General features: G+C 47.4%; 1 protein-coding gene and 1 long non-coding RNA gene across 6 annotated transcripts; both read left to right on the top strand.

Moving 5' to 3' along the window:
* Positions 1 to 10,806: 10,806 nt before the first annotated feature.
* LOC125543696 lies at positions 10,807 to 17,928 on the top strand. 5 transcript variants are annotated; one of them, XR_007298706.1, is made up of 11 exons: positions 10,807 to 11,193; positions 11,270 to 11,324; positions 11,698 to 11,819; positions 12,581 to 12,745; positions 13,851 to 13,907; positions 14,016 to 14,117; positions 14,866 to 14,914; positions 15,454 to 15,682; positions 15,813 to 15,925; positions 16,716 to 16,796; positions 17,129 to 17,741. It is a non-coding gene; the product is annotated as an uncharacterized LOC125543696 (long non-coding RNA). The 5 variants fall into 5 exon arrangements; XR_007298704.1 differs by having other exon boundaries at positions 14,016 to 14,914; positions 17,129 to 17,927; XR_007298703.1 differs by having other exon boundaries at positions 13,851 to 14,440; positions 17,129 to 17,921.
* Positions 17,929 to 26,464: 8,536 nt separating this feature from the next.
* Positions 26,465 to 114,051, top strand: LOC125546794. Its single transcript, XM_048710924.1, has 2 exons — positions 26,465 to 27,232; positions 113,617 to 114,051. The coding sequence occupies exons 1-2, from the start codon at positions 26,465 to 26,467 to the stop codon at positions 114,049 to 114,051; spliced, it is 1,203 nt and encodes a 400-aa protein (XP_048566881.1).
* The last annotated feature ends 30,128 nt before the right edge of the window (positions 114,052 to 144,179 follow it).

Raw genomic sequence — 144,179 nt, forward strand, 5'->3', positions numbered from 1 at the left:
CCCTTAAGATGAATCTCACCCTCGAGATTCGGGTTGGCTAGAAAATAGGTGAGGGTGGTCCTTCAGCAATTCTTCCTCTCGTTCCCAGGTGGCTTCATCCTCCGTGTGGTGGCTCCACTGAACTTTGCAAAACTTGATAACCTTGCTGCGGGTGACTCGGCTGGCATACTCAAGAATCTTGACTGGTTTCTCCTCATAGGTCAGATCACTGTCCAATTGAATCGCTTCCAGCGGCACTGTGTCTCTTAGCGGTATATCAGCCATCTCTGCGTGGCACTTCTTCAACTGGGAAACATGAAACACGTCGTGAACTCCCAACAATCATTCGGGTAATTCCAACTTGTAGGCTACTTCTCCCATACGCTCCAAAACCTTGTATGGTCCTACAAAACGTGGCGCTAACTTTCCCTTAACTCCAAAGCGCTTAACTCCTCGAAGTGGAGATACTCGAAGATAAACTCGGTCTCCGACTTCATAAACTGACTCCTTGCATTTAGAATCTGCGTAGCTCTTCTGCCTGGATTGGGCTACCTTAAGCCTATCGCGAATCAATTTTACTTTTTGTTCAGACTCCTTAATCAGATCCGGTCCAAACAACTGACAGTCTCCAACTTCATCCCACGACAATGGGGTCCTGCACCTCCTTCCTTACAAGGCTTTGAAAGGGGCCATCTTCAAACTGGATTGATAACTGTTGTTGTAAGAGAACTCTGCATATGGCAAATTCTCGTCCCAACTAGATCCATAATCTAGCGCACAAGCTCTCAGCATATCCTCCAAAATCTGATTGACTCTCTCGGTCTGTCCATCTGTCTGCGGGTGGAAAGCTGTACTGAACTCTAGCCTGGTACCCAGAGTTTCATGCAACTGATTGCAGAACTTTGAGGTAAACTGGGTTCCTCTATCTGATACAATGCTCCTTGGAACTCCGTGCGGACATACGATCCTGGTCATGTATATCTTTGCCAACTTGGCACTAGTATAGGTAGTCTTCATTGGAATGAAATGAGCTAACTTTGTCAAACGATCGACTACAACCCAAATCGAGTCATAGCCTGAACGTGTTCTGGGCAATCATGTAATAAAATCCATGCCTAACTTATCCCACTTCCATTTGGGTATCGGCAATGGCTGTAACAATCCTGCTGGCTTCTGATGCTCTTCCTTTACTCTCTGGCATACATCACAAACTGCTACATACTCCGCAATATTCTTCTTCATTCCGGTCCACCAGAAAGTATCCTTCAAATCCAAATACATCTTGGTATTTCCTGGGTGAATCAAATATGGTGAATCATGGGCCTCTTGCAGAATCAACTTCCTGATCTCCAGGTCATTAGGCACATAAACACGGTCTTCAAACCATAAGGTATCGTGCTCATCCTCACGAAATCCTTTAGCTTTTCCTTTGCTCATTTTCTCCTTAATAGAAATGATCTCCTTGTCGGTCCTTTGAGCTTCTCTGATCTTATCCATCAAAGTAGACTGAATCTCCAATGCTGCTACATAGCCTTTCGGGACTATCTCCAAACATAGCTGACGAAGATTTTTGGCTAACTCCCTTGGTAAATCTCCCATCATTAGGGTGTTGACATGGCTCTTACGACTCATCGCATCAGCTACTACGTTAGCCTTTCCGGGGTGATAATGCAATCTCATATCATAATCCTTGATGAGCTCCAACCATCTCCTTTGCCTGAGATTCAACTCCTTCTGTGTGAAAATATACTTCAAACTCTTGTGACCCGTGTACACCTCATAATGGTTTCCAATAAGAAAATGTCTCCAAGTCTTCAATGCATGCACTACGGCTGCTAACTCCAAATCATGAGTGGCATAATTTGACTCATGAGGCTTAAGCTATCGTGAGGCATAGGAAACAACTCTTCCTTCCTGCATAAGCACTGCTCCAGGTCCTCGACGTGAAGCGTCACAATACACCCCATAATCCTTGGTCTGATTTGGCAAAATCAACACTGGTGATGTAACCAAACGTTTCTTCAACTCTTGGAAACTGGCCTCACATTTCTCGGTCCATATGAACTTGGTATCCTTCTTCAACAACTCGGTCATAGGCTTTGCAATCTTCGAGAAATTTTTAATGAATCTCCGGTAGTATCCTGCAAGTCCAAGAAAACTCCGGATCTCTCCAACTGTTGTTGGTGCTTCCCAATTGGTTACAGTGTCAACCTTGGTGGGATCTACTACTATACCTTCTCCGGATATAACGTGTCCGAGAAATCTAACTTCCTTCAACCAAAACTTACATTTGCTAAACTTGGCATATAACTGATGTTCTCTGAGCTTACCAAGTACCAAACGGAAATGCTCCTTATGCTCCTCTTCATTTTTCGAGTAAAGCAGGATATCATCAATGAACACTACGACGAACTTATCCAAAAACTCCATAAACACTTTGTTCATCATGTTCATAAAATATGTAGGTGTGTTAGTCAGACCAAATGACATAACCGTGTACTCGTACAGCAAGCCGTCTTAGGTATATCCTGTTCTCGAATCTTCAACTAATGGTATCCTGATCGCAGATCGATCTTGGAAAATACCTTAGCTCCTTGCAATCGATCAAACAGATCATTGATCATCGGTAGTGGGTACTTGTTCTTGATGGTTACTTCATTCAATCCTCGATAATCAACAACCATCCTTAATGATCCATCCTTCTTCTCCACTAGAAGTACTGGTGATCCCCAAGGCGAAGAACTTGGGCGAATATATTCTTTATCCAGTAACTCCTTAATCTCTTCCAAATCCTTTGCGGACATCCTATATGGTCTCTTAGATATTGGCTCTGTGCCTGGCAAAAGCTCAATCAAAAACTCAATATCTCTATCCGGTGGCATGCCTGGCAACTCTTCTGGAAATACATCAGGGAAATCCTTCACTACTGGTACTTCCTCCTACACAACTCCTGTTAACAAATTCACTTGAGTCCTTTTAGGCACATGCCGGGATACATACTTGATCCTTCTCCCTTTTGGGGTGGTAAGCAAAATTGACTTACTGGCGCAATCGATGTTTCCTCCATACATCGACAGCCAATCCATACCTAGAATTACATCCAAACCTTGTGATTCCAAAATGATTAAATCCGAGGGAAACAGATGCCTACATATACTCAATGGCACTTGAAAACATCCTTTACTAGCCATATACTCCGCTCTTGGTGAGCTTACTAACATGGGTGTTCTAAGAACTTTGGTGGGAAGGTCATACTTATCCACAAATCCCCTTGATATGTATGAATGTGATGCACCAGTATTGAAAAGAACGAGTGTAATAAATGACTTAACTAAAAACTTACCGATTATTGCATCCAGCTGCTCTTCAACCTCCTCCACGTTAACGTGGTTCACCTGTCCCCTATTGAAAGGGTTCGGCTTCTTCCCAGAGCTTCCATTGCCATTTCCATTCTAGGATTCAGGACATTCATTGGCATAATGTCCGGTCTTTTGGCACTTAAAGCAAGTGACTTGGCTCAGGTCTCTTTTGGGTGGGGTTGATGGGTTGGTACGGTTCTGGCCGTTGCTTCCTCCATTCCCATTACCATTCTTGGTGCCATTATGATTGTGCGAGCTACCTCCTCCATGGGCATGCTAAAAATGTCCTCCCGGTCTAGGGGTAAAACGTGGCTTCTGCTGAGCTCCTGAATTGTACTTTCCTTGGCCATACTTCCTCTTGCGATTCTCAATCTGCTGCTGCTTCCCTTCAATCATGAGAGCACGATCTACAAACTCCTGGTAGTTTTTGAAAGTTGCAAGCATCAACTGCATGCTCAACTCATCATTCAGTCCTTCCAGACACTTCTCCTACTTAGCTGCATCCGTAGCAACGTCATTTGGAGCATAACGTGCTAGCTTACTAAAGTCCTCCACATACTGGCCAACTGTCCGTCCTCCTTGGCGCAAGTTACGAAACTCTCGCTTCTTCATGGCCATAGCTCCCGCTGAAACATGGGCAGTACGGAAAGCCTGCTGGAACTGGTCCCATGTGACAGTGTCGATAGGGAAAGTGGCGGTGAAATTCTCCCACCATGATGTTGCGGGTCCTTCAAGGTGATGTGCGGCAAACTTCACCTTTTCCGCATCTGTGCATCCTGTTGTGGTCAACTCCCTTGCTGTCTTGCGGAGCCAATCATCTGCTACTATCGGCTCGATGCTACTGGAAAACACCGGCGGATTCAGTATAAGAAAACGGGCTAAGTGATCAATAGGTGGTGGTGGTGGGTTGTTGTTGTTGTTCCCCTGATTCTGATTCTGGACTAGCAACTTCATCAACGTGTTCTGCTGCTGGATCAACTGGGTGAGCTCCGGTGGGAAGGTAAATCCGGGGTCACGTCTCGGAGGCATCTGAGGGTTTAGAAAAGATGAGATTTAAGAATAGAGAGGGGTCTAGAGAGAAAACACTACCCATATGCACATGAGGCAAAAGCAAACAATCCACTTCATTCAATCAAACAAGGGCATACAATCGATCTAACTATCGCAAAAGTGCTCAGACTACTATATTTACATGGTGGACTACTACTACTGTTGGGGTGGTCTACTAGAAATATTCTTTGGTTGCAGACTTCATGATATCTGCTCCTGCTTCATCAACATAGTCATCATCGCTATCATCTGGATCCGAGTCGGTGTCGTTGATAACGATGTAGTCTTCCGGGCGAATCTCCTTGGGTTCTTCGTCTTCTTCTACTGGTGTAGGGCCTCCCATAAATATTCCGATCTTCTTGATCAGATCATCATTCTTCTCCACTAATACTTTGATTTCCTCTTCATAATCTTCACGTGTGGCCTTGAGTTCTTCCTCCAGTTCCTTGATTCTTGTCCTCGCCTTCTTCAGATCTATCATGTCGGCGCACATGTAGTTCTCCTAACGTCGACTGTGCTGGTTTAACTCCTGGATAAAAGATGCAATTGATCTATCCTTCCTGGCGCTGATCATCTCCCAGTGCTCATCTCAGCGCCCACAAATCTGGTAGATAGTATCCTTGAGATCATTGCGGTAAACTTCTCCAATCCGTCCCATGGCGATGTGAGCTGCCATGCTCTTTCCTAGACTCCAGGTTGGTGCATCAAAGGAAAACTCTATGGGCTCAGTGACTGGCATGAACGTCCTTCCTGGAACTTGAACTGGAATCATCCAGCGCTCTTCTTCAGGTAAAGTGGCGTTGTAGGTTCCGGTGAAGCTTGGTACTACTATGTTCAGATATCTAGTGACTTCCTTCAAGTGACGTCCAAAGGGTGTATCTTCATCCGGTTGTGTGAACTTGTTCCTTGCATCCGCCATCCTAAAAGAGTAGAAAAGGTGAGGAGTCAGAATGAGAAGAGTGAGTAGTGATCTAGGGCTTTAGCTTAGTGGTCGTGTCCTACAGTCAGCGTGTGCTCTAATGCCATCATGTAGCGACCAAACTTCAAACGGTCCAATCTCTGTGCTCCGGTGACATCCCTAGATCAGTAACGCTGACACCACACAGTACTTGAAGGATTTATAACAGAGTAGCAATCACACACTTATTACATCGAGTGTCTCAAAAGAGAACTTATTACAATAAATATGGCTTAAGGCCATCTAATAACGATAACAGCGGAAGGCTTGGAAGATAAGTGAGTCCATCAACTCCAACGGCATCACTGAGTATAGAACCACGACCTAAAAGCACCGTACTCGTCGTCTGAAGAGTCTGCAACATGGAAGTTGCAGCCCGAAACGGGTCAGCACATGGAATATGCTGGCAATGTAACACATAGAGAGCAATGAAGGAATAAGACTATACTAGATGCATATTTGGCTCGTGGAAAGCTCTATGGTTACAGTTTTGCGTAAAGCCAATTTTCCCTACTGCAAAGAAATAAATTTTATTTAACTATTATGGTGGTTGTTAAACATTGAGAGTGTAGACACCCTCTCAATCCCAATTAAACATCATCATTAAAAACCCAACAAATTAATTAGAGTAACATGATGAGATTCACATGATAATCCAAGTACTAGATACTCAAGATGTCCATAACTGGGGACACTGCTAACCATGATTAGTTTATACACTCTGCAGAGGTTTGCGCACTTTTCCCCACAAGACTCGATCTCCTCCGTTAGGATCCTCGCACTACATGGTGTTTGAGAAACGGATGACCGAGACATAGTCTTTCAGAAGCGCTAGCACCTTACGAACGGGTAGACCGTTACACATACTTTCCCCTACATCTGCTAGTCTACCACTGTAAGAGTTCGCACAACTTAGTCAACTATGCTAGAGCCCATAGTAATTTGTGGCTGCACACGGAAGTTTCTAGTATGAATAATCTCATGATCCCTTTGAGCCTGGGTGGCAGTCCAAAAGAAAAACATGCAATCGCTGGAATACCTAGGTGCCTCAATCCATCCAGATGTGTATTTAAGTTGCCACCTTAGATAACCCATTAATTTAACAAACTCACATCTGTCATGGATTTCACTCACCCAATCCACATCTACTAGCATATCATGGCATAATAAGCAAACATAGAAGTAACTCCCAAAGGTTTGATAATAAAACAGGTGATAGGTACTACCTCATCCACTTCCCAAACCCACAATTTAATTAGATCCTAGTCATGCAATGTGTAAGGATTGATCTAATGCAATAAAACTGGGTAGTAGGAGGTATGATCAAAGTGTTACTTGCCTTGCTGATGATCCGCAAAACCTAGCGATTCGAAGTAGCAAGCGGCGCACTCCAGGTATTCTATCGCAAACAAACAAGCATACAATAAGTACTCGACTAATGCACAGGTAAAACTCAAATAAGAGATCTAACCAGAAAGTTCAACTTAAGAACTCCGGTTGGCAAAAAGAATCAAATCGAACGAAACCACGGAAGACAAACGACAAAAGAAACAAGCTTCGTTTACTATTCTGGATCTAGGTCAAATTTTACAGAGGCAAAAACTTGTTTGAGTTGTGTCGGGGATATACCCCATGGTATGACCCGGCTGAAGTTGTAAACCAGCTGGGACTTGGTAAACCGGCGGATGGTAAACCGGCGGAGAGTTAAGACAGATGGCTAAGACAGACGGTAAACCGGCTGGTGTTAAACCGGCAGACAATGTTAAACCGGTAGACGTTAAGAAGCCCAGGAAGGGAAGTCAAAATAGTTTAAGTTAAAGTCCGAGTTGGACTCCACATGTAACCCGCCCCTTCAACATATATAAGGAGGGGCAGGGCTCCTCAAAGGGGGACGAGAAAGAAACAATCTCTAGGGCTAGACAAAACTAGAGGAGAGCCGGTTTACGGCGACTCCCTCGTGATAATAATGAGATCTAGCCTCAAACAGCATGTAGGGTTGTTACCGGATGATATTTCCCGGGACCCGAAGCTGTCTAAACCCTTGTCTTGTGTTGCGTCTCTCGATTCCGTTCAACCCCTCTCAAGCTACCACATAGATGCGTTGGCCTCGCGACTAAGTCCTCACACTAAGGACATCTAACGTGTTAATTCCACGACAGTTGGCGCCCACCGTGGGGACAAACGCACGATGGTTTTGAGTTTTTGGAGGGATTTCTCCTAGGGATTCAGAAGCCTACAATCTGTCGGATCAGCATACGGAAGGATTTGCATCAACTCTAATCTCATCGGTTGAGATCAAGGAAATATTATTGAGTCTCCATGGACGATCTCTACAGTTGTTGACCTAATCTGTGTTGGCTGTTAAATCGCATGGGATTCAACCTGCGCGTATCTATGGAAGGAAAATAAAAGTCGTCGGTTTGATCGATCTACGGGGAAACTGATTTGAAGTATAAGGAACCAAGGGCTTGACCCTAGCCTAGTGATCATGCACTATTAGCAACCCGGAGGGAGTCACGGGTGTCGATTGGTAACGGCAACCGCTGCCACGACCCGGATTTGCCGTCATCACCATAACCCGCCGCCAGATCCGGGTCACAAAAGGGGTCAACAACGGGAAGAGGACAAGGTGACGGACTGGACTCGCCTTCCCGTCTGCCAAAGTTGTCATGGCCGCTGATACTACTTTTCAGATATGACGGCCGAATAAACAAAGTGATACTGATTTTGACTACAGTTTTTGGCTCACCGGTGCTACTTGTACACGTGAAGGACTCGAACCACAAATCACTCATCACAGCCCATGAGTTAGAGGACGCACATGACGCATGCAGACATGGCTGAACTCAGGAACAGTCAACACAAGTGGCCTTGGATGCAGCCACCAGCCGGTTAATACTCTTGTTCATAAACAGAATCACCCACGTACTAGGGTCAGACAAGGTAATGCCACGGACTGGTACTTCTAGTTTGGCAAGTAAACGATGTCAAGCCAATCACGACCCGGACTCTGCTTCGACTTTGTATCAAGTCACCTCGCATAACTCTGCTTCGACTTCGTATCAAGTCACCTCGCATGAACCGGAGCATCGCCAACTACGCCTCGACTACCGGGCTGTCTCCGGTGGTCTCTGTCTTTGCAAGTTGCCACCGCGCTCTGAGCCGTTCCGAGCCGCCATCGCTGGCTCGCCTCCGCGGCTGCTGGTTCGCCTCCGCCATCAGGCTGCTAGCGCGTCGCTCCGCCGTCGGGCGTCGAGCTGCCTCTGCATTGCCCGTAAACCGCCGCGCCTTTGTACAGCTCCGAACCACCGTCGCCGCCCGCTTGCTCCTTCCATGACCCGTGCGTCGCATCGCGAGCACGCCGCCCCCGGGCTGCCACAGACGCCGTCCACCTCCGCCGTGAACCGGCTTCTGCTGCTGCTGACCCGGCCTTCCCAACTACTGCCGCGAGTCGGTTGATGCAATCCACCTCAGTGCAGCTCCGCCGGTCACCGCGTCTCCGAAAATCGCGCCAGGTACATCGTCCGACTGCGGCGTTGAGAGCAACCTCTGCCGCGCAGGATCTACGGTCATAAACCGGTACGCTAAACCGCCGCTGCGCCGCACAACTCCAAGTGGGAGTTGCCGGATTTTTCCCGCACCATGGAGAGACCTCGCTCCGGGCTGTTCGATGAGTTGCCGTCACCGACCGCTGCCGCCATTGAACCGCCAACTCACCTACGCCCCGCGCCGCCGCGGCTTGTCCGCCTCACCTCCTCCACTCGCCGCAGCTCTGCCACGAGCGCCCATATGCCAGGTTTCGTCTCCCCTGCATCTGGGCCCGACCGGTCCGGTCACCGCGCACGAGGTTACGCCTGCGTGCCTCCGCTCAGGTTTCGCTGCCGCCGCTGCAGTCTGCTTCTACTGAACCGGCCTTGGGGCCTCCATAGCCGCGCCCCCTCGGCCTCGTGTTGAACCGCTGGATGTTACCAAGTTGCCACCGCAGCTCTGACCCGTCACACTGTTCCTCCGCTGGTCCAGCTCTAAACCGTTCCGCCGGGTTTACTTCAATGCCCGTCGCGTCACGCCTCCGGATCAAGCGCTTCTGCGCCTCGTCTACCGTGTCTGCCGCGTCTACGCATCCACAATGCCTGCCGCCTCACGCCTGCTGCGGGCTCATCCTCTGTTGAACCGCCGAGTGCCTCGACCGCTCGCCACCGTCGCCATGACACGCCGGCACCGCTAAAACGCATTAGAGAGCCGCTACGCTGGCCGTGGGCCTCGCCGTTCCTCTGCACCGCGACCCGCTGATCCTACCACTCCTCTGCTATCCGTGGTTGCGCCCTGCGCCGCCGGTACCCCTGGCCTTGTTCGCCATGCTAAATCGCCATTGCGCCTTCCCGAGTCGCCGTCTCCAAACCGCCGCGACCCCTGGCCGCCTCAAATCACCGCCCGTCGCCGGGTTGCCTCCGCCATCGCATCCGCGGCATTGCGCGAGCCGGACGTTCTAATGCTTGGTCTCCCGCGCGCTGTTCTAAGCCGGCCTTGGCTTCGCTTCCACCTTGAGGATGGCCCGGCCGCCTTTGCTGTTGAGTCGCCGCCGGTTTGCCACACCATCATCGCCGGTTCACTGCGAGTTTCGCCATCGCTGCCTACAGGGCCGTCAGTGAGCCGTAGATTTAAACTACCATTACATGAGCCGCCGGTGCTGCATCAACCCAGCCTGCTCCGATCCTTCGACCTGTCCAGACGTTTCGTCACCATTGCCACCTCACCAACCTCGCTTCCGCTTGGCCTAGCTACAAGCTACCCGAGTTCATCAAGTTCTTCACGTACTACTACCAGCTCCTAGAAACAAGTCGATATATTTAACCTATAAACCCTGGAGAACCGCTAGGCAGGACCAAGGTGGCCACGTGGCCTTTAAATCGCTCGTGCCACCGCCTGTTAATTAGGTGCCCCTCCGAGGGCATTTTAGTCATTTCACCTTTGGGTATAAATCCCAGCAGCTCCCGTGCACTATAAACCCTGGAGAACCGCTAGGCAGGACCAAGGTGGCCACGTCGCTTTAAATCGCTCGTGCCACCGCCTGTTAATTAGGTGCCCCTCCGAGGGCATTTTAGTCATTTCACCTTTGGGTATAAATCCCAGCAGCTCCCGTGCAACGTAGAAGGTAGAACCCTAGCCGCCTCCCCATCTGCCGTCCCGCTCGCCCCCTTCCCAGCCGCTCACCCCGCCCGTCCAGCTCGCCGTGGCCGATGACCACGCCACCAGAGACCGCGGACCTTGGCGCAGGCCTGTGCTCCCGAGCGGTGGTCCCTCCTCGTCGCCACCCCTCTCCTCTGCCCCGTGTCGGATCCGAGGCGTGCGAGCGCGGAGGCGAGCGTCTCCAGCGGTGGCCGCCACCCTCTCGTCTCCTCAATCCTCTTCATATCGTCCCGCGTTCTCGATCTACGCCGCCACGTGCTGTGGTTCTGGAGTGCTGTGGTTCTGGATTGGGCGCAGGCTGCCGCCATTGGAGAGCAGCGGCGGTGAGGTCTTCAGCTCGGGTGCGAGGAGCAGGGGGGTGAGGTGGACGGTGTTGTGGCGAAGAAGTGATTGATGCGGCCGGCAGCGAGCGCCGGTGAGCAACGCGGATGCTACCATCTCTCCTCATATCCTCCCAGATTCTCGATTGGAGCGGGGGACAGACGCCGCCACAGGCCACCGGGGACGCCTCTGCATTGTCGTCGGCTGGACGAGGAAAACAGCAAGATGCTGGCCTATGCATCGGACGTGGGCCGCTTCAGCTTTAGGGGAGATTTGACTATGGCGCAAGGTCCCCCACTTCCTTGTTGTGGCGCTGCAGCGTCATGGGCCCTTCTGAAGGTACGCTAACTCCTTCTCTCCTCTTCTTTCATACTGATGCAAAAGGTGAGGTGCAAATCTGAAGAATTTTGTACAGGGAGAGGGAGGCACATCGGAGGGTGGTAGCAGGTGCGTCTTGCTAAAGCAACCAGGTATATATCCCAGTTCCTTCTTACCATGACCTTTATATTCCAACCATACACTACAGCAATACAGGCGCTCCATTGTGTGTGTTAACGTTTTCCTGTACTCATGATTTTTCTCAACCAATGATTTGTCTGAAGTGCCATTGGTATTAATTGTTCGTTTGTCATGTAGACCAAACCAAGTGAAATAACCATAAAAGGACAAATCAAATAGAATCATTTTGTTTAGCAAATTTATATTAGTGTTTAATGGTAAAAGTTTCAAAAGTTTTTAACATCAATCTGAAGTTGACCTTTGTTCAGGGACGAAGGCATTATATACCTTTGAATTGCCTCTTTTGTTGTTTATTGCTGGATTTGACAAGAAGTTTTTTTTCAGTGGTTGTCGTGGCCTGAAGCAGCAAGTATTATGGAGATTGATGGACTAGGTGCTTCCAGCCGCAGTCCATCGTGCTCTCGGTTGCTGACCTTGAGGTCCGGCGACAACTGCCCGTCGCTTAGGTATCTTCCCCCCTCTCATGCTCTTCCCCTTTTTTGCCTTATTGGTTGTATCCAGACCAAGGCTTGATCCAGACCCAAGAAATGTGGTCGCGGTGTAGCTTATCAACTCCATCCCATCTGGGTGCTTCCCGACATGGCAGTGATGGTCTCCTTTTTCAGTCATCGTGCGTTGCACCACAAAGAATTATGTGGTTTGATGGCAATGAAAGAAAGAGGTGGTGATTTAATTCCGCTTATTTGCGCCACAAACGATTCAGTGGTTTGATGGCAAGGAGCAGGAGGTGGTGGTTCAGTTCCACTTATTTGTTAGCTTCTCTTTCCTTGGAGAAATGGTCTCGATGTTGATATTTTTTGTATTTTCCATTATCTCAATCTTGAATAGATTGGATTAATGGACAGATACAGGGGTGCTTTACTGATTGTATAGTCCCTTGCGTAATAAATCTTTGTATCTCTTTTTCTTAATCAGGACTGAATTAATTAATTACCTAATTGTTGTTGACCTGAGTTTAGTTGTTCAACTGTGGTCATCAAATATAGCCTCTGGCTGGCTAGATTAGCCGATGTTTTAGCCAATCATGATGTATTGCACATTGTCTTTCATTTTCTTCTCACTCTTATTCTTTTCATGTTGATTTTTCACTGGCATGGAGAAGAAGAGAGATTATAGGGCGACATTAACTTTAGTTGTCTTTAATTTGATTATGACTGCAAATTTGAGATTTATCATTTTCTAATTCTCAGTGATTTGTATTTTGTAGGGGATGCTTCTAAGCTGCAATGCTCCATATCCGATGCAATATATTTCTGCTTTATTGAAGAGGACTAACTTGTGCTGGGAAAGATTCCTGAAGGTGATGTCAGATCATTGGTAAATAACAAGGAATCCTTGGAACCTGTCATCCTGTAGTATTTGTCTGCGATAGGTATGCATTCTGTCCAGCTAAGCAGAGTATTCCAGATTGAGTAATGCTAGAGATACAAACATATTATATACTCCCTCCTTCCATCTATATAGGGCCTAATGCATTTTTTAAGACCGCGTTTGACTATTGACAAGATTAATAGTACATGACATGCACAATGTGAAAATTATATCATTGAAAGCTCCTTTCACACACGAATTTAACGACGTGCTTTGTGTAAGTTGCATGTCATATATTGTTGCTCTAATATTTGGTCAAAGTTAGCCTCGAAAAACACATTAGGCCCTATATAGATGGAAGGAGGGAGTATACATTTTAATGCTTTAGATTCCATAGTGAGAGCAAGTTGCAAGACCAGATGCCATGCGGTCTTACTGCGAGCTCGTCCAGTTCATGGTGACTTGGTGATGACTCAAATCCACCTACCTCTTTCTCTCCGTGTCTCCTTTTGTTGCTGATTGTTGGAACTTTGGATTGCGCTGGCTTGATGGCTGTTTCGGATTAATCAAAGGATTTTGTTTAGCTTAGTTTCATTACGGGCAAGCCTAAGAGAGTCGTTCTTTAGTGTGGGTTAAATTAATCAGGGGATTTGAAGAACGGTTCAATTGATCTGTACTAAGCAAACCTGTGTGCTTGCAATCACGTATGGTTTTAGCCATGTTGCTGCTAGAAAGCTTCCTTCAATTGAACCGATCTTCTCAGTAGCTAATGGAGCGCATTGGCAGGAACCGAGTGGCCAACTGAATCTGATAGTCTGGTTTCTTTGTACTCATATCTTGCAGAGTAGTTTCCTAACTGATTGTTTGGCAACAGGTATTTTGAAGAACTCAAACTCATGGTAACAAATGAACTAGCAAAGAGAGCCATTTTTACCTCTCTTCTGTAAGATAATCCCGTGAAGGACACACACATAAAAGCCATGAAGGACGAAGAAAGAATTATTGATCTATTATTATGTTTCTTCTTTGCAAATATATTGCTATGGTTGTTAGCGATGTATACGCCCGAGTGGGCTAATGTATAGTTGTATTGGTTTAGCTTATTGACCTTGCCGCTTTCATGTTTTCATTTCCTTTTGTTCATGATGATTGTTTTTTTTGTGCAGACCTGGATTGTAGGATTGCATGAGTTGGGGCTTGCGATTGCCCATTGTGGTGCACAGGTAGATTGTAGGATGTACTTGCCGAAATGAGCATGGTCGCCATGCTAATTGTTCAAATATTCTATGGTTATTTCAGTGCTTATCTCAGTTACTTGATTTCTTTTGCAGTACTGGCAGGGGTGGCTGTTTGTTTACTGCAGGGGGTGTTGATCTGCTGCCCCATTATTTGATTACATGTTTGATGCTCTCCAAAAAATGCTACAAAGAATCGTAAGAAACTTCTCGTGATAGATTTACCATTAGGGATATTTCCAAATGTTTACTTCTAATTCATTAGCATATCCTCTGTTTTTTTAATTAATTGTTGCCTCCTGTTTTTTGTTTATCTTAGCCTTCTGGTGCTTTTGGTGTATGGGCAAAACAGGTCAGAGTACAAAGTGGTGAATTGCATTTCACATGCAAAGATAAACAAAGAATAAAAAAAGAAAACATGGTATTCTCTAACACAAGAGCATGATACCTTGGGTCCATTGGTGCAGACCAAGAGATAAGAACTACTTATGCTGCAATAGTTTCAGTGGAAGTATAGTCAGGTGTTTAATTGTTTTTTTTACAGTTTTAGCTAATTGGCTGGGTATCCACTTTATCTTTTGTGCTTGCACATATAATCGATTCTCTGGTCCATACTTGCATGTTCTCTAATTATCTTGGAGTGCTGGCAAGTAATTAGAACATATCTTGGTCCATACTTGCATTAGAATATGCCACATAGAAGGATGTGGCATATCTTGGAATAAGAATGGCCACACGAGCATTCTGTCATGATATTGTAATGAGTGGTCGATACTTGTGACAGTGCTGCAATGGTGCTATGTTGCATGTTTGCACAAGATGCCTGTAAATTCTTGATCTTCGTCGTGCCTCCTGCTTACTATTAGTTCAATTGAGCCCAATCTTTCTGGTCGTATTGCTACGCGCTTATGATTAGTTGCTCTATTTCTTGGTTGTTGTATTGTAGGATAGGGAGGCAGAAGAGAGGACATGCCGCGGAATGAAGGAGAACAAACGTAAGTAGTACTTGCCACTATTCAGATTTCTTTGTTGTTGCATTACAGGATTGTAGGGTGTTTAGATTTTAAATGCTGGCATTGATCGAGGTGTTAACTGGTTTTTAGTTCTGATTAGATGCGAATCAGGTTTTAGTTATGATGAGATGCAGAAATTGTTGAGAGAGGGCATGAATGGTCTATATTTTAACCGTGCTTTTATTCCTTTTTGCGCTTTCCAAAGGGACTGCTCTACCTTTTGTTGACAACAATATATTTATTAAGCTAGGAGGCTGCACCGGTCATGAATTTAAATAGGCTTGGTACCGCTTTATTTTGGTCAACATTTTTGGCCCTGAACATGTTATGTTTTGATTTATGAGGTTAAAGCATACTACTGCTTGCAGAAATAGCAACCTGTTGAAAGTATTGTTGGGTCACTTTTAGGCTTCTAGCTATTTTGATTTTATCATATACAACACTTTCAGACCAGTAAATACAATGACCTCCCTTTTACATTAAATAATCGTGATTGTTCTCATACCATGTGGCATTTGCAGAGTGTCTCAGGCACACAAGCTAAAGGTTCACCAAGTTCAGGGAAAGAAAAGTTTCCCTAGACATGTGGCGGCGGCTGTCAAGACAAGAGCGGCGCTGTGAGCGACAGCCCTCGATCGTCTTCCTTGTGGAATCAGGTACGCGTCGTCCATCGTGGGTGTTGGCGGGTGGCCGGAGGCGGCTACATCAGGCCAGTGTCCGTGATCAAGACTGACACCGGGAAGGCTGCCGGTATGTAGTATTCTCCTCATCTCCTCCAACTTACGTTTTGGTAGCACGTCTCCATCGTTGTAAGGACATATTTCTAGCTTTCACTATCCTACTCTACTATGTCATGCTTGACCATTCCTCTTCCATTCAGGTCTACAGTTGTGCACTCAATTCAAATGATTATTCTCCGTTCTTTGCCTCAGAACTACATATGAGAGGTACAAAGGGTTGGCCAAGATACTCAATTAAGCTATTCGATTTAAGGTATACTTCTATCGCTTCCTTCTATCCTTTTTGTTCAACTTCTCATGTGTATTATTAGCTTTTTCTCAAGCTTTTTTTTTAATCTAGAACCTCAAATATAAGTACATTTTGCTGATTAGTGAGTAAATCAACCGGCAATAGTTGGTATATATTTGTTGTAGGTTTGATGTCACCTATTCATTCTTTTTCTTTTTGAGATGCTCTGTTTTTACAATGCAGCATTTATTTCTTCATAACTATATTACCGCTTACATTGCTGGCAATGGAAACTAAAGAAATCTTTGAGGCTACTTGTGAAGCTCTATTGTTGATGCCAGATTTGTACATTTGAGTAGTGTTATATCCATGTATAAATGCAGACTTCGTTGAAGCTATATTTTGTAAACCAATCAGCCATGTTTTTTCTTTGCTGCTGCGGTTGCCATGTGTCACGTAGTTATATGTGCGTGTTCATAATTATAATTGCACTTTATCTCCCTTTGCAAGTGTGATATATGTGTGTTCATAATTATATGTTAGTCCTAATTTTCAGATCATGCCCACAGCTTGTGGAGTGTTAAAATCTAATATCTCTAATTTCCGCATCAAGCTATGGTTCCCCTGTTTAGCATTTACTTTCTATTAATTGCTTTGATTTAATGTTTAAGATTTTTGCTTTACCGATGTTTGATCTAGATTAGCAATAAAACACACTCAAAATTAGGTGTTCTTCCTTGGTTAGCTGTCTGCATTTCTTATGTTGGATTGGTTCAGGCCAGGGTGTATCGCTCTTTTTCCTTGCCTTTCACAGGTCCTTTGCTGATGTTGGTTGTGTCCTTGCTGCTTGGAGAGGGGGTGAGGGCAGAGGACTTTGATGCCAGAAATAGGCGAGGTAAAGAAAATACTACGGTCTATCTATGCTACAGCTGTTTAGCTAATTGGATCTGGTCTCCTTGAGCGGATGTTTATTTGCTTACTCATTTCTGCTCTTCTTGCTGTATGTGAAGTGATACAATTGTATTCCATTGGTGTCAACTTACTTTTCGTGAACTAATTCTGTAATGAGTACACATTGGTCTCTACAGAGGTCCTCTATATTTGTTCTCCTTCACTAGAGTGCCATACATTCAGAAACAACTATATTTAAACTGTACATTTGAAGCTTTTTACTCAAAGCCAAATGACACTCTGCAATCTACTCAATTAATTCCTCTCGCATGCCAGTATTTTCAGGTCCACTACACCAAAGAAAAGCTGAAAGAGTACATCGAACCAGATGATGACACACTCAAGGTCAAGCTCGCAAACAGCAGTCTGCACACCAGTTGTCGTATCATGCTGGGAACAGACAAGAGAGCCACAATAACCAGAAACTGGTCGGAGTTCCGCCACCGTGCAAACATCCATGAAGGATGTATCTGCGCCTTTTGTTTCAAGGTTACCGCAGAGCACCGCCTGACTCTCATCGTCCATGTCCTCTAGACGGACCATCTACAGCAACCCATGCCTTTTGCATGCATAGCCTGTCGTCTTAAGAAGATCTAATTTGCCTCTATGATAAGATGAACCTTACCTGTGGTTGCCGACGATGCCATACGTTGCTTTTGTACAACTGCCGGTGATACTATAACCTATGTAACCCCAGTTATTATTACCCGGCAGCACATCCATCTATTGATCTTACGTATGATTTTCTATCGTTGCTGCTTTCCTCTGCTTCAATCATCAGTTATTTGACAACAACGCTGAACAATCTGCACAAGTACTAATGGAGCCTGGATGATGATGTTGAAGGGATTTCTGTTATGAACAATGAGAACATTCAACCCTAGCCACTATGAACAATCGCAGCGCCGATGGTCCAACAAGCATAAAGCCTATGAGATGAATCGCCCCCTTTCTACCTTACTTCCCAATAGCATTGTAAACATTCTATCATAAGCTCCTAATATCATATTCTATCATGAATGATCCATGTGTACCAATCTGCCCCTAAATATATTTAGGTTCACTCTTTCCATACTTGCCTTACTCTCGTCCCTTGCGTCATCGGCGCAACGGGTCATCTAGTTCTCTTAAAGGAGTCACGGGTTAAAGCTATGTACGGCTTTGCATGTGCTACTCACTTCCGCGGGTGCGGTCTGAAAAGTCAAAATCGACGAGTCACTTTACCACAATGATGCGGCCAGCTGTTTCACAACCCGCTGATTTGCCATTACCAGGCTTTCCGAGCCGTTCAAATAGCCAGCTCTGCCTCTGTCACGCCTCCAACTTCGTCTACTGCTAAGGAGAGAAGGAAAGAACAGGGGACCGGCTGTCCATATAAAGTTGGACTAAAGTCAAAGGAGCAGCGGTGCAAGGGCTACATCACACGTTTTATATCCATCCAATGAGAGTACCAGGTGCTATCTTGTCTATTTATTTTCAGTGCATATTGTTTTTATCAAAGAACAATTACTTTGATCTGTGTATTTTATATACAGGACTATCATTCACTACAAATATGGTTTATACCATGGGTATGGAGCACAGGCTGACAATATTCCGCCTGGCGATAGTCCGTAACATATTACCCGATGAATGGACGCGCACAAGCTGTCGCCCATACGGCCCGGTCTACATCAACTAGCTGGGATTGCGCCTGTGGTTGACTCGTGCGTCTGCGCCAGTTTACAACGCCACGGACGACTCACGCGTCCGCTCTCATGGCCGGTTCACGCGTCCGCTTTACAACGAGGAGGACAATTTGCTTGTCTGCACCGGCATACAATGCCGTGGTCGACTCGTCTATGTTGCCTCTGATGATGCGGTCATTTTTACCGTCCGTCTCTCGCGGCCTGGTCTACATCAACACACCGGGCCGCACCTGTCTGCATGAGCTATTTATTGCATATGAGGAAGTCACAACTTGGGTAGCCCGGTTTTTCTTTCAGCAAATTGGAGGCAAGTTATCATCAGCCGCCGTCTGCACTGATGGTTCAATGGACATGCACACAAATCACTGCCAGATGGAAGGAACCATTGGCCGAGTTGCTGACATGATTCATACGGGATCATTTATAATCCGCCGCAGTCACCTCAGCCTTCTATGGATTTACATCATGTTATCAATACCAATGATATATACCTTCTACTATGGTCAAAGTACAGAGAATCTCAAGACAACTCCTTGAGTCATCTTAAGACTCGGGGGCTACGATGATATGACGTAGCAAGTTTTGCCAGTTTCAGCAAATTCAAGTGCCCCAGAATGTTGAAGGGAAACCCGATCCCGGAGGCTACGGTTATATGGGTGCAAATTTAAAGGCCGGCTTAAAAAGAAGGATTCCGGTTTGAAATCCGGGTCAAGGGAAATTTATCTCCCAAGCTTTGAAGCTCTTAAATCCGGTTTAAGAATTTCCGGTTCAAAAAGGAATTAACTTCTCACAAGTTCGAGTTTAAAGGCCGTCAGGAAATTTCCGGCTGAAAATGAGGACTTCGGTTTAAAATCCGGTTCAAGGGAAAGATGTCTCCCATAAAGCTTTGAAGCTCTCAATATCCGGTTTAAAATCCCGGTTCAAGAAGAATTTATCTCTTGCAAAAAGTTAAAAGTTGCCGAAGAGGACCTGTTGCCATGATGTACGGTTCAAACATGGGTATCCCGCCTTATTGGCTTATCATATTATTGATTACATGGGGGCTTCAGCTGACAAAGCGGAAGTTCTGTCCATTAATCCGGCTATCACACCACAACAAAGCTCGGGAGCTTCACACCCAAGGGGCCAAAGAGAGTATTGTTGCTATGCACAGCTCAAACATAGGCACCCATTGAGCACAGCTCACAAAGTTACTTGGGGGCTCTTTGTGTAAAGTAACAAAGAGCTTGAAAGGACCCTTGTAATTGGGTATCGACCCACGGCTTGGAAGCCTGGTGTATTCACCTAAAACCCCAGGTTAACCTGCCTTCATCAAGTACGCCACTCCTATCCACGTAATCCAGGCATGACCCGCCGAACGTTTGACAGTTACTCTCATTGAGACCCTAAACTTGTCAAATTTAAAACGACGATTGGTTAGTTGGATGCCCATCTTAAAAGGCTTTGTCAAATGGTTTAACTCAGCGGCCTGGCAACCCATGAAAAGCCTCGAATTTGGGCCTGGCAGCCCTTGAAAAGCCTCGACTACACGGTTTTATTTGCCTTTGTCAAGATTTTTCTCTTTTGATAAATTTTATGTTGAACCGGTGTCTATTGACCCGGCATGACTATCAGTCATCAAATTAACCCGGTGTTCGTTAACCCGGCTCGACTTTCAACTACAAGTTGTCAGTACATAATCACTTATAATCCGGTGTTTATTGACCCGTCCTGGCTTTGGACTATAAGTCGCCAGTATATATTTGGATTGCGCCATTGGAATTATGCGCTTATAAATCATTGGGTATATTATTCAAATAGCCAACATGGCTGGATTTTTATTATTGTTATTAATAACCAGTATTATGATTAAGGTTTTCAAAGTCGCTTTAGCACAAATGGCTATCATATTATCAATAGATATGATTTATTCTACAATTTGTCCCGAGTTGCTGCAGGCTTACGACCCGACACTTGGGGGCTACATTATTTCAGTTGAAATTACATTAAATACACTGATGAAGCTACGCACCTAGGGTAGGGGCACGGGCCTGTCCAAAGAGCCCTACCCAAGGACGTCCCTAGAAAAAGTCACCTTTCAATCGACTTGAAGGTATCCCACTCGACGGATTCAAGACACTCGACCAAGAAGCTATCACTCGACCATGAAGCCAACCACTCAACTGCCAGGAGACCTAAAGTCACTCCGCAGGTAAACGGTCAGCTATTAAGTAGTCTTTATGGTCATTATAGCACTTTATTAGGAGCGTTACCAGTAACGCCCAACCTTAAATGTACCTTAAACCCTGCATTACTGAGGACAGGAGGGGGCCGACGAACTCTATATAAGCCGCCCCCCTCCTCAGTATGAAGGGTTCGCACCCCTGTTATTCACACGCTAGTAATCCAATCGACCGCCTCCGGGCACCGAGACGTAGGGCTGTTACTTCCTCCGCGAAGGGCCTGAACTCGTACATCTTGGTGTGTTTACAACTTCCCAATAGCTGAGATCTAGCCTCTCCATACGTACCCCCCTACATCACTGTCAGAGTTAGAACCACGACAGTTGGCGCCCACCGTGGGGCAGGAATCTTAGCGCCTAATTGGAGAAGTTGCGATTTTTTCGATCCCTTTGATCATGGTTTCGAGCGGAGTTTTGGTGGAGGGCCGCGAGATCCGTCTCGGCGCACTCACGTTCATCGCCGACGACTCCGCCTGGCTCCAGGAGGCACCACTCGACATCGACGCGCTCCCCGTCCGCGGCGCGACGCATTTCCGCGCATGCGTTCGTGGCGTCCTTCTGCGACAGCCGTCGACCCAGTATCGGTCGGCCCCCGTATCGTCCCCTCGCTCGGTCTCCCACCGGCGTAAGTGCTCCGGTCGGTCGAGACTTCAGAGGTGGGTGAGCCATGCCGTGGCTCGCCAGTCGGCCACCCCGCAAGTCGCGGCGATCGAGCCCGACGAATCCCTCTGCGGCCTGTTCGACCTGTCAACTGGCTCCGCGGAGACCGCATCCGAGTGCGACAGCAGCGACCCAGCGGCTGAGGTTCTGGCGGTCGATGGGACGCACAGTCCTCCTGGTTTCCCTCGCGCTGGTGGAGGCGCGGGTGGGGGCGACCCGTCACATCCCCACGATGAGTATCTCCCCGAACCTCTCACGTCATTGCAGCGAGAGGAGCTTCGCCGTCGGAACATGGACGCGCTCCACACTCCTATTGTCGAAGAAACCCCCGAGGCCCGGGCCTTGGAGGACGCGCGCTTGGCTAACCTGGCCGAGCGCACTCGACTGGAGAATCTCCAGCGGATACTCGACGAGCAAGCGCGTTAGCGGGCTCCCGAGTCCAGTCGACGTCAGCAAGCTCCCGAGTCCAGTCGGCGTCAGCTCTTCCCGCCGCCGCAGGTATACCGAACCCCGGTTCAGAATTTGGCCGCTGCGGCCCGTATAGCAGAATCAATTCAGCCCTCCCAGTCGGAGGCGGGCAGAGGCTTGTTGCAGATCAGAGCGCTGCTCCGGGCGGTGGGAAACCAGAATTCTGCTGTCTCTCAGTCGCGGAACAGGATCCACAGTCGATCCGTCGCAACGGATACAGTCGAGTCGGCTCACAGCCCGAGATCGCCCCTGAGGCGTGAGGGACGTGGCGACCGGCATGATCAGTACAGGAGGAATGAGCAGTATGATCACCGATTCGACCGTGATGATCGACGTCGAGTGCCAACCCCTCCCCCGAGGAGTGGGTCATATGCGCCTCGACGGCAAGATGACAGACGCCCTCATAGTGTTGGGCAGCGGATTCCAGTCGACCCCAGAGACCCAGGCTTTGATGCGAGATCCATCCTCGTTCAAGGTTTGGTTGACAGGAACAGATCTCATCGAGAGGGCCACAACAGAGATGCGCCTGCCAGCAGCAGAGCACGTGCTTCAGGGCCAGAGTGTTTCAGTCGAGCCATCAGAGCCGCAGTGATTCTTCCCAACTTCAGACTGGCGACTGGGGTCAGCAAGTTCACCGGCGAATCTAAGCCTGACACTTGGCTCGAAGATTACCGAGTGGCTGTACAGATTGGCGGTGGCAATGATGAGGTGGCCATGAAGCATCTGCCTCTCATGTTAGAGGGCTCAGCCAGAGCGTGGCTGAATCAGTTGGCACCCAACAGCATCTACACTCGGGAGGACCTCTCCCGAGTGTTTATCACAACCTTCGAAGGAACATGCAAGCGACCTGCAGGCCTTACGAAGTTGCGGTCTTGCGTGCAGAAGCCGAATGAAACTCTGAGGGAATACATCCAGAGGTGGATCACACTGCATCACTCAGTCGAGAATGTGCCAGACCATCAAGCAGTTTGTGCCTTCAAGGAAGGCGTTAAATACAGAGAGTTGAATTTGAAGTTCGGTCGAACCGGAGAGATGTCTCTGAATCGGATGATGGAGATTGCCACCAAGTACGCTAATGGTGAAGATGAGGACCGACTCCAGAGTGGCAAGCACAAGGCAGTCGCCCAAGAAACCGGGGGGAACTCCAGTCGGAAATAGAAGCGGAAGGCCGAGCCAGCCGCTCCTGGGGAGGCCCTGGCCGTAGCCCAGGGAAACTTCAAGGGAAAACCCAAGGGCACCTGGAAGCCCAAGAAAGTCAAGGATCAGGATGGAAACGATGTTTTGGATCTACCATGTCACATCCACACCAAGAAAGATGAAGAGGGTAATTTTATTTACCCAAAGCATACCACTCGACAGTGCCGGCTCCTGATCCAGCAGTTTCAGGGCAAACAGCCCAAAGATAAGGAAAAAGAGTCGGACAGAGTTGAAGACAAGGAAGATAGCAACGATGGATACCCCCAAATCAATTCCACCCTGATGATTTTTGTTGATGTCGAAAGCAAAAGTCGACTGAAAGTCATTAACCGTGAGGTGAACATGGTTGCTCCGGCGACACCCAATTATCTGAAATGGTCGCAGACTGCCATCACATTCGACCAGTCCGATCACCCTACGCACATTGCCACCCCTGGGAGGCAAGCTTTGGTGGTCAACCCAGTTGTCGAAGGCACTCGACTGACCAAAGTCCTGATGGATGGTGGCAGTGGCTTGAACATACTATATGCTGAAACATTGAAAGGGATGGGCATTCCGATGTCCAGACTCAGTACCAGTAACATGAGCTTCCACGGAGTCATTCCTAGGAAGAAGGCCGTGTCACTCGGACAGATTGCTCTCGATGTGGTTTTCGGTGATTCAAAGAATTACCGCAAGGAAAAGTTGACATTCGAGGTTGTTGACTTCCAAAGTGCCTATCATGCCATTCTGGGCAGGCCAGCTTACGCACGCTTCATGGCTCGACCATGTTACGTGTACCTCAAACTGAAGATGCCTGGCCCCAAAGGCGTAATCACTATTACAGGCAACCGAAAGAAAGCAGAAGAGTGTTTTCAGAAGGGCTCAAAGATCGCTGATGCTCAGATGGCAGTTGTTGAGCTGCAAGAGTACCAGAAGACTGCTGATCCGAGTGAATTGCTATGAGCCAAGAAGCCTGCTTCAGAATCTGCTTTTCAGTCGTCCGGTGAAACTAAGACGGTTCACATTCACCCGACCGACCCCGACGCTGCTCCGACTCACATCTCGACGACGCTCGACTCCAAATAGGAAGAAGCGCTTATCCAGTTCCTCCGTGAGAACTGGGACGTCTTCGCATGGAAGCCTTCTAACATGCCTGGAGTTCCTAGGGGGCTGGCTGAGCACCGTCTACGAGTCGACCCGAAGTTCAAGCCCGTAAAAGAACATCTTCGACGGTCCGCCGTCTAGAAGAGGAAAGCTATTGGCGAGGAGGTGGCTCGGCTCTTAGCAGCGGAGTTCATCCGAGAGATTTACCATTCCGAGTGGCTCGCCAATGTTGTCATGGTCCCCAAGAAGGACAGGTCACTTCGCATGTGCATTGATTTCAAACATATCAATCGGGCCTGCCCGAAAGATCATTTTCCCCTCCCTCGCATCGACCAAATAGTCGACTCGACTGCGGGATGCGAGAGATTGTCTTTTCTAGATGCCTATTCCGGGTACCATCAGATCCGTCTGTATGGACCCGACGAGATCAAAACAGCTTTCATCACTCCATTCGGATGCTTCTGTTACGTCACCATGCCGTTCGGCCTCAAGAACGCCGGAGCCACGTTCATGAGAATGATTCAGAAGTGTCTACTCACTCAAATCAGTCGGAATGTGGAGGCATACATGGATGATATTGTGTTCAAGTCACAGAAAGGTTCCGACCTGCGGGCTGACCTTGCTGAAACCTTTGCCAACCTTAGGAGGTATGATATCAAGCTCAACCCATCAAAGTGCACGTTCGGAGTTCCAGGTGGAAAGTTACTCGGTTTTCTCGTTTCCGAACGGGGGATCGATGCCAATCTTGAAAAGGTTGGCACCATACTCCGGATGAAGCGTCCTGTACGCGTGCACGATGTCCAAAGGCTTACAGGCTGCTTGGCCGCTCTAAGTCGATTCATTTCTTGTCTCGGTGAAAAGGCGTTGCCTCTTTACCGACTGATGAAGAAGTCTGACAAGTTCAAGTGGACTCCAGAAGTTGACGCAGCATTTGCAGAGCTCAAAGCTCTGCTCACCACCCAGCCGGTGCTCGCTGCCCCAATCAGCAAAGAGCCTCTGCTGCTTTACATTGCAGCCACAGGACAAGTTGTCAGTACAGTACTTACGGTCGAGCGGGAAGAAGAAGGAAAGGCCTTCAGAGTTCAGCGCCCAGTCTATTATCTGTCTGAAGTTTTGACCCCTTCAAAACAAAGATACCCTCACTACCAGAAGCTTGTATATGGGATTTACATGACCACGAAGAAGGTTGCACATTACTTCTCTGACCACTCCATTACAGTCGTCAGCGACGCCCCATTGTTAGAGATTCTGCATAACAGAGATGCAACTGGTCGAGTGGCCAAGTGGGCGATTGAACTCCTTCCCTTAGATATCAAGTTTGAAGCAAAAAAGGCTATCAAGTCCCAAGCAATTGCAGATTTCGTCACCGAGTGGATTGAACAACAACTTCCGACTCAAGTTCACTCGGAGCATTGGACCATGTTCTTCGATGGATCTAAGATGCTGAATGGTTCCGGTGCTGGGGTAGTTCTAGTCTCCCCCCGAGGAGATAAGCTCAGATATGTTCTCCAGATTCACTTCGATTCCTCCAATAATGAAGCAGAGTATGAAGCACTTTTGTATGGGTTGCGCATGGCCATTTCACTCGGCGTTCGTCGCCTCATGGTCTATGGCGACTCAGATTTGGTGGTTAATCAGGTGATGAAGGAGTGGGACGTCAGAAGTCCGGCTATGACTGGTTATTGCAACGCAGTGAGAAAGCTGGAAAAGAAATTCGAGGGGTTAGAGCTTCATCACATCCCCCGACTGAAAAATCAAGCAGCTGATGATCTGGCAAAGATAGGCTCCAAGAGAGAAGCCATTCCTAGCAATGTATTTTTGGAGCACATCCGCTCGCCGTCAGTCCAGGAGGATCCTTTCACAGAAGAAGCCCCACAACCGAAAAGTGCCACAGATCCGACTGAAGTCGAAGTTCCTGCTGTGGTCGACCTAATCATGGAAGTCTTGGCAATCACTCCCGACTGGACGATACCGTACATCACGTATATCCTAAGGAAAGAGCTCCCAGAGGACGAGGAAGAGGCTCGACATATCGTCCGCCGATCCAAGGCCTTCACAGTCATAAAGGGGCAGTTGTACAGAGAAAGCGCGACTGGAATCGGTCAGAAGTGCATAACACCAGAAGAAGGTCGGATAATCCTTGATGATATCCACTCGGGGACCTGTGGTCACCATGCGTCCTCTCGGACCATTGTGGCTAAAGCATACCGAGCGGGATTTTACTGGCCTAGAGCAAATGAGATGGCGAAAGAGATGGTCGACAAGTGTGGAGGGTGCCAGTTCTACTCCAACATGTCACACAAGCCTGCATCAGCCCTGAAGACCATTCCACTCGTCTGGCCCTTTGCTGTTTGGGGACTAGACATGGTTGGTCCACTGAGAACAGGCAGAAGTGGTTTCACTCATGTGCTTGTGGCAGTCGACAAGTTTACCAAATGGATTGAAGCTAAGCCTATCAAGAATCTTGATGCTTGCACTGCTATCAGTTTCGTCAGAGGGCTAACATTCAGATATGGAGTCCCGCATAGCATCATCACTGACAATGGGTCAAACTTCGATTCGGACAAGTTCAGAGCTTTTTGCGCCTCTCAAGGCACTCGAGTCGACTACGCATCGGTCGCCCATCCCCAGTCGAACGGACAAGCTGAAAGAGCAAATGGTCTGATTCTCAAAGGACTAAAGCCTCGACTGATGCGTGATCTCAAGCACGCGGCAGGTGCTTGGGTCGACGAGCTTCCGTCTGTTCTGTGGGGATTGAGGACCACCCCTAACCGGTCGACTGGAAGAACTCCATTCTTTCTGGTTTATGGAGCCGAAGCGGTTCTGCCAAGTGATCTTCTTCACAACGCGCCCCGAGTCGAGCTTTACACCGAAGATGAAGCAGAACAGGCCCGGCAAGACGCAGTCGACCTCCTAGAAGAAGAGAGGGAGATGGCCATGATCAGATCGACCATTTATCAGCAAGACTTGCGTCGATTCCACGCCCGGAATGTAAAGAGTCGAGCCTACCAAGAAGGAGATTTGGTCCTCCGAGTGGATCAACAGAAACCACACAAGCTTGCTCCTACTTGGGAAGGCCCCTTCATCATCACCAGAGTCCTCCACAATGGAGCGTATCACCTCTACAATGTTGATCGCCAGATCGACGAGCCACGAGCTTGGATAGCGGAACTACTCCGCCCCTTTTACACTTGAGCTCTCCCTTGGACGAGATGTAATAAGAAAAATTGCTGCAGTTTATTTTTATCAAAGGCAAGAGTGTTTCAATAATTGCTGTCACTCCTGTTTGCTTACGAAATCCCCCAGTGGGTGACTTAGCTGTGAATCCGTTTTGCCTAAGTTTGAAGAAATCCTACCGAGTGGAGAGCGATCCCACTCGGGGGCTTAGCTGCAGTCCAGCACTCGCCTAAGTTCTCTCACCTAGAGACTTAGCTGCAGTCCGGCACTCGCCTAAGTTTGAAAAAATCCTACCGAGTGGAGAGCGATCCTCCCACTCGGGGGCTTAGCTGCAGTCCAGCACTCGCCTAAGTTCTCTCACCTAGAGACTTAGCTGCAGGCCGGCACTCGCCTAAGTTTGAAAAAATCCTACCGACTGGAGAGCGATCCTCCCACTCGGGGGGCTTAGCTGCAGTCCAGCACTCACCTAAGTTCTCCCACCTAAAGACTTAGCTGCAGTCCGGCGCTCGCCTAAGTTTGAAAAAATCCTACCGAGTGGAGAGCGATCCTCCCACTCGGGGCTTAGCTGCAGTCCAGCACTCGCCTAAGTTCTCTCACCTAGAGACTTAGCTGCAGTCCGACACTCGCCTAAGTTTGAAAAAATCCTACCGAGTGGAGAGCGATCCTCCCACTCGGGGGGCTTAGCTGCAGTCCAGCACTCGCCTAAGTTCTCCCACCTAAAGACTTAGCTGCAGTCCGACACTCGCCTAAGTTTGAAAAAATCCTACCGAGTGGAGAGCGATCCTCCCACTCGGGGGGCTTAGCTGCAGTCCAGCACTCGCCTAAGTTCTCCCACCTAAAGACTTAGCTGCAGTCCGGCACTCGCCTAAGTTTGAAAAAATCCTACCGAGTGGAGAGCGATCCTCCCACTCGGGGGCTTAGCTGCAGTCCAGCACTCGCCTAAGTTCTCTCACCTAGAGACTTAGCTGCAGTCCGGCACTCGCCTAAGTTTGAAAAAATCCTACCGAGTGGAGAGCGATCCTCCCACTCGGGGGCTTAGCTGCAGTCCAGCACTCGCCTAAGTTCTCTCACCTAGAGACTTAGCTGCAGTCCGGCACTCGCCTAAGTTTGAAAAATCCTACCGAGTGGAGAGCGATCCTCCCACTCGGGGGCTTAGCTGCAGTCCAGAACTCGCCTAAGTTCTCTCACCTAGAGATTTAGCTGCAGTCAAGTACTCGCCTAAGTTTGAAAAATCCTACCGAGTGGAGAGCGATCCTCCCACTCGGGGGCTTAGCTGCAGTCCAGCACTCGCCTAAGTTCTCTCACCTAGAGACTTAGCTGCAGTCAAGTACTTGCCTAACTTTGAAAAAATCCTACCGAGTGGAGAGCAAACCTCCCACTCGGAGGCTTAGCTGCAGCCCAGTGCTCGCCTAAGTGTTTAAAAACCCTACCGAGTGGAGAGAAAACCTCCCACTCGGAGGCTCAGCTACAGCCCAGTGCTCGCCTAAGTACAAGACTCAACCCAATCCGCGGGTCGACTGCTAACTCCCCCTTCGGTATTGCGCCGCAAATACAAGGTCATTCCGAGTGAAGATCAAGTTCCACTCAACGCATCAAACCATGAAGATGTCCAATGAGAAATCAATTTCAGATAAAGCCTAAAAGGTCCCAGACCTCAAAGTACTCGAGCCCTCGGCTCGGCAAAGTATAATGGTTACAAATCCACTCGGCATTCCGAGGTAAATTTAAAGTTTTCACTCCTCAGGAGGAGGACTGGAAGGGGCGACGAACTCATCCAAGTCGATCCCGTCGACAAAACGGGTGGCAGCAGCGATGAAGGTCTCCATGAAGTCTTGAAAGCTGTGCTTCCTGGTATTGGCAACTTGGATGGACGCCAGCTTCTCTTCTCGCGCCTCCTTGTAATGGACGCGGACCAGGGACAGAGCGACATCAGCACCACATCTAGCAGAAGATTTCTTCCATTCCGCCACTCAACCTGGGACTTCGTTAAGTCGAGCCATCAGAGACTCGAGGTCGTTTTGAAGCATCGTCCCAGGCCAGAGTGATGCGTCGATCCGCGACATCGCAACTTTCAGCCGAGCCAGATAGTCAACGACGCTGGCAGTACGAGACTCCAGACGGAGCACGTTCATTGCAGCCTCGTCCTTCACGAGAGAGTTAACAGGGTCCAAGCCTGGTTCCACTCGACTGGTCTCCTCTTCAAAGTTCTGGCAGAATTCTGCAAACACGATTCAAGGGTAAGACGGTGGCCGTACGCAGGCTCGACAACTACAAGACAGCCGGGTTGGAATAATTACCTTCAAGCAAGACAAACAGCTTCTTGGCGAGTCCACCAAGATAAGCCTCCAGATCTTTGACCTTCCCCGACAGCTCACCCGCCTTGTCGTGCAGCACCATCTTCTCTTTCTTCAGTCGACTGGCGTCTCGATTAGCTGCCTCGAGAGCAGTCTTCAGTCTGGAGTTCTCCTGTTCAAGAGCTCCGACCGAAGCCAGTTTCTCTTTGCGAGCTTCGTTTTGCTCGAGGCCTCCTTCTGTGCCTCTGCAAGATCTTGGTCCTTCTTCTTCAGAGCTTCCTCCAGTTTATCTGCGGTGCGTCGAGTGGAACCAACATCAAGGATGGACAAGAAAGAAAAGTCACCCGTTAAGAATGGAGAACCTCACCAGCCATACCTTTTGCTTCTTCTTGCGCCTTCTTCAAGTTCTCCTGAGCAAGCTTCAAGCTAAGGTTGAGCTAGATCTGCTGATTCTCCAACTCAGTATAGCGAGCTACAAGTTCGCAAGATTTCTGCAAAAAGAAAAAATCAGTCGACAGACGTCCAAGATAAGTTGCTTCCGAGTAACTAAGAGACAATGATGACGTTTCTAAGACCATAGCCGAATCAAAAAACATTCGACAGTAGTCTCGGGGACTACACCCAGTGGGTGCACTCAGCGTGCCCCCACTGGTTCGACCAAAAAAAAGAGAGAAAAAGTTCCACTCGACCTGGCCCGACCAAACTGAGTGAAGAAATACAGCTACAGCAACACAATGTAAAGACTACAGTCGACTGCCAGCAGTCCACCGTAGTCTCGGGGACTACACCCAGTGGGTGCACTCAGCATGCCCCCACTCGTCCAAGGATATGCAGACACACCCGGTGGGTGTACAGATATAGATACAAAAGATCTTCGGAAAAGAGACTCTTCAAACAACATATCATAACAGAACAAGTGTTGAAGTCGACTGACCTGGACGTTGCTCTGAAGAGCCGAACTCGCGTCATAGGCTGCTTGGCTGGCCTCCCGAGCCATCTTCACTTGCTCCATCATGATCCCCGCCTGGCGTATAGCCTCCTTGGTAGCAGCCGCTTGGTCCTCAGGGACGGGGTATGCGGCAAAAAGCGAAGACGGATCCGCAGTCGACGATGAGGGCCGCGCACTCGCCAGAGGAACGACGAAGGTCACAGAAGCCCGAGCGGTGTCACCACCATCCCGAGCTACGGCCTCGGACGCCGGAGCGGAGTGGAGGGCCTGGTCAGCCGGCGCCTTCTTATGCCTCCTCACCCTCAACGGACCATCGTCATCTGGGAGGTCGACAACATGAGGAAGGGCTACAAAGGAAACATTCAATTGACCAGCACTGCAATAAATGATCAGTCGACTCAAGACAGAACGTTAGTAACCGTACCAGGGTTGGAGGTAACATCATCCTCCATCTCTTGGTCGTCACCCTTGGCGGAGACTTCAGAAGTAGCAGCACTGCAAAACTCAAAAGTCAGTCGGTTGGCTCAATGAATCGACCAAGGATCTGTCCATGGTCGACGAAGGAAAACAAGTCTTATTATTACCTAGAAATGGTAGGGACAGCTATCTTCATCTTGGGTAGAGCCTTGGGCGGCTTGGGCAGCGTCGTGCGTGGGAGCTTGGGGACCTTCCCAGTCGGCGTAGGAGAAGAGGTCCAAGGGCGTTTCGACGACTGCCCAACAGAAGCAGTTGCCTTGCCACGTTCCCGCGCTGGGTCGTGTGTGTGCTTGGACCGCCCCTCTGGGCGAGGGGGTTCGACCTCCTCCTCCTCCTCTTCGCTGGAGTAGACATTGTCGTCTCCCTCTCCTTCACCGTCGGACTCCCATTCGCCTTGGTCGTCCCTGCTCTCACCTCCGCTCGCCTCCCCTTCCTCAGTTGGCCCCTGAGCCCCGTTGGGCGTCGAGTACATCTTGGTGGTTGCCTGGAAAACAACAGAAAAGACGAAAGTCAATCGACCAATTGAAAGAAGACCAATGCAGAAAACAAGATTTCAGTCGGGAGCATAAAGACATACCTGGTCCACCTCATACGAATTGTCGAGTGGAACCACCCTCCTGGCTCCTCGGGGGTTGTCTTTGTTCCCCGTAATGCTCGACAGCCACCCCTCCAGCATCTCGTCGGTGACCTCCTCCGGGTGGACCCAAGTGGTGTCGTCAAGGCTCGCGTACAGCCACATCGGGTGGTCATGGGCCTGGAGCGGTTGAATACGCCTCTGGAGGAAGACCTCCAGCAGGTCCATACCAGTCACACCCTCACGGACGAGCTCAACCACTCGACCCGCCAACACTTTGACCTAGGCCCTTTCCTCCGGTGACACTTTCAGAGAAGCAGGCTTTTCAGCTCGGTCGAGAGAGAATGGAGGAAGTCCAGTCGACTGCCCTGGGGTCGCCTGGTCTTGACAGCAGAACCAGGTTGCCTGCCAACTGCGGACCGACTCCGGGAAAGTGATGGAAGGGAAACAACTCTTCCCCCTTGTCTGGATCGCCAAGCCCCCGCACAATTGGATCACCTGCATCCTCTCATCACTCGACTTGGCCTTCTTGACCGACTGAGAGCGACAGGTAAAGATGTGCTTGAAGAGTCCCCAGTGGGGGCGGCAACCCAAGAAGGCCTCGCACATGGAAATGAAAGCGGCAAGGTATACGATGGAGTTAGGAGTGAAGTGATGGAGCTGCGCTCCGAAGAAATTCAGGAAACTCCGGAAAAAGGGATGGGGCGGCAGAGAAAACCCTCGGTCGATGTGGGTGGCCAGGAGCACGCACTCACCGTCACGGGGTTGGGGTTCGATCTCTCCCCCCGGAAGACGCGCGACTTGGTGGGGGATGACTCCCCCCTCGACCATGTCGTCGAGATCCTCTTGACGGAGCACCGACGGCATCCAGTCGCCCTGAATCCAACCTTTGGGCAGAGCGGTCCTAGAGGAGGATCCGCCCCGAGCTGACCTCTTCCCTTTCCCCGCCGCCGCCGCCTTCTTCGCGCGCTCCAGAGCGGAGGTCTTGCTCTTCGTCATCGTCGCCGGCGAGGTCTCGCACGGGCCTGCTGCGCTGGGGCGGGAACGGAGGTGGCGGAAGGACTTGCGAAGCGAGAGAGGCGGAAGAAAGGAGGAGAAGAGAGCGCACTGCTTGGAAACCCCGAGCCGGCGATTTATAAGGGACCGCTTCCGAGTGGCTGACTGGTAGGCCCAGGCTATCCAGTCAAATCCCGCAACAGACGCGCGCGCAATATGTGGCGAAAAAGGCGATGCGGGGATCGAGGAGCTTCCGCTTTATCGCTTCCGATTACTGCGGCCACTCCCGCCCCGCGCGCTTCCCAAAATTCGAATCCTGCGACATCCGCGGGCCACAGAACAACTTGTCAAAACAGAAGACCCCGATCATGCCGGCGCTCAGTACGTCACAAGCAAAGAAATTCACTCGACGAAAGGCCTGGAATGGATCAAGGCGACTGAAAAAGGTTGGCAACGTCATCCGTGACGATTGACCCAAAATGAAGCACTCACGTAGCCCAAAGGGCCCATCGGAAAGTTCTCCAACTCTGTCCCCACTCAAAACCTCGATCCATTCAGGGGCTAATGATGAAGCTACGCACCTAGGGTAGGGGCACGGGCCTGTCCAAAGAGCCCTACCCAAGGACGTCCCTAGAAAAAGTCACCTTTCAATCGACTTGAAGGTATCCCACTCGACGGATTCAAGACACTCGACCAAGAAGCTATCACTCGACCATGAAGCCAACCACTCGACTGCCAGGAGACCTAAAGTCACTCCGCAGGCAAACGGTCAGCTGTTAAGTAGTCTTTATGGTCATTATAGCACTTTATTAGGAGCGTTACCAGTAACGCCCAACCTTAAATGTACCTTAAACCCTGCATTACTGAGGGCAGGAGGGGGCCGGCGAACTCTATATAAGCCGCCCCCCTCCTCAATATGAAGGGTTCGCACCCCTGTTATTCACACGCCAGTAATCCAATCGACCGCCTCCGGGCACCAAGACGTAGGGCTGTTACTTCCTCCGCGAAGGGCCTGAACTCGTACATCTTGGTGTGTTTACAACTTACCAATAGCTGAGATCTAGCCTCTCCATACGTACCCCCCTACATCACTGTCAGAGTTAGAACCACGACATACACAAGTCTCATGTCGCTGCAAGCATGCACCATGACACTTGGGGGCTAATGCAAAGTCATTTTTTGCTCACCTTATTGAAGACCCGACTCATCACATGGTAATGACCCGGCCCTTGGGGGCTACCAATTGCCTCTGTCAACAATTTAAGGTACAAAGCTTTTTATCCATTACATTGAAGGGTCCACTGCTCAGTTGGTAAAGCACAAGGCTCTTAACCTTGTGGACGTGAATTCAAGCCCCATGATGGGGGTTACATCATATGATGTTATTTTCATTGAAGAATATATCAAAGTCCCAACTCAATATTATCTTACTGAGCCGACCCTTGGGGCCTACACGTTGATGATCAAAGTTTACAAGATTATATTTACAAAGTCCCTGCTCATTATTGCATAATGACCCGGCCCTTGGGGGCTACACTGGTTGAAGTTTTTATGAGAATAAGGCAATTTCAAGTCCCAGGTTGCTGCAAGCATGACAACCCGACACTTGGGGGCTACATATGTAGAATATGCAATTCTGGCTAGTGATTGATGAACAACCTGGATTTCTTCAAGATTATGATATTCATATTGAAGCAAGTCTTAAGCTGTTGCTATGCTACCTTCTTAAGACTTGGGGGCTACAAGTGATAGGCGTATAAGAGGTATATTTTCAAGCTTCATGTTAACTACAATTATGACCTAGTGCCATCAATATTTGTAAACCGGCAATGATAAACCAGCAAGTTCAAGTCTTAAACCGACACAGTTCTACATTCTCAAACCGGCAAGTTCTACATTCTTAAACCGGCTGAAGATCAAATGAGTATTTCAAAGGCCAATATTTTTGTTAAGCATTGGGAGCTGAAGTCAAAGGAGTTATTCTTCACAATATTTCACTATGACAAACCGATGTCGGCAAATTGATTATGAAGCTGGTCTATTGACTCGGATTTTATAGAAAAAGGAAGTGACAAGGACTTAAGGATAATCAAGATTAGTTTAACATGGATAAATCCAAATTAAACTGGGGGCTAATGTCGGGGATATACCCCGCGGTATGACCCGGCTGGAGTTGTAAACCGGCTGGGACTTGGTAAACCGGTGGAGAGTTAAGACAGAGAGTTAAGACAAATGGCTAAGACAGACGGTAAACCGGCTGGTGTTAAACCGGTAGAATGTTAAACCGGCAGACGTTAAGAATCCCAGGAAGGGAAGTCAAAATAGTTTAAGTTAAAGTCTGAGTTGGACTCCACATGTAACCCGCCCCTTCAACATATATAAGGAGGGGCAGGGCTCCTCAAAGGGGGACGAGCAAGAAACAATCTCTAGGGCTAGACACAACTAGAGGAGAGCCGGTTTATGGCGACTCCCTTGTGATGATAATGAGATCTAGCCTCAAACAACATGTAGGGTTGTTACCAGATGATGTTTCCCGGAGCCCGAAGCTGTCTAAACCCTTGTCTTGTGTTGCGTCTCTCGATTCTGCTCAACCCCTCTCAAGCTACGACATAGATGCGTTGGCCTCGCGACTAAGTCCTCACACTAAGGACATCTGACGTGTTAATTCCATGACAAGTTGGTTAAAAGTAAAGAGGGTTTCGAGACGAAACTCCAGGCGCTTGAATCGCCTGATTCTGATAAACGAGCGAAAAGTTATACTAGAACGAAAATCGGAACAGAAATCGCGATCAGAAAAATCGTGGATTTAATCCAAGAAAAAGAAAAACGACGAACAGATTAACGAACGAACGTTCGTTATCTGGATCTAAACTATGAACACGTTCGTTAAAACGAACGAATGAGCGAACGATCGCTAATTAAACGAAATCGAGGAAAAAAACCGATCTATCTAAAAAGTCGAATCTAAAAAACCGAAAAAACCAGTGAAAACCAACGGTTTTCTAAAAAAACCGGCGGCGGGGCGGCGGCTCTGGCGGCGGCGGCGGCGGCTGGGGCGCGGCGCGGCTAGGGTTTGGGCAGGCGGCGCGGCGCGACTTGGGCTAGGGCGACCCATGGTCGCGCTATATAAAGCCCCCAGGCCAGGCGGAGTCCTGGCCGGACACGACCCAAGGTCGGTTCGGATTTTTTTAAAAATTACACTCAGAAAAAAAACAAAAGGAATACTAAACTGACTCCAAAAATCTCGAAATCAATTTTACCCGGCTTCTAAAATCAAGCCGCACAGGATGAACATTTATTTGGGGCCTAAATGCAATTTTGAAAAATGCACATTTTTCCTAAATTCAAATAAAATAGCAAATAAATCCAAAATAAAATCTTATTTGATTTTTTTATTAAATCCTCAATATTTCTTTATTTTGGGAAAGTCATTTTATTCCCTCTCTCATATTTTGATAATAGAAATAACTGAATATAAAATAAATAAAATCAAATGATCCTATTTTCAAAATTTGAGAAAGCTCAAATATGAAAATAACGAAATCCCCAACTCTCTCAGAGGGTCCTTGAGTTGCATAGAATTTCTAGGATCAACCAAAATGCAAAATAAAATATGATATGCAATGATGATCTATTGTATAACATTCCAAATTGAAAATTTGGGATGTTACAGTCTCCCACTTGCACTACAGTCAATAATCTAGTTCACATCGTCATGTGATTAACACCCATAGTTCACATCGCCATGTGACCAATAACGAAAGAGTTTACTAGAGTCAACAATCTAGTTCACATCGCTCTGGGATCGTTTGTAGCCTTCTTCGATAAATAAGAGTGTCGAACCCAATGAGGAGCTAAAGGTAGAACATATATTCCCTCAAGTTCTATCGACCACCGATACAACTCTACACACACTTGACGTTTGCTTTACCTAAAATAAGTATGAAACTATTTTGCAAGAATAAAACTATGAGTACTTTGCGAGAATAAAACTACGAATAAATTGCAAGGTAATAAAAGTGGATAGCTTTTGTCAACAAGAAATTCATTTGTCCCTAGGCAATTGATAACAAGTACTGGTAATCGTTCTTGAAATTCTATATGAAGGAGAGGCATGAGCTAACATACTTTCTCTACTTGGATCATATGCACTTATGATTGGAACTCTAGCAAGCATCCGCAACTACTAAAGGTCATTAAGGTTGTGAAACCCAACCACATCATTAAGTATGAAGTCCTCTTTACTCCCATACGCCATATCCCACTTACTCAGGTTTAAGCTTCTGTCACACTCGCAACCCACCATAAGTGAACCATGGACATATTGCAACACCCTACAGCGAGGATCCACCACGTTTATGCGGGACGGAGGGCACCGTAAGACAGCACCATATATAAAATATACAACCATACCAACCAAGATCACAATTAACCCACAGAACAAAACAGATCTACTCAAAGATCATAGGATAACCATAGATCATTGGGGAATAATATATGGAGTTGAGCACCATGTTTAAGTAGAGATTACAGCAGGGAGAAGAGGTGTTACACCACTGCATAGAGGGGGAGAGAGTTGGTGTTGACGGTAGCAAGATTGTTGATGCAGATTGTCGTCCCGATCCTTGCCTAGGTGGCACTCCGGCGCCACAGAGAGAGAGGGGGGTAGAGCCCCATCCTTCTTCTTCCTTAGCCTCCCCCTAGATGGGAGGAGAGTTACCCCTCTGGTCCATGGCCTGCATGGTGGCGGAGGGGCGGGAGCCCCTCCGAGATTGGATCTGTGTCTATGTTCCCTTCTGTTTCGCGTTTTCCAGATCTGGCCGAAAACCATTTCTTATATTCTCGGAGATCTGTAACTCTGATTGCACTGAAATTTTAACATGATTTTTTCTGGATATAAGCTTCCCTTCGCCCGAAGTAGAGCTCCAACTGACATTCGAGGAGGGCACAACCCACCACCACGTGCCAGGGGCCTAGGGCGCGCCCTGGTGTCTTGTGGTTACTATGGGCCTCCGTCTGCGTTGATCCCTGTCGGTGTCAAAACCGGCGGATCTCGGGTAGGGGGTCCCGAACTGTGCGTCTAAGGCGGATGGTAACAGGAGGCGGGGGACACGATGTTTACCCAGGTTCGGGCCCTCTCGATGGAGGTAATACCCTACGTCCTACTTGATTGATCTTGATGATATGAGTATTACAAGAGTTGATCTACCACGAGATCATAGAGGCTAAACCCTAGAAGCTAGCCTATGGTATGATTGTTGTTTTTCTACGGACTAAACCCTCCGGTTTATATAGACACCGGAGGGGTCTAGGGTTACACAGAGTCGGTTACAAGGAAGGAGATCTACATATCCGTATTGGCAAGCTTGCCTCCCACGCCAAGGAGAGTCCCATCCGGACACGGGACGAAGTCTTCAATATTGTATCTTCATAGTGCAACAGTCCGGACAAAGGATATAGTCCGGCTGTCCGGAGACCCCCTAATCCAGGACTCCCTCAGTAGCCCCTGAACCAGGCTTCAATGACGATGAGTCCGGCGCGCAGATTTGTCTTCGGCATTGCAAGGCGGGTTCTTCCTCCGAATACTCCATAGAAGATTTTGAACACAAGGATAGTGTCCGGCTCTGCAAAACAAGTTCCACATACCACCGCAGAGAGAATAATATCTCCACAAATCTAATCTGCTGACACGTTTAGCAACATGACATCATGCCATGGCCCGGTCATTATTCGAACCATTTTTCTCAACGAGCACCGCACATATCCCGAGGCGGTTTTCTTGACATGTCTTGTCGAAGTAGAGATTGTGTCCCCCTTACGGGATTCTCATCAATATAGACGTGGGTAACCCAATCGTGCCCGTTGGTATGACTCCTCGATTTTAGGCAAGTCCCAAATGGCCACGAGGAGGATGCTTGATATTCACCCTCTTTATAAAGAGGCCAAGGCTTGTCCTTCTTTTCCCTCTCGTACTCAATTGAATCCTTCCCCTGCTTCGAGTTCCAACACCCAAGGCTCAGGCCAGGCACTCCAGACCTTCAACCATGTCCGGATCCAACCTTCAAGGACGGTGGATGCCTTCCTCTGTCACAGAGGTAGACATCAAGAAGCTAAGAGAGGCCATGTATTTGACCAGTGAAATCTCGCACAGGCTGCCTACTCGAGGGCAAGTCATTCCCACTCCCGAACCCGGCGAGAGCATTGTATTCATCTCTCACTTCCTCCGAGGGCTAGGCCTCGCTCTGGATCCCTTTGTTAGGGGTCTCATGTTCTATTATGGGATGGATTTCCATGACCTGGCCCCAGATTCCCTCCTTCACGTCTCGTCGTTCATCGTCGTGTGTGAGGCCTTCCTCCGCATTACCCCACACTTCGGCCTGTGGCTCAAGACTTTCAATGTGAAGCCGAAGATGACCGAGGGGCGTCACGCGGAGTGCGGATGTGCCGCAATAAGCAAAAGCGCTGATGTTCCATGGCCAGAGGGTTCCTTCCCAGAGGTGTCCAGTTTATGGCAACGGAATTGGTTTTATATCACAGCTCCCCGGAGTACCAAGTGGGTAGCCGCCCCAGCCTTTCGCTCGGCCCCCCACCACAACTGACGTCATGGATCAACAAGGGGCTAGATTGGGGGCCAGTAAATGATGTGCCGATATTGCAGAGTCGCATCCGAGATCTCTTAGAGAGAGATGTCAGCCTGGCCACGGTAATGCAAGTCATGCTAGTTCGTCAAGTCCCGCCTTGCAAATGTCGACCCCTCCGCATGTGGGAGTTCAACCCGGAAGGACCGTGAACTATTCAGTACTTCCTCGACATGATGGTCGAAGAGATGTACAAATTGTTCTTCAGACCACAAATAAGGTGTCTGGACACCACCAAGGATGCGGGTCTGAGCTGCAAACGTCCACATACCCAAGTAAGTAATCCCGTGGACGAACGCGTTGTTTTTTATTTATCACAACATCATTCTGAAAGGTTGCTCTTTGACCAGGACTGCGTAACAAAGGCGATGATGATCAGGTGTTCGGCCCCCCTTCCCGAAGGCACAGCAGATCCAGTACTGGTCAGAATGCTTGAGCTGGCGCCTTATCAGGCGCCCTCAAGGGAAGATAAAGGGGGGAATAAAGAGGCTGAAAGCAGGCCTCACTCATTATTCATCCAAACCGGGGGAATTAGCGCCTCCGCGAAGGTGGATAACCAGGGAGAAGAGTCTGAAATTCCCTCTCCCCAAGGAAGGAAGAGGACCACCTCTAAAGACCCGGAAACAAAGGTTTCCAAACGGGGGGAGAAATCTTCGCCAGAGGGTCCTGCCTCGAAGAGTACTCTTGCCACACAGTGCCCGCAAGGGGATCAGTCCTCTACCAAGCTATAAGTAAACAAAAAGTACTTAATAGTAAAAATATCCTACATTACTTCTGAAGACAATAACCGAAGCATATATCTTGTAGTTCGGATCGTAGCCCTTCTCGGCAGAGTTCGTCTTCGGGGGATCTTCTTCCGGAGATGATGGAGGGTGAAACACCTCCCCATGCCACACCACCTCATGAGGCGGGCGACCCTGAAGTGTCGTCGCAGAGGGTTTCTCCTGATCCACCAAGGCCAGAGGGTAATCCTTCGGCCACCCGAAGTCCTCAGTATTCGGCTCCTAAAGAGAGCAACAGAAAGAGTCCGAAACCGTCCGGTGTGTGATCGGACGCACTGAAGGATCTTCTGGAGCAAGCGGCCATCTTAGAAGTGCATCGTACACTAATGGGTACGGTGATTGAGAGGATTTCATCCGCCGAAAGCGGGTTGCATGAAGCTTTTATGAGTCTACTGAAAGGCTTTGAGGTACGTGAAATAGTGTATGTTTTTGATAGTACCGCACACGCGCCCTAAGCAGATAGTAGCCCCTGAGACTCTGGTTTCCGTCGAGAATGGTGGCAAACAGAGGATCATAGTCCCAGGTAATAATCAGGCTGCCTTCATGTGCAGGTGGCTGAAGGTCCGGTGGCTAGTCGGACTGGTGAGTTTGCCGAGCTGAAGCGGCAACTTGACGAGGCATAGGGTATGTGATTTCTCTGGTGATCAACACATAGTAAGAGGAGCATGATGCTAGTATCTTTAATATGTTGTGACTGCAGATGGAGCTACCGCTGTGGAGACCCTTCGGGTGGAACTTGCCTGAGCCAAGAAACAAGCCAGGAATAGTGATGCGATCGCTCTAAAGGCGGTCGAAGAGCTGAGGGCCGAACAGGCTGCGCATTGCCAAAGCAAGGAAAAATAGCCAAGATGGCCATTGAGTTGAAAGATGCCGCCGAACGTTACCAGCTTCTTGAAAAAGAAAGTTGGGCGAAGGCGGCGGACCTGGAGATGGCCATGGTAGCAGCCAAGGAAGCCCGCTCTAAAATCAGAGCGGCGAAGGAGGAGCTGCGTCAAGATGGAGATATCGCGGCTGGGAAGCCCTTTTTGTTGCGGACGAAGTTCGAAGATCCGAAGTATGCCCCTCTTGCTCAACTATGGAGTTCTGCAGACACGTACGTGGATTTGGCAGCCAGTGCTGCTGATGCGGCCGAGTACTTCAAGGATCAAAAAGACCGTGAAGTGGAAAGGCTATTCTGGTCACAGTTCCATGTTCCAGTGCGTCCGCTGATGTTGAATGAGCGAATGGCCGAGTGGGCTGAGCTCCATAGGTTGTCCGGGCTTGCCATGAGGTCTGTTGTGGATCATCTGTGGCCGGAAGGGCCAAGGCCGAATAGTTATTTTAGTTTAGTGCAACAGTTCCTTGGTGCTGTGCAGCACATCGACGCTATGAAGAGGTCGGCATGCATAGAGGGTGCGTGTATGGCACTTGCCCGTGTCAAGACATTCTGGGCAGAGATGGAGGCCACCGCTATTGCAACCCAGAGTTCGGCCGTAGGCCGAGTATCTGCCGAGCACTACTTTGAAGAAGTCCTTGAAGGCACTTGTTCAATAGAGGCTCAGTGCTCGAAGAATATTATGTTCTAGTGACATGTATTCCCATTGTAAAAACAATGTTCTATTGAATTATAAAGGCTGTGTTTATACTTTTGCCTGAAAGTATTATGATGCCTCCTGTGCGGCCGTTTATGTATATATGTATATAACCTGAAAGTTTGCGGTCGTCGGCTTCAGCCCCCACGCATATATTGCGGGGGTGTTCGCAAAAAACGTGTATTCACACTTGATCCAATGTCTTGGTCCATTAAGAAGGTAGTGGCGCAGCGAACGAGGCAATCGGACTATATTGCTTTAACACTTTCACTTAGCCATAGGAGCTTGACGGTGGGACTACTATATAGCCCCTAGTACCTCCACGCTCGTCCAAATACGGTGCGGGTACGTACACGACCGGGAAACGACTCTTCGTTAATGCGGAGGAATCCTGAAGATTCCGCTAAGTCGTCGAGTGGTTGACCAGTCTCGTGCTTTATCATGACAATCAGTTTTCGGCTTTCTCTACTGAGGTGCTCATCCGGATGAACCAGGGCACAATCACAGTAGTTCTCCTGGTGCCGCCTTTGCCGATAGAGCGGAACGTAAGGTAGCAAAACATGGGAGCCAGGCAAACCCAACATTTGACCAAAGACATGATTCGGAGCTGATGCATATAAGGCCAAACTTGCGACGCCGAACACTCCCTAAGGTGTTCGGTCTTTATAATATATTCTGGGCTGAACAATGCCCTTAATAATGAACCCCAAGTGTCCAGGTACGTGCAATATTCTGACGTGGCGAAATGCCAATAACGCCAGCATCCTTCTCGGTTGTATTGAGTATCCGGAGGATGTGAACAACAAGAGACAGTAAAAAAGGTTTACGCAGGGTCTTAATCTGAAAGGAAACCTTTGAGAGGGTCCCTGCTGCACGTCTGTGCCTGTGTCTCCGTTGTACTATGTCCTGGATGGGTGTAGCACGATTGTCATATGTAAAAGAGAAGAACTTAGGTGAAAGTTGTCGTGCCAAAGGAATTGGTTATTCTCGATAAATCATTAAAATTCAAGATAAGTCAAGTTGAGCTGAACTAGCCCTGATTACACACGGGAAGCCCCTGGTGCCGTCTATGAGGGTTTAACCATGAAACCAATCTTAGGTATATCTAGTGATGCACCGGACTCGTCTAACCGTGTCCGCGGTCTTGACGACCTGTCATTTATTCTGGTTGGTGAGGCCATTTAGTGCTCGGCTGTTAAAGCCGCCGCACGTTCTTCCACGCGTAGAGAACGCTCAATATTTCCACTGACTGTGATGGTGCCATGTGGACCAGGCATCTTAAGCTTAAGATAAGCGTAATGTGGTACCGCATTAAAACGAGCGAAAGCTGTTCTTCCGAGTAGTGCTTGATAGCCGCTTCGGAATGGAGCAATGTCGAAGTCTAACTTATCACTTCGGTAGTTGTCGGATGAACCGAATACAACCTCTAGTATTAGAGAGCCCGTGGAGCGGGCCTCTGGGCCTGGTATTACTCCCTTGAAGGTAGTATTACGATGGCTGATTTTTGTCGGGTCTATCCCCATTTTGCGGACTGTGTCCTGATATATCAGATTTAAACCACTGCCGCCGTCCATAAGGACTCGTGTGAGATGGTATCCGTTTATTATTGGGTCTAACACCAAGGCAGCCAATCCTTCATGCCGGATGCTTGTCGGGTGATCCCTGCGATCAAAAGTGATCGGGCAGGCCAACCAGGTATTGAACTTATGGGTGATGGGCTCTACGGCGTGTATGTCTCGGAGTGCATGTTTGCTTATCCTCTTCGTCACGTGGATCATGTTTACTGTTTTAATCTCTAGTGGGAATTTTTTTGTCCTCCAGTGCTTTCCTGGCAAGGTTCGTCCTTGTCTTCGCTTGGTGTCTCCCTCCCCTTGTGTTCGGCGTTTAGCTTACCGGCCTGCTTGAAGACCCAACATTCTCTGTGGGTGTGATTTGTAGGTTTAACATGGGTGCCATGAATCTGACATAGTTTGTCTAGAATCTTGTTTAGGCTAGACGGTCCATCTCTGCTGCCTTTGAAAGGCTTTTTCCGCTGACCTGGTCGAGAGCCCCTGAATCCGGCGTTTACCACCGTATTATCTGGGCTATCTTCTTTATTTCGACGCTTGCTTTTACTGCGTCGTGGTTTTCCATTGCCATCCATGACTTCGGATGTGCTTGGGTCGCTGGTGCTACTGCGGGCTAACCAGCTATCTTCGCCCATGCAAAAGCGGGTCATGAGGCTTGTCAGGGCTGCCATTGTTGTTGGTTTTTCTTGGCCGAGGTGTCTGGCGAGCCATTCGTCTCGGACGCTGTGCTTGAAAGCTGCTAAAGCTTCGGCGTCCGGGCAATCGACGATTTGGTTCTTCTTAGTGAGAAACCTGTTCCAAAGCTTTCGGGCTGACTCTCCAGGTTGCTGAATTATATGACTTAAATTGACTGCATCCGGAGGTCGGACATAGGTCCCTTGAAAATTATCCCGAAAGCCATCCTTGAGCTCCTCCCAACTTCCAATTGAGTTTTCGGGGAGGCTTTTCAGCCAGTGCCGAGCTGGTCCTTTAAGCTTGAGGGGCAGGTACTTGATGGCATGGAAATCGTCTCCGCGAGCCATATGGATATGGAGGATAAAGTCCTCAATCCAGACCCCATGGTCTGTGGTCCCGTCGTATGCCTCTATGTTCACTGGTTTGAATCCTTCTGGAAATTCGTGGTCCAGCACCTCATTGGTGAAATATAGGGGGTGTGCGACACACCTGTATTTGGATGTATCATGGTGTTCGGACGGTTTTAGTATTCGGTTATTATTTTGTGCCGGAGCACGCTTCCTAGATCCATAGATGGATCTGGTCATACTGGATTTTTGGTGCAAGTCCTCACGTAGATCGTGTGTTGACTTATGTGCGGCCTTGTTAGCCACTCTATCGCGGCCACAAGGTAGTTGATCCAGTCGGTTGGCCGTTTTACTTTTCGGTTGTGTGGACTCTACAGCCTCATCGTCGAATTCAGGTAATAGCTTGCGCTTTGGGTAGCTCTTTGTGTGGTAACTTCCACCATACTTTTCTTCGTTGTCGAGCACTTTGTTCCACCTGCTGTTGAGCGTATTTTGTTCGGCCTTAAGCCTTTGCTTCTGCTTCTTCAGACTCCTCGCTGTGGCAATAAGCCTTCTGCGGAGGTTCTCTTGTTCCAAGTGCCTTTCCGGGAGGATGTGTGCATCTTCGTCCGGACTGTTTTCCTCCCCAGAGGGGGTTGATGAAGTTTATCCTCGGCGTCGCCGTATTCAGACATCGGATCCGTACTATGTTCACCGTTTGCAGTTTCATCGTGCTCTGCCGCTGGGTCAATGTGGTGGTCGTTTCCTCTAGAGTCGACTGGAGTGTTGTTTTCTCTTGCGCTATTATCGCTGTTTTTGCCGAGGCGGGATTTTGAGCGGCGCCTATGCCTACGCTTTGCTTGCTTCTCGAGGAAGCTATTCTTCGTTGCATCCTGCCGTTCTTCGTCATTGTTTTCTTTTGGTGTATCCACCATGTATATGTCATGTGGTGAGGTGGCTGTCTAGCGCCATGTGGGCACCGGTTCCCGTTCCTCTCCTGCATCGTCATCCATGCCGTCGATGTTTTGGGAGTCGAAATCGAGCATGTCGGTTAGATCGTCGACAGAGGCTACTAAGTGGATGGTGGGTGGGCAGCGAATTTCTTCGTCGTCCGCATCCTATTCTAGCCGGACATAGTTCGGCCATGGATCTCCTGACAAGGAGAGAGACCTTAATGAATGTAGCACGTCACCGAAAGGTGAGTGCTGAAAGATATCCGCGGAGGTGAACTCCATGATCGGCGCCCAATCAGATTCGATAGGCACGGACACAGGCGGCTCGGAGCCCGTGGCCGGAGACGAATCCAGTGGTTCGACAACATGGCTCTGATGAGGGGTGAAGTCAGTATCCGGCTCCATCGCCACTAAGAGTGCGGCCTCCATGGCGGGGTCTATTCCCCTGTCCTCGGATGGCGCAATTTGCTCCGGATTGAGGGCCGGAGTAGTTGCAGGTGTGATCTCCCGAACATTGTCCGACGGCAGAGTTACGTCATGCTCGCCGTGATTGTGCGGCGCACCTGACATGGGCTTGAATCCGTCGAAGATCAATTTTCCGTGGATGTCGGAAGTGTAGTTTAAGTTTCCGAACCTGACCTGATGGCCAGGGGCGTACCTCTCGATCTGCTCCAGGGAGGAAAACCGCCGAATACGAAGCCGCCGAATACGAAGATCTATCCGGGGAGGAAAACCTCACCCTGGACCGCATCGTTACCGATGATCGAAGGAGCCATCAAGCCTTATGATGACGGCACGGTGGAACTCTCAATGAAAGCACCAATGCCGGTGTCAAAATCGGCGGATCTCGGGTAGGGGGTCCCGAACTGTGCGTCCAAGTCGGATGGTAACAGGAGGCGGGGGACACAATGTTTACCCAGGTTTGGGCTCTCTCGATGGAGGTAATACCCTAATTCCTGCTTGATTGATCTTGATGATATGAGTATTACAAGAGTTGATCTACCACGATATCGTAGAGGCTAAATCCTAGAAGCTAGCCTATGGTATGCTTGTTGTTTTTCTATGGACTAAACCCTCCGGTTTATATAGACACTGGAGGGGGCTAGGGTTATACAGAGTCGGTTACAAGGAAGGAGATCTACATATCCGTATTGCCAAGCTTGCCTTCCACGCCAAGGAGAGTCCCATCTAGACACGAGACGAAGTCTTCAATCTTGTATCTTCATAGTCCAATAGTCCGGCCAAAGGATATAGTCTGACTGTCCGGAGACCCCCAAATCCAGGACTCCCTCAATCCCACCTCCCCAAAATCACATATATTCCAAAATAATTCTCCATAAATTTTTATCGCGTTTGGACTTCGTTTGATATGGATTCTCTGCGAAACAAACAACAGGAACTGGCATTGGGCACTGGATATATAGTTTAGTCCAATAAATCATATAAAATGTTTCCAAAAGTATGTGAAATTTGTATAATATTGGCATGAAACAATCAAAAATTATAGATACGACGGAGACGTATCAGCGTCTCCAAGCTTAATTCCTTCTCGTCCTCGAGTAGGTAAATGACAAAAAATAATAATTTTTGATGTGGAATGCTACCTAGCATAATCCTGATCATATATCTAATCATGCCATGAATATTAAGAAATAAGTGATTCAAAGCAATAGTCTATAATTTGACATAAACACATCAATACTTAGGCATCCCAACAAACAATCATGTCTTTCAAAATATCAACGCTAAAGAAAGCTATCCCTACAAAATCATATAGTCTTGTCATGCTCTGTCTTCTTAACACAAAGTATTTATCATGCACAACCCCGATGACAAGCCAAGCAATTGGTTCATACTTTTTAATGTGTTTCAGCATTTTCATCCCTCACGCAATACATGAGCGCAGGCCATGGATATAGCAGTATAGGTGGAATAGAGTATGATGATAGGGGTAAATATGGAAAACACAAAAAAGTAAGAAAGTCTCACATCGATGCGGCTAACCAACGGGCTATGAAGATGCCCATCAATTGATATCAATGCAAGGAGTAGGGATTGCCATGAAATGAATGCACTAAGAGCTATAAGTGTATGAAAGCTCAATATGAAAACTAAGTGTGTGTGTGTATCTAATCCTATAATGAAAAATTCCCACTAGTATATGAAAGTGACAATATAGGAGACTCTCGATATGAAAAACATGGTGCTACTTTGAAGCAAAGTGTGGAACTAGCATGCCCCTTCTCTCTTGTTCTTTTCCTTTTTTATTTCTTTTTTTCTATCTCTTCTTTTTCTTATTGTCCAGAGTCTCATCCTGACCTGTGGGGGGGTCATAGTCTCCATCATATTTTCCTCACTAGGGCAACGCTCTAATAATGAAAATTGATGATCAACACACTTCTATTTACTTATAACTCAAAAGAAATAAAAATTACAACTCAATACCTATAACAAAATATGACTCTATATGAATGCCTCTGGCAGTGTACCAGGATGTGCAATGATCTAGCATAACAATGATATCAAAAAACGGACAAGCCATGGAAATATTATGCTAGCTATCTTACGATCATGCAAAGCAATATGACAATGAATGCTCAAGTCATCAAAACAGAGGCGGTGGAAGTTGCATGGCAATATATATCGGAATGGCTATGGAAAGGCCATAATAGGTAGGTATAGTGGATGTTTTGTGGAAGATATAATAAGGCTTATGTCTGATATAGCGTATCATATCACGGGGTTTGGATGCACCAGCGAAGTTTGCACCGACTCTCGAGGTGAGAAAGGGCAATGCAGGGCACCATAGAGGCTAGCAAATTGCGGAAAGGTAAGAGTGTGTATAATCCATGGACTCACATTAGTCATAAATAACTCATATACTTATTGCAAAAGTTTATTATCCCTCGAAGCAAAGTACTACTATGCATGCCCCTAGGGGGATAGATTGGTAGGAAAAGACCATCGCTCGTCCCCGACCGCCACTCATAAGTAAGACAATAAATAATAAATCATGCTCCAACTTCATAGCATAACGAGAGACTATACGTGCATGCTTCGGGAATCAAAAACCTTAACACCAACATTCTTACTAACCACAACCGTTTACTAGTACCTCCCACATATTCCATCTTTATATCGCAAAATTATTGCAAGGAATCAAACATATCATATTCAGTGATCCATAAGTTTTATGTAGGATTTTATGACTAACCGTGCAATTGACCAATTCCTGTTAACTCTCTAAATATATATAAGTGAAGCATGAGAGTTTAATTATTTCTACAAAAGATCATGCTCTAACAAATATAAGTGAAGCAAAAGAGCATTCTACAAATAACGGTTTTCCATGTGAAGAGAAACAGGCAATCCAAACTTCAAATGATATAAGTGAAGCACATGAAGCATTCTATAAAGCCACACTCAAAACATATAAGTGAAATGCAATGAGCATTCTATAAATCAACCATGGACTATCTCATACCAGCATGGTGCATAAAAGAAAAATGAAAAATAAACACAAAAGACGCTCCAAGATTCACACATATCACATGAACGAAACGAGAACGAAAACATACCTATACTTGTTGAAGAAAGATGGGATGCCTTCCGGGGCATCCCCAAGCTTAGATTCTTGAGTCTCCTTGAATATTTACTTGGGGTGCCTCGAGAATCCCCAAGCTTGAGCTCTTGCCTCTCCTCCTTCTCCTCATATCAAGACCTCCTCGATCTTTGATCACTTCATCCACACAAAACTCAACAGAAAGCTCGATAAGATCCGTTAGTATAATAAAGCAAATAACTACTCTAAGTATTGTTGCAAACCAATTCATATTTTATTTTTGCATTGTAGCTACCACCGATAGAATCGATAGTTTCATCAAAACAAGCAAAGAATGCATCAAAAACAGAATCTGTCTTAAATAGGACAGTCTATAGCAATCTGAACATATACCATACTTTTGGTACTCCAAAAATTCTGAAAAATTAGGACAAAATAAAAAATTTGTATAGAAATACTGTGCAAAAAGTTTCAGAAACTTTGGGCGTTCCAGTAAAAAAATGAAAATTCACGCACTATAGACAAAGATTCTATTTCTGCAGCGCACATACCAACAAGCAATCTAATCATCCTAAAGGCAAATGTTGGCACAATAATTTTACAATACAAAGGATTTGTACAAGGGGGTAATTATTTTTGCGAGAAATTTCATGTAAAGTTCTACATTGTTACCACGAGCATGAACACAAGTGTTCAAGGTCGACCCTCACTTCTCCAATACATCACCTTTCAATTGCTTCTCTTTTTGAAAAAGTTTTTAGTTTCCCCTCTATATTTTTTGTTTTTAAACTGTAAAAGCACTCAACAGAAATAAATGACTCTCTAAAACTTCTGGGTTGTCTCCCTGGCAGCGCTTTCTTTAAAGCCACTAAGCTAGGCATAAAGTGCTCACATAATGAATCCACCCGGATCCCAAGGTATATCAATGCCAATTTTAATTAACAATGATTTGGCATTTAGTAATGAGCACAAAGCAACATATATCATGCAACGACGAAGTTTAACTCTCCTCCTATGCATCGGCATGTCATACAAGATCAATTCATGCACATCAAGTAAAGGCCAATACATAGCATAAGAAGTTTCTTGCAATTCTTTCAAGTTGGAAACATAGAGAGGCGGAGATGTAGTTCCTCTCCCATAATAATTGCAAGTAGGAGCAGCAAGCACATGCATATTACATTCATCAAAATTATCATGTGCAACGGTAAAAGGCAACCCATCAATGTAATCCTTAATAAGTGGAAACTTCTCCGATATAGTGTAGCTTGGAGAATTCAAAAAGATAATAGGACTATCATGTGTGGGTGCAATAGCAACAATTTCATTCTAAATATAAGGAACTATAGCAAGTTCATCTCCATAAGTATAATTCATATTGGCATTTTGGCCACAAGCATAGCAAGCATCAAGTTCATCAAAAAGGAATATTTCAAATGAATCAATGGGATCATAGCAATTATCATAGCATTCATACTTCGGTAAGCATGAAGGAAAATTAAACAATGTATGAGTTGGAGAGTTACTCTCATTATAAGGTGGGCACGGGTAGCTAATCCACTCTTCCTCCTTTTTTTCTTCGCTCTCCACGTCATCTTTTTCATCCAATGAGCTCACAATTTCATCAATTTCTTCTTCCATAGACTCCTGCAAAATATTAGTATCTTCTCAGACAGCGGGAATTTTCTCAATAAATTCATCAATATCGGAATTATATTTATAATTATCATAGCAATGTTTAAGGATGGCAAAATTTTCAGGTCTATAAACATCATCATCAAAAGCTTCATACTTTAAAAACAAAGATTCAATTTCATAAGCACCATTAAAAGAAACAATTTCTTCTATTCGTTCCACATCATAATAATCATATCTACCATTGGCATAAGAAGCCAATGTTTCATTATCATTAAATTTTCATGAAAAGGGAAGGTGTGGAGCCTTCATCCTAGAGCAACAAGTATAATCATATCTTTGGCATAAATTCCAAGAATACCAATGCAACATATCAATTTGATCCCATAATAGTTTCCATTTTTGAGTCAAGCGATAATCCCTAAAGTATTCATGTTGATCCAACGTTACTCCCATTATCAAGTTAAATGGGGTTTTATCAGCATTATCAAAGTAGTGATTCATATTTTTCACATAACGAGCATCGAGGGTTTTAGGAGGTTCCCCATCTCAATGAGTAGCAAGTACAACTAATTTTTTTGGTGTTTCATTTTCCATATCCATAACTAAAGCACACACGAGAATATTCACCCCACGCTATTGCTCCTCGGCAACGGCGCTAGAAAAAGGTTTTGATAACCCACAAGTATAGGGAATCGTTTGTAGCCTTCTTCGATAAATAAGAGTGTTGAACCCAATGAGGAGCTAAATGTAGAACAAATATTCCCTCAAGTTGTATCGACCACCGATACAACTCTACGCACACTTGATGTTTGCTTTACCTAAAACAAGTATGAAACTATTTTGCAAGAATAAAACTACGAGTACTTTGCGAGAATAAAACTAGGAATACATTTCAAGGTAATAAAAGTGGATAGCTTTTGTCAACAAGAAAGTCATTTTTCCCCAGGCAATCGATAACAAGTACCGGTAATCATTCTTGCAATTCTATATGAGGGAGAGGCATTAGCTAACATACTTTCTCTACTTGGATCATATGCACTTATGATTGGAACTCTAGCAAGCATCCGCAACTACTAAAGATCATTAAGGTCATGAAACCCAGCCATAGCATTAAGTATCAAGTCCTCTTTACTCCAATACGCCATACCCCACTTACTCGGGTTTAAGCTTCTGTAACTCTCTCAACACACCATAAGGGAACCATGGACATATTGCAACACCCTACAGTAAGAATCCCCCACTTTTGCGCTAGACAGAGGTCACCATAGGATAGCACCATAAATAAAATATACAATTATACCAACCAAGATCACGATTAACCCACAGGACAAAACATATTTACTCAAACATCATAGGATAGCCATAGATCATTGGGAAATAATACATGGAGTTGAGCACCATGTTTAAGTAGAGATTACAACGGGGAGAAGAGGTGTTACACCACTGCATAGAGGGGGAGAGAGTTGGTGTTGACGGTAGCAAGATTGTTGATGTAGATCATCATCTCGATCCTTGCCCCGACGGCACTCCGGCGCCACCGGAAGAGAGGGGGAGAGAGCCCCCTCCTTCTTCTTCTTCCTTGGCCTCCCCCTAGATGGAGGATAGTTCCCCCTCTGGTCCATGGCCTCCATGGCGGCCGAGGGGTGGGAGCCCCTCCAAGATTGGATCTGTCTCTCTGTTCCCTTCTGTTTCGCATTTTCCAAATCTAGCCGAAAATCGTTTCTTATATTCTCGGAGATCCATAATACCGATTGCGCTGAAATTTTAACATGATTCTTTTCCAGATATAAGCTTCCTTGCACCCGAAGTAGAGCTCCAACCGACGTTCGAGGAGGGCACAACCCACCACCACGCGCAAGGGGCCTGGGGCGCGCCCTTGTGTCTTGTGGTCACTATGGGCCTCCGTTTGCGTTGATCCCACCTCCCAAAAATCACATATATTCCAAAATAATTCTCCATAAATGTTTATTGTGTTTGGACTTTATTTGATATGGATTTTCTGCGAAACAAAAAACATGCAAAAACATGAACTGACACTGGGCACTGGATCAATAGGTTAGTCCAATAAATATCATAAAATGTTGCCAAAAGTATGTGAAAGTTGTATAATATTGGCATGAAATAATCAAAAATTATATATATGATGGAGACGTATCACACAACATGGCATAATTTATAGAACCTATGGCTGAGGCATAGGGAATGACTTTCATTCTCTTTTTATCTTCTCTCGTGGTCGGGTTTTGAGTCTTACTCAACTTCACACCTTGCAACACAGACAAGAACCCTTTCTTTGACTGATCTATTTTGAACTTCTTCAAAATTTTGCTAAGGTATATACTTTGTGAAAGTCCTATTAAGCGTCTCGATCTATCCCTATAGATCTTGATGCCCAATATGTAAGTAGCTTCACTGAGGTCTTTCAATGAAAAATTCTTATTCATGTATCCTTTTATGCTATCCAGAAATTCTATATCATTTCTAATAAATAATATGTCATCCACATATACTATCAGAAATTCTACGGAGCTACCACTCACTTTCTTGTAAATACAGCCTTCACCGTAAGTCTGTATAAAACCATATGCTTTGATCACCTTATCAAAGCATATATTCCAACTCTGAGATGCTTGCACCAGTCCATAGAAGGATTGCTGGAGCTTGCACACTTTGTTAGCACCTTTAGGATCGACAAAAACTTCCGGTTGCATCATATACAAATCTTCTTTAAAAAAATTCATTAAGGGATACAGTTTTTGACGTCCATTTGTCAGATTTCATAAAATCCGGCAATTGCTAACATGATTCGGACAGACTTAACCATCGCTACGGGTGAGAAAGTCTCATCGCAGTCAACTCCTTGAACTTGTCAAAAACCTTTCGCGATAAGTTGAGTTTTGTAGACAGTAACATTACCATCAGCGTCGGTCTTCTTCTTGAAGACCCATTCATTCTCTATGGCTCACCGATCATCGGGAAAGTCCACCAAAGTCCATACTTTGTTCTCATACATGGATCCTATCTCAGATTTCATGGCCTCAAGCCATTTATCAGAATATAGGCTCATCATAGCTTCTTCATAGTTCATAGGTTTGCCATTGTCTAGTAACATAACTTCCAAAATAGGATTACCATACCACTCTGGTGCGGAACATGCTTTGCTCGACCTACGAGGTCCAGTAGTAACTTGATCTGAAGTTTCATGATCATCATCATTAACTTCCTCTCTAGTTTGTATAGGCATCATGAGAACGGATTTCTCTGATGTGCTACTTAAAAATTCGAGAGAATGTACAATTACCTCATCAGGTTCTACTTTCCTCCCACTCACTTCTACCGAGAGAAACTCCTTCTCTAGAAAGGTTCCATTCTTGGCAACAAAAATCTTTCCTTCAGATATGTGGTAGAAGGTGTACCCTATTGTTTCCTTAGGGTATCCTATGAAGACGCACTTCTCTGATTTGGGTTTGAGCTTATCAGGCCGAAGCCTTTTGACATAAGTGTCACAATCCCAAACTTTAAGAAACGACAACTTTGGATTCTTGCCAAACCACAGTTCATACGGTGCCGTCTCAACGGATTTAGACGTTGCCCTATTTAACGTGAATGCTGCTGTCTCTAATGTATAAGCCCAAAACGATAGTGGTAAATCGGTAAGAGACATCATAGAACGCACCATATCCAATAAAGTATGGTTATGACGTTCGGACACACCATTACGCTATGGTGTTCCAGGTGGCGTGAGTTGTGAAACGATTCCACATTGTTTTAAATGAAGGCCAAACTCGTAACTCAAATATTTTCCTCTGCGATCAGATCATAGAAACTTTTATTTTCTTGTTACGATGATTCTCCACTTGACTCTAAAATTCTTTTGAACTTTTTCAAACATTTCAGACTTGTGTTTTGTCAAGTAGATATGCCCATACCTACTCAAATCATCTGTGAAGGTGAGAAACAACGATACCCGCCGCGTGCTTCAACAGTCATCGATCTGCATACATCGGTATGTATTATTTCCAATAAGTCATTAGCTCACTCCATTGTTTTGGAGAACGGAGTTTTAGTCATCTTGCCCATGAGGCATGGTTCGCAAGTATGAAATGATTCATAATCAAGTGATTCCAAAAGTCCATCTGCATGGAGTTTCTTCATGCGCTTTACACCAATATGACCTAAACGGCAGTACCACAAGTATGTTGCACTATCATTATCAACTTTGCATCTTTTGGCATCAATATTATGAATATATGTATCACTACGATCGAGATTCAATAAACCATTCACCTTGGGTGTATGACCACAGAAGGTTTTATTCATGTAAACAGAACAACAATTATTCTTTGACATAATTGAATAACTGTATTGCAATAAACATGATCTAATCATATTCATGCTTAACGCAAACACCAAACAACATTTATTTTAGGTTCAACACTAATCCCGAAGGTAGAGGGAGTGTGCGATGGTGATCGTATCAACCTTGGAATCACTTCCAACACACATCGTCACTAGTCTCTATTCATTCTGCAACTCCTGTTTTGAGTTACTAATCTCAGCAACTGAACCGGTATCAAATACCTAGGGGTTGCTATGAACACTAGTAAATTACACATCAATAACATGTATATCATATACACCTTCGTTCCCTTTTGTCGTCTTTCTTATCCTCCAAGTATTTGGGGAAGTTCCGTTTCCAGTGATCATTTCCTTTACAGTAGAATCACTCAGTTTCAAGCTTGGGTTCAGCTTTGGGCTTCTTCTCGGGAGTGGCAACTTGCTTGCCATTCTTCTTGAAGTTCCCTCTATTTCCCTTGCCCTTTTTCTTTAAACTAGTGGTTTTGTTAACCATCAACACTTGATGCTCTTTCTTGATTTGTAACATCGCCGATTTCAGCATCGCGAAGAGCTCGGGAATCATTTTTGTCACCCCTTGCATATTATAGTTCATCACGAAGTTCTAGTAGCTTGGTGTTAGTGACTAGAGAACTTTGTCAATCACTACTTATCTGGAAGATTGACTCCCACTTGATTCAAGCGATTGTAGTACTCAGACATTCTGAGCACATGCTCACTGGTTGAGCTATTCTCCTCCATCTTGTAGGCAAAGTACTTGTCAGAGGTCTCATACCTCTCAACACGAGCATGAGTCTGAAATACTAATTTCAACTCTTGGACCATCTCATATGATCCATGGAGTTCAAAACCTTTTTGAAGTCCCCGTTCTAAGCCGTAAAGCATGGCGCACTAAACTATTAAGTAGTCATCATATCGAGCTTGCCAAACGTTCATAATGTCTGCGTCTTCTCCTGCAATAGGTCTGTCACCTAGTGGTGCATCAAGGACGTAATTCTTCTATGCAACAATGAGGATAATCCTCATATCACAGACCCAATCCGCATTATTTCTACTATCATCTTTCAACTTTTCTCTAGGAACATATAAAAATATATAGGAGCTATATCACGAGCTATTGATCTACAACATAGATATGCAAATACTATCAAGACTAATTTCATGATAAATTAAGTTCAATTAATCAAATTACTTAAGAACTCCCACTTAGATAGACATCCCTCAAGTCATCTAAATGATACGTGATCCAAATTAACTAAACCATGTCTGATCATCACGTGAGATGGAGTAGTCATCAATGGTGAACATCTCTATGTTGATCATATCTACTATACGAATCACGTTTGACCTTTCGGTCTCTAGTGTTCCGAGGCCATGTCTGTACATGCCAGGCTCGTCAAGTTTAACCTGAGTATTCCGCATGTGCAAAATTGTCTTGCACCCTTTGCATGTGAACAAAGAGTCAATCACACCCGATCATCACGTGGTGTCTCAACACGACGAACTATCGCAATGGTGCATACTCAGGGAGAACACTTATACCTTGAAATTTTAGTTAAGGGATCATCTTATAATGCTACGGCCATACTAAGCAAAATAAGATGCATAAAAGATAAACATCACATGCAATCAAAATATGTGACATGATATGGCCATCATCATCGTGTGCTTTTGATCTCCATCTCAAAAGCATCGTCATGATCTCCATCGTCACAGGCTCGACACCTTGATTTCCATCGTAGCGCCGTGGTCGTCTCGCCAACTATTGCTTCTACAACTCTCGCTAACGCATCGTGATAAAGTAAAGCAGTTACATGGAATTTGTATTTCATACAATAAAGAGACAACCATAAGGCTCCTGTCGGTTGTCAGATATCTTACAAAACATGATCATCTCATACAATAACGTTTATCACATCATGTCTTGACCATATGACATCACAACATGCCATGCAAAAACAAGTTAGACGTCCTCTACGTTGTTATTGCAAGATTTACGTGGCTTCTACGGGCTTCTAGCAAGAACAGTTCTTACCTACGCATCAAAACCACAACGGTGATTTATCAAGTTTGCTATTTTAACCTTCAACAAGGACCCGCCGCAGTCAAATTTGATTCAACTAAAGTAGGAGAAACAAACTCCCGACAGCCACCTTTATGCAAAACTAGTTGCATGTCTGTCGGTGGAACCGGTCTCGTGAACGTGGTCATGTAAGGTTGGTCTGGGCTGCTTCATCCAACAATATCGCAGAATCAAAATAAGACATTGGTGGTAAGCAGTATGACGATCACCGCCCACAACTATTTGTGTTCTACTCATGCGTATCATCTACGCATAGACCTGGCTCAGATGCCATTGTTGGGAAATGTAGCATGCAATTTCAAAAAAATTCCTACGCTCACGCAAGATCTATCTAGGAGATGCATAGCAATGAAGGGGGAGTTTGTCTACGTACCCTCGTAGACCGAAAGCGGAAGCGTTTGACAATGCGGTTGATGTAGTCGAACTTCTTCTAGCTCCGACCGATCAAGCACGGAACGTACGACACCTCCGAGTTCTACACACATACAACTCGGTGACGTTCCTCGCCTTCTTGATCCAGCAAGGTGTCAAGGTAGTAGATGAGTTAAGTCATCATGACGGCATGGTGACGGTGATGGTGAAGTGATTCTTGCAGGGCTTCGCCTAAGCACCGCAAAACTATGATCGGGGTGTAAACTGTGGAGGGGGCGCCACACACGGCTAACAATTGATGTTGTGTGTTCTAGGCACCCCCTTACCCACATATATATATATAGGTGGGAGGGGGAGGGGAGAGGCCAGGAAGCTCCCAAGGGCTGGCTGTCAGCCCCCTTGGGGTTTCCTTGCCCTGTGCCCCCTTGCCATATTTGACAGAGGGGGAAGGAAAGAGGGGGGAGAAGGAAGTGGGAATCCTAATCCACACTTGCATTTCTCCCTTCCCCTTTCCTTCTCCATCCCTGGTTGGCCCATATGTGGGGCGCACCAGCCCCTTGTGGCTGGTGCGTTTCCCCTCTTGGCCCATATCTTTTGCCCGGGGTGCCCGGAACCCCTTCCGGTGACCCGATATGTACTCGGTACCCTCCGGAACACTTCCAGTGTCCGAATATTATCATCCAATATATAAATATTTACCTATCGACCATTTTGAGACTCCTCGTCATGTCCGTGATCTCATCCGGGACTCCGAACAACATTCGGTCACCAAATCACATAACTCATATAATACTAAATCGTCATCGAACATTAAGCGTGCGGACCCTATGGGTTCGAGAACTATGTAGACATGACTGAGACACCTCTCTGGTCAATAACCAATATCAGAACCTGGATGCTCACATAGGCTCCTACATATTCTATGAAGATCTTTATAGGTCGAACCGTTATGACAACATACATTATTCCCTTTGTCCATCGGTATGTTACTTGCTCGAGATTCGATCGTCGGTATCTACATACCTAGTTCAATCTCATTGCCGGCAAGTCTCTTTACTTGTTCTGTAATACATCATCCTGCAACTAACTCATTAGTCACTTTGCTTGCAAGGCTTCTTATGATGTGTATTACCGAGAGGGCCCAGAGATACCTCTCCGATACTAGGAATGACAAATCCTAATCTCGATCTATGCCAACCCAACAAACACCTTCGGAGATACCTGTAGAGCATCTTTATAATCACCCAGTTATGTTGTAACATTTGATAGCACAAATGGTATTCCTCCAGCATCCGGGAGTTGCATAATCTCATAGTCGAAGGAATATGTATTTGACATGAAGAAAGCAATAGTAGTAAAACTGAACGATGCTACCACTTAAGCTTGCGTTGGTTTTTCCCTTGAAGAGGAAAGGGTGATGCAGCAAAGTAGAGTAAGTATTTCCCTCAGCTTTTGATAACCAAGGTATCAATCCAGTAGGAGATAACGCACAAGCCATCGAATACCTACACAAACAAACACCAAATTGCACCCAACACGACAAAGGGGTTGTCAATCCCTTCACGGTTATTTGCAAAGTGAGATCTGATATAGATGGATAAACGGTAAAGTAATTGTAACACCCCGGATGTAACTTTCCCTATTTGTTTCCAACTCTTGCCGTTTCCGGTGTTAAGTTATATTTATTTCTCGGGTTCGGGTCTTTGTCTCCGTGTGTTGTTTTCTTTTTCGTGCATCTCTTATCATGTCATCTCGTGCATTGCATTTGCATACATGTTCATCTCATGCGTTCGAGCATTTTCCCCGTTGTCCGTTTTGCATTCCGGCGCTTCGTTCTCCTCCGGTGGCCATTTCTAGCTTTCTTTCGTGTGTGGGGATTAAACATTTCCGGATTGGACCGGGGCTTGTCATGCGGCCTTGGTTTACTACCGGTAGACCGCCTGTCAAGTTTCGGGTCAGTTGGACTTCGTTTGATACTCCTACGGTTAACCGAGGGACCGAAAAGGCCTCGTGTGTGTTGCAGCCCAATATCCCCCAAATTTGGCCCAAAACCCACCAAACTCAGCTCCATGTCCTAGAGCGTTCGATCACGATCGCGTGGGCGAAAACCGCACCTCATTTGGACTCTCCTAGCTCCACTTATGCCTATATATACCCCCTCCATTCGGATCTCCTCTTCCCCCGTGCAAAACCCTAAAAAAAACAGATCCATCTTCCCCCGCGCCGGGCCGGACGTGTCCGCCCGCGCCGGACGTTGTCCGCCCCACCGCCGCCAGCCAACCGCGAGCCGCCACGCGTCCCCGCGGGACCAGATCGCCGCCGCCGTCCCGGCCCGGAGGCCCAGGAGGGGCCCCCGCGAGCCCGCCTCTCCGCGCCGCCTCTTCCTCTCGGGCGCCGCCGCCTCCCCGCCCTCCAGCGACCGGCGCCGTCGCCGCCACCGACCGGCCGCCGCTGCTCCGGGCCCCGCCACCGGGTGACCCGCCACCGCTCGCCGCCTCTCCGCCGGCCTCCTCGCCGCCACGCGCCGCCACCACCGCACCGGCGCCGCGCCTCCCCGCCGCTCCGGCCGCCCCCACCGGCTCCGGCGAGCCGTTTCCGGCGAGCCGTTTCCGGCGAGCCCGAGCTCGGGTGCTACAGTAACTCCGGCGCCGCCTCGGGAAGCGTGCCGATCCCGATCTGGATCTGGATCTGGGGATCCCCCGGTTGACTTTTATCTCCTAACCCTAGTTTTTTATGCGATGTTTGACTGCCCGTAACTCCGCAACTGTAGCTCCGTTTTGGGCATATGATATATCAAAATCTTCGCCTCGACATGTAAATCATTTCATTCCATTGCATCATTTGCATTTGAGGTCATCTTGTTGCCCAAAATGCTGTTAGAAGGAGGCTTCGTGAGTTAAATTGCAGATCCGTTAGTTCATCATGCACTTTTGTCATTTTTGCCATGTTTAATCCGTGCATGATATGCCTGTGCCCCTTTGGGATGAATTGTTAAGAATTTTGTCTTCTTTACAGAGGTACCACCCATGCATTTTTAGGATGTGTGTGTTGTCTTGTGCAAGCTTGCGAAGAGAGGTACCTGAGATTGCTGATTTCAGGGACTTAATGATTTTCCCTAAGTCTGGGATATTTTAGTTCGTGATGCTATATGTCCAGCTTGTTTCCTAATGATCCGTGCCTCTTTTGAGGATGATCAGTGAGGGAGTTTTGATATTTATGTTATGCTATATCCATCCATGTCTTTGTTTGCATATGCAGAGTGCTCTAGGTTGACTCAATCGAGCTCAACTTTTGCTTCGTTGTTAATCTGGGCAGATCGTCAACTTGTTTGCGATTTTGCCGATGCTACCGTTAGTGTTCGATGCATGCTATGCCTTTGTTCTTGCCAGGTGTAGCTAGCATATTGTGCCTTCTTGCTGGTTATATGCTTGCCTTGCTATGACTTGCACCGTAGTGAGTGCATCGAGCTCGTTTACATGCCTTCGTGAGTTATAATTTCAGCATGTCTCAGTTTTCACTAAGTCTGAAAACTGATTGTGTTCGAGCTATGTTCGTGAGCTCGGTAGAGTATTTTGTGAACCCTTTTGACCCCAGGTCACTTTGGGTCTTTTGTTAAGCTTGTTGAGTAGCTCCATGACATGTTCTTACTTGTCATGTTCAGGTCATTTATCATGTTGTTTTGCTGCTCCGAAGAGAGCATCGTGATCTGAAATTTCAGCTAGTGTTAATTTCACTAAGTCTGGAATCTGTTTTGCATATTCATTGTTGCCATGTTTGTTTGAACCTCTTAATGGATGAATTTGCCTATGGCTCAGTGCTAGTGTTTTGTTAACCATCTTGTGTACATCACTGCCATGTATTTTGTTTTCATGTTTGGTGGCTGTAGCATGTTCATTTCGTTGCATTTAGATGCCTACCTGCTGTAAATCGCAGACCGGTGTCATATCTTAAAACGCTTGCCATTTCCAAACCGTAGCTCCGATTCCAATGATCTTTATATCGTTTTCAAGCGATCTCATCCCCTATATCCAGTGGCACCCTTGGAATTCCAAGTTGAGGCCAGGTTCATGCATTTCCTGTCATATCTTGCATTTTGCATCCCGCATCGCATCCCGCATAGCATATCATCATTTCATCTCATTGCTTGGTCTTGCACGTGGTTGATTGTATCCTTGTTGCTTGTTTGTCTTGTTTGGGTAGAGCCGGGAGACGAGTTCGCTACCGAGGAGCCCGTTGAGTTTGCTTGTGAGGATCCAGTCAACTTTGACAACTGTGCAGGCAAGATGATCATACCCTCGAAATCACTACTATCTTTGCTATGCTAGTTTGCTCGCTCTTGATATGCCAATGCTACGATGCCTTCCTTTTGCTTGTCAGCCTCCCAATTGCCATGTTGAACCTCTAACCCACCATGTCCTAGCAAACCGTTGATTGGCTATGTTACCGCTTTGCTCAGCCCCTCTTATAGCGTTGCTAGTTGCAGGTGAAGATTGGAGGCCGTTCCTTGTTGGAACATTTATTTACTTGTTGGGATATCATTATATTGCTATGTTGTCTTAATGCATCTATATACTTGGTAAAGGGTGGAAGGCTCGGCCTCTCGCCTAGTGTTTTGTTCCACTCTTGCCGCCCTAGTTTCCGTCATATCGGTGTTATGTTCCCGGATTTTGCGTTCCTTACGCGGTTGGGTTATAATGGGAACCCCTTGATAGTTCGCCTTGATTAAAGCTTTTCCAGCAATGCCCAACCTTGGTTTTACCATTTGCCACCTAGCCTTTTCTTTCCCTTGGGATCTGCAGACTCAAGGGTCATCTTATTTTAACCCCCCCCGGGCCAGTGCTCCTCTGAGTGTTGGTCCAAACCGTCAGCCGCCGATGGCTACCAGGGGCAACTCTGGGCTGGCCTATCGGAAGTTTGGACAATCTGAGTGTGCCCTGAGAAAGAGATATGTGCAGCTCCTATCGGGATTTGTCGGCACATTCGGGCGGTGTTGCTGGACTTGTTTTAACCTGTCGAATTGTCTTGTTGTACCGGGTTACCGAGTCTGATCGGTGTGTCTCGGGTGGAGGTCTATTCCTTCGTTGACCGTGAGAGCTTGTCATGGGCTAAGTTGGGACTCCCCTGCAGGGATTGAACTTTCGAAAGCCGTGCCCGCGGATATGGGCAGATGGGAATTTGTTAATGTCCGGTTGTAGATAACTTTAACTAGACTTAATTAAAATGAATCAACCGTGTGTGTTACCGTGATGGCCCCTTCTCGGCGGAGTCCGGGAAGTGGACACGGTGTTGGAGTAATGCTTGCGCAGGTTGTTCCTCTAGTTTCTCGCTCGCTCCTTGCCTCCTCTTCTCGCTCTCTTTGGCGTATAAGATAGCCACCACATTGATGCTAGTCGCTTGCTGCAGCTCCACATATACTTGCCTTATCCTGTCCTATAAGCTTAAATAGTCTTGATCGCGTGGGTGTGAGATTGCTGAGTCCCTGTGGCTCACAGATACTACAACTCCAGATGCAGGTCCAGGTGATTCCGCTCCAGGTGACGAGTACGAGCTCAAGTGGGAGTTCGACGAGGACTCTCAGCGTTATTATGTTTCCTTTCCTGACGATCAGTAGTGGTTCCTAGTTGGGGTTATCGATTCAGGGCCTTGTCGCATGTTGGGGGTCTTTTCTATTTTGGCGCCGTAGTCGGGCCATGAGTGATTTGTATGATGAATGTTATTTATGTACTCTGATGTGACGTGGCGAGTGTAAGCCAACTATGTTATCTTCCCCGTTTTATTATGTATTACATGGGATGTTGTAATGATTGCCTGACTTTCGACATTGCTTTCAATGCGGTTATGTCTCTAAGTCATGCCTCGACACGTGGGAGCTATAGCCGCATCGAGGGCATTACAAGTTGGTAATCAGAGCCTTCCCCGACCTTAGGAGCCCCCATTGCTTGATCGTTTTTAGAAGCCGAGTTGTGTCTAGAAAAATGTTTTGAGTCCTTAGGAATTATATATCGGAGAGCTTAGGAATTCTTTTTACTTCCCAGTCTCCTCATCGCTCTGGTAAGGCATCCTGACGTAGAGTTTTGACTCTTCTCTTCTCAAATTTCACTAAAAAATTTTTTTTAGGATCACGCGAGTATCTTGGTCTTGTTCCGATGGTTTTGTGACGAGAACATTGTTCTTGGTGCCTCCTGTCTTTAGGGGTTGTGGCAGTGTCCCGGGGAGTTGAGCTCCGAGGTGTTGTCGTCACAATTTTATCGTTGCAATTCTGGAATACTTGAGATATGTGCGCGACATCGAAAATCTCTTTTATGCAGTTCGTTGGTGAATAACCTCGACGCCACCCAGTACTGGGGCGGGAGTTCGGGAGTATCGCCATAACTTGTATAACGGATGCTTTTCGAAGGTTGAGATAGATGGGTTTCCGAAGGTTTCTTGGTTATGTGTTGAAGGATGGATACAGCTGGAGGTAGGATTTGCTAGCTTGAGTGAGATAGTATGCTCCCCTGTATCCCCAACACCTGATTGCATAACCGGGAAATTTCGGGAATTTCATAGGTGGGAATTCAAGTAGCCTTAGGATATCTTTCCGACAGATGTATGATATGAAATTGGGGTTCGACGTCTAGTGGTTCGCCTATTCACGGTCGATTTTACAGTGGTCTCGTTGTGTCTTAAAGAGTCCTTGGCTATGCTGACTCGGGGACGCTTCGTATGTCATGTGCACTGCCTTGTACATGATGGTGTTGTACGATCGAGCCCGTGTAGGTCCCACCACGAAAACTTCGGACGAAATTTCTATCATGTATTTGTTCCGGCTTATTCCGCAAGCCAACCCTTGGTTTATTTCGAGTTGTGGCATTCGTTTTGCTTCGACGTCATATGATGATTCCATCCTTCGCTGTTGTACCCCTTCTACCTGATTCTTCGTGGCTTCGCAATTTAGGAATATGTGACCACTTCAAGAGAAGTGCATTCGTTCATTTTGTTCGGATGTGAAGACTATATGTTGCAATTTTCATTCCGTTGGATTCAGCTTCAATATTTATCTGTCAATGTGCTAATGGTGGTCAACCTCTTTAGGATGGCTCCTCCAACGCGCACGACTCCGAATCCTGATCCGCCACCACCTCCGCCTCCTCCAGAAGCATGGCAAGCTGTGATGGCCGCAACTAATGCAAATACTCAGCTGATCATGCAAATTCTCCAAGAGCGCAATCAAGGCAGTCAAGGGAATCAAGGCAGCAACCAGGGTCACTTTGCTACACTCAACCAGTTCCTTGCTAACGGGCCAAAGACTTTCAGCAATTGTGTTGAGGCAACCGATGCTGACGATTGGCTTGTGGATCTGTGTAAGCATTTCGAATGCAGCAACGTCAGGCCTGAAGATTTCGTCAAGTTCGCTTCTTTCCAACTCAAAGATCAGGCTGCAGAGTGGTTCCAGCAGTACAAGGATTCCAGAGGTGAACGTGTTATCACTTGGGAGGATTTCCGTCAAGATTTCCGCGCTCATCACATTCCGCATAACGTGGTTGAAAGCAAGTGTGAGGAATTCCGCAATCTGAAGCAAGGCTCTTTGTCTGTCTATGACTACAACAAATTGTTCTAGAAACTTGCCCGTTTTGCCAAGCAGGACGTGCCTGATGAGAAGAGCATGATATATCAGTTCAGGGGTGGTCTCAGAGAAGATATTCAGCTCGCTCTTGTTCTCTTCGAGCCTTTGAGATACGATGAGTTCTACAACATGGCACTGAAGCAAGAGGCTGCTCAGTTGAGGTGTGATGCTTCCAGGAAGCGAGTCAAAGATGTTACTCCTTCTTCCTCTACTCAAGTGGCCAAGCAGCAGAAGTATTGGCTTCCTCCTCCTCCGTTCCGTCAGCCGTATCAGCAGAAGAGCAAAGGTGGCAGTGGTTCTTCCCACCCACCCAACCCAGGCTTTCAGAACAAGGCTTCGTCTCAACCTCCAAGACCGAGTGCTCTGTATCACCGTCCGCTTTCAGAGGTCACGTGCAACAAGTGCCAACAGAAGGGTCACTATGCCAACAAGTGTTTCAACCAGAGGCGTCTTCCTCGTCCTCCTCCTGTGAGATCGGCAAGTACAGCTGTGGTCAAGCATAACCCCAAGCATGCCAAGGTCAATTTGATGAATGCAGCTCAGGCAGAGGACTCGTCAGATGTGATCATGGGTAACCTTCCTGTTAACGATGTTCCTGCAAAAGTTCTTTTTGACACTGGTGCATCGCATTGCTTCATCTCGAAACCTTTTGCATCTAAGCATGAGTTGACTTCCCAAGTTATGCATAAACCGTTAGCAGTCGTCTCTCCGGGTAAATGTTTGCTTGCTAATAACGTGGTTCCGGATATTTCTATCTTGATGGGTGATTTCAAGTTTCTAGCTTCTCCAATGGTTCTTGGTAACTCGGATATTGATCTTATTCTTGGGATGGATTGGCTTTCTAAGCATAAAGCTCAGCTTGATTGTGCAGCCAGGCAGATTCAACTGACTCATTCGTCTGAGGATGTCATTGTCTTTGCCGCTCGGGATAATACCATCCGGTTGTTTTCTCTCAATGAGAAGGGTGAATTGGATGCTATTTCGCAGATTCCGGTTGTTTGTGAGTATCAAGACGTTTTTCCAGAAAACTCCCAGGGATGCCTCCAAACCGGCCGGTTGAATTTGTTATTGAACTTGAGCCCGGTACGGAACCTATGTGCAAACGTCCCTACAAGCTCGGCCCCGAAGAGATGAAGGAGTTGAAGAAACAACTCGATGAGCAAGAAAGATTGGGTCTCATCCGGCCTAGTACTTCTCCGTGGGGTTGTGGTGTTCTTTTTGTGAAGAAGAAGGATGGATCGAGTCGACTTTGTGTTGATTACCGTACAGTGAACAAGAAGACCATCAAGAACAAATACCCACTTCCCAACATCAATGAGCTGTTCGAACAACTCAAGGGTGCTCAAGTATTCTCCAAGCTTGATCTCCGTATGGGTTATCACCAGATTCGCATTCGTGAAGAAGATATTCCCAAGACAGCATTCAGAACAAGCTTTGGTTCATATGAATACACCGTCATGTCTTTTGGCCTCGCCAACGCTCCTCCGACGTTCTCTCGCATGATGAATTTCATCTTCAACGCCTACACCAATGACTTCGTTTTGGTCTATCTGGATGACATTCTGGTTTTCTCGAAGAACAAGGAAGATCATGCCAAGCACTTGCGTTTGGTTCTCGATAAGCTCAGGGAATATCAGTTCTATGCCAAGTTCTCCAAGTGTGAATTTTGGCTCGATGAGGTTCTTTATCTTGGTCATATCATCTCTGCCAAGGGCATTTCCGTGAATCCCGAGAAGGTATCCGCAATTGTGAATTGGGAACCTCCTCAGAATGTGAAGCAACTCCGCAGTTTTCTCGGACTCGCAAGCTATTGCCGGAGATTCGTTGAAAACTTTTCCAAGATCGCGAAGCCTCTCTCAAATCTTCTTCAGAAGCACGTCAAGTACGTTTGGTCTCCGGAGTGTGATATTGCTTTCAACACTTTGAAAGAGAAGTTGATCACTGCTCCAGTTCTGACTCCACCTGATGAATCCAAGTCGTACGAGGTCTTTTGTGATGCCTCTCTCCAAGGTCTTGGCACAGTATTGATGCAAGGGAAGAAAGTTGTTGCTTATACATCTCGCCAGTTGAAGCCTAATGAGAAGAACTACCCCACTCATGATCTCGAGTTAGCGGCAGTTGTGCATGCTCTTTTGACTTGGAGACATCTTCTATTGGGAAGAAAAGTGGACATTTTCACTGATCACAAGAGTCTCAAGTACATATTCACTCAACCTAATCTCAACCTAAGGCAGACTCGATGGGTCGAAATGATTCAAGAGTACAATCCGAGTATTGAGTATACTCCAGGCAAGGCTAATGTGATTGCTGACGCTTTGAGCAGAAAAGCATATTGCAACAGTCTGATTCTCAAGCCCTATCAACCCGAGCTTTGTGAAGCTTTCCGCAAGCTGAATCTTCAAGTTGTTCCTCAAGGTTTCCTCGCCAACCTTCAAGTCTCTCCTACCTTAGAAGACCAGATTCGCCAAGCCCAGCTTCTTGATGCTATGGTGAAAAAGGTGAAGATTGGGATTGCCAAGAGTCAGTCCAAGTACAGTGCTACCGCCTTGATGACAAGGACACTCTCTTCTTCGAGGATCGTATTGTTGTGCCCAAAGGTGAACTTCGTAAAGTGATCATGAACGAGGCTCACAACTCTCTCCTCTCCATCCACCCTGGTAGTACGAAGATGTATCAGGATCTCAAGCAAGCTTATTGGTGGACTCGAATGAAGCGCGAGATCGCTCAATTCGTGAATGAATGTGATGTCTGTAGAAGAGTGAAGGCAGAACACCAAGGGCCAGCAGGTCTCCTCCAACCTCTTGCCATTCCAGAATGGAAGTTTAACCACATTGAAATGGACTTCATGACTGGGTTTCCAAAGTCCAAGCGTGACAATGATGCTATATTCGTTGTCATCGACAAGCTCACCAAAGTGGCTCACTTTCTGCCTATCAAAGAGTCGATCACTTCAGCTCAATTGGCGGAACTCTATACCTCTCGAATTGTCTCTCTGCACGGTATTCCTCAAGTGATATCTTCAGACCGTGGCAGCATCTTTACCTCCAAGTTTTGGGATTCTTTTCAGAAGGCCATGGGCACCAACATCCTCTTCAGCACTGCTTTCCATCCTCAAACAAGCGGTCAAGTCGAGCGTGTCAACCAGATTCTTGAAGATATGCTCAGGGCTTGTGTGATCTCCTTCGGCATGAAGTGGGAGGATTGTCTTCCTTATGCTGAATTCTCATACAACAACAGTTTTCAAGCAAGTTCGGGCAAGGCCCCTTTTGAAATTCTGTATGGCAGGAAGTGCCGTACCCCTCTCAACTGGTCTGAAACCGGCGAACGTCAGCTGCTGGGTAATGACTTAATCACAGAGGCAGAAGAAATGTGCAAAGTCATTCGTGATAACCTTAAAGCAGCCCAATCCCGCCAGAAGAGCTACTATGATAGTAAGCACCGTGATTTGGCTTTCGAGATCGGAGATCATGTTTACCTCCGCGTCTCCCCTATGAAAGGTACTCGTTGCTTCGGTATCAAAGGGAAGCTTGCCCCTAGATACGTGGGACCTTTCAAGATTGTCAGCAAGAGAGGCGACCTCGCCTATCAACTCGAGCTTCCTTCAAACTTTGCAAATGTTCATGATGTGTTCCACGTCTCTCAGCTTCGAAAGTGCTTCAAGACTCCTGACCGCATAGTCAACTTCGAGGACATTGAGCTCCAAGAAGATCTCTCCTATCGTGAGCACCCAGTTGCCATTCTTGAAGAGACTGAACGCAAGACTCGCAACAAGTCAATCAAATTTCTGAAAGTCAAGTGGTCTCACCATTCCGACCGTGAAGCTACCTAGGAACGCGAGGATCACCTCTGTTCTGAGTACCCGGCGTTCTTTCAGTCCTAGATCTCGGGACGAGATCCTTTCGTAGTGGTGGAGTGTTGTAACGCCCCAGATATAACTTTCCCAATTTGTACTCCAACTCTTGCCGTTTCCGGCGTTAACTTATATTTATTTCTCGGGTTCGGGTCTTTGTCTCCGTGTGTTGTTTTCGTTTTCATGCATCTCATATCATGTCATCATGTGCATTGCATTCGCATATGTGTTCATCTCATGCATCCGAGCATTTTCCCCGCTGTCCATTTTGCATTCCGGCGCTTCATTCTCCTCTGGTGGTAATTTCTAGCTTTCTTTCGTGTGTGGGGATTAAACATTTCCGGATTGGACCGAGACTTGTCATGCGGCCTTGGTTTACTACCGGTAGACCGCCTGTCATGTTTCGTATCATTTGGACTTCGTTTGATACTCCAACGGTTAACCGAGGGACCGAAAAGGCCTCGTGAGTGTTGCAGCCCAACACCCCTCCAATTTGACCCAAAACCCAGCAAACTCAGCTCCATCACCTAGACCATTCGATCACGATCGCGTGGCCGAAAACCGCACCTCATTTGGACTCTCCTAGCTCCACTTATGCCTATAAATAGAACCCCTTCGTTTTCGGATCTCTCTTCCCCCGAAACCCTAGTCTTAAAAAAAACAGATCCACCGCCGACGGACACGTCCACCCCAACGCCGGACGCGTCCGCCGCCGGTCGCCCAGCCTCTCACCGCCTGACACGTGGCCCGCCGCGTCTCTTCCCCGCCGCCGGCCCGGGAGGCCCAGGAGGGGCCCCCGCGAGCCCATCCACGCCGCCGCCGCCCGGGAGTTCTTCCCCGACTCCGCTCGCCTCCCAGCCATCCGGCGCCGCCGCGGGCCGCTATCTCACCTCGCCGCCGCCCCGCCCGACGTCCTCCGCCGCCATGCGCCGCCCCAGGTCGCCTGATCCGGCCCCGGCGACCGCTTCTTCAACTCCGGCCGCCTCGGATCCGAGCTCCGGCGAACTCCTCCCGGCCATCCTCGTCGCGTGCGCAGGATGAACAGTGTCGGATGAATAGTGTTGTGAACAGTGATTCCAGATCTAGATCCGGTTGATTTCTCTCCCTCGAACCCTAATTTTCGAGCAAAGTTTGACCTGCCATATCTCCGCATCCGTAGCTCTGATTTAGACATATAGTATATCAAAATGTTCGTCTCGACGGGTACATCATTTCATTCCATTGCATCATTTTCATTTGAGTTCATCTTGATGCCCGAAATGCTGCTAGAAGGAGGCTTCATGAGTTAATTGTCAGATCTGCTAGTTCATCTTAGACTTTTGTCATTTTTGCCATGATTTTTGTGTGCATGATATGCCTGTGAGTCTGTCATATGTTTTGTTAAGCATCTTGTTATCTTTCCAGAGGTGCAACCCATGCATTTTTAGGAGGTGTGTGGTGACTTGTGCAAGCTTGCGAAGTGAGGCACCCGGTAAATCTGTTTTCAGGGACTTAGTTGTTTTCACTAAGTCTGGGATTATTTAGTTCATGATGCCATATGTTCAGCTTGTTTCCTAATGATCCGTGCCTCTTTTGAGGATGATCAGTAAGGGACTTTTTTTAATCTTGTCATACTCTATCCATCCATGCCTTTACTTGCAATTATGGAGCACCATAGCTTGAGTCAATCGAGCTCTACTTTTGCTTCATTGTGTATCTGGGCAGATCGTCAACTTGTTTGCGATTTTGCCGGAGTTATTGTAGTTGATCCGTGCATGCTATGCCATTGTTCTTGCCATGTATAGCTAGTATTTTGTGCCTTATTAATGGATGTATGCTTTCCTTGTCATGACTTGCACTGTAGTGAGTGCATCAAGCTCGTTTACATGCCTTCGTGAGTTAAATTTCAGCATGTCTCAGTTTTCACTAAGTCTGAAAACTGATTGTGTTTTATCTATGTTCGTGTGCTTGTTAGTATATTTTGTGATCCCTTTTGACCCCAAGTCACTTTGGGACTTTTGTTAAGCTTGTTGAGTAGCTCCATGCCATGTTCTTACTTGTCATAATCAGATTATGTATCATGTTGTTTTGCTGCTCCGAAGAGAGTATCGTGGTATGAAAATTTCAGACTAGTGTTAATTTCACTAAGTCTGAAATCTGTTTTGCATTTGCGTTTTTGCCATGCTTGTTTGAACCTCATAATGGATGAATTGGCCGTGTCTCAGTGCTAGTATTTTGTTAAGCATCTTGTGTGCATCCCTTCCATGTCTTTTGTTGTCATGTTTGGTGGCCGTAGCATGTTCATTGCATTGCATTTAGATGCCTACTTGCTGTAAATCGCAGACCGGTGTCATATCTTAAAACGCTTGCCATTTCCAAACCGTAACTCCGATTCCAATGATCTTTATATCGTTTTCAAGCGATTTCATCCCCTCTATCCAGTGGCACACTTGGTTTTCCAATTTGAGGCCAGGTTCATGCATTTTCTGTCACATCTTGCATTTTGCATCCCGCATCGCATCCCGCATAGCATATCATCATTGCATCTTATTGTTTGAGTTTGCACGTGGTTGATTGTATCCTTGTTGCTTGTTTGTGTTGTTTGGGTATAGCCGGGAGACGAGTTCGCTAACGAGGAGCCCGTTGAGTATGCTTTTGAGGATCCAGCCAACTCTGACAGCTTTGCAGGAAAGATGATCATACCCTCGAAATCACTACTATCTTTGCTATGCTAGTTTGCTCGCTCTTGCTATGCCAATGCTAAGATGCCTACCTTTTGCTTGTCAGCCTCCCAATTGCCATGTTGAACCTCTAACCCACCATGTCCTAGCAAACCATTTATTGGCTATGTTACCGCTTTGCTCAGCCCCTCTTATAGCGTTGCTAGTTGCAGGTGAAGATTGGAGCCGTTCCTTGTTGGAACATTTATTTACTTGTTGGGATATCATTATATTGCTATGCTATCTTAATGCATCTATATACTTGGTAAAGGGTGGAAGGCTCGTCCTCTCACCTAGTGTTTTGTTCCACTCTTGCCGCCCTAGTTTCCGTCATATCGGTGTTATGTTCCCGGATTTTTGCGTTCCATACACGGTTGGGCTATAATGGGAACCCCTTGATAGTTCGACTTGATTAAAGCTTTGCCAGCAATGCCCAACATTGGTTTTACTATTTTCCACCTAGCCTCTTTTTCCCTTGGGTTTCCGGAGCCCGAGGGTCATCTTTATTTTAGCCCCCCACGGGCCAGTGCTCCTCTGAGTGTTGGTCCAAACTAGAGTCCTGTGCAGCGCCCCCTCGGGGAAACTCGAGGTTTGGTTTTAGTTGTATGGAGCGCTCATCTGAGTGTGCCCTGAGAAAGAGATATGTGCAGCTCCTATCGGGATTTGTCGGCACATTTGGGCGGTGTTGCTGGTTTAGTTTTAACCTGTCGAATCGTCTTGTTGTACCGAGATACCGAGTCTGATTGGTGTGTCTTGGGTGGAGGTCTATTCCTTCGTTGACCATGAGAGCTTGTCATGGGCTAAGTTGGGACTCCCCTGCAGGGTTTGAACTTTCGAAAGCCGTGCCCACGGTTATGGGCAGATGGGAATTTGTTAATGTCCGGTTGTAGATAACTTAAACATAAACTTAATTAAAATGAATCAACCGTGTGTGTTACCGTGATGGCCCCTTTCCGGTGGAGTCCGGGAAGTGGACACGGTGTTGGAGTTATGCTTGCGCAGGTTGTTCTTCTAGATTCTCGCTCGTGCTTTGCCTCCTCTTCTCGCTCTCTTTTGCGTATAAGTTAGCCACCATATATGCTAGTTGCTTGCTGCAGCTCCACTCATATTGCCTTATCCTTCCTATAAGCTTAAATAGTCTTGATCGCGAGGGTGCGAGATTGCTGAGTCCCTGTGGCTCACAGATACTATAACTCCAGATGCAGGTCCAGGTGTTTACGCTCCAGGTGATGATTACGAGCTCAAGTGGGAGTTCGACGAGGATTCTTAGCGTTACTATGTGTCGTTCCCGGATGATCAGTAGTGGTGCCTAGTTGGGGTTCGATTCAGGGCCTTGTCGCATGTTGGGTTCTTTTCCATTTTGGCGCCGTAGTCGGGCCATGAGTGTTAGCTTGATGGATGTTATTTATCTACTTTGATGTGACGTGGCGAGTGTAAGCCAACTATGTATCTCCCCTTATTACTTATATTACATGGGATGTTTGTGATGATTTCCTAACTTGCGACATTGCTTTCAATGCGGTTATGTCTCTAAGTCGTGCCTCGACACGTGGGAGCTATAGCTGCATCGAGGGCGTTACAACAGTGGGGGTGTATGTTCTTCTTCTGAAGTTCCGATTGCTTGAAACTCTTCTCGGCAAACTCTTTAGTTGTGCTGACCCTTTTGAATTTTGCCCAATCTGCCTTCACTCAAGTACTTCTTGTACGAAATGTGCTTCCAGTTTCTCCAAGCATCCCTAGCCTTCTTTAGTGCAGCGTGTTCCACATGCATTCTCCACTGCTCTGGAACATTGAAGTGATCCATGATCTCCTGGACTATCCATCGTCGTGTTTCTGTGTCAGCCTTCTGAAACCCCAGTAGATTAATGTTGAGCCTTGCCCTGCCAACAAATCCACACACACTCCTGAACCTCATGCATGCTTTATCTGTTTTAATTGGATCCCAAGACTTTAAATCAATCTCGGTTACTTCATATACACATTTAGGCTGGTGTGTGGGCTTCCTTGGAGCGTTCCTCCGTGTCCTGACTGGAAGGGTAATTGCTGCAGCTCTATCACGTTCAAGACTACTTGATTCCTCACAATCTGCTGAAGACCTAGGGTTGTCTGAATCAGATGAAGATACATGGCCTGAAGCATGAGTGTTGTCGCTGCTAGTCGGCATCTACAGAGAACACATGCGAAACTCAGGAAAGGAGGATAAGCATAAAACTAACAACTTGGTATCGAGCTTTCTAAACATGCCATGCAATAATTTAGAAAATGTACGGCTAATTTGTTAAGTTTGTGTGACTTGGGTGCCCTCGGTCTGTAAATAGGCAGTAACTTATTGGAGCAAATACAACTTATATGTAGTAAGGAAGGTAGATAATGAACGTATGTACGCTCTCTGTTATTTTATGGCCAATTTGGGAACATACGGAACGAAATTGGAAGAGGGATTGCGAGGACATATGCCTCACCATGATGGAGAGCAGTAACTAACAGGCTTCTTAATGCAAACCCGACAGGACCGCAGGAGAGGCGAGGGTTACTGCATCGATATGCTCGAGGGTGGCTGGTGACCAAACGAACACGGTGAGGCACGGGCCGCCGTGTGTTGGGAACGACAGTGGAGGTAGGCTTGACGCCGAAGAGCAGGCACACGGCCGAGGTGAGCACGACAGCGCCAGAGAGGGTTCTACTGGATCTGGGGGAGGGGGAGCTGGCGAAGGAGATTGGGTGGACTAGTTGAGTGAAACGTGGGCGTACGGTGGGGGTGTTGGGGACTCCGGGTGTTGGCGACCTAGGTGAAAAGGGTGAAAAATATCCCTGGTCATCGCGCATGCGGTAAGGCCTATGCAAACGGTTGCCTCTAAGCGCTTGTGTGCACAAACAAAATAATTTCGTTTGAAATGAAGACGTACTAATTTTGAAATGAAGATTTGAGTTCATTGTTTCGCCTCTAAATTTTTCCCACGTAAACCAATCACAATTATACCACGGGTTTGATTTGCTGGCGCATTTTAGGTCTCGTGTGCTGTATGTAAGATATGTTCTGGCATTTACCTTGCATGTTGGCATACAAATCAATTCCTAGCCGGACTGCATTTCCTGTCGAAAGGGATGAGGTTTGTCGTTCAATCTGGGAGCATCCAACGCTGAAGATGTAGGATCCGTGGGGTTTGGGTTCTGGCCAAACAGAATGCATGACTCAGATTGTGCGCGCAGCAAAGGGGGGCATCGGCCACAGTTTGGTAGGCACATGGCTTTCGTGTGTGAACCGTGTGCTTTTTGAAAACATTTTTTGGGGAGGGGATATTTGAAAACATTTACATGTGATATCAAAAGGGATGAGGATCGCCGTTCGAACAAGGAGAATCCAATGGTGCAGACGTACGACCCGTGGGGTTTGGTTTCTGGCCAATCAGAACGCATGACTCAGATCGCGCAAGTGGCAGAGGGGGGTGCATCGGCCACGGTTTAGTGGACACACGGCTTTCGTGAGTGAACCTTGTGCTCTTTGAAAACATTTACATTACCTAACATCATATTTTTGTTCGAATGAGTTCATCGTTTTGCCTCCAATTTTTTCCACGGTGCATTGATGCTATCAATTATTCTTTCAATCTGCACTTCATTGGCAACGCGAGGATGTATAGGGCGAAGATTTTGCTCTTGCTGATCATTGTCGTTGTTAGAGGGAATGTCTTCAGGCTGAGCATTGTCTTCATGTTGATCAGGTGCTGAGATGACAAGTTCTTCTTCCGGATGAGCTTCAGAAGGTATAATTTCTCCAGTTCCCATTAGCTTGATTGATTCACTGGATGGAACTTCATTTAGCACATTTGGCAGTTGCTCTCTTTGTGAACCATTGGTCTCATCGAACCGCACATCCACTGTTTCAACCACTTTGTAATGAAAGAGATTGAAGACTCTGTAGGAGTGCGAATCCTTTCCATATCCAAGCATAAAACCCTCATGTGCTTTTGGTGCAAACTTTGAGGTGTGATGTGGGTCCTTGATCCAGCACCTGGCGCCAAATACTCTGAAGTAACTAACATTTGGCTTCTTGCCAGTAAGGAGCTCATAAGATGTCTTGTTCAGAAGCTTGTGAAGATAAACACGATTGATTGTATGGCATGCAGTATCAATGGCTTCAGGCCAGAATTTTCTTGGAGTCTTGTATTCATCTAGCATCGTTCTGGCCATCTCAATGAGTGTTCTGTTCTTGCGTTCCACGACGCCATTCTGCTGTGGCGTGTATGGGGCCGAGAATTCATGTGTGATGCCCAAAGTATCAAGATATGTATCAAGGCCAGTGTTCTTGAATTCAGTGCCATTGTCACTTCTTATGTGCTTTATCTTGGCGCCATAATTGTTCATTCCTCGATTGACGAAGCGTCTGAAGACATCCTGCACTTCAGTCTTGAAAAGAATTATGTGCACCCAAGTATATCTAGAGTAATCATCAACAATGATGAAGCCATAGAGACAAGCAGTAGTAGTAAGAGTTGAGTAATGAGTGGGACCGAAAAGATCCATGTGAAGTAGTTCGAAGGGTCGAGTAGTGATCATGATTGTCTTCGAGGGATGTTTGGCTCTCGTCATCTTTCTTGCTTCACAGGCACCGCATAAGTGATCTTTCTTGAACTTGACGCCCTCGATGCCTATGACATGCTTCTTCTTTGCAAGAGTGTGGAGGTTCCTCATGCCAGCATGCCCAAGCCTCCGATGCCAGAGCCACCATTCTGAAGCTTTTGCTAGAAGACATACGGCGAGCTGTGGCCCTGCTGAGAAATCTACCACGTACAAATCATCTTTCCAATACCCTTCAAACACTAGAGACTTGTCAGATTCCATTAGAACAAGGCAGCGATATTTTCCAAATATTACGATCATGTTTAAATCGCAAAGCATTGAGATAGACATTAAGTTGAAGCCAAGGGATTCAACAAGCATGACTTTATCCATGTGTTGATCCCTTGAGATTGCAACTCTACCTAGACCCAATACCTTACTTTTACCAGTGTCAGCAAATGTGATGTGGCTCTTGTCGGACGGACGTAAGGTTGAGTCCATAAGAAGGCTTCTTTTGCCGGTCATGTGATTTGTACACCCACTGTCAATAATCCATTCTGAAGACGCTGGTGTCATACCCTACAGTGCAGTTAGGGGGATAGGCTTCACGAAGAGAATTGTGAAGCAAAAACATTTGACGAGCCAGTGGGTTATGAAAACTTAGATCCAAATTAGGACTAATAGGGAGAGTGGCATGCGATTCAGGAACGAAGTACATAGTAATGCCATTCGGGCATTCGATCTTGCGCCCTACAAGATGTTTAAGGTCCCCAGCAATAGCGTCAGACGATTTTGGTTTTCTGCTGGAGACCTTTCCCTGCAAAAGAGAGTTAAGCTTTCTTAGCCACCCACATCTTTAAGGGTGGCTTAGAAGCAATAAGTCTAAGTGCAGCATATGAGAACTTTGGCTTTGGAGCCCTAGCAAATAGTCTTGCAGGCGGACAATAGTACTCATAAGAATAAGCAGAATAGTTCTTGGTGTTATGAACATGACGGTTTGATGAACCAGTCTCATACTCATATGCCTGAGTATGGTTTCCCTGCAAAAAAATTTGCGTTAGTCCGACTTAGGTGAGTCCTCTGTCTGTATGAAGCCTTTGGACCGTATGAAGCCTTTGGACTAAGGTTTGTCTTCTTCAAGTGAGGTGTCATGATGACATTCACAGGAAGATTCTCCAGACACCTTTTCGGAACCCAGATCTTCTTCATAGGCGGTCCATTCCTGCAGTTAGTACCAATGTACCTGGCAAACACTTCACCATTCTGATTCTTAAACAGTTTATAGTTTGCATCAAGAGATTCATCGATGATAATGGGTTTAGCACAAGTGAAGCCAGATAGATTGGATGGATCACCTAAAGGTTCCTTTGCAGCAACCCATGTGGTTTTGGGGTACTGCTCAGGCTTCCAGTAAGAGCCATCAGCATTCATTTTCCTTACGAACCCAACACCCTCTTTCCTAGGGTTTCGGTTCAGTATCTGCTTTTTAAGGACATCTCATAGTGTCTGATGCCCTTTAAGACTTTTATACATCCCTGTTTCAAGCAATGTCTTCAATCTAGCATTCTCATCAGCAATAGCAGTGGTATCCTCAGCAGAGGGGTTAGTTACCACATCAATAGTTGAAGATATTGAAATAGTAGCAGCAGTAGAACATTCAGCAACAGAAGCAACATTATCACGCTCAATGCATTTAAGACATGGTGGTTCAAATCCTTCCTGAGCGGAACTGATCTGTTCGGCGCGAAGTGACTCGTTTTCCCTTTGAAGATCTTCTTGAGCCTCTCTCAATTTCTCAAGATCTTGCTTCCTTTGAAGATAATCATAGGAAAGCTTCTCATGAGTTGTTGAGAGAGTTTCATGACGACTTTCAAGTTCCTGATACATAACGTGAAGATTTTTTATGTCTTCAATTAAGGATTCAGATCAAGTCATTTCAGCACCCAACAGATCATCGCTTCTATCTAACAGTTTTTGAATATGTTCCATACCTTTCTGTTGTTCAGTTGCAATTTTAGCAAGTGTTTTGTATCTGGGTTTTGAACCACAATCAGAGTCATCGTCACTAGATGCTTGATAGTGAGTAGTGCATGTGTTTACCTTGGCACCGCGTGCCATGAAGCAGTAGGTAGGAGCGGAGTAGTCCTTGTCATTTGCATCGGTGTCGGTGATGAAGTCATTGTCTTCAGTGTTGAAGATGGACTTTGCAACATATGCCGTAGCCAGACTTGCAATGCCAGAGTCGGACTCCTCCTCAGACTCCACCTCCGCCTCCTCAGAAGCAAACTCCTCCTCTGAATCCATTTCCTTGCCAACAAACGCACGTGCCTTGCCAGATGAGCTCTTCTTGTGTGATGAAGACTTTGAGGAAGACTTGGAAGAAGACTTTGAGTATTTCTTCTTCTTCTTGTCGTCAGAGTCATATTCCTTGCTCTTCTTCTTCTTTCTGTTCTCATTGTCCCACTGCGGACACTCAGAGATGAAGTGTCCAGTTTTCTTGCACTTGTGGCATGTTTTCTTCTTGTAGTCATGAGCAGAAGCTTCATCATTCCTTGAGCTTGATCGTGAAGACTTTCTGAAGCCTTTCTTCTTGGTGAATTTTTGGAACTTCTTCACAAGCATAGCAAGTTCCCTTCCAATGTCTTCAGGATCATCAGAACTGCTGTCAGATTCTTCTTCAGATGAGGAGACAGCTTTTGCCTTCAAGGCACGAGTTCGCCCATAGTTTGGACCGTAGATATCTCTTTTCTCAGACAGCTAAAACTCATGTGTGTTGAGCCTCTCAAGTATGTCAAACGGCTCGAGTGTCTTGAAATCAGGACGTTCTTGAATCATCAGGGCTAGGGTGTCAAACGAACTGTCAAGTGATCTCAATAGTGTCTTGATGACTTCATGCTTGGTGATCTCAGTAGCGCCGAGGGCTTGAAGCTCATTTGTGATGTCAGTGAGTCGGTAAAATGTGAGCTGGACATTCTCATTGTCATTTCGCTTGAAGCAGTTGAAGAGGTTGCGAAGGACGCTGATTCTCTGATCTCTCTGGGTTGAGACGCCTTCATTGACCTTGGAGAGCCAGTCCCAGACCAGCTTAGATGTTTCCAAAGAACTCACACGTCCATACTATCCTTTAGTCAGATGACCACAGATGATATTCTTGGCAGTAGAGTCTAGTTGAACGAACTTCTTGACATCAGCAGCAGTGACACCTTCTCCAGCCTTGGGAACGCCGTTCTTGATGACATACCATAGGTCGACGTCAATGGCTTCAAGATGCATGCGCATCTTATTCTTCCAGTAGGGATATTCAGTTCCATCAAAGACGGGGCACGCAGCGGAGACTTTAATTATCCCTGCAGTCGACATAGCTAAAACTCCAGGTGGTTAAACGGAATCACATAGAACAAGGGAGCACCTTGCTCTGATACCAATTGAAAGTGCGTTATATCGACTAGAGGGGGGATGAATAGGAGATTTTTATGAAAGTCTTCAAAACGTGGAAGTTTTGAAGACTAACGATAGAAATAAGCCTATTACCATGCAGCGGAAGGTAGACTACACTAGGCAAACCATAGTCAGGTATTCAATGAAGTGAAAGCACAATGACTGGTAGTAGCTAGGTAGTAAGGATCAGGTAGGAAGATATTATGAAGCCAATCAGAACAAGTAGTCACTCAGTGAAGACAAAAGATAAGGCAATCATACAATGACTTCACAAGGAGCAATCAGTAAGTAAAGGGAAGGAAAGGATGAAACCAGTGACTCTCTGAAGACAGTGATTTGTTGGACCAGTTCCAGTTGCTATGACAACTGTACGTCTGGTTAGGGCGGCTAGGTATTTAAACCTTAGGACACACAGTCCCGGACACCCAGTCCTGAACACGCAGCTCAGGACACCCAGTCCTCACCGTATTCCCCTTGAGCTAAGGTCACACAGACCTCGCCCAATCACTCTGGTAAGTCTTCAAGGTAGACTCCCAAACCTTCACAGACTTCGTTCACCGGCAATCCACAATGTCTCTTGGATGCTCAGAACGCGACACCTAACTGGCTGGAGGATGCACAGTCCTCAAGTGTAATAAGTCTTCAGATCACTCAGACAAGAAGACTTAAGTGATGCCTAATTCTCTCTGGCTCTGGGTGGTTAGGGCTTTTCCTCGCAAGGAATTCTCTCTCTCAAAGGCTTCGAGGTGGGTTGCTCTCAAACGACAAAAGACGTATTCTCAATCTGAGCGGCCAACCGTTTATGGTTGTAGGGGTGGGCTATTTATAGCCACTTGGCAACCCGACCTGATTTATCCGAAATGACCCTGGGTCACTAAGGAACTGACACGTGTTCCAACGGTCAGATTTCAAACTCACACGGCAACTTTACTTGGGCTACAAGTAAAGCTGACTTGTCCGACTCTGGACAAGATTCGCTCTCATAGTCTTCACTCGAAGACAAGGTTTTTGGTTAGGCATCACTTCAGTCATTCTGACTGGTTCTCTTGGACCCCACTTAACAGTATGGTGGTTCCTATGACTCAACACAAATGAAGAAGAACTACGAAAGATCTAAGTCTTCGAGCTCCATAGGCTTCATGCGGTGTCTTCTCTTGTCATAGTCTTCAATGTGAATATCTTCATATACCACCTTTGACTTTAATGTATTCATACATTTTTAGGGGTCATCTCTGGTAGGAAAACCGAATCAATGAGGGACTTCTACCTGTGTTATCCTGCAATTCTCACAAACACATTAGTCCCTCAACTAGGTTTGTCATCAATACTCCAAAACCAACTAGGGGTGGCACTAGATGCACTTACAGACATGTGATGTTACAGTAACTAGCTAAGTTACTGAAACTATCTCTCTCCTCATTAACTTATTGCCACATAAGCAAGTTTGCTGAGTTGGATTCGATGTTACTGTTGAAGTTACTCCCACTGTGGCTAGTCTGATACTAGCTAGTCTATGATATACTAGCTACCTCACTAAGAGCATGGTTAATAATACAGCCAAGGGTCGGCTATAAGAAGTTGCCATGTCATATACAGCCAACCTCTTAGCGGGCATGTACAATAATAAGTTTTAAATACATACTATTTTATCAATAGTTGGCCCACCTTACATGCTCACAAAGTGTCTTGGGTCTCGTTGATGTAGGGTAGGAACCCTATAGCCCGATCTTTCACGATAGGAGCGGAATCCTGTGAAGAACACGAAGACCACGAGGTGGAAAGAGAAGGAAAACACAAGGGAAACACAAGAGGAACACTAAACCAACACAAGAAAGTCACACATGTGCTAGATCCTCGAATACATAAGTGTTCACATGATCCACAATCAACTAAGGATGATGCAAGTAGCATGATCTTCTCCGTGAGGAGGTCTTGAGGGGGCCGCCCAAGAGGGGGCCGGGTCTTGATGTCTTCTCCGCAAGGAGGTCTTGAATCCAAAGGGATCTTCTTCGAAGAGGTCGTGGTCTCTCTCGAGGAGTAGATCCGATGTGGATGAGCGTAGCTTGATCTCTAAAATTAGCTAAACCAACGCTAACCCTAGAAAGGAGGTAGGAGAGGTCTATTTATAGTCTAAGTGCAAATGGGGGAGAAAGTAGGGGTACATGGGCCTCGGGCCCGACTCTGGACGCAGCTAGGTAACGGACATCCGCTGGGGACTGGACGTCCGGTGTCTCAGGAGCGGCCGGACATCCAGTGGCTACCGGTCGTCCGCTCATTCTGGCTCAGATGGTGGTGTAGCGTATTTCCGGTGGCTACCGGTCATCCGGTCGCCGGTCGTCCACTGGCACCGGTCGTCCGCTCGTTTGGCTCGGGTGCAGGGGCACCGGTCGTACGGTCTGGCCTGGACATCCGCTCGCTAGGGTTCAGCTGGAGCATCAGGCGCCGGACGTGCGGTCCCGGCCGGTCGTCCGGTGGCTGAGACTTTTCCTTCAGCCCTTCTTCTCCTTCGTCTTCTCGCCCATCTTCCTCTTCCTCTTCTCCTTGCTCCTTAGCTTCTCCATAATACCTGAGAATGCACGAAGTGTTCGTATGAGGTACTAGCGATGTCTCATGTGCATCTAAGTGGAAATGTGAAAGGAGAGATGTCACCTCGGTTTCAAGGGCTCTTGCACGTGCTCGTGTCATGGGTCCAAGAGGTGTCGTAGGAGATGTAGTTGAGTCCATGGGGATGGCCTTGGGATGCTCCGCATCATCTCCCCTCCCTTGGGGAAGATCCGTCCTTAGATCAAATTCTTCATCACCATGGAAGGGAGAAAGATCCTTGACGTTGAAGATGTCGCTCACGTTGTACTTGTCGCGCAGGAGGTCGATCTTGTAAGCGTTGTCATTGGATCGTGCGAGCACCTTGAAGGGTCCACCCGCTCGTGGTCGAAGCTTGGACTTGTGTTCTTGTGGAAAACGGACCTTGCAAAGGTGTAGCCATACGAGATCACCAATGTTGAAGACCATAGGGTGCTTGTTGAGGTTGAGCTTGGACACAAGAAGTTGAACTTGGCGCTCGATGGTGTTCCGTGTATCTTCATGCACCTTCTTGAGATGTGTCGCTCTTGCGCTAGCGACCAAATTGATGCGCTCTTGGAGTGGTAGAGGGAGAATGTCCAATGGTGACAAAGGATTGAAGCCATAGACGACCTCGAAGGGGGACTTGCCGGTTGTTGAGTGTTTTGCTCAGTTGTAGGCGAACTTGGCGATAGGTAGGCACTCCTCCCACTCCTTGATGTTCTTCTTGATGAGTACGTGAAGTAGAATAGAGAGTGTGCGGTTGGTAACTTCCATTTGGCCATTGGTTTGTGGATGGTATGTCGTAGAGAAAAGTAGCTTGATTCCTAGCTTGGCGCATAGTGTCTTCCAAAAGTAGCTAAGGAACTTGACGTCGCGGTCCGAGACGATAGTCTTTGGCACTCCATGTAGACGCAATATTTCCCTACAAAAGAGATTAGCAACATGTGAAGCATCGTCTATCTTGTTGCAAGGAATAAAATGTGCCATTTTTGAGAAACGGTCCACGACGACAAATACCGAATCCTTGCCATTTCTAGTCCTAGGCAAACCAAGTACAAAGTCCATGCTAATGTCTTCCCATGGTTGATATGGAATTGGTAGAGGCATATAAAGTCCATGAGATTGAGCTTTGGACTTAGCTTTGCGACATGTAGAGCAACGGTTGGTGAAGCGATTGACGTCGTGAAACATCTTTGGCCAAAAGTAGTTCTTCGAGAGCATGGCGAACGTCCTGTCTCGTCCAAAGTGTCCCATTAAGCCTCCTCCATGAGATTCCTGCAAAAGCAACAAACAAAGAGAAGACTCGGGGATGCAAAGTTTGTTAGCTCTCATAAGGTATCCATCTTTGATGTAATAGCGTTCCCAAGAGGTATGCGACAAACACTTGGCATAAGGAGTAGCAAAAGTAGGATCATGCTCATACAAGTCTATGATATGCTCAAAACCAATGACATCCAATTCAAGTTGAGTAACAAGCATGCATATGCGGGAAAGGGCATCCGCCACAATGTTTTCCTTACCCTTAATGTACTTGGTGACATAAGGAAAAGACTCAATAAATTCACTCCATTTGGCATGACGTTTGTTCAACTTGGTTTGGCCCTTAAGATACTTGAGGGTTTCATGATCGGTATGAATGATAAAGTCATGAGGTCGAAGATAATGTTCCCATTCATGTAAAACGCGAACTAAAGCATATAGCTCTTTGTCATAGATGGGGTAATTGAGTTGCGCGTCAGAGAGTTTCTTGCTAAAGTAAGCTATGGGGCGCTTCTCTTGCGTTAACACGCTTCCTATGCCATTGCCACTAGCATCGCAATGAATCTCAAAGGGTTTGTCAAAGTTGGGTAATGCAAGCACGGGAGCATGAGTAAGAAAATTCTTAAGCTCATTGAAAGAGGTATCTTGGGATGGTCCCCAAACAAAAGGTGCATTCTTCTTTCTCAAAGCATGCAAAGGCGAAGCAATGGTGCTAAAATCCTTCACAAAGCGACAATAGAAACCCGCATGGCCAAGAAAACTACGCACTTGATGAAAATTGGTAGGTTGTGGCCAAGTCTTAATAGCATTGATCTTGGACTCATCAACATGAACACCCTTAGAAGAAACAACAAAACCCAAGAAAACGAGCTTGTCAACGCCAAAAAGGCATTTCTCCATATTAGCATAGAGTTTCTCTTTTCGAAGAGTTTGCAAAATGGTTCGAATATGTGTGACATGATCTCTAAGAAATTTGCTATAAACAAGGATATCATCAAAGTAGATCACAACAAATATACCAATGTAAGGGCGAAAGACATGATTCATAAGGCGCATAAAAGTACCCGGTGCTTCCGATAGACCCATAGGCATGGCTAACCACTCATACAAGCCAAACTTGGTTTTGAAAGCGGTTTTCCATTCATCACCCTCTTGTATGCGGATTTGATAGTAACCACTCTTAAGGTCAATTTTGGAAAAGATAGTGGCACTACTAAGTTCATCAAGCATATCATCTAGGTGTGGAATGGGATACCTATAGCAAACGGTGATAGCATTGATAGGTCTACAATCGGAGCACATGCGAAAGCTACCATCTTGTTTTGGAACTAGAATGACTAGGACGGCACAAGGGCTCAAACTTTCACGCACATGTCCATGGTCTATGAGATGCTTTACTTGCCTTTGTATTTCTTTGTTTTCTTCGGGGTTGACGTGGTAGGGAGCTTTGTTCGGAAGCGGTGCTCCAGGGATGAGGTCGATGCGGTGCTAAATGCCTTGTAGTGGAGGTAGTCCCGGAGGTAGCTCATCGGGGAAAACATCATGAAATTCCTGCAAAAGAGAAGACAACACTAGAGGAAGAGTGTGAGAAGTGTTAGTTTGTGCTGTATTGTCCTTGCACACAATGAAGTAGTGTAGGACACTAGATGGGTTCTCACACACTCCTCTTATCTCACTTTTGGTGGCAAAATAAGACTAAGTTCTTCTTTTCGCTCATCGTGGAGGTGTTTGATTTGGGCTTGTGGCGCCCAATCTCTTTTTGGTGGCTCGCACTCTCACTATGATCTCCACGATGGGTGGCTTGCTTGTCGGTGATCACTTGACTTGGAGACATTGGACGTAGGACTTACTCCTTGCCCTTCATCTTGAAGATGTAGTGGTTCGTTCGACCGTTGTGGATGACTCCTCTATCAAATTGCCATGGGCGTCCAAGGAGAAGATGGCAAACGGTCATTGGAACGACGTCGTACTCCAAGTTGTCTTCGTAGGCGCCAATTTCGAAGGAGACTTGTACTTGGTGCTCGACTTGGATGGTGCTGAGTTGCTAAGCCATTGCACTTTGTATGGATGTGGATGCTTCGTCTTGGGCAATTGGAGCTTGGAGCAAAGTTCTTCACTTGCGAGATTATGACAACTCCCTCCATCGATGATGACCATGACAGATCGTCCATTGATATCGGCCTTGGTGTGGAATATGTGGCATCTTTGGTCTTATTCTTGGTGATGTTGGACAGTCAAGACTTTGGAGACGACAAGAGCGGTACTTGAATCTTCATCGCAAAAGACTTGTTCCTCTTCATCGTTCACTTGCCGGTGCATGGCGACTTGCTTGATGGCGTCCATTTCTTCTTCACTCATTGAGTCATAAGTGCCGTCATCGTTGAGGATCATGGTCCGCTTGTTGGTGCACTCATAGGACTTGTGGCCTCGGCCTCCGCATGTGAAGCATTTGAGGGAACTTGTCTTGACGGTCTCATCGGTTGGAGGGGATGATGATGAAGCTTTCGGCTTGAAGTTGCTTATGGTAGGAGGACGACTTGGAGTTGACGAAGCTTTCTTGGAACTCGACTTGTCGATGTTGCTAGTAGAAGGCTTGGTAGACGGTGGTGGAGTCGTTGAATCTTGGTTGTTGGAGAAACCGTATGTCTTGGAAGAGAACTTGGCATACTTGAAATCATCTTACACTTGGCGTTCCACTTTGATAGCTTGATGCACTAGCTTGATGAGGTTCGAGTATGGTTGGAAGTCGGCGATCTTCTTGATGGGATGATTGAGTCCATTCAGGAAACGTGCCATAGTTTTCTCATCGTCTTCCGTGACATTGGCTCTTATCATGGCAATCTCCATCTCCTTGTAGTACTCCTCAACGCTCTTGGTTCGTTGCTTGAGTAGTTGGAGTTTCTTGAAGAGGTCGCGGTTGTAGTAGGTAGGCACAAAGCGTGCTCTCATGACATCCTTCATTTGCGCCCAAGTAGTGATGGGTGGTTCACCCCTTGCCTCTCGGTGCTCGATAACTTGTTCCCACCAAATGAGGACATAGTCTTGGAACTCAAGGGATGCCATCGCGATCTTCTTCTCTTCTTCATAGTTGTGCAAGCGGAAAATTTCGTAGACCTTCAATGCCCATGAAAGGTACTCTTCGGGTCCGTTGCTTGTGTTGAACTTGGGCATGGTGAACTTGAGTTTGCCATAGTGTTGCTCTTCATTGTGTTGGGGTCAGGGATGATGAAGCCCGTGTTGTAGATGATTGTCAAGCTCGTGTCGCTCTTGGTGAGGAGGGTTGTCAACCTCATGTTGCTCTTGTCATGTAGGATTTCCATTTTCTTCATGCTCTTGCTGAACTTGATGTTCTTAGCGAGATTGTGGAGGAGCTTGTTGAGCTCGAGGAGGAGCTTGAGGAACTTGACGATGCACGCGAGCTTGAAATCTCCATTCTTGAATTTCTTTGCGAAATGCTTCGTCTTGTTCTCGAGCTTGTGTAACACCCCGGATGTAACTTTCCCTATTTGTATCCAACTCTTGCTGTTTCCGGTGTTAAGTTATACTTATTTCTCAGGTTCGGGTCTTTGTCTCCGTGTGTTGTTTTCTTTTTCGTGCATCTCTTATCATGTCATCTCGTGCATTGCATTTGCATACATATTCATCTCATACATTCGAGCATTTTCCCCGTTGTCCGTTTTGCATTCCGGCGCTTCGTTCTCCTCCGGTGGCCATTTCTAGCTTTCTTTCGTGTGTGGGGATTAAACATTTCCGGATTGGACCGAGACTTGTCATGCGGCCTTGGTTTACTACCGGTAGACCGCCTGTCAAGTTTCGGGTCATTTGGACTTCGTTTGATACTCCAACGGTTAACCGAGGGACCGAAAAGGCCTCTGTGTGTTGCAGCCCAACATCCCCCAAATTTGGCCCAAAACCCACCAAACTCAGCTCCATGTCCTAGAGTGTTCGATCACGATCGCGTGGGCGAAAACCGCACCTCATTTGGACTCTCCTAGCTCCACTTATGCCTATATATACCCCCCTCCATTCGGATCTCCTCTTCCCCGTGCAAAACCCTAAAAAAAAAACAGATCCATCTTCCCCCGCGCCGGGCCGGACGTGTCCGCCCGCGCCGGACGTTGTCCGCCCCGCCGCCGCCAGCCAACCGCGAGCCGCCACGCGTCCCCGCAGATCCGTTAGTTCATCATGCACTTTTGTCATTTTTGCCATGTTTAATCCGTGCATGATATGCCTGTGCCCCTTTGGGATGAATTGTTAAGCATTTTGTCTTCTTTCCAGAGGTGCCACCCATGCATTTTTAGGATGTGTGTGTTGTCTTGCGCAAGCTTGCGAAGAGAGATACCTGAGATTGCTGATTTCAGGGACTTAGTGATTTTCCCTAAGTCTGGGATATTTTAGTTCGTGATGCTATATGTCCAGCTTGTTTCCTAATGATCCGTGCCTCTTTTGAGGATGATCAGTAAGGGAGTTTTGATATTTATGTTATGCTCTATCCATCCATGTCTTTTTTTGCATATGCGGAGTGCTCTAGGTTGACTTAATCGAGCTCAACTTTTGCTTCGTTGTTAATCTGGGCAGATCGTCAACTTGTTTGCGATTTTGCCGATGCTACCGTTAGTGTTCCATGCATGCTATGCCTTTGTTCTTGCCAGGTGTAGCTAGAATATTGTGCCTTTTTGCTGGTTATATGCTTGCCTTGCTATGACTTGCACCGTAGTGAGTGCATCGAGCTTGTTTACATGCCTTCGTGAGTTATAATTTCAGCATGTCTCAGTTTTCACAAAGTCTGAAAACTGATTGTGTTCGAGCTATGTTCGTGAGCTCGGTAGAGTATTTTGTGAACCCTTTTGACCCCAGGTCACTTTGGGTCTTTTGTTAAGCTTGTTGAGTAGCTCCACGACATGTTCTTACTTGTCATGTTCAGGTCATTTATCATGTTGTTTTGCTGCTCCGAAGAGAGCATCATGATCTGAAATTTCAGGCTAGTGTTAATTTCACTAAGTCTGGAATCTGTTTTGCATATTCATTGTTGCCATGTTTGTTTGAACCTCTTAATGGATGAATTTGCCTATGGCTCAGTGCTAGTGTTTTGTTAACCATCTTGTGTACATCACTGCCATGTATTTTGTTTTCATGTTTGGTGGCTGTAGCATGTTCATTGCGTTGCATTTAGATGCCTACTTGCTGTAAATCGCAGACCGGTGTCATATCTTAAAACGCTTGCCATTTCCAAACCGTTGCTCCGATTCCAATGATCTTTATATCGTTTTCAAGCGATCTCATCCCCTCTATCCAGTGGCACCCTTGGAATTCCAAGTTGAGGCCAGGTTCATGCATTTCCTGTCATATCTTGCATTTTGCATCCCGCATCGCATCCCGCATAGCATATCATCATTTCATCTCATTGCTTGGTCTTGCACGTGGTTGATTGTATCCTTGTTGCTTGTTTGTCTTGTTTGGGTAGAGCCGGGAGACGAGTTCGCTACCGAGGAGCCCGTTGAGTTTGCTTGTGAGGATCCAGTCAACTTTGACAACTGTGCAGGCAAGATGATCATACCCTCGAAATCACTACTATCTTTGCTATGCTAGTTTGCTCGCTCTTGCTATGCCAATGCTACGATGCCTTCCTTTTACTTGTCAGCCTCCCAATTGCCATGTTGAACCTCTAACCCACCATGTCCTAGCAAACCGTTGATTGGCTATGTTACCGCTTTGCTCAGCCCCTCTTATAGCGTTGCTAGTTGCAGGTGAAGATTGGAGGCCGTTCCTTGTTGGAACATTTATTTACTTGTTGGGATATCATTATATTGCTATGTTGTCTTAATGCATCTATATACTTGGTAAAGGGTGGAAGGCTCGGCCTCTCGCCTAGTGTTTTGTTCCACTCTTGCCGCCTTAGTTTCCGTCATATCGGTGTTATGTTCCCGGATTTTGCGTTCCTTACGCGGTTGGGTTATAATGGGAACCCCTTGATAGTTCGCCTTGATTAAAGCTTTTCCAGCAATGCCCAACCTTGGTTTTACCATTTGCCACCTAGCCTTTTCTTTCCCTTGGGATCTGCAGACTCAAGGGTCATCTTATTTTAACCCCCCCCCCCGGGCCAGTGCTCCTCTGAGTGTTGGTCCAAACCGTCAGCCGCCGATGGCTACCAGGGGCAACTCTAGGCTGGCCTATCGGAAGTTTGGACAATCTGAGTGTGCCCTGAGAAAGAGATATGTGCAGCTCCTATCGGGATTTGTCGGCACATTCGGGCGGTGTTGCTGGACTTGTTTTAACCGGTCGAATTGTCTTGTTGTACCGGGTTACCGAGTCTGATCGGTCTGTCTCGGGTGGAGGTCTATTCCTTCGTTGACCGTGAGAGCTTGTCATGGGCTAAGTTGGGACTCCCCTGCAGGGATTGAACTTTCGAAAGCAGTCCCCGCGGATATGGGCAGATGGGAATTTGTTAATGTCCGGTTGTAGATAACTTTAACTAGACTTAATTAAAATGAATCAACCGTGTGTGTTACCGTGATGGCCCCTTCTCGGCGGAGTCCGGGAAGTGGACACGGTGTTGGAGTAATGCTTGCGCAGGTTGTTCCTCTAGTTTCTCGCTCGCGCCTTGCCTCCTCTTCTCGCTCTCTTTGTCGTATAAGATAGCCACCACATTGATGCTAGTCGCTTGCTGCAGCTCCACATATACTTGCCTTATCCTGTCCTATAAGCTTAAATAGTCTTGATCGCGTGGGTGTGAGATTGCTGAGTCCCTGTGGCTCACAGATACTACAAATCCAGATGCAGGTCCAGGTGATTCCGCTCCAGGTGACGAGTACGAGCTCAAGTGGGAGTTCGACGAGGACTCTCAGCGTTATTATGTTTCCTTTCCTGACGATCAGTAGTGGTTCCTAGTTGGGGTTATCGATTCAGGGCCTTGTCGCATGTTGGGGGTCTTTTCTATTTTGGCGCCGTAGTCGGGCCATGAGTGATTTGTATGATGAATGTTATTTATGTACTCTGATGTGACGTGGCGAGTGTAAGCCAACTATGTTATCTTCCCTGTTTTATTATGTATTACATGGGATGTTGTAATGATTGCCTGACTTTCGACATTGCTTTCAATGCGGTTATGTCTCTAAGTCGTGCCTCGACACGTGGGAGCTATAGCCGCATCGAGGGCATTACATCTTGTCAGCCTAGGTTGGCTATGGCTCGACTTGAATCTTGGAGGGCTTGTTGCGCCACAAGTGCTTGAGCTTCACGGAGTTGTTGTTCTTGGCGTTGTGCCTCGGCATCTTGTGCAATTTGGTGTAGACGCGCTCGCTCTTCCTCTTCATGTTGGCATTGGCGTTGCCGTTCTCGTGCTAGCGCAAAGGCCTCTTGAGTTTGATGTTGTCGGCGCTCTTGGGAGTCGGTGTCGCGTAGGGGATTGAGGCTTGCTTGACGATCATTGCGCACGGCACGACGTAGAGTGTTTGATGTCGGTGTACTTGAGCCAGAGAGGGTGAAGTCGGAGTGTTGACTTGAGCGTGTCCTTCTTGATGAAGACGAAGTGGAAGAAGAGCGGTTGGGCAACAAAGCGCGAATTTCGTCCATCCTTGTGTCATTCTCTTGCTTGTGACCGTCGAGCTTGTGGTCGAAGTAGTCCCTTGTGCATTGCATAGAGAGTCGCAAGTCAGCGGCAAGGTTGTCGATGCATTCACTCATGGCTTGTTTCTCTTGATGCAAAGCACGTTGTGCACCAAAGAGGTGACTCTTGGTGACGTAGGAGTTCATGTTGTCGTCGTGCTCGATGAAGAGTGGGTTGGTAGAAGTACTTGGCCTATCCATCATTCCTAGATACACAATGTGAGTGGTAGAAAGAGAAGAACGAATACCAAATATACCTTGACCGAAGTTGAAAGTGGATCGATGATCACTCCAATGTAGGACAAGGAAATAGCACAATTGGTACTAGCTCTTGTCGGTTTCTCACACCTACACAAGTAAAAGCTTATGGTGGAGCTTGGTTAGGATGGTGGCACAAAATTTGATGCAATTGTAAGTCAGCTTCAATAATGTTGGAAAAGATTCGCAAGATGCAATGTAACAAGTAGACCAAGCATATAATGTACACGGAAACACACGTGCAAAAAGATAGGTGGGGTTGGGAAACCAAGGATGAGCCAAAATGTGGAATCCATGAAAATGCTCTTGTTGCACAACACTAGAGAGACGCTAGCACGATTGCACAATAGGCGGATACAAGAACTTGTGCACAACCTACTTAGCAAAAATGCAACGACTTCTATCCCAATTATGCTCTATGCAAGGTGTTTCTATGATATGATCCAAGATGATTGAGTATGACAATCTTAATGTTGTATGATGCTATGGTTCTTGCTTAAAAGATATTTTCTTATCTTTCCTCTTTGCTTAAAAGCTTGTTTGGCTCTTTGATGTTGGAGCTCTTTTCTCATGCAATGCTTGACGAACCAAGATAGCAATTGTGTATACGATGACAACTTTGTGACACAAGAGATGATACCAATATATGCAACAATGATGTATGTGTGCTATGGGAAGTATGATCAGTAATGTGCACAAGTCTCGTTGCCGACAATACTCAGTGGCTAATGTCGATGGGTAAGCAACGCAAAGGAGGAAGGCTATGATGTCTATCAATGTAATGACAATAGTGATATGTCCAATACCAAGACGAGGTTACCGTCCTTTGGTTCCACATCCATAAGCAAGAACGGATGACGGTGATCCAATCATGAATATCAAGATGAAGTCGAGGTGGTCGTTGTTGATGACGCGTCCATGGTGAAGATGAGCGGCGGTGATGTTGATGTCGAACCGTACCTAGATAGCCGAAACACAGAAGATACGGAACCACAACTCAAATTATCAAAGCTCGAAGTGGCAACACGTGTCGTAGCGCGAAACGGTCCAAATGGTGGTGGTATGCGGAAGTGGTGATGGTGTATAGTGGTAGAAGTGCGTATGCGGAAAAGTGGGGCGGTGGTAGTGACTAAACTGAAAAAAAATCAGTTTCGTCAGGGAACTCCGGACGTGCGGTGGGGAGTGGTCGTCCGGTCATCGAACGTCCGGTGGCGAGCAGACGTCCGGTGCCTGGGCACTGCTCGGGCACAGGGGGAACTTCACGTGGGCGGGGTGGATGAGGTGAAATTCGTCGATTGCGGGCGATTTCGTGGATGGAAAGTGGTGGAGACAAATGGGGACAGCTAGATCCACTCAAAACAAAGCAAATCCACGGATCCAAACCAACAAAATCTCAACACACTAACAAATCACAAAAAGAAATTGGGGCTATTTTTGTGGAAAATTTTCGAATTAGGACCAAAAACAACAAAAACAAGGCTAGAAACACAACGGGGAGGCTCCGAAATCATGATCAACGTGGCTCTAGATATGAAGATGATGTAGAGTAGGAACCCTATAGCCCGATATTTCATGATAGGAGCAGAATCCCGCGAAGAACACGAAGAACACGAGGTGGAAAGAGAGGGAAAACACAAGGGAAACACAAGAGGAACACTAAACCAACACAAGAAAGTCACACATGTGCTAGATCCTCGAATACATAAGAGTTCACACGATCCACAATCAACTAAGGATGATACAAGTAGCATGATCTTCTCTGTAAGGAGGTCCTGAGGGGGGCCGCCCAAGAGTGGGTCTTGATGTCTTCTCCGCAAGGAGATCTTGAATCCAAAGGGATCTTCTCCGAAGAGGCTGCGGTCTCTCTCGAGGAGTAGATCCAATGTGGATGAGTGTAGCTCGATCTCTGAAATGAACTAAACCAACGCTAACCCTAGAAAGGAGGTAGGAGAGGTCTATTTATAGTCTAAGTGCAAATGGGGGCGAAAGTAGGGGCACATGGGCCTCAGGCCTGACTCTGGACGCAGCCAGATAACGGACGTTCGCTGGGGACCGGACGTCCGGTGTCTCATGAGCGGCCGGACATCAGGTGGCTGCCGGTCGTCCGCTCATTCTGGCTCGGATGCTGGTGTAGCAGATTTCCGGTGGCTATCGGTCGTCCGATCGCTGGTCGTCCGCTGGCACCGGTCGTCCGCTTGTTTGGCTCGGGTGCAGGGGCATCGGTCGTCCGGTCTAGGCTGGACGTCCGCTCGCTGGGGTTTGGCTGGAGCATCAGGCGCCGGACGTCTGGTGGCTGGGACTTTTCCTTCTTCTTCTCCGTCTTCTCGTCCATCTTCCTCTTCGTCTTCTCCTTGCTCCTTAGCTTCTCCATAATACCTGAGAATGCACAAAGTGTCCGTATGAGGTAGTAGCCATGTCTCATGTGCATCAAAGTGGAAATGTGAGAGGAGAGATGTCACCTTGATTTCAAGGGCTCTTGCACATGCTCGTGTCATGGGTCCAAGAGATGTCGTAGGAGATGTAGTTGAGTCCATGGGGATGGCCATGGGACACTCCGCATCACTCGTGTCATAGCTGGCTCTACGAACCAAGAGCCCGCTTCTCTTCTCTCTCCTCTTCTCTTTCCTCCAACTAGTAAGCACATATATATTATTCTATTCCTTATAGCCTGCTTAGACTACATACAGTGGGAGTAACATAGGTAGTAACAACACACATATGTAGATAAAATAGATGATTTGGCAAGCAATAAATGAATAAAGAGAGGGAAGTGGTAACATAGCTAGTTACTAGTAGTATGAGTAACATCAGACATCTCAAGGCAAGATGAGTCTATAGCCTAATAAATGAAGTGTTACATGTTACTACACATATGTTGCTCCCCACTATAGAGGTAGTAACATAGACTAGTAACATTCTATGCTACTAAATGTTAGTACCCATTGAGGCTAGTCTTATGTCACTCTATAGTACTTGCTCTAGTGCATAGTATCATAGAGTAGCTAGTATCATATGTAGTACTTTATTTATATTGTCTTGCATGACACATAGTACCATAGCATTTATTATGATACGGTTTCATGATATGACACTTAACCCTCTGTTTGTTCATTTAATTCTATGACAGCTCATCAAAATTGCCTTGTTGGCATGCATGATACTAGCTATGATACCCCTTACTATCAGCCTAGAAAAGAAGGTGTACATATCATTTGTGTGTCGCTTTGTGTGTTTTCATCCATTTTTTCAAGAAGCGGGGAGAATTTTCAAACATTTCGGCCGTGAGGTGCGGCCACTAGCGTAAGCCTAGTTGGTATTTTAATTACAGGAAATTCAGATGGAGTTCGGACATCATCAAAATCGATGTGTGCCTGTGGCATGCTCTCACGCCCTTGTGGAAAAAATGGTAAAGTTTGGCACAAGTTTTGATGACCGCTCCTTTGAAACCAGAGCATCGCACATGAAGGATCATGGTTTTCCAAAAGGAAATGTGTTAATTCAAACTCCTGTGGCTGGTGACTTCATCGTTTGGCCTCATAAAAATTTCCACGATACGCAATCACCATTATACCACGGGTTTTATTTTCTGGCGCATTTCAGGTATCGTTAGCTATATTTAATATATTTTTGAGCTTAACGTGCATTTTGTGCATCAAATTAAAATTACAACCGGAACTGCAGGTGTTGTCGAAAGGGATGAGGATCACCGTTCGATCTGGGAGCATCCAACGGTGCAGACGTATGATCCATGGGGTTTAGGTTCTGGCCAGTCAGAAAGCACGACTCAGATCATGGGCGGGGTGGTGGGGTTCGGTAGGCCCATGGCTTTCATCAAAGAACCATGTGCTATTCGCAAACCAGATTGCATATTTTTGTTCACACATACTGCAGTGAGATCAACTGAGTGTGCTACCTCTATGATATAATAATAATAATAATAATAGTAATAATAATAATAAACAATTCATATTCATTGCCTGAGCTGACAACATATTAACGGTTCTTACATCAACAAAAAACCGGGCATAACTCACAAATTCAGTACACGCGACATTTCTAAATTGAACGAATTTAGTTGCATGGTAGGCATAAGACTAGTCTTAAGGCTTAATTCCCATGTACATGGGGGAACTGGAATCATTAAGTTGACCCCGAATGAACTTGGGGTTTTTGATGACTTTACGCCGCTCTGTTACACGGGTGTGTGATGGCTTGGCTGGCAACTCATCATATTCATCGTACTCGTCCTCATCAACAACATCGTCGACACCCAGTACCCTTCTCTTCCCATGCATCGCTAAATGGCAGTTCCTATGCAAGGGGTCTTCCACAAAGACAATCCTGGTAGCATCGCTGGCCACAATGAATGGGTCCGCGTAATATGCCATCGTTGTCCTATTAACACAGGTCTTCCAATACTCATCAATCCTTACCTGACCAAGAGGGATCGATGCGCACCTGAATAATGTCACCTTAACTTCACATAGTCAAGCTCCCAAATCTCTTTGATGGTTCCATAGTATACCCTTTTATCAGCTTCATTTACAGTCATGCAGTCTATTCGAATAGAGCCGTTCTAATACAAGGTCTTTTGATCATGTTCCTTACTGTAGAACGTGTATCCATTTATGTCATATGCTTGGTACGTCAACACCGTAGGTGATGGCTTTTGTGCCAACCACATAGCAATGTCATCGATGGATCCTTGTGCCAAACGATTCTTCAACCATTCGGCGTAGTTCTTCGTGTACTCCTTCATCTCCAGATCTGATGAAGGCACCATTGGTATGAAGCTTTGTCATATCTCCGCAAAGTGTTCTTCGGCATAAGCGATGAGAACTGGGCTGTTAAGCCATACCGTCAAATGGACTTTCTCTGCCAATTCTCTGGGTGCATCCATTTGTGTGCTAGGGAGGACCGGCTTACCTTTCAGCCTTCCCTCGTGGCGAGAGAGCGACAAACCTATAGGTCTTTGTTTCATGTATTCAGTGCAAAACTCAACCACCTCGTCCACGGTATAACCTTGTAGGATGCTTGCCTCTGGATGGTTTCGGTTCCGACAAAAGCGCTTCAGTATTCCCATGAACCGCTCGAAGGGATACATGTTGCGAAGAAAAACAAGACCACAATACTTTATGTCGTCGACAATGTGCACAGTGAGATGGACCATGACATCAAAGAATGACGGTGGGAAAAACATCTCTAGGTTGGACAATATTCTTGCAATATCATCTTGCATATGATCCAGCTATTCGGGATTTACAACTTTCTGCCATAGTTGGTCGAAGAAATCACAGAGGTCAATGAGGGTCTTTCTTATATCTTTGTCCCTCAGATTCCTGATGGCCACTGGGAGGATTTGTGTCAACATTACATGGCAATCATGTGACTTCATGTCTCCCAACTTCATTTTACCTGAGCTCACATCCATGAGACTTCTGATGTTTGCGCAGTACGAAGAGGGTGTCTTAACTGACAACAAATAGGTGAAGAATTGTGTTGCTTCTTTTGTACTTAAATTGTAACTCTGGCGAGCCTTGATGAATTTGTCATCATCTTCTGCATCACTATTGCATTTTGATTGATCAGCAAGCATATCGAGCTGTGAACCGTCACCATCCTTTCTTTTACCTTTAATGTTGACCAGAGTACCAAGGATGCTTTCACATACGTTCTTCTCTATGTGTCTGACATCGATGCAGTGACATACACGTAGAATCTCCTAGTAAGGTAATTTCCTTAAAACCGATTTCTTCTTAAACACTTGACCCTTGGGTGTTTGTTTCACCGTCAAAGGGTGGTTCTTGCCAAGCACAACATTAATTTTTTAGCCATGTTGTGGACCACCTCCCCGTTATAGGGTCTTGGTCCCGCACCTGCCTCTGCCGTACCATCAAATTTAGCTTTCATCTTTTGGTATGGGTGAGTTTTCCGTAAGAACCTATGGTGACACAAATACACTGTTTTGTGCGAGTTGGGAAGTCTTCTCCTAGCTGTCCTATACATGCATGTGACACACCCTACATCTCCCTTTGTTTTCTGCCCCGATGTGTTGCCTAATGCTGGTATATCTTGAATGGTGTGCACCAGCATCGCATGTAGATCGGAAATCTCCTTTCTGTAAGCATCATAACATTTTACAGCAGGCGCATCTATCCACACTGTCAGCGGTTCTTCTACCAGTAGCTGAAAGTAAATTTCAATGTCATTTCCAGCTTGCTTCGGGCCTTGGATAATCATTGACATCATAATGTATTTTTTTCTTCATACACAACCAAGGAGCTAGGTTATATATGCACAGAAGCACTGACCATGTGTTGTGATTGGTGCTTATATCGCCAAAAGGATTCATCCCGTCAGTACACTCCCCGAGCCTTATACTTCTGGGATCCTTGGCAAATTTTTCATACTTTTTGTCAATTAATTCCCACTGAGCCCCATCTTTCGGGTGCCTCATAAACCTATCTGCAATTCGCTCATCATGATGCCACGCGACCTCTTTGCCTCTCTAGGGTTTGCAAACAAATGCCTCAACCTTGGTATTAAAGGCAAGTACCAGACAACCTTGAACGGGATTCCTGTCTTGATCTCGTCGTCCAATTTGTACTTGTCATTTTCTCTCCTGCGCTTGTATCTTGCATGCTTGCATGTGGGACATGCACAAAAATCTTTGTACTCACCACGGTACAATATACAATCATTCACACAAGCGTGTATCTTCGGTACTTCAAGTTCCAATGGGCAAACAATTTTCTTTGCTTCATTCATGCTTTTGGGGAGCACATTATCTTCCGGAAGAATTTCTTTGAAAAGACCTAACATCTATGTGAAGCCCTTGTTTGATAGACCGTTTGTTGCTTTAAATCTGAGAAGTGCCAGGGTGGCACTCAATCTGGAATATTTATTTTTGCAACCTGCATACAATTCTTTCCCGGGGTCCGCATCAATGGTTGGCAGATCCTTGTACCCAATCATATCCTTTTTTGGGCCCTCGAAATCTGCAATCATAACAGCAAAATCTGGCATATCAAGATCGTCGTCAACTGCGTCGATGTCTTGGTTTTCCAGTGGGCATTTCGACTTTCCGGTGTTCCATTGGTAGCTTGACGCCTCTGCCCCGATGTTAGATTCAACATCCATGTGACACTAATCCGGGTTTGGCATCTCGCTGCTGTAACATCCCAAAATTCTAAATTTTGGAATGTCATACTAAATAAATAGTTTTTATTTGTTTGCTTGATTGTGGTGTGGTTTCTTGTGTGAAATTGAGTGAAATTTGAAACCGTTTTGAAAGTTAAATGAGAGGGAATAAAATGACTTTCCCAAACTTCCATTTTTGCATTCTGATCTACATGAATTCAAATTCATTTCATCACAAAACCCTAGAGTGAAGATGATATGACTTCTTCCATTAAAATAAATGAAAAGGGTTTTGAAAAGATTTGGATTCCATTTGGAACTATTTCAAATTTAGAAACTTTAAGCAACTCAATGATTTTCATGAGAGAAGATAAAATGACTTCTTGAAAACATATGAAATATGAGTTGGAAGTTTAAAAGAATCGAATTTAAAGCCCCTTTGGATTTTTTTTCAATCTGGAGTTATTTGGTTTTGTTCAAATTATTTTTCTCCAAAAATAAAATATATGGAAATTAGGGTAAAATGATCCCTACAATAGAAAAATGGAGATAAATAAATTTGAAATTATTTTGATATTTTTAAAAATGATTTTTATGAGGTTTTATTGTAGCAGTAGCACTATTTGCTTTATTTAAATTTTTTGGGGATTTTATTTGACACTAGAAAAATCACTACTAGGGAAAAGCCTAGCAGCAGCGCGGGTTCTAGGTATATCAGTAGCGCAGGGACCAGCAGTACTAATAAGGCGCTATAGCTAACCCGTAGCAGCAGCGCGTGCATGCCCGCACTAATGTTATACGAGTGTAGCAGCAGCGTGCTGCGTGGAAGCTCGCTACTGCTAATAGCTCTAGCGCGCTTTGGCTGGATGCGCTACTGCTACTGTCACGCTTCTGCTAAATTTTCTCCACTCGCTACTGCTAATTTTAGTAGTTTTTGAATTTTTTTCTGCGTATTTGTTTTGTATTTGAACTGGCTTTATACAAGAATCTTTGGCAGATACAACTGTCATCATGATACACATACAAATGGCTGCGAGACCACAAATGTAATCATAGCATATACATACAAATAGTCTCATCATAATCATCATCCAACACAAAGTGGTATCTCGTCATCATGTCGAAAATAGAGATACATGCAAGTCTCGAATATTTTCAACTACAATGGCATCCATATAAACAATGGTATACACGAGAAGAGCTATCACTATGAGTGAGAGCGGAACTCTGCAGTACATTAGGCGGCGGTTATGAGTCCTGTCTCGCGCTAGCGTGAACCTCAAGTAACTAGCTTCGGCTTCTTGTCTGGTTTTGAAGTCTTTATGGCTGGCGCCCGAGACCCCATTCACTTACGCCTGGCACTCATGCCACTCGTTGTACACCCCTGGAACCTTCCCTTTGTACACGACATAGCACTACCATCTCGCCATCAAGAAACTAGGTACCTGTTAGAGATGCAACTTCATCAAGAGGATGTACAATCATATGCAACAAAATATAGTAGAGCAAAACGAAAAAGAAAGGGTTAGCAACTAGATGCAACATACAGTACACAAACTAATTAACTAGGGGTACGCACGTCATCGTACCCAAACTAACAAAGTAGCGTTACGCAAGTTCGGCAGGGACCGTGGACATCACAAAGTTTCATCGCTACAGAAAGTATACAAGTTCAACCGACACATATCATCATCATCGGCATCATAAATCACTAGAAGTTCCATCCTTCCATATCATCGAGGATGCACCCTTGCTTCTTGAACGGCGTGAGGTCCTGATGTTGCATGCCTATGCGAGTTTGGACGTCAGCTCGCGATATAGGGTCGTGGTGGAACATCCCCTTCTCATCGATGACTTCTTTCATGATGATCATTGGAATGTCCCTTTGGATGCGAAAGAAGTCATCTCTAAGTTTATAATCCGCTTCTCCATGAGATTCTACCAACTTGCAGATATGATCATCGTTTCTGGTTGTCATACAAAGCTTTTGGTGATCTGTGTTGAACTCAATCATGAGATTGAGGATGTAGAATCCATCTTTCTTGCTTGGTTTTGGGACATGGGTGCAGCAGAAGTTAGTTTTATGCGCGAAACCCATCTTCTTGTTCCTTTGTTTCCTGATCTGCATGTGGCCACATCTAATGCTGAAGCCTTGGAGAGCATCATCTAGAATATTCATTATGTGGGTGTAGTCCTTCTTCTCGTAGTCTCTGTAAGGGTTGAAATACACGGCGTGGGAGACTCGCGGGTAAAGAACGATAAGGACGGCGCGCCCGTTGCTGCGGGGAAAAGACACCTGATAACCCACAAGTATAGGGGATCGCAACAGTTTTCGATAAGTAAGAGTGTCGAACCCAACGAGGAGCTAAAGGTAGAACAAATATTCCCTCAAGTTCTATCGACCACCGATACAACTCTACGCACGCTTGACGTTTGCTTTACCTAGAACAAGTATGAAACTAGAAGTATTTTATAGGTGTTGTTGGATAGGTTTGCAAGGTAATAAAGAGCATGTAAATAAAAAGTAGGGGTTGTTTAGATAAAGAAACAACTAAGTTAGTTTTAGTAAAGAGCTTTTTGTTATGAGAAAGTTATTTGTCCCTAGGCAATCATCTAACAAACCAGAGCTTCTCACAACAAGCGTGATGGTTTCGGTAGGGAACGTGCCACCATTTGATGTAGGGTAGAACCCTAGTGGCCCGATCTTTCACGCAAGGAGCAGAATCCCGCGAAGAACACGAAGAACACAAAGGGGAAAACGAGAGAAAACACTCAAACCAACTTGCATAGGTCACACATGTGCTAGATCCTTGGATACATAGAACGATACACGGTCCACAGACAACTAAGGACGATGCATGGTAACCGGTCTTCTCCGTGAGGAGGTCTTGAAGTTCTTCTCCAAAAGGAGGTCTTGAATCCACGGGGGAATCTTCTCCGCTAGGAGGTCTTGATGAAGGAAATATGCCCTAGAGGCAATAATAAAGTTATTATTTATTTCCTTATATCATGATAAATGTTTATTATTCATGCTAGAATTGTATTAACCGGAAACATAATACATGTGTGAATACATAGACAAACAGAGTGTCACTAGTATGCCTCTACTTGACTAGCTCGTTGATCAAAGATGGTTATGTTTCCTAACCATCAACAAAGAGTTGTTATTTGATTAACGGGATCACATCATTAGTTGAATGATCTGATTGACATGACCCATTCCATTAGCGTAGCACCCGATCGTTTAGTATGTTGCTATTGCTTTCTTCATGACTTATACATGTTCCTATGACTATGAGATTATGCAACTCCCGTTTGCCGGAGGAACACTTTGGGTGCTACCAAACGTCACAACGTAACTGGGTGATTATAAAGGAGCATTACAGGTGTCTCCAAAGGTAGATGTTGGGTTAGCGTATTTCGAGATTAGGATTTGTCACTCCGATTGTCGGAGAGGTATCTCTGGGCCCTCTCGGTAATACACATCACATAAGCCTTGCAAGCATTACAACTAATATGTTAGTAGTGAGATGATGTATTACGGAACGAGTAAAGAGACTTGCCGGTAACGAGATTGAACTAGGTATTGGATACCGACGATCGAATCTCGGGCAAGTAACATACCGATGACAAAGGGAACAACGTATGTTGTTATGCGGTCTGACCGATAAAGATCTTCGTAGAATATGTAGGAGCCAATATGGGCATCCAGGTCCCGCTATTGGTTATTGACCGGAGACGTGTCTCGGTCATGTCTACATTGTTCTCGAACCGTAGGGTCCGCACGCTTAAGGTTTCGATGACAGTTATTATGAGTTTATGAGTTTTGATGTACCGAAGGAGTTCGGAGTCCCGGATGAGATCAAGGACATGACGAGGAGTCTCGAAATGGTCGAGACGTAAAGATCGATATATTGGACGACTATATTCGGACATTGGAAAGGTTCCGAGTGATTCGGGTATTTTTTGGAGTACCGGGTAGTTACGGGAGAAGCAATGGGCCTTGATGGGCTTTAGTGGAAAGAGGAGAAAGGGCCTGCTGCGCCCCCCTCCCCTCTAGTCCGAATTGGACTAGGGAAAAGGGGGCCGGCCACCTTTCCTACTCCTCCACTTCTTTCTCCCTTCCTCCCCTCTTGGTGGACTCCTACTAGGACTTGGAGTCCTAGTAGGACTCCACACCTGGCGCGCCTCTCCTATGGCCGGCCTCCTCCCCCTTGCTCCTTTATATACGGGGGCAGGGGGGCACCTCTAGACACACAAGTTGATCCTTGAGATCGTTCCTTAGCCGTGTGCGGTGCCCCCTACCACCATATTCCACCTCGATCATATTGTAGCGGTGCTTAGGCGAAGCCCTGCGACGGTAGTACATCAAGATCGTCACCACGCCGTCGTGCTGACGGAACTCTTCCCCGACGCTTTGCTGGATCGGAGCCCGGGGATCGTCATCGAGCTGTACGTGTGCTAAGAACTCAGAGGTGCCGGAGTAATGGTGCTTGGATCGGTCGGATCGGGAAGACGTACGACTACTTCCTCTACGTTGTGTGATCGCTTCCGCAGTCGGTCTGCGTGGGTACGTAGACAGCACTCTCCCCTCTCGTTGCTGTGCATCACCATGATCTTGCCTGTGCGTAGGAAAATTTTCAAATTACTACGTTCCCCAACACTTGAATCCAAAGGGATCTTCTCCTAAGAGGCCGTGGTCTCTCACGAGGTGTTGATCCGATGTCGATGAGCAATGTTCTATCTTTAAATATGAGCTAAACCAATGCTAACCCTAAAACATAGGTGGAGGGGAAGTATATATAGTCTAAGGGGCGAAGGGGTGCATGGGCCTCGGCCCAGAAGCATTGCACGCAGGCAGGGAGGGCCGGATGTCCGGGCGTCAGGCCGGATGTCCGGGGCTTCACGGGGAGCCGGATGTTCGGGGCTGACGCCGGATGTCCGGGGCCTGTAGCACTTCGGCTGCAGGGTTGCTGCTATTGTTGACATCTTCAGGGGCTGGATGTCCGGGCCAGGGCCGGATGTCCGGGTCCTGGGAGATGTCTCCGTCCTCTTCCATCGTCGCTTCCATGCTTCCCTCGCAGATGGTGTAGTTGTTCCTTGGCGCTTGCACTCCTCCTCGTCGTCCGTAGTGTTCCGACAATACCTATGCATGCACACGAGAGGGGTGTCAAGTACTATACCATCCTCGATGGGGTCAAGTGAGCACGTGTAAAGGAGATGATTCACCTTTGGGTATGTCAAGTAGATGTCGCACGTGTCACTCGCCAAACGGACTCTTGACATTGTGATGTCCATAGGATGCTCCGCATCATCTCCCCTCCCTTGGGAAAGATCCGACCTCGGATCGAAATCCAAATCACCGTGGGAAAGAGATGAGGTCACCGTCTAGGAGTGGTCGATCACTAATTTCTCGTCATCTTGAAGCTCGAAATGGGCACTCTCCAATGTCGCACCATCTTGGGATTCCTTCAAAATTAGCAAAGACAACAAACACTTGGAAAAACAAATGTGGTTAGCGTTAGTGCAAAACCAAGCATTCGATAGGTGAGTCACCAAACAATTGTCGTCATCATTCAAAGCATATGGGTTGACAAAGGATTGTGACATGGCATATAAGCATATAAATTGAGCACAATCAAAGATACCATGGGGACAAGCATGTAAATGTGAGGTAGTGATGCAAATATGTGTAACAAGAGAATAAGAATCTACCTCAAGATCATAGAAAGCATGGGCAAATTGCTCAATGAAAGGTCTATGGTAGGCATAGAAATCATTCACAACACCAAATAAAATGAAGTGTCTAAACACATGGGTCAAGTGCAAGACAATCCAAGCATAATGTGCATTGGGTGTAGTGAATATCGTGTGGAACTCAACATAATGGAAAGAACAATTGTTCATCATGTGTGAGAAAATCAAGGCAAGCATGTAGAAGTTAATGGGACGTGGCATATGTGAAGTGATGACATTGTTGCAACCAAACATGTGATAGGAGCAAGTAATCCAAGAATTGGATGCAACACACAAGGCATATATATCATGATGCATGGAATTGTGAAAATGACAAGTGGAAGCAAGATCTCTAACATGTGCGCAAGCATGGGGTCCAAGATGACAAATAAGTCGCATGGTGCAAGCAACACAAGTAGTATGATCCACAATATGCATGCTCATGGTTTGGGGGTTCTCAAAAGAGAAGGATATCACCTTGAGAGCATGTTCTTGTGCGTCCTTCACAATGCCGAAGTACAAGCAAGTGCGATGTAGAATCGTCGTGGTAGAAGGTGGTTCACTCTCAAGAGCTCGGATTGTTAACTCACGTGACGCGAAAGTCAGCACAAAGTCCAAGTATCCTACACATGCACAAAATAAAGCAAAGAATGTATGCGCATGGTAGATAAACACATCATCCATAATGATGGTTCTCTTCTCTTGCACATAACCATTAGAAGCACAAGTGCATGAATAATATGATGCAACAATGGCTATATTCATGGCACTAGGTATATGATGCAAATAGGTAAGACAAGCATGCTTCACAAGGAATATGTCAAAATATCCAAATAGATGTGAGAATGCTATGGGGGAAATCTCATGAGCAAGGCGAAATACATCGTTGCACTCAATCCATGGCAAATCATCTAGCATGAGAGAGGCAACATATGGAGATATATGACAAGAAGCAATAACAATCATGTGCAAAGCATGTAGATGGTTGTCATCAACCGCATGAAGCGAGCAAGTTTGAGTCATCAGAGATGCAACATAAGCAATCATACTAATCAAGTTGTGGAAGCTAGTAGTGCGAAGATGCAACATACTAGAGTAAATCATGGAAATCATGTCATGTGAGAAAAATAATAGGCATAGGCAATGCACATGACATATCACAAGCACAAACACAAAGCAAGATCATAGTATCATCATAGGCATGGGGCACAAAGCAAACAAGGCAATAACAAGCAATATCTCCACCAAGCTTGCAAATACACATACAAGTATGAGAATCAATCATCACGTGTAATGCAAAGCATGGGTCACGAATGCATGGCAAAGACATAGTAATGAACATATCATTCAAAGTGAACATGGCAAGATGGGCATAGAATAGGTAATGGACAATAAACCATAGCCAAGGGAGGGCCATGTAGAAGAAATGGGTGAAGTATTTGCGCGAAGAGAGCGGTGGGAAAGACAATCCATGGGATCCCAAGTCAGTGTTGCTCTCTAGAGCTTGTTTTGTCAACTCGTGGGATTGCGAGGTTGACAAGAATTCATGGGTACCTACACAAAAGAGACACAAACGAAAGAGATTGTGCGTGTGGTAGATGTACACATCATCCATCATGATGTGTATGTGCACGTGTGATTTATTAGAAGATAAGCATCGCTCAAAGAAATTTGATGCATGGTATAAGAACATGTCATCCATCATGAAAGAATAGTTATTTTGTATAACACTATGGGGATACAAATTGAGGATGCAAGTATTGGGATCATGAAATGAATGGGATGAATCAAAATATCCTAAAATGTATGAGGAAACTATGGGGGTCTCCTCATGAGCAATGTTGGAAACATCATATGGAGAAAATGGGAAACACCCAAAACAATGCATATCCGAATCTAGGTGGTCATGGCATGGCATATGAGATAAATGATGCAAAGGTAGCATGTCAATATCATCACAAGAGAAACAAATGCCAATAAACATGGGCTTGTCATCTATGCCATAAGTGAAAATTGGGTTAATCTTAATGGCATATGCATAGTCACTATAAAGAGATTGCAAATATGACATGTGGTCGATCTCATGTATAGCATATGACAAGTCAAGCGGATTGGCAAACATGATGTGACCGAGAGAATTGTCATAAGAAATCCTATGTAACATGGCATCACAACTAAAAGAATCCACATGGCAATCGTCATACTCATCATAAATGGGTAAACCATCGCATGGGGAAGTCGCACTAGCATGAAGCATGGTAATAGGTTGATCAACATCATGCAAGCAATCAATCTCAAGAATGTCCACTAGTGGGACTAGAGCATCACCTTCACCTATCTTACCTTGTTCATTCCACTCTAGTAGTGTAGGTGAGGTGGGTAAGACCAAATGGTGGTCAAGATCATCATCGTGATGGAACCATGTGGGGGGTGCATCTTATTCCACCATGGCCATCGTCTTGTCCAAAGGGAGGACGAAGTCATCGCGAATCGGCGCGTCATCATATATGGGACCTAGCACCAAATGAGAAGACACAATAGAGGTAGAGGTCAAGTCATTAGCGTTGAAAGTGGCTGATGAGGACATCAATACTATTATTACACCCACAGCCCCTACTGTTACATATACTGGACCAATTACTAGAGCTCGCGCATGCCAATTAAATTACTAGGTACTTTCGTTTCTTGGTAATGATTCTAATGTTCATGAGATTATGATGCTGCCTAAATTGGATACATTTGTTTTGCTTACAAATGAAGGGCCTAGCTTGGAGAAGGATGAACATTGGAGCAAGAACACGCATGGAGTTGATGGCATGCGCAAGGGGATCAAGAACGGAGTTACAAGTGATGATTTCAGGACTTTGAAGCCGCCATAAGGAGTGCATGAAGCCTTGGACGAAATATACAAGATGCCACTTCATAATATTCGTCCATAGGCTATTCTAGGTGCTGCGTCACCTTATTAATGGGCCAGGCCCATGTAATTTCGAAATACTTAAGTATAGGCTATTTTTAGAGTCCGTATGTGTGGGGAAACAAGAGTTAGGGTTGGTTTCGGACCCCACCCTCAAGGGCACGAAATTCCCCCCTCTTCCTCCATATATACAGCCCTTAGGGCGTCGTTTAGACTTTGGGTTTTGTTTAGATTAAAAGTTCGCCATAGCTGCAACTTCGCGTACTTCGTTTGTGTCCAACGACCAGACCAAGACGTCACAGAACCCCACCTTGATCAATAAAGCTTTCATCTTATATTCTCAATATCCCGATTGAAATCTCAGTTTCTTGCTTGTTCTTCGTTTGCTCGCAGGAAACAGACCCTCGTGGTCAGGTTGATCGTGCTCCGGCGTGGTCAATAACCTTCGGAAGTTGGTTTAGTGATTGCTAAGGCGCGACGTCTCGCACGTTCGTAGTCGGATCGTCAAGGTCGACTCCCACAGAAAACGATAGCCACCATCTCATCGAAACATCGGGACACCTTAGCCTCTATCAGTGGCCTCACGTGACCTATCAAATATCTCATTCTCTCTATGTGGTGGTTCACTCACTCCCTCAAAATAGGTGCACTCAAACTCACATATGGTGGAGTCACTCATCTCACTCAACTGGTGTGGGTTGTGGCTCTCCTCACATGTGAATTGTGGCAACACATATATGGGGCTAGTGGTGAAGTCACTCTCACTCTCAATATGGTGGCACAAGTCACTCAAGTCATCATATGTCGCCATGGTCGAAGGGAAAATCCTATGCTCAACCATCTCATTGTCGTTGCCGTGGATGACGGCCGAAGATGGCACATCATCACTCTCACCTCCTAAGACGGAAGCATCATCCTTGCTCGTCACCTCGTCGCTCGCCTCCAAAGCTTTGTCCTTGAGGGTCTCCATAGTCGTACTTGTCGCCGCACCATCTTGAAAAAGAGTCGAAGTAGACTCGGCATCATCAATGCCACAAAGAGGGATGGCGGTGAAGTCGAACTTGGGAGCATCGTCTTGGAGCTCGTCGGGCTTGGACATCATGGTCGTACTAGCCTCATGCTCGTTCTCATGGAGCTTGGTCGTGACAAAGTGAGCTTGGGGTGGAGAAGCTTTGGCCTTCATGAGTTCTTGTTCCGCCTTGAGAGCACCAATGTTTTTGTCGTCAAGGGACTTGTAGTTCTCGAGGAAGATCATCTTGGAGATGTCGTTGTGTAATCCCATCATGAAGTGGAACTTCATCGAAATGGGGTCGTCCACGCCGGCTCGTCGCAAGGCAATCTTCATCTCCTTGAAGTATTCGTCAATGGACTCGGATCCTTGGATGGTGTTCTCCAATTGGCGTTGAAGTTGTTCCGTGTAGGTTGGAGGCACAAACTCTCGCCGCAAAGCTCTCTTCGTCTTGGGGCAACTCAAGTCGTAGGTCTCCGAAGGTGCGTGAAGCCACCATGTGGACGCGTAGTCGTGGAAGTTCTTTGTGGCGCACTTCACTTAATCTTCGGGAGGAACTTGATGTAGCTTGAGGTAGTCGTCCATCAAACGCTCCCTCTCGAGATACTCCTCGGGTTCTAGAGTCCCATAGAAAGGAATCTCATGGTCGATGTCGAGGTCGTAGTAGCTCGTGGAAGTCATGGACTTGATCTTGGGGAGCTTCTCTGGAAGTGCTTGTGGGTGAAGATGCCAAGGGCGATGGTGAAGTCGTTGACCGGTTGTTGGTGTTGAGCTCTTGACCTTCATGCTCATGGTGGTGATGGTGTTCATGCCGATGTGAGCTTGCCGGAGATGGTAGCTCGAAGGCTTGTGCTCTTGAGCGTCTTCTCGAAGATGAAAGACCGCTTGTAGGACTTGATGAGGGCTTTGATCTCCTCCATTGAGCTTGCATCTTGGCGTCGTTGGAGTTGTTCATGGCATCGAACTCTTCATTCTTGTTGTAGACTGAAGATGAAATGCCTTGCCTATCCATCACTCCATGAGAAAAATGTGAGTGGTAGAAAGAGAAGAACGAATACCAAATGTACCTTCACCGAAGTTGAAAGTGGATCAATGATCACTCCAATGTGGACAATGAAATAGCACAATTGGTACCAATTCTTGTCCGTTTCTCACACCTACACAAATAAGGCTTATGGTGGAGCTCGGTGAGGATAGTGGCACAAACATTTAATGTGAAATGTTAGCAAGAGTTAATAATGTTGAAAGAGATTCACAAATTTGCAAGTGAAACAAGTAGACCAATAGCAATATGTGGCACATGGAAACACACACACGGATAGATAAATGGGGTCGTGCAACCAAGGATGAGCTCAAAATGTGGAATCCACGGAAAATGCTCATGTTGCACAACTCATGAGAGATGCTAGCACGATTGCTCTATAGGCGGATACGACACTTGTGCACAACCTAGAAGATGCAAAATAGATAAACTTTCTATCCCAAGTATGCTATGTGTATGATGTTCCGATGGTATGATCCAACATGATCGGATATGACAATGTGGTATGATGCTATGGTACTTTCTTACAAGCTTCGTTGCTCTTTCTCTTTTGCTTAAAATCTTATTCTTCTTTCTTTTTTTTGTATGGCCACTATGCGAAATGCACAAACCAAGATAGCAATTGTGTATATGCGGGAACAAACTTGAGGCACACAAGATGGTATGATACCAATATGATATGGTATGTATGCAATGTATGGTGTAGATCACTAATGTGCACAAGTAACGTTGCCGGCAATACTCAAATGGCTAGTCTCGATAGGCAAGTAACGCAAAATGGGCTATGGGTTAACAAAGCAATGGCAAGGGAATATACAATGGAGGGATACCACGATACCAAGATGATATGGAGGTTACCATCCGTGTCGATGATGAGTGGCGGTGATCTTGATGGATATACCAAGATGATGGAGACTCGTCCCTAAGTTGCCGAAACACCTTAGGAAACGGAAAAACCATGAACTCAAAATCTCAAGTGTCAAATGTCAAATGGTGGTAGCGGGAATGCGGTGGTGGTTGCGGAAGCTCAATGTGATTGCGAAAATGCAATGATGGGTTGCGGAGTACGCAATGCGGAAATGGAGGGTAAGGTGGTGTACTACACACGGTGTCGGAGTTGAAAGCACGGTCCCTAAATAGCCGAAACACCTTAGGAGACACAACTCACAACACGAACAAAATTGGGTTAAGTTGGGGTGGTGGAAGTGTATGGTGGGCAAGCCTATGTGGGAGTTACGGTGGTGGTGGTGGTTGATGAAGAAGCAATCGTCCCTAAGTAGCCTAAAAACCTTAGGAGAATCCAATCACTACTCAAGCAACCACAAATGCTATAAGGAACAAAAAGGGTTAGGTTGCGGAAGTCGGTGGTGGTTATGCGGAGGTTGTGGTGGAAGCCCTAGGCAAAGATGCCAAAGTTCCAAAACTTTTATGGAGTCAAATGGTCATGGTAGTATTTTTGTTGGAAGGAGGATGTCAAGAGCTTTTCAACGAGCTAAATAACATAAAAACGGACTCCGGGTGAATTAGTTATGGACAAAACGGTGAAACGGGGAAGCTGAAATGTACAGAGGCCGGATATCCGGGGGTGGGGGGCGGATATCCGGGGGCTGATGTCCAGAACCGTGCGGGTTTTATGCTCCAGGAGCCGGATGTCCGGCTTGGGGCCCGGATGTCCGGCCAGGTGGCCCGGATGTCCGGCCCGACAATTCCAGATCGGGATTTGGACTTCGAAACCCGATTTGGGGCGGAAATAGATGAATTTGGGAGCAAAATTGATGTGATTTCATGGATGGAAAGTGGGGACACTTGGGGATATGCTAGATCCACTCGAAACCAAGCAAATCCATGGATCAAAATCACAAAAACCTCATCAAACCAACAAATCACAAAAAATTTGGGGGCTATTTTTGGTGGGGATTTTCGAATTTAGGACGAAATCAACAAAATTAGGCTAGAAAACACAACGGGGAGGCTCCGAAATCGTGATCAACGTGGCTCATGATACCAAGATGATGGTATCAAGAGACAAGCTGGCTCTGATCCAAGATGATGTAGGGTTGAACCCTAGTGGCCCGATCTTTCACGAAAGGAGCGGAATCCCGCGAAGAACACGAAGAACACAAAAGGGAAAACGAGAGAAAACACTCAAACCAACTTGAATAGGTCACACATGTGCTAGATCCTCGGATACATAGAACGATACACGGTCCACGGACAACTAAGGATGATACATGGTAACCGGTCTTCTCCATGAGGAGGTCTTGAAGTTCTTCTCCAAAAGGAGGTCTTGAATCCACGGGGGGATCTTCTCCGCTAGGAGGTCTCGAATCCAAAGGGATCTTCTCCGAAGAGGTCGCGGTCTCTCATGAGGAGTGGATCCGATGTGGATGAGGAATGCTCTATCTCTAAATATTAGCTAAACCAATGCTAACCCTAAAACGTAGGTGGAGGGGAAGTATATATAGTCTAAGGGGCGAAGGGGTACATGCGCCTCGGCCTAGAAGCACTGCACGCAGGCAAGGAGGGCCGGATGTCCGGCGCTTCACGGGGAGTCGGATGTCCGGGCTGGCAGGCCGGATGTCTGGGCTGACGGAGCTGGTCACAATGCTCTTTGGAATGGCTTGTCTGGATTTCCGGGGCGAGGCCGGATGTCCGGGTGTTGGTGAGGTGCCGGATGTCCAGGGCCTATAGCACTTCGGCTGCAGGGCTGCTGCTGTTGTTGACATCTTCAGGGGCCGGATAACCGGGTCATGGGAGATGTCTCCGTCTTCTTCCGTCGTCGCTTCCATGCTTCCCTCGCGGATGGTGTAGTTGTTCCTTGGCGCTTGCACTCCTCCTCATCGTCCGTAGTGTTCAGACAATACCTATGCATGCACACGAGAGGGGTGTCAAGTAGTATACCATCTGAAGGAGTCCTGGATTAGGGGGTGTCCGGATGGCCGGACTATACATTCAGCCGGACTCCTGGACTATGAAGATACAAGATTGAAGACTTTGTCCCGTGTCCGGAAGGGACTTTCCTTGGCGTGGAAGGCAAGCTTGGCGATACGGATATGCAGATCTCCTACCATTGTAACCGACTTTGTGTAACCCTAACCCTCTCCAGTGTCGATATAAACCGGAGGGTTTTAGTCCGTAGAACAACAATCATACCATAGGCTAGCTTCTAGGGTTTAGCCTCTCCGATCTCGTGGTAGATCTACTCTTATACTACCCATATCATCAATATTAATCAAGCAGGACGTAGGGTTTTACCTCCATCGAGAGGGCCCGAACCTGGGTAAAACTTCGTGTCCCTTGCCTCCTGTTACCATCCGGCCTAGGCGCACAGTTCGGGACCCCCTACCCGAGATCCGCCGGTTTTGACACCGACATTGGTGCTTTCATTGAGAGTTCCTTTATCGTCGCTGTCAGGCTTGATGGCTCCTACGATCATCAATGGCGATGCAGTCCAGGGTGAGATCTTCCTCCCCGAACAGATCTTCGTCTTCGGCGGCTTTGCACTGCGGGCCAATTCACTTGGCCATCTGGAGCAGATCGATAGCTATGCCCCTGGCCGTCAAGTCAGATTTGGAAGTTTAAACCACACGGCTGACATCCGCGGGGACTTGATCTTCGACGGATTCGAGCCACTGCCAAGCGCGCCGCACTGTCACGACGAGCGTGATCTAGCTCTGCAGCCGAACAGTGCCCTAGAGGCCGCAACCGCATCGGTTTCGACCCTTAATTCGGAGCCAAATACGCCGATCGAGGATGGGTGGTTGGACACCGCCTCGGGGGCTGCGATCCCAACGGCGATCAAGCCGAACACCAGCCCCGCACTCTGCGAGACTCATGACTCCAAGGAGTCAGACTCCTCTCCGGACTCCGAACCCTCCGTGCCCCTGCCGATCGAATCCGATTGGGCGCCGATTATGGAGTTTACTGCCGCAGACATCTTTCAGCACTCGCCTTTCGGAGATATTCTGAAGACACTGAAGTCTTTCTCTTATCAAGAGAGCCCTGGCCGGACTACGGTCAGCAAGGTTGGGATTCAGACGATGAAGAAATTCAAAGCCCACCCACCACCCACTTTGTAGCCACTGTCGACGACTTAACCGACATGCTTGACTTCGACTCCGAATACATCGGCGGTATGGACGCCGATGAAGGAGACGATGAAGAACCAGCGCCTATCAGGCCCTGGAAATGTAACACCTCGGATATGTTTTACCTAATATGTAATCCAACTCTTGCCGCTTCCGGCGTTAAGTTATTTTATTTTCTCGGTTTTGGGTTTTTGTCTCCGTGTGTTGTTGTCGTTGTCATGCATCTCATATCATGTCATCATGTGCATTGCATTTGCATACGTGTTCGTCTCATGCATCCGAGCATCTTCCCCGTTGTCCGTTTTGCATTCCGGCACTTCGTTCTCCTCCGGTGGTCATTTCTACCTTTCTTTCGCGTGTGGGGATTAAACATTTCCGGATTGGACCAAGACTTCCAAGCGGCCTTGGTTTACTACCGGTAGACCGCCTGTCAAGTTTCGTACCATTTGGACTTCGTTTGATGCTCCAACGGTTAACCGAGGGACGGAGAAGGCCTCGTGTGTGTTGCAGCCCAACACCCCTCCATTTTGGCCCAAAACCCTCTCCATCCTCTAGAGCGTTCGATCACGATTGCGTGGCCGAAAACCGCACCTCATTTGGACTCTCCTAGCTCCTCCTATGCCTATTTAAAGACCCCCTCCGAAATTCTTCTTCTTCTTCCCCTAGAAACCCTAAAGTTCCAGATCCGCCGCCCCGGACATGTCCGTTCCGGCCGGACATTTCGCCGCCGCCTTCCTCGTCCAATAAGGGCACGCCACGCGTCCCGGGCCAGTCCCCACTTCACCGCGCCACCGCCCGGCCCGCTCGGCCCGCGGGAGGCCCCCGCGGCCAGCTTCCTCGCGCCGCCTCACGCCCGCGAGCCCGCCGCCGTCCTCCTCGTGTCCGGCCGCCCGAGGCACCCGGCGCTGCCGCCCACCATCGATGCCGGCCGGCCGCAAGCTCGCCGGACCGGCCCCGCCGCCTCCCGACCGGCGCCGCGCCGCCCAGACCTCCACCAGCGACCTCTCCTCCGGCCCCGTGCCTCCTCCTCCGACCGGCTCCTCCTCGTGGCAAGTTCCCCGGCGACCTCGAGCTCCAAGTCCGGGCGACTATCCTCGTTTTCTGCGCATGAACAGTAACTCCGGCGAGTTCCGGATCTAGATCTGAGATCCACCTCGGTTGACTTTTGCCCCGAAACCCTAATTATTTTGCTATGTTCGTCGTGCCGTAACTTTGCATCCGTAGCTCCGTTTTGGGCATATAGCATATCAAAATGTTTATCTCAGAGAGTACATCATTTCATCTCATTGCATCATGTTCATTTGAGTTCATCTTGATGCCCGAAATGCTGTTGGAAGAATGCTATTTGAGATAATTGTCACATCTGCTACTCCAATTAGATATTTGTCATTTTTGCCATGATTATTGTGTGCATGATATGCCCCTGAGCTCTACATATGTCTTGTCATATGCTTTGCCACCTTTCCAGAGGTGCAACCCATGTATTTTGGTGATGTGTGTGGTGACTAGAACAAGCTTGCAAAGTGGTGCATTCGTTAATGTTGATTTCAGGGACTTCATCTGTTTATTTCAGTGCTTGCAATTCCACTAAGTCCTTGATCTGATTATCTCAATATGCCATGTGTTCATGTTGTTTCCTAGTGATCCGTGGCTCTTTTGAGGATGATCATTAAGGATGTTTTGTTAATCTTGTAGTTCTCTATCCATCCATGTCTTTGTTTGCAATGATGGAGCACCCTAGCTTGAGTCAATCGAGCTCTACTTTTGCTATTTCGTGAATCTGGGCAGATTGTCTACTCGTTAGCGATTTTGCCGAGGATGTTGTAGTTGATCCGTGCATGCTATGTTATTGTTCTTGCCATGTATAGCTTGTATAATGTGTATTCTTGATGGGTGTATGCTTATATTGTCATGACTTTCTCTGTAGTGACTGCATCGAGCTCGTAAACATGCCTACTTGATATCTGATTTTGCATGCTCCAGTTTTCACTAAGTCTGTGATCTAATTATGTTTTTGCCATGTTCACATGCTTGCAAATGTATTCTCTGATCCCTTTTGTCTCAAGGTCACTAAGGGACTTTTGTTAAGCTCTTTGAGTAGCTCCATGACATGGTTTACTTTGCCATGTTCATGTCCTGTAGCATATAGTTTTCATGCTCCAAAGTGTGCTACCTAATCTGAAATTCCAGACAAGTGTTAATTTCACTAAGTCTGAAATCTGTTTACCAAATGCATTTTTGCCATGCTTGTTCGAACCTGTTAATGGATGAATTGGCCGTAGCTCAGTGTTCATCTTTTGTTAAGCATCATGAATGGATCCCTGCCATGTATTTTGTTGTCATGTTTGGGTGCTGTAGCATGTTCATCTTGTTGCATTTAGATGGCTACTTGCTGTATATCGCAGACCGGTGCCATATTTGAATTGCTTGCCATTTCCAAACCATGACTCCGATTCTGGTGATCTTTATATCGTTTTCAAGTGATTTCATCTCACCTTTCCAGTGGCACACTTGGATTTTCAAGTTGAGGCTTTCATTCATTCCTTGTCAAATCTTGCATATGCATCGCATATCGCATCCCGCATAGCATACCATGTTTGCATCATGTTGATTGATCTTTGCACGTGGTTGATTGTGCTCCGTTTGCTTGTTTGTCTTGTTTGGGTAGAGCCGGGAGACGAGTTCGCTAACGAGGAGCCCGTTGAGTTTGCTTTCGAGGATCCAGTCAACTCTGACAACTTTGCAGGCAAGATGATCATACCCTCGAAATCACTTCTATCTTTGCTTTGCTAGATGCTCGCTCTTTTGCTATGCCTATGCTACGATCCCTACCACTTGCTTATCTTGCCTCCCAAATTGCCATGTCAAACCTCTAACCCACCATGTCCTAGCAAACCGTTGATTGGCTATGTTACCGCCTTTCTCAGCCCCTCTTATAGCGTTGCTAGTTGCAGGTGAAGATTGGAGACCGTTCCTTGTTGGAACATTATTTACTTGTTGGGATATCATTATATTATCTTGTTATCTTAATGCATCTATATACTTGGTAAAGGGTGGAAGGCTCGGCCTTTTTCCTAGTGTTTTGTTCCACTCTTGCCGCCCTAGTTTCCGTCATATCGGTGTTATGTTCCCGGATTTTGCGTTCCTTACGCGGTCGGGTGATAATGGGAACCCCTTGATAGTTCACCTTGAATAAACCTTTTCCAGCAATGCCCAACCTTGGTTTTACCATTTTCCACCTAGCCTCTTTTTCCCTTGGGTTTTTGGAGCCCGAGGGTCATCTTATTTTAAGCCCCCCCTGGGCCAGTGCTCCTCTGAGTGTTGGTCCGACCGAGCTGCCTGCGGGGCCACCTCGGGGAAACTTGAGGGTTGGTTTTACTCGTAGCTAGTCTCATCTGAGTGTGCCCTGAGAACGAGATATGTGCAGCTCCTATCGGGATTTGTCAGCACATTCGGGCGGTGTTGCTGGATTTGCTTTAACTTGTCGAAGTGTCTTGTAGAACCGGGATACCGAGTCTGATCGGAATGTCTCGGGAGGAGGTCTATTCCTTCGTTGACCGTGAGAGCTTGTCATGGGCTAAGTAGGGACTCTCCTGCAGGGATTTGAACTTTCGAAAGCCGTGCCCGCGGTTATGGGCAGATGGGAATTTGTTAATGTCCGGTTGTAGATAACTTGAACCTTAACTTAATTAAAATGAATCAACTGTGTGTGTTACCGTGATGGTCTCTTCTCGGCGGAGTATCGGAAGTGAACACGGTGTTGGAGTAATGCTTGCGCAGGTTGTTCTCTAGTTTTTCTTTCGCGCTTTGCCTTCTCTTCTCGCTCTCTTTTGCGAACAGGTTAGCCACCATATAAGCTAGTCGCTTGCTGCAGCTCCACATATTTATCTTGCCTTACCTATAAGCTTAAATAGTCTTGATCGCGAGGGTGCGAGATTGCTGAGTCCCTGTGGCTCACAGATTACTTCCAAACCAGATGCAGGGCCTGATGACTCCGTTCCAGATGATGCGCTAGAGCTCAAGTGGGAGTTCAACGAGGACTCACACCGTTACTATGTATCTTTCCCTGATGATCAGTAGTGGTGCCCAGTTGGGGCGATCGGGACCGTGTCGCATGTTGGGTTGTTCTTTTATTTCGGCGCCGAAGTCTCTCCATGAGTGATTGGACGATGTAATGCTATTTATGTACTTTGATTGACGTGGCGAGTGTAAGCCAACTATGTATCTCCCCCTTTATTATCTATATATTACATGGGATGTTGTGAAGATTGCCTAACTTGCGACATTGCTTTCAGTGCGGTTATGCCTCTAAGTCGTGCCTCGACACGTAGGAGATATAGCCGCATCGAGGGCGTTACAGGAAAGCCACCTCGTCATATGACATATACATGGTGGACACCCCAAAAGAAGGAGATGGCGATGGAACAGCGGAGGATGACCCCTCCAAGAAACAGCCTAAGCGCCGGCGTCAGCGGCGCCGCTCAAAATCCCGCCTAAACAAATACGGTGATTCCAGCACGGGAGATAATAATACTCCGGAAAGTGCCGAAGAAAACCCCCTCCAGCAAGATTTAGCACAGGAGGATGGAGAAACCAGCCCTCATGAGAGAGCGGCAGACAGAGAGCTCGAGGACGATAATTATATGCCTCCCTCCAAAGACGAGGAAAGCCTCGACGACGACGAATTCGTCGTGCCAGAGGATCCCGTCGAGCAAGAGCGTTTTCAACGCAGGCTTATGGCCACGGCAAGAAGCCTCAAGAAAAAACAGCAATGGCATAGAGCTGATCAAGGTTTGCTAGTCGACAGATGGACTGAAGTCCTTGCGGCCGAAGAGCATAAACTCGAATGCCCCTCCAAGAGCTACCCAAAGCGCAGGTTGCTACCCCGATTAGAGGAGGAAGCACTTGATGCCGCCGACTGGCCACCTCGTGGTCGCGACAGAGAGGCCTCTCGGCCCTCCACTCAAGCCACACCCCGTACCAAGGCATGGGAATATGCGCCGGACATACGATTTATGTTGGAAGACAAGGCAAGGCAAACAAGATCAATCTACGGATCGCGTGGGCGCCCCACGGCTCGAGACGGTAACCATCACGCCGGCCACAAACTCGGCAGGGCCGAACACAGTAGACAAAGCTCATTGAAGCTACGTCGTGATATAGCCCAGTACAGAGGCGTCGCACACCCACTATTCTTTTATTTTGGCACCAAAGTCGGGCCATGAGTGATTGGATGATGTAATGCTATTTATGTACTTTGATTGACGTGGCGAGTGTAAGCCAACTATGTATCTCCCCCTTTATTATCTATATATTACATGGGATGTTGTGAAGATTTGCCTAACTTGCGACATTGCTTTCAATGTGGTTATGCCTCTAAGTCATGCCTCGAAACGTAGGAGATATAGCTGCATCGAGGGCATTACAAGTTGGTAATTAGAGCCTTCCCCGACCTTAGGAGCCCCCACTGCTTGATCGTTTTTAGCAGCTGTTATTGAGTCTAGAAAAATGTTTTGAGTCATTTAGGAATTATATATCGGAGAGTTTAGGAATTCTTTTTACTCCCCAGTCTCCTCATCGCTCTGGTAAGGCATCCTGACGTAGAGTTTTGACTCTTCTCTTCTCAAATTTCACTAAAAAAAATTTAGGATCACGCGAGTATCTTGGAATCGTTCTGATGGTTTTGTGACGAGAACATTGTTCTTGGTGCCTCCTGTCTTTAGGGTTGTGGCAGTGTCCCGGGGAGTTGAGCTCCGAGGTGTTGTCGTCAAAATTTTATCGTTGCAGTTCTGGAATACCTGAGTTTAGTACGCCGACATCGAAAATCTCTTTTATGTAGTTCGTTGGTGAGATAACCTCGACGCCACCTAGTACTGGGGCGGGAGTTCGGGAGTATTGCCATAACTTGTATAACGGATGCTTTTCGAAGGTTGAGGTAGATGGTTTCTGAAGTTTTTCTCGGTTATGTGTTGAAGGATGGATATAGCTGGATGTGGGATTTGCTAGATTTGGGTGAGACATTATGCTTCCCCTGTATCCCCAACACCTGATTACATAACCGGAAAGGTTCGGGAGTTTCATAGGTGGGAATTCTTGTAGCTCTAGTCCTTCTTCCACGGATATTTGGTTTGAGATAGGGATTTCTTACCGAGTATTCGTTCTTGATCCGTACCTTGTTGATTTATTCCTCTACCTAAATTCTAAGTGGCTTCTCAATTTATGGATATGTGACCATTTCAAGTGGAATGCATTCGTTCTTTTGTTCGGATGTGAAGACTATATGTTGCAATTTTCATTCCGTTGGATTCAGCTTCAATATTTATCTATCAATGTGCTAATGGATGTCAACCTCTTCAGGATGGCTCCTCCAACGCGCACGACTCCGAATCCTGATCCGCCACCACCTCCACCTCCTCCGGAGGCATGGCAAGCTGTGATGGCCACAACCAATGCAAACACGCAGTTGATCATGCAAATTTTTCAAGAGCGCAATCAAGCGAACCAAGGCAAGCAAGGCAACAACCAGAATCACTTTGCTACACTCAACCAGTTCCTTGCTAACGGGCCAAAGACTTTCATCAATTGTGTTGAGGCAACTGATGCTGATGATTGGCTTGTGGACTTGTGCAAGCATTTCGAGTGCAGTAATGTCAGGCCTGAGGACTTTGTCAAGTTCGCTTCCTTCCAACTCAAAGACCAAGCTGCAGAGTGGTTCCAGCAGTACAAAGATTCCAGAGGAGGCCGTGTGATTACTTGGGATGAACTCCGTCAAGATTTCAAAGCTCATCATATTCCTCAGAGCATGGTTGAAAGCAAGCGTGAGGAATTCTGCAACCTGAAGCAAGGCTCTTTGTCTGTCTATGACTACAACAAGTTGTTTCAGAAGCTCGCCCGCTTTGCTAAGCAGGACGTCCCTGACGAGAAGAGCATGATATACCAGTTCAGGGGTGGTCTCAGAGAAGAAATCCAGCTAGCTCTTGTTCTCTTTGAGCCCTTGAGGTACGATGAGTTCTACAACATGGCATTGAAGCAAGAGGCTGCTCAACTGAGGTGTGATGCTTCCAAGAAGCGAGTCAGAGATGCTACACCTTCTTCCTCTACTCAAGTGGCCAAGCAGCAGAAGTATTGGCTTCCTCCTCCTCCGTTCCATCAGCCGTATCAGTAGAAGAGCAAAGGTGGCAGTGGATCTTCCCACCCACCCAACCCTGGCTTTCAGAACAAGACTTCGTCTCAAGCTCCAAGATCGAGTGCTCCGTATCACCGTCCGCTTTCAGAGGTCACATGTAACAAGTGCCAACAGAAGGGTCACTATGCCAACAAGTGCTTCAACCAAAGACGTCTCCCTCCTCCTCCTTCTGTGAGATCGGCAAGTACAGCTGTGGTCAAGCATAACCCCAAGCACGCCAAGGTCAACATGCTGAATGCAGCTCAGGCAGAGGACTCGTCAGATGTCATCATGGGTAACCTTCCTGTTAACGACGTTCCCGCAAAAGTATTTTTTGACTCTGGTGCATCTCATTCCTTCATGTCATTCCCATTTGCATCGGAGAACAATTTTAGTACTAAGGCATTACCTAGAGCTAGGCAAGTCGTCTCTCCGACTAAGCGTCTGAGTTCTAGTATGATGATTCCGGATATTTCTATCATGATGGGTGATTTCAAGTTTCTGGCTTCTCCAATGGTTCTTGGTAACTCAGATATTTATCTTATTCTCGGGACGGATTGGCTTTCTAAGCACAAGGCTCAGCTTGATTGTGCAGCCAGGCAGATTCAATTGACTCATTGATCTGAGGATGTAATTGTCTTTGTCGCTCGGGATAATACTATCCGTCTGTTTTCTCTCAATGAGAAGGGTGAACTGGATGCTATCTCGCAGATTCCAGTCGTTTGCGAATATCAAGACGTCTTTCCAGAAGAGCTTCCAGGAATGCCTCCGCACCGGCCAGTTGAATTCGTCATCGATCTTGAGCCTGGCACGGAACCAGTGTGCAAGCGTCCTTACAAGCTCGGACCTGAAGAGTTGAAGGAGCTGAAGAAGAAACTCGATATTCAATAGCGAATGGGTCTCATCCGACCTAGTTCTTCTCCGTGGGGTTGTGGTGTTCTTTTTGTGAAGAAGAAGGATGGAACGGACCGACTTTGTGTTGATTACCGTCCATTGAACAAGAAGACTATCAAGAAAAAATACCCACTTCCCAACATCAACGAGCTGTTCGAACAACTCAAAGGTGCCCAAGTATTCTCCAAGCTTGATCTCCGTATGGGTTATCATCAGATTCGAATCCGTGAGCAAGATATTCCCAAGACGGCTTTCAGGACAAGCTATGGTTCATACGAATACACTATCATGTCTTTTGGCCTCGTCAACGCTCCTCCGACTTTCTCTCGCATGATGAACTTCATCTTCAACGCCTACACCAATGACTTTGTCTTGGTCTATCTCGACGACATTTTGGTCTTTTCGAAGAACAAGGAAGATCATGCCAAGCACTTGCGTTTGGTGCTCGATAAGCTCAGGGAACACCAGTTCTACGCCAAGTTCTCCAAGTGCGAATTTTGGCTCGATGAGGTTCTTTATCTTGGTCATATCATCTCTGCCAAGGGCATTGCGATGAATCCTGAGAAGGTGTCTGCAATTGTGAATTGGGAACCACCTCAGAATGTGAAGCAACTCTGTAGCTTCCTCGGTCTCGCAAGCTACTGTCGAAGATTCATTGAAAACTTTTATAAGATTGCGAAGCCTCTCTCAAATCTTCTCCAGAAGCACGTCAACTAAGTTTGGTCTCCGAAATGTGACATCGCTTTCAACACCTTGAAAGAGAAATTGGTCACTGCTCTAGTTCTGACTCCTCCTGATGAATCCAAACCGTATGAGGTCTTTTGCGATGCCTCTCTCCAAGGTCTCGGTGCAGTGTTGATGCAAGAGAATAAAGTTGTGGCTTATACCTCTCGCCAGTTGAAGCCCAACGAGAAGAACTACCCCACTCATGACCTCGAGATGGCGGTAGTTGTGCATGCTCTTTTGACTTGGAGACATCTCTTATTGGGAAGAAAAGTGGACATCTTCACTCACCACAAGAGTCTCAAGTACATTTTCACTCAGCCTAATCTCAACCTCAGGAAGACTCGATGGGTCAAAATGATTCAAGAGTATAATCCGAGTATCGAGTATACTCCAGGCAAGGCCAATGTGATTGCTGACGCATTGAGCTGGAAGGCTTATTGCAACAGTCTGATTCTCAAGCCTTATCAACCCGAGCTTTGTGAAGCTTTCCGAAAACTTAATCTGCAAGTTGTTCCTCAAGGTTTCCTCGCCAACCTTCAAGTATCTCCTACCTTGGAAGACAAGATTTGCCAAGCTCAGCTTCTGGATGCTATGGTGAAAAAGGTGAAGATTGGGATTGCCAAGAGTCAACCCAAGTACAAGTGCTACCGCCTTGATGACAAGGATACTCTCTTCTTCGAGGATCGTATTGTTGTGCCCAAAGGTGACCTTCGTAAAGTGATCATGAACAAGGCTCACAATTCTCTCCTCTCCATCCACCCTGGGAGCACGAAGATGTATCAGGACCTCAAGCAGGCTTATTGGTGGACTCGAATGAAGCGCGAGGTTGCTCAGTTCGTGAATGAATATGATGTGTGCAGAAGAGTGAAGGCAGAACACCAAAGGCCAGCGGGTCTCCTCCAACCCCTTGCCATTCCAGAATGGAAGTTTGACCACATTGAGATGGACTTCGTGACTGGGTTTCCAAAGTCCAAGCGTGGCAATGACGCTATATTCGTTGTCATCAACAAACTCACTAAAGTGGCTCACTTTCTGCCTATCAAAGAGTCAATCACTGTAGCTCAATTGGCGGAGCTCTATACCTCTCGGATTGTCTCTCTGCACAGTATTCCACAAGTGATCTCTTCAGACCGTGGCAGCATCTTTACCTCCAAGTTTTGGGATTCTTTTCAGAAGGCCATGGGCACCAACATCCGCTTCTGTACAGCTTTCCATCCTCAAACTAGCGGTCAAGTCAAGCGTGTCAACCAGATTCTTGAAGATATGCTCAGGGCTTGTGTGATCTCCTTCGGCATGAAGTGGGAGGATTGTCTTCCATATGCTGAATTCTCCTACAACAACAGTTTTCAAGCAAGTTCGGGCAAGGCCCCATTTGAAATTCTGTATGGCAGGAAGTGTCGTACCCCTCTCAACTGGTCTGAAACCGGCGAACGTCAACTTCTAGGAAATGACTTAATCATAGAGGCAGAGGAGATGTGCAAAGTCATTCGAGATAACCTCAAAGCAGCCCAATCCCGCCAGAAGAGCTACTATGATAGTAAGCACCATGATTCGGCTTTCAAGATCTGAGATCATGTTTACCTCCACGTCTCTCCAATGAAAGGTACTCGTCGCTTCGGTATCAAAGGGAAGCTTGCCCCTAGATACGTGGGACCTTTCAAGATCGTCAGCAAGAGAGGCGATCTTGCCTATCAACTCGAGCTTCCTTCAAACTTTGCAAATATGCATGACGTGTTCCATGTCTCTCAGCTCCGCAAGTGCTTCAAGACTCCTGATCGCACCGTCAACTTCGAAGACATTGAGCTCCAAGAAGATCTCTCTTATCGTGAGCACCCCGTTGCTATTCTTGAAGAGACTGAACGCAAGACTCGCAACAAGTCAATTAAATTCCTCAAAGTCAAGTGGTCACATCATTCCGACCATGAAGCTACCTAGGAACGCGAGGATCACCTCCGTTCTGAGTACCTGGCGTTCTTTCAGTCCTAGATCTCGGGACGAGATCCTTTCCTAGTGGTGGAGTGTTGTAACACCCCGGATATGTTTTACCTAATATGTAATCCAACTCTTGCCATTTCCGGCATTAAGTTATTTTATTTTCTCGGTTTCGGGTTTTTGTCTCCGTGTGTTGTTGTCGTTGTCATGCATCTCATATCATGTCATCATGTGCATTGCATTTGCATACGTGTTTGTCTCATGCATCCGAGCATTTTCCCCGTTGTCCGTTTTGCATTCCGGCGCTTCGTTCTCCTCCGGTGGTCATTTCTACCTTTCTTTCGCGTGTGGGGATTAAACATTTCTGGATTGGACCGAGACTTGCCAAGCGGCCTTGGTTTACTACCGGTAGACTGCCTGTCAAGTTTCGTACCATTTGGACTTCGTTTGATGCTCCAACGGTTAACCGAGGGACCGAGAAGGCCTCGTGTGTGTTGCAGCCCAACACCACTTCATTTTGGCCCAAAACCCTCCAAAACCCTCTCCATCCTCTAGAGCGTTCGATCACGATTGCGTGGTCGAAAACCGCACCTCATTTGGACTCTCCTAGCTCCTCTATGCCTATTTAAAAAACCCCTCCGAAATTCTTCTTCTTCTTCCCCCCGAAACCCTAAAGTTCCAGATCCGCCGCCCCGGACATGTCTGTTCCGGCCGGACATTTCGCCGCCGCAGCCCTCGTCCAATAAGGGCGCGCCACGCGTCCAGGGCCGGTCCCCACTTCACCACGCCGCCGCCCGGCCCGCTTCCTCGCACCGCCTCACGCCCGCGAGCCCGCCGCCGTCCTCCTCGTGTCCGACCGCCCGAGGCGCCCTGCGCCGCCGCCCGCCATCGACGCCGGCCGGCCACAAGTTCGCCGGACCGGCCCCGCCGCCTCCCGACCGGTGCCGCGCCGCCCGGACCTCCGCCGGCGAATTCTCCTCCGGCCCCATGCCTCCTCCTCCGACCGGCTCCTCGCGGCAAGTTCCCCGGCGACCTCGAGCTCCAAGTCCGGCCGACAATCCTTGTTTTCCGCACATGAACAGTAACTCCAGCAAGATCCGGATCTGGATCTGAGATCCACCTCGGTTGACTTTTGCCCCGAAACCCTAATTATTTTGCTATGTTCGTCGTGCCGTAACTTTGCATCCGTAGCTCCGTTTTGGGCATATAGCATATCAAAATGTTCATCTCAGAGAGTACATCATTTCATATCATTGCATCATTTTCATTTGAGTTCATCTTTATTCCCTAAATGCTGTTGGAAGAATTCTATTTGAGATCATTGTCAGATCTGCTGCTCCAATTAGATATTTTGTCATTTTTGCCATGATTATTGTGTGCATGATATGCCCCTGAGCTCTACATATGTCTTGTCATATGCTTTGCCATCTTTCCAGAGGTGCAACCCATGTATTTTTGTGATGTGTGTGGTGACTAGCACAAGCTTGCAATGTGGTGCATTCGTTAATGTTGACTAGATGACCTGTCGCGCCATTTGGCGCGCGAGACAAATTTGAAGCAAGAACTAAAAGAGATTACTTAGTTATTTTGGTAGCAGACGATGTTGAGGTATGCTCTTTTGCGAAGCATCGTGGATCTGTATAAAAATATATTTTTTTCTCATCTATAATGTATGAAACTGATAAAATTGACATAAAGGCCCAACTGAAACAAAGAACAAAATGCAAATGTTTGAGTTTGCAATTAGAAGATTCAAGTAGCTATATACGCAGGCGGCACAATAAAATGCAGTAAAGACATGATAATATAGAGCATTGTGTCCAGGAGCACTTCTTAGTGATAGTGGTCAATTACATCATATACTGCCTCCGTCTGAAAAAGCTTGTCCCAAGTTTGTTCCTCAAATGGATGTATCTAGCACTAACTTGATGCTACATACATCCATTTGAAGGACAAGCTTTTTCGAATGGAGGGAGTAGTAATTTTGATATATACGATGAAGTTGCTAAACACAACCGGTCACTAAATAATAACACAGATTCATCAAAGGCATATTTCCGTGTAATCAAAATATGGCCGAAACTTTTTCATGTTGTTCACAAGTCCTTTTGCTTCACTCGTCCAGTGGTCATTGGTGTGGGTGTTGTGTGAAACAATGCCCCTTGCATCTGTTTGTCCACGCACCCTGTAACATGAGAACTACTCCCTCCGTTCCAAAATAGATGACTCAACTTTGTACTAAACTGAGTCATCTATTTTGAAACGGAGGGAGTATTTGCTAAAGAAACAAAAAGATTAATGCCTTCTCCTAACTACCAACTATATTATGACATGTGTTAAACCATCAAAGTAAAACAATTCAATATTCGCATGGGTACTAACATAAATGAAATAAAACTCCGCATTCAGCATGCCTTAGTAGCACTGCTGCATACTATTGTATAATTATCAGAAGTCTGGCATGCATTGTTAGATCGTGCAAAGTAAAAGGCGCAATATGAAGCACTGACATTTAACCTAGACAGACAGGGCAAAGATATCAGCAACGGAAACATTGTGAAGCACTTGTGCATCCATAATAAGAGGTGGGAATCTACTGCAGTTTTTATTCACTAAACACAAACAATAAAAGATATTAATAAATACATATAGGCATTCATGATGAAGATTGAGCTCTGCCATGCCAGATCAAGCGGAATGAAGCCGTATTGATGCCACAATAACATCCACAATTTTTCTGATTTAATTTTGAATGAAATGAATGAGGAGCAGGATGACATGAATGGCTCAGATTTGTTTGGCATGGCTGTATTACTTTTGCACTCGTGACCTCAATTACCAAATCTAACAAGTTGCTGAAGATGGAAAGTAAAACCTCCATCTTGAATGATAATAAGTCGGAGAGTGACAGCGGATCAAGTCCTGCAAGGGAATACAAGGGAGTGAGGCTACTTTGGACATGACTGCGTGAACTGAACCCTTTGTTTTATCGCTGGGTCAAGTGGGTGAAAGAGCTGATGTGCCATGAACGAATAAACTGGGGAGTGGTATCATGTGTGGCTGCCCTGCAGGGATTCTCCTTTTGAAATGAGAAAAGCTTGATGAATAGAACAGAGATGGAAGAAATCACGATATCATAGAACCTGCAAAACAAACGGGAATGAACTCATCAGACCAAAGAAACTCATAGGTCCAGCAAACGTCGATTGTCGTTGAGGTGCAAGCATGTAATTATATAATCATGCATGTTCATGGCTGAACTCACTCTTCTTTCAACAAAAATTTTAAATTGTATAGTGAAGTGAAATGCGAAAATGAACTTCCTCTGTCCATAACCATTTTTAGTTTTGTAATGAAAATTTGACGAACCATAATAAATCCCTGAAAAGTAGCATTTCAGTGTGATTTGTGTCTTTTCTCAAGGATTTCTGCACACCTATCCCAGGTTACACTTCCTTGTTGATGGTTTGTTCTTGGCTAAAGTTGGTTGTTGAATCCATTTTATATAAAAAAGGCACTCCTACTCAATCTCCCTCAGTTTTAAATTAATACAGGTTGAGAGCAAAGGTACAGTAAGGAAGGTACCCAGTAAGTGAAAGCAAAGATATATGTTTATCTTGCATTGGAGATAGTAATAATAATGCAGGTTGAAAGCAAAGATACTTAGGTTGTAAGGGTAAAGTAAATTAATACAGGTTGAGAGCAAAGGTTCCATAAGGAAGGTACTTGGTAAGTGAAAGCAAAGAAGACAGTGTATAAAAATAATAAAAATGGATAATCTAACATCTTACATGTACCAAAATTCAAGCATGTCATGGGCTGCAAAGCTGCAAAATTTGTATCAAACTGAAGATCAAAGCCGAGACTCTTTTTAACCCAAAACTATAGAATCTAATGATCAGTGCAATCTTTATACATCACAGATTGTTGACACATTTCTAACTAAACGGTCAACAATTACAAAAAATCATTTTCTAACCACTGTAGTTGCAAAATCAATTCACCATCTGTCTTCAGAACTAACTAAACGGCCAAAGAGTACAAAGACTTCTATAGCTAACAAATATAAACATACAGATAGTTGCATGAAGATAATTATAATGGTCCCTAAACCTCTCCACTCCTTGGCCAGAACACACAAAACACAAGGCTTATCAAACATGAGTCTGTCCAAAACCAAGATCAACTATACTAGAAAAAACATTCAGAAATCTCAAGGTTTCTCACCTCTTAAATCAATTGAAACAAAAGCACAAAGAAACCAATCACAAGAATAGATTTATTCACCTTCTCAATCCATCAGGACCTGACCAACTTTTGGACTATAGATCCTCATCCAAACTGTGAGATTTTCCTCCTGTGGGTGAGGTTGCCCAACACAATTGTTCTTATGTTTCTTTGTGGCTAAATTGAGTGCATGTTCAATAGGGTCTTGAAGTTTCATTCATTCCTAGAGTTGCAGAACAAAGTGTCATTACTATCTTATCAAAGATCTTGATCTTCTCGTAACAAAACCAAAAGATATCAAGTGAGGTCGACATTGACAACTCTGAACATGACACATTGCAGGAAAAAGTGAGATGGAAAGTAGCAGTTGTACAAGGCACTGAAGGTGGGAATGTAAGCAAACATCTTACGTGTAAAATCTTGTTGTGCGTAGCTGCAAAAACAAGAATTCTGCTTGTCAGCGGCACGCATCCAAAAATAAGAAGCATGGACCAATGTCTTGGGGACACAAGAGGGGTCTCACACCACTCGATTAGCTGCAGCCATCCAGCAAAACCATCAGAACCCCACCTTTGGTCTTGCATTAGGTACTTCTCATCTCTAACAGTTAATGGTTGGCCATCTGAAACTGAAAGGAGGTTGAAGAACAAAAATATATAGCTTAATTATCTTATTTATACCACATGATTATATATAGCACTGATCATCTGTATTTTTGTCTACAAAGCATAGAACATAAAATAGATAACTCAAACTAATTTACTTTCAAGAATCGTATCAAGATTGTTGCTACTAACATTAGATAAATTCAAACAAGTTTTTGGGAAACTGTATGCCACATAATTTTGGACCGGATTTTTTTTCACGGGCGGATGCATAACAGTTCCAAGAGGATGCCACCTAAAGAAAGAAACAACAAAACATGAACAATACTCTAAAGGATTAATTTCAAGCTTAATATAGTATCCTCGGGATAGACAGAATAAATTTCCAACGGCAGCCACATCACATCATAGGCTAACGAGACTCCCAACAAATTATACGCAAGGATTTTCAGTTTGCCATCAAAGATCAAAAGGAAAATATATGGTTCATGCTCCCTTTTTTCTCTCATGCAACTCTTATTAAAAATTGATTGGTTCATGCAAAAGAAAGGCATGCATTTTAGTGAACATATGTTTCAGTTGTCTTTTCTTATCCGTGTTTGGAAAAGATCAAATAGAACATAAGCGAACCCAAAAATATCCTGGTGATGAAACAAAATATGTACAATTTCATGTCTCTTACAGTCCTATCGAGAAGGGAAGGAAATCAAGCTACCAAATGCTAGTTTATGGGTCGAGAACCCCACAAGATAGAAGCAAATATCTACCACACGGATTCTTGCTATGATTGACTGGAACTAATGTTTTGATCGGATAGTTTTTTTGTTCTTTACACTTTTTTTTACCTCATGGATTCTTATTAATCACAAAATCATCTTGTTATAACTGACTGGAACTGATTTTTTTTTAAGAATGAAATCACATACATAGATCACTCCTCTCCTCTAGACTTCTAGGACATTCATCAAACACCGTTAGGCGGTTTTTGGAAGAATGAAATCACATGGTTACGTAGAGCACTCCTTCCCTCCAGCCTACTAAGACTTTCATCGAACACCTTCTAGGCGTACAGAAACAAAATCTGCACAAACATATACACTGGAAGGAGGAGGGAAATTAGGAAGAGAACAAGAGTGTGTGCACCTGCTTGAGAGGAGCAGCTCCACCAGCTGGGTCACCATGGCTCTCTCCGTGGCCGGATCTCGCAGAGGGGCGGCTCCACCGGCACCCCAGGGACGCGGCTGACCCCTTCCTTCTTCCCAGCAGCACCACCGCACCATGAGAACATGCTGCTTCCCGGGGAGGTGCTCGGGCGGCCGGAGAAGAGGGGGGCGGCCGCCCTGCTCTGGGCGAGAGGGAGAAGGCGGAGGCCGTCAAGGAGGGGGTGGCTGGGTGGAGAGGGAGAGGAGGCGGCTGAGGTTCTGCGGGAGAAGGTGGCTAGGGTTCTGCGGGTGACGGAGGAGGAAGCGAGCGAGGGGAAAGGAAGAGGAGAGGACGCGCGAATAAAAGGAGACGTGGCTGGTGCCGCTAGTTGGACGCACTTGCTCATCCTTTATATGTTCAATTTCAGGGACGTAGCAATTCCACTAAGTCCTTGATCTGTTTATCTCAATATGCCATGTGTTCATGTTGTTTCCTAGTGATCCATGCCTCTTTTGAGGATGATCAGTAAGGATGTTTTGTTAATCTTGTAGTGTTCTATCCATCCATGTCTTTGTTTGCAATTATGGAGCACCCTAGCTTGAGTAAATCGAGCTCTACTTTTGCTATTTCGTGAATCTGGGTAGATTCTCTACTTTTTAGCGATTTTGCCGAGGATGTTGTAGTTGATCCGTGCATGCTATGTTATTGTTCTTGCCATGTCTAGCTTGTATAATGTGTATTCTTGATGGGTGTATGCTTAGATTGTCATGAATTGCTCCGTAGTGAGTGCATCGAGCTCGTAAACATGCCTACTTGATATCTGATTTTGCATGCTCCAGTTTTCACCAAGTCTGATCTGATTATGTTTTTGCCATGTTCACATGCTTGCAAATGTATTCTCTGATCCCATTTGGCTCAAGGTCACTAAGGGACTTTTGTTAAGCTCTTTGAGTAGCTCCATGCCATGGTTTACTTTGCCATGTTCAGGTCCTATAGCATATAGTTTTCATGCTCCAAAGTGTGCTACCTGATCTGAAATTCCAGACAAGTGTTAATTTCACAAAGTCTGAAATCTGTTTACCAAATGCATTTTTGCCATGCTTGTTTGAACCTGTTAATGGATGAATTGGCCGTAGCTCAGTGTTCATCTTTTGTTAATCATCATGAATGGATCCCTGCCATGTATTTTTTGTCATGTTTGGGTGTTGTAGCATGTTCATCTCGTTGCATTTAGATGGCTATTTGCTGTATATCGCAGACCGGTGCCATATTTGAATTGCTTGCCATTTCCAAACCATGATTTCGATTCCGGTGATCTTTATATCGTTTTCAAGCGATTTCATCTCACCTTTCCAGTGGCACACTTGGATTTCCAAGTTGAGTCCAGGTTCATTCATTCCTTGTCAAATCTTGCATATGCATCGCATATCGCATCCCGCATAGCATACCATGTTTGCATCATGTTGATTGAGCTTTGCACATGGTTGATTGTGCTCCGTTTGCTTGTTTGTCTTGTTTGGGTAGAGCCGGGAGACGAGTTCGCTAACGAGGAGCCCGTTGAGTTTGCTTTCGAGGATCCAGTCAACTCTGACAACTTTGCAGGCAAGATGATCATACCCTCGAAATCACTTCTATCTTTGCTTTGCTAGATGCTCGCTCTTTTGCTATGCCTATGCTACGATCCCTACCACTTGCTTATCTTGCCTCCCAAATTGCCATGTCAAACCTCTAACCCACCATGTCCTAGCAAACCGTTGATTGTCTATGTTACCGCTTTGCTCAGCCCCTCTTATAGCGTTGCTAGTTGCAGGTGAAGATTGGAGACCGTTCCTTATTGGAACATTATTTACTTGTTGGGATATCATTATATTATCTTGTTATCTTAATGCATCTATATACTTGGTAAAGGGTGGAAGGCTCGGCCTTTTTCCTAGGTGTTTTGTTCCACTCTTGCCGCCCTAGTTTCCGTCATATCGGTGTTATGTTCCCGGATTTTGCGTTCCTTACGCGGTTGGGTTATAATGGGAACCCCTTGATAGTTCGCCTTGAATAAAGCTTTTCCAGCAATGCCCAACCTTGGTTTTACCATTTCCACCTAGCCTCTTTTTCCCTTGGGTTTGGAGCCCGAGGGTCATCTTATTTTAACCCCCCCTGGGCCAGTGCTCCTCTGAGTGTTGGTCCGACCGAGCTGCCTGCGGGGCCACCTCGGGGAAACTTGAGGGTTGGTTTTACTCGTAGCTAGTCTCATCTGAGTGTGCCCTGAGAACGAGATATGTGCAGCTCCTATCGGGATTTGTCAGCACATTCGGGCGGTGTTGCTGGATTTGCTTTAACTTGTCGAAGTGTCTTGTAGAACCGGGATACCGAGTCTGATCGGAATGTCTCGGGAGGAGGTGTATTCCTTTGTTGACCGTGAGAGCTTGTCATGGGCTAAGTTGGGACTCTCCTACAGGGATTTGAACTTTCAAAAGCCGTACCCGCGGTTATGGGCAGATGGGAATTTGTTAATGTCCGGTTGTAGATAACTTGAACCTTACCTTAATTAAAATGAATCAACTGTGTGTGTTACCGTGATGGTCTCTTCTCGGCGGAGTACCGGAAGTGAACACGGTGTTGGAGTAATGCTTGCGCAGGTTGTTCTCTAGTTTTTCTTTCGCGCTTTGCCTTCTCTTCTCGCTCTCTTTTGCGAACAGGTTAGCCACCATATAAGCTAGTCGCTTGCTGCAACTCCACATATTTATCTTGCCTTACCTATAAGCTTAAATAGTCTTGATCGCGAGGGTGCGAGATTGCTGAGTCCCTGTGGCTCACAGATTACTTCCAAACCAGATGCAGGGCCTGATGACTCCGTTCCAGATGACGCGCTAGAGCTCAAGTGGGAGTTCAACGAGGACTCACACCGTTACTATGTGTCTTTCCCTGATGATCAGTAGTGATGCCCAGTTGGGGCGATCGGGACCGTGTCGCATGTTGGGTTGTTCTTTTATTTTGGCGCCGAAGTCTCGCCATGAGTGATTGGACGATGTAATGCTATTTATGTACTTTGATTGATGTGGCGAGTGTAAGCCAACTATGTATCTCCCCCTTTATTATCTATATATTACATGGGATGTTGTGAAGATTGCCTAACTTGCGACATTGCTTTCAATGCGGTTATGCCTCTAAGTCGTGCCTCGACACGTAGGAGATATAGCCGCATCGAGGGCGTTACAGGAAAGCCACCTCGTCATATGACATATACATGGTGGACACCCCAAAAGAAGGAGATGGCGATGGAACAGCGGAGGATGACCCCTCCAAGAAACAGCCTAAGCGCCGGCGTCAGCGGCGCCGCTCAAAATCCCGCCTAAACAAATACGGTGATTCCAGCACGGGAGATAATAATACTCCGGAAAGTGCCGAAGAAAACCCCCTCCAGCAAGATTTAGCACAGGAGGATGGAGAAACCAGCCCTCATGAGAGAGCGGCAGACAGAGAGCTCGAGGACGATAATTATATGCCTCCCTCCGAAGACGAGGAAAGCCTCGACGACGACGAATTCGTCGTGCCAGAGGATCCCGTCGAGCAAGAGCGTTTTCAACGCAGGCTTATGGCCATGGCAAGAAGCCTCAAGAAAAAACAGCAACAGCTTAGAGCTGATCAAGATTTGCTAGTTGACAGATGGACTGAAGTCCTTGCGGCCGAAGAGCATAAACTCGAACGCCCCTCCAAGAGCTACCCAAAGCGCAGGTTGCTACCCCGATTAGAGGAGGAAGCACTTGATGCCGCCAACCGGCCACCTCGTGGCCGCGATAGAGAGGCCTCTCGGCCCTCCACTCAAGCCGCACCTCGTACCAAGGCACGGGAATATGCACCGGACTTACGAGATATGTTGGAAGACAAGGCAAGGCAAACAAGATCGATCTACGGATCGCGTGGGCGCCCCACGGCTCGAGACGGTAACCGTCACGCCGGCCACAAACTCGGCAGGGCCGAACACAGTAGACAAAGCTCATTGGAGCTATGTCGTGATATAGCCCACTACAAAGGCGTCGCACACCCACTATGCTTCACAGACGAAATAATGGATCATCAAATCCCTGAGGGTTTCAAACCCGTAAATATCGAATCATATGATGGCACAACAGATCATGCGGTATGGATCGAGCATTATCTCGTTCATATCCACATGGCCCGCGGCGAGGATTTCCACGCCAGCAAATACCTCCCACTCAAGCTTAAAGGACCAGCTCGGCATTGGCTTAACAGCTTGCCAATAGGATCAATCAGTTGTTGGGAGGACCTGGAAGCCGCATTCCTCGACAATTTCCAGGGCACTTATGTGCGACCCCCAGACGCTGATGACCTAAGTCACGTAATTCAGCAGCCAGAGGAATCGGTCAGGCAATTCTAGACACGGTTACTAACAAAGAAAAATCAAATAGTCGATTGTCCGGACGCTGAGGCCCTAGCAGCCTTCAAGCACAATATCCGTGATGAGTGGCTTCCCAGCACCTTGGACAGGAAAAGCCGAAGTCTATGGCAGCACTCACGACACTCATGACCCGCTTTTGCGCAGGAGAAGACAGCTGGCTTGCTCGTAGCAACAATATGACCAAGAACCCTGGTAATTCGGATACCAGGGACAGTAGTGGCAGGTCGCGTCGCAACAAGCAGAAGCGCCGCATTAACGACGACAATGCTGAGGATAAGGCAGTTAATGCCGGATTCAGAGGCTCTAAATCAGGTCAGCGGAAAAAGCCATTCAAAAGGAATCCTAGGGGCCCGTCCAGTTTGGACCGAATACTCGACCGCTTGTGCCAGATACATGGCACCCCCAAAAAGCCGGCCAATCACACCAATAGGGATTGTTGGGTGTTCAAACAGGCAGGCAAGTTAAACACCGAAAATGAAGACAAGGGGCTGCATAGCGATGACGACGAGGAGCCTCGGCCGTCGAACAACAGTGGACAGAAGGGTTTTCCCCCACAAGTGCGGACGGTGAACATGATATACGCAACCCACGTCCCCAAAAGGGAGCGGAAGCACGCGTTAAGGGACGTATACGCGGTAGAGCTAGTCGCCCCAAAGTTCAACCCATGGTCCTCCTGCCCGATCACCTTTGATCGAAGGGACCATCCCACTAGCATCCGTCATGGCGGATTCGCCGCATTGGTTCTAGACCCAATTATTGACGGATTTCATCTCACTAGAGTCCTTATGGACGGCGGCAGCAGCCTGAACCTGCTTTACCAGGATACAGTGTGGAAAATGGGCATAGATCCCTCGAGGATTAAGCCCACCAAAACGACCTTTAAAGGCGTAATACAAGGTGTAGAGGCCAACTGTACAGGCTCAGTCACACTTGAAGTGGTCTTCGGATCTCCGGATAATTTCCGAAGCGAGGAATTAATCTTCGACATAGTCCCATTCCGCAGTGGCTATCATGCACTGCTTGGGCGAACCGCATTCGCCAAGGTCAATGCGGTACCGCACTACGCATACCTTAAGCTCAAAATGCCAGGCCCTCAAGGAGTAATTACGGAGGAGCACACGGCGGCCCTTGCAGCAGAAGTACAAAGCAGCCTCTCCAGGCAGTTCTCCAGTCCGGCCATTAAACGACCTGACACCGTCTAGCGCGCCCGGAGTAACCTACAACAAGACTGCCTGGCATGACCCGAGCAGGCATAGCAATGCGGCCCCAACCCCAGCCCTCGCAAAAATGCGATACCAGTACTTCGCGTACATAACTATGCTCTAGAAATACCATGGGTACAGGGGGAGGGGCACCATCACGGCACGCCCGAAACACGGCTTAAACCGCACCAAGGGCTGCTGTCGGGTGGTAGGTGCGACATATGCCAATGGGTGGCTTATCATTGTGGGAGCCAGTAAGACATCGCCGGTGCCTGGAAATGGGATGAGGCGAAGACATGCACGCCGGCGGATCTTACCTAGCTTCAGGGCTCTCCATGGAGATAACACCCCTACTGCTGCTCCGCGGGGTCTCCGCATGATCACTATATGGACAAGTAGCTACACAATGCTTCTTCAGCTGTTTTGGTGGAAGGAGGAAGAAGGGCACGGCTAGCTTGCTTCTTCTCCTCGTATGGTGTCTAAAACTAGCTAAGGGTCGAACCCTTTGCATGGGTGCCCCAGGGGATTTATATAGGCCTACCCCCCGGGGGTACAATGGTAATCCGACTAGGCGCGGGGCCCAGTCGTCTGTGACTGCGCCCGCCGGCTTCTGCGCCGGCCGCTGGGGCCCGCTTACTGGTGGGTCCCGCCGGCTACCGGCTCCTTGGTCGACAGGCAGGCCCACTGTCCAGGGCCCGGTCGGTGGCTGGTTACTGTTGCTCTATTCTGGTGACATGGGCTTTGTCGTGGTAGGCGTGGCTACAGTACCGCCGCCTGGCAGGCGATTACTGTAGCCTCACCGTGTCTTGTCTCCTTAATGGGGCGTCTCCTTCGAGGAAGATGGCAAGCCGGCTGCGGGGAGCCGGCTTTCTCTTGGGCCGACTGGGGAGGTGTGGCCGCCTTCGGGTGTCTCTCTGCCCGAAGGGACCCACCGCCCGTGGGCCGCGCTGGTAATCCGTCGTGGATGATGTCAGGGTCGACATGGCGACAGTGTTGCGCCGGGCGGGTCTTGTTCACCCGTACGGCGCACTGTGCCGGTCGTGCTCCGGGATTTGGGGGTGGCATGCTTCACTGTAGCCACGCCCTGTCTCATCGCTGCTAGGTAGATGCAAACTTTGAGGGTACGGTCTCGACCGCTTTATGGGAGCCGGCTTCTTGGAGTCGGCCTTCTCGCGGCCGGCTTCCTCGAAGTCGGCCCTCCCGTGGCTTTCTTCATGAGGGCTAAAGTCGGGCCGCCTTCCGAAAGCCGGCCTGGGTGACAGCCGGCAAGGGGAAGGCGGCCCCATGTCTTGGGTTCTTGAGAGCCCGACGGGCTCGTAACTTTTTCAGAAGGGCCAGGGGAAGCCGGCTTGGCTACCCATGGCTATTTACTCCGACAGTAGTCCCCGAAGCTGATCGAGCTTCGAGGCGGACAGAGGGACGAGAAGCTTGGTCAGCTTCTTACCCTGAGGAGTCGGCTTTGCTGGTGCAGGCCGATTTCAGAGAGCTCCTGTGTCTTGTAGACGGGATGGTGGTTGACCCGCGTGCTGACTGCGGGCCCTCCTGTGGGCCACGTGGTGGCGAAAACCTGCCAGTGCACGCGCGCGACGGGACGCCGCCGCAGGCCCAGGCCCGCCACTCCTTGGCCTCGGCCCGAGCGCTGATCCTCTGCGGCCCAGGTGGACTGCTCGCCTTCCTGTGGCAACTTTATTTCGCCGTTAGGGCGTAGTAAACGCAGGACGTGGGGGAGTGGGCATGATCGATCCCCACGTTCCCCCACGCCACGCTTCCTCGGCTCCGCCACGCGAGCCTACAAGTAGGGGGAGGAGGGGGAGAGGCAGAGGTTCGCTCGCTCTCCCCCACTCCGTCCCTCCTCGTCTTCCTTCTTCTTCCTCTCGCTGTCGTCGCAGCTTCCCATCGCAGCACCTCCACATCGCCCTGCTCCCATGGCGCTATCGAGCTCGTGGGACGGCTCCAACGTCAACGAGGAACATGTGGAGTTCCTCCGCCAGACTCGGCGCCTGCCCGGCGCCAACCTCGTGCGGGTCCGCCTGGCGCCGGAGAAGGAGATCTCGCCGGCGCCGGAGGAGGGCGAGCGGGTCGTCTTCCGCTCGCACTTCCTGCGCGGTTTCGGCCTTCCTGCGAGCAGATTCCTGCGCTCCTTCCTCGAGTTCTACAACCTCCAGCCGCATCACCTCACGCCCAATGCGGTGATGCTGCCGTCGGCCTTCGTCTCTCTCTGTGAAGGCTTCTTGGGGGTGCTCCCCACGCTGGAGCTCTGGGGAGAATTCTTCCAAAGCAAACTCGGCACCGTCGTCGCCGGCGTGCCCGCCCCCTACGGGGCCTACATCGCCATGAGGAGGTCAGTCGAGAACAATCCGTTCCCGCCCATCCCCCTAATCCAGTCGGTGAAGGTCTGGTAGAAGTCGTACTTCTACGTGAAGAACGCCGCCCCGCAAGGAGACCACGTCAACCTGCCGGCTTACGTAGCCGGCCCGCCGGCTGGGAGGCAGCCCTCATGGAGCTTCCGGTCCATGTCCCTGTCTCAGGCCGGGAACGCTGCCATCTCCCGGCTTCGGGTGATGATCCAGTCGGAAGGCCTGCGCGGGGCCGACTTGGTGGCTGCCTTTGTGGAACGCCGGATTCTTCCTCTCCAAAGCCGCCCCCATATGATGTGCCAGATGAGCGGCCGCTTCGACCCAAGCCGGCTGAGCACCTGGGAGATGCCTCACGCGGAGGTGTCGCTCATGGTTAATTACATCGCTAATTGCAAGCTCGCTGACGACTGGCGGTACGGCAAGGCGCCGTATTCTCGTGCCAACCCTCCGTCTGTGGTAAGCTTTCCTCTCTTTCTTCTTTTTGTTGATAGCCGGCCTCATGACGGCCAGCTTCTGATCAGTCGGTTCTTTTTGGCAGAACCCCCTTCTTCCGCCACCGACCAGGGCGGCAGGGATAGAGCGCCAGTACGCCCCCGACCGCACGATGGACGACGTTGACGACCCGGACTTGGGGGCGGCCGCCATGGAAGACGCCGTCGTGGGGGACAACGCCGAGCCCGGAGGCACAGGGCTCACCGCCAGCTTCGAGGACTGGCCGGATGATGCTGAAGCCGAAGTCGCCCCGCGTCGCCAGCCGGCGGCCGACCATCAAGGCGCGGGCTCGTCCACCGCGCAGGCTGCCAGCAGCGGCACACAGAAGCGCCGGTCCGCGTCAACCCTCTTCGGCAGTCGGCCGAAGAAGTCCAAAGCCTCCGCCGCAGCGACCAAACGAGACGAGGCGGCCGCGAAGGCGTCCCGCTTCCGGAAAGCGGTGAAGCAGCCTCAGGCGGTCTCAGCGTAAGTCGTCGATTGCTTGTACGCATGCTTTTTATTGTTTTCTTTTGTTTGAACATTCTTCCTGACCTTTCTCCGCATGCTGGACAGGGCGCCACTTTCCCTCGAGCGGGGCCCGGGCGGCTCCGTGGTTGGGCTGATTGGGGGGTCTTCAGGCCCCCGCCGCGTGGATCCCCGCGCCGACCTCATGGAGGCCACAGAGTGGAACGCCCGTGAGGCGCGGGAAGAGAGGGAGGCGGCGGAGCGGGCGGCCGCTCAGGCGGCGAAGGAGCGGGCCGACGCGGCGGCCAAGGCCCAGGCGGAGGCGGCGACCGCGGAAATGGAGGCAGAGGGTTCGTGCAACCAGCCTCCGCTACTCGCCATCCCCCTCCGAACCGTGGCCCCGGACACCCCATTGCCCCTGGCGGAGGAAATCGTCCAAGACCCGCCACTGGTGGAGAGGGGGGAGCTCTTCGTGGTCTTCGCGGGAGAGCGCCGCCGGCAGCGCAAACCGGAGCGGGCCAAGACGGCCAGTCGTCGGTGGCGCCAGAGGAGCCGGCCGGGGGTGAGCCGGAGTTCGGAGCCGGCCTCGAGGTGCAGCCGGTGACGCGTCAGCACGCAGGGGGAAGCGTCGCTCCGCCAGAGTCGCGCCGAGTTGCGGGCGCCGGCCAGTCGGCGGAGGCTCTGGAGGCGGCCAGCACCGCCACGTCCGAGTGGACTCCCAGCGGGGGGACTGGCGAGCTGAATGTGGCGGCCTAAGAGGTCCGGAGCCAGCTTCAAGCGCAAGCCGCCCTGCTGCAGCAGTATACCCAGGAGTTCCTATCGACGCGGGCCGCCATCCGGGTAAGTCTTTCATTCTTGACCGCCCTGGTCTCTTGATTTCTTCCGTGGGGGCGCGTCAGCGCACCCACTGGGTGTAGTCCCCGAGATTCGGGCCGACTGCTGAGCAGTCGGGTCGGATCTTTCTTGACGACTATCTTATTTTTGCTTTCTGTCTAAACTTTTTAGGAATATCATAATTCCCGTGCTGCCGCCTTCAACTCCCAGGCTCAGGAGTTGGGTCGGAAGACCGACGACTTGGCCAACAGCCGGAGTAAGTGCTTGATCTTGTCTTTCTCCTGTGGGGGCGTGTCAGTGCACCCACTGGGTGTAGTCCCCGAGATCCGGGCCGACTGCTGTGCAGTCGGGTCGGATCTTCCTTGACGACTTTTCCTTATTGGTTTTTTTCTCTTTGTCTTTCGTTCTTGCAGGGGCCAACACTGACTTGAGGAGGGAGCTCGGCGAGGCGCAGGCCGCCCTTCGTGCCAAGGACACTGAGTACGCTGCCTTGGTCCAGGAGCGCGACCGCCTGGCCAAGAGGCTGGCCGACCAGGAGGAGAGCCACAAGGTGGCCCTGCATAAAGCGCAGGATAGCGAGGCCGCCCTGAAGGCAGAGTTTGAGACCGAGGCGGCGAGCTGGGCTGAGACTCGTCAGGCGCTGGATGAAGGCTTCGGCCGCATCGAGGACTTGATCGACGGTAAGCCTCCTTCCTCGCTCCTCTCCTGCCCCTTGTCGCCTGGGGTTTTGGCCTGACTTGTGCTGCTGCCCGTTTTCTTGTGCAGACTACATTCCCGGCTACTCCGCCCTCGCCGCCCAAACCATCGAGGCTCATCGCGAGGCGCGCCGTCAGGCGGGAGTCAACATCGCGCTAGACGCAAATCGGACGCTGGAGGAGCAGCTCTTGGCCGTCCAAGCGCGGCTGTAGCCGGCTCACCGGATGATTCGCCAGCTCCAACGTGCCGGGGCGCAGGTGCTGGCCGCCCTCTGGCTCGGCGAGACGATCCCCCGCACCCCAAGCCGGACCGCCGACTGGCTGGAGGTCGCAGTCGGCCGTTTTGAAGCTTGGAAGGCGCCGGCGGCCCGTCTTGGAGCCGGGCGGGCGTTGGAGTTCGTTCGCGCTTGGTACCCAGGGCTGAACCTGGACCAGCTGCGCACTTGGCGGCTGGAGGCCGACGTGGAGCTAGAGGAGGTGCGGCTGGCTATCGCCCAACGCGCTTCAACGATCGCCGAGTGCACCGACATCAGCGTCTTTGCGCCTGAAATTAACGATGATGGCGTTGCCCAGCCGGAGGAGTCGTTCGGGCTGAACCCGGCGGTGGGCGAGGACTCGGCCGAGGAGATCGCCTCTAGCGACGAGGGCGAAGATGACGAGGAAGAGGGCGGTGAAGACGTCGAGCCGGCTAGTGGAACAACCGGACGGCCTCAGACTGACCGTGCCTCCAGCAACGAGGCGAGCCGAAGCGTGCCCTCTGCGGGAGGCGGTGATCAAGCCGAGGTTCGCCAGCCGGCCACTCCTTCAGCCGGCACAACCGTCTCCACCGACCAGCCCAGCTCGTCAGCCGCTCCGCCAGCTTGACCTGCCATCCTTATTTTTCCTGCTTGTTGTCTTTTGAAGAATCTTTTTTGAGCTTTCGCAGTTCCACCCACTAGGGGTGTATCAAACTATGTTGAATGCTGGCCTCTTGGAGGTCTTTTATGTAAATATTATTATGTGCATGTTTGGTTTCCATTTGCGTATGCTTTTTATCCTTAGGCTTTTTCCTTTGCCGCCTTCCCTTTTTGGGGAGGCAAGTACTCGAGCTTCCTTGGATTGAAGTGAAGTGAATGGAAACCGGTCGGCCGGCTACTCTGGTAGTCGGTCGGCGGTAGGCAGCGAACCGGCTTTCGTTATATTAGTCCGTTGGTCCCTAGCCATTTTTTGTGTGTGCATCCTTTCCTGCTTTTGACTCTTGCCAGCCGAACAGCCGGTTCTTCAAACTGTGACTTTGGCAAGAGCTAAGCCTGGGTGTCGGCACACTACTTGTCTGACCGCGGGTAGGACTTCTAATATAACTCCAGTCGGCCAGTCCCCGGGCCGACTAGTCGAACCCGGTGTCGGACGGAACAAGTAAATGAAAAGACAAGGTCATACGCATGATACTTTTCATTCATAGATAAAAGATGGCAGTCCCCGAGCCCTCCTCGGGGGGCCTATTGTCTCGTACTTAGTACAAAAGTTAGTGTGATACATACTGCATTTCAACTGTAAAATCTTCGAAGGAGGTTGGCGTTCCATGGTCGTTCCGACTCCTTGCCGGAGTCGTCTCTCTTGCGTGCCTTGGGCTTCTGCGCGTCGATTAGGTAGTAGGAGTCGTTGCCTAGAGCTCTGCTGATGACGAAGGGGCCCTCCCAAGGGGCCGAGAGCTTGTGCTGGCCGGCTGTTCGCTAGATCAGCCGGAGCACAAGATCGCCCTCTTGGAAGGATCTTGGCTTGACCTTCCGAGTGTGGTAGCGGCGCAAACCCTGCTGGTAGATGGCAGACCGGCTGAGGGCTAACAGCCGGCCTTCTTCCAGCAGGTCAACGCCGTCTTCTCGCGCTTCCTTGGCCTCCGCCTCTGTGTACATGGTTACCCGGGGTGAGTCGAACTCGATGTCAGTTGGGATGATCGCCTCGGCACCGTACACGAGGAAGAAAGGAGTGAAGCCGGTTGACTTGTTTGGGGTAGTGCGCAGACTCCAGAGGACAGCCGGCAGCTCATCGAGCCAAAAGCCGGCTGAACGCTCCAGTGGTACGACCAGTCGGGGTTTGATGCCGGAGAGGATGAGGCCGTTGGCTCACTCGACCTGGCCGTATGACTGCGGGTGGGCAACGGACGCTAAGTCCAGCTGGATACCTTGCGCAGCGCAGAAACGTGCCAAGGCTCCTTTGGCAAAATTTGTGTCGTTGTCGGTGATGATGCTGTGTGGCACGCCGTACCGAGTCGTTATGTCTGCGATGAATGCCACAGCAGTCGGCCCATTCAGCTTCTTGATCGGCTTTGCCTCAATCCACTTGGTGAACTTGTCCACGGCGAAGAGCAAATGCGTCATGCCGCCGCGCGCCGTCTTGAATGGGCCCACCATGTCCAGTCCCCAAATGGCGAAAGGCCAGGTGAGGGGAATGGCCTTGAGTGCCGAAGCCGGCATGTGTTGCTTGGAGCTGAAGAGTTGGCAGCCTTTGCAGTATTTAACTAATTCTTTGGCGTCATCCAAAGCAGTCGGCCAGAAGAAACCATGGCAGAAAGCTTTGGCGACGAGTGATCTTGAAGCCGCATGGTGGCCGCATTCTCCTTGGTGAATATCTCTGAGGATTGCAATGCCCTTCTCCTGCTCGACGCACCGCTGGAGGACTCCAGTGACACTGCGCTTGACGAGTTCTCTGTTGACGATCGTGTATGCTCCGGCTCGACGTTGGACTTGTCTTGCCTCTATTTCGTCAGCCGGCAGATCTTGGTTTACTAGGAAGTTGAGGATGGACTGAGCCCATGATGGAGCCGCGACTTCTCCTACTGCCAATGTGGCTACTGCCACCAGGGTGGGCAGGCTGGGTGATGAAATGCTGGAGTCGGCCGCCGGCTATTGTGTTGGAGCAGTCCCCGCGCCAGCTACTGTAGTCCTCGAGCCGGGTGCGGCAGTCCCCAAGCCGGTTGCCGAAGTCCCCGGGCCGACTACTGAAGTCCCGGGGTCGCCTGCTTGGTTCTTCGAGCCGGACCCGGCCACGTCGGGGTCGGGTGGTATGAAGATGGAGTCGGACTCTGGAGACGGCTTGATGGACGGCTTGAGGAGGCGTTGTAGGGCGATGCCGGTTGGTATTTCTTGCCGAGTGGAGCCTATTCAAGCCAGGCCATCGGCTGGCTCGTTGTCGGCTCGTGGTACGTGGAGGAACTCGCATCCTTCAAAGTATCCGCTGAGTTGCTGAACCAGGAAACGGTAGCTTGCCATGTTTGTGTCCTTGGCGTCCCAGTCGCCGGATGATTGCTGAACCACCAAGTCCGAGTTGCCATAACATAGGATCCGGCGGATGCCGAGTTCCTTGGCAAGCCGGGGCCCGTGTATGAGTGCCTCGTACTCGGCTACGTTGTTGGAGGCGGCGAAGTGGATCTGCAGCATGTATCTGAGCTTGTCGCCTTTGGGAGAGGTAAGGACGACGCCGGCTCCCAAGCCGGTGCGCATCTTGGACCCGTCAAAGTGCATGCGCCAATGGGTGGAGTCGGGAGCCGGCGGCAGGTACTGGGTCTCGGCCCAGTCGACGAGGAAGTCGGCCAGTGCTTGGGACTTGATGGTAGTGCGGGGCTGGTAGAAGATCGTGTAAGGGGCCAGCTCGATGGCCCATTTCGCCACCCAGCCGGATGCATCCCGGCTGCCTATGATCTCGGCCAGCGGGGCGGTGCATACGACCGTGACGGGATGCTCTTGAAAGTAGGGCTTCAGCTTCTTGGCGGTGAAGTACACGCCGTAGCACATCTTCTGGTAGTGCGGGTAGTTCTGCTTTGAGGCGGACAGCACCTCGCTCAAATAATACACCGGCCTCTGGACCGGCTGGGCTCGGCCTTCTTCTGGGCGTTGGACTATGATGACGGGGCTGACCACCCGGTTGGTTGCGGCAATGTAAAGGAGCATGGGCTCTTTCTCAGTCGGCACCGCTAGGACAGGCGGCGTGGCTAGCATCTTCTTCATCTCGTGAAAAGCTTGGTCGGCCTGGTCATTCCACTCGAAGTGAGTGCTCTTCTTCATGAGGCGGTAGAGGGGGAGAGCTTTCTCTCCGAGCCGGCTGATGAAGCGGTTCAAGGAGGCCAAGCATCCGGTGAAC

The sequence above is a fragment of the Triticum urartu genome, chromosome 3 (assembly GCF_003073215.2).
Source record: "Triticum urartu cultivar G1812 chromosome 3, Tu2.1, whole genome shotgun sequence".
NCBI classification, from domain to species: Eukaryota; Viridiplantae; Streptophyta; class Magnoliopsida; order Poales; family Poaceae; genus Triticum; species Triticum urartu.

What these genes read in the sequence shown, in the direction of transcription:
- LOC125546794 (XM_048710924.1), top strand. Translation starts at nt 26,465, where the DNA reads ATGTCACACAAGCCTGCATCAGCCCTGAAGACCATTCCACTCGTCTGG. An exon ending in AACAGAAACCACACAAGCTT is followed by an intron (nt 27,233 to 113,616) that starts GCTCCTACTTGG and finishes CTAAAGTTCCAG; the next exon opens with ATCCGCCGCCCCGGACATGT.